Source organism: Gadus macrocephalus, chromosome 1, assembly GCF_031168955.1.
Source record: "Gadus macrocephalus chromosome 1, ASM3116895v1".
Taxonomy (NCBI): Eukaryota; Metazoa; Chordata; class Actinopteri; order Gadiformes; family Gadidae; genus Gadus; species Gadus macrocephalus.
This window is the reverse complement of record NC_082382.1, coordinates 9,733,564-9,871,888: the sequence shown is the minus strand read 5'-3', so window position 1 is coordinate 9,871,888 and position 138,325 is coordinate 9,733,564. Positions and strand designations below refer to the sequence as shown.

Sequence of the window (138,325 nt, the reverse complement as noted above, 5' to 3'; positions counted from 1 at the left end):
TTGGTCCCAGACATTAATGCAGCCTCTCCGGCTGGACAAAATAACCAAATGTGAAACCCATATTTTTTTACTGGGTTCCTACAGACCACCTAGTGGGGGGATGCACACAGCGTTCCTTTAATGGGCCACATTGTTCTGGGACAACAGGTCGTCCCGGACAGAACTCCACATTACCTGATTATTTATTATTTTAACAAATAGCAATATTGAGATAACATTGAAATAATAATAATAAATAATAAAAATTAACTCTGCATTGTAAATCGAATTGTAAATATAATGCAATGACAAAACAGACCTTTTTTCTATGAATGACATCTGACACTGCCAGGACATTAGGAGAGTTTAGGGACTGTACTTTACAAGTTTTTCTTTTCTAAACAGGAAAAACACCTGTGGCAGCATTGATGCCCTAGCCGTATTAAATCAGCCATCAACGGCTAACATATAATATTCATGGCACTGTGGGCCCACAGTAAACACGGTCCTGTTTTGCTCGCGTTATTCCTGGGAGAGTCCGTCCCTATAATAAGGGGGGGAGGTGATTATTCCCCATAGATGTTTTTTAAAATGGTGGTTGGCTCTCGACTGGCACAGTGGGCTCGGACTACCCCGAGAGAGGCCTATACGTGCGCGTTCACGTAGACGCGACCCCGAGTCAGCACTCATGCAGACTGTATAAATGATTAGCCTACTGGATTTGTAACTTGTTCTGGTATGGGCCAGAAATCGCATTAACCAGAGAACTGCGCTCATCACATATCTAGGTCTTATACCGTATAGCATATATGTGGTCATCATCATACTAAATGCACGGACAGGGCGGACGTATTGTAATTGATGATTCGGCTAGGGACACTGACATATTTGAAATATTTGACACATCATGGACTTGCTCGTAGGTCTAGGTGTAGGTGTGTAATTGGCCGGACCGCTGTAGGACGCGGGGTGCTATCCTCCAAGAGGACCTTTTGTTCCATAAAGACCCAAATGCGGTCACCAAATTGCGCACAGGCGTCAAAGCCAATTCCAAATTAATGAATCGATTTTAATCGTTTTGGGATAAGTCGGTTGATTTATCCATTTGTATCAGAGCTACAGTCGATAAACACAAAGGGTGAATCTATAGGCGGTACAGGTGTTGCCAAAGCAACGAGATGTGAGCCGAGCCGCATCCCGCCCAGGACAATGAAAAGTGCCTTTCAAACATTGCCGCTGAGAAAACTAAAGAATGGCGTTTTCTGGAGACGAGCGTAATCAAACGACGATAAGCTATGTATTCAACGTTTTAAACGGAGAAACAGCGCACAGCCCCGCACGCCTCCTGTGCCGGAATGGCCGGTCTCCCCGTGACGGGACCAGTGGCGACGCACGTCCGGAATCCGGATCCGACGTCGATATGCAAACGTGTAGAAAAACAAAGTGGGCTAGAATAATAATCATCCATACATCATTCGTACAACTCATTTTAAGTTGAATTCCGCAAAATATCGCCTTCATCTTTTCTTTTTGTGGAGGTATAATCTGACATAGAACCCAGCCGTCCCTTCGCACGCACTGAAGCCTCCTCGTCCCGTTTGGACCTGCTGGAGATCAGCTGCGGTCCGCCAGTGGACGTTCATCAAGTAGATCATGATCTCAACTCGCCAGCACGTTATTAACCGGGATCCGAGCCCATGGAGGGACGGCTATGCATGACAGCCTACCTTGCGTTTGCCTCAAGGCACCGGCGTTGCTATGGTAGCAAGGATGAGAGTAGGCTGTTCTGGTCGGGAACAGGACAAACTGAACCACCATTTGTATACATAAAGGCCTGCGCATACGGGATAGCGAAACATGGCTAAGTTATCGTTTATTGGTGAAGCTTGTCGGACTCGTGCAGAATGGAATAAAAACAACTTAACAGGCGGCGACGGGACACCCCATGCGCGCGTCCACGCGCACGCATTCTCTTCCTCTCTCTCTGTAGACACACATACACACACGCACAACCACACACACGCGCGCGCACACACACACACACACACACACACACACACACACACACACACACAGGCGCACACAATAACACACACACACACACACACACACACACACACACACACACACACACACACACACACACACACACACACACACACACACACACACACACACACACACACACTCATACGCACACTTTACCGTTGACTTGACCGGGACGTATAGAACCGGCTTCCCTGACGTCCCCTTCTTGTTGTGCTCTCCCAGGACGTTGTTCCCGACCTGGAATCCTTTAGACTTCACCCAGAATTTAAATTTGGCGTTGATGTGGCTGTTGTCGACATACACGCCGTCCGACTCGTCGTTCTGTAACAATGTCTGCATGATTTTGTTGTATTTTCTCCGGGTGACCGTCTTTGTTTTCCCCGAGTCTCCATATGTCCTGAGACACCAGTCTTGAAATTCACTAAACATCTCCGCCTCCAGGACCACCGGACTCCGGCTCCGTTTGGGCACATCCATGCACGCCTTCTTCGTTGCCATTGCTCCTCTCCTCTCGCTCGCTCTCTTAACTCGCTATAGGACGAAGCGGCTCAATAAACGGGCTTCAGCGTCTGTCTCTGTGTGTGTGTGTGTGTGTGTGTGTGTGTGTGTGTGTGTGTGTGTGTGTGTGTGTGTGTGTGTGTGTGTGTGTGTGTGTGTGTGTGTGTGTGTGTGTGTGTGTGTGTGTCGATCCTCTTCTCCAGCCCCCCCGTCCCGCGTCGAGGTCGGTTCACGCGACGATGGGGATTCTCTCTTCCTTGTGCTCGCGAACGAGAAAACGACCATGAAAGTGATCGGGTTCAGCCGGTACACACCTGTTTGCAGAGATGCTGTGCTGTCCCGAACCGCAACGGCAAAATGTCACTTGCTCGCATCCTCCTCCAGTGAGGAACAGAGAGGGGGCTGTCCTACGCGGAGCGGGTCTCTCCCACCTGTGCGTAAACGACTTGGAGGGTAGAATGGGGAACGGGGGGGGGGGGGGACGGAGTCCTCGCTTAACAACAAAGAGCACGAACACACACAAACGTTGCCTGTGTGTTCTGCACCGACCTACTTTCTTTCAATAAACCCTGTTTTCTGGTGCGGGGTTGATGAACCTCCGATGAGCAGAGATCCTCGCGTTAGGCGGTGGACAGGCTGCGTGCACGCGCTTATCCGAGCATCGCCACCTGGGATCTGCTCGGTGCTGCTGCACACCTGTTTGAATGAATGGCACTTTCGCCTGCACCGTCCGGGATCGTCTGGTAGTGGGGCTTCGCGTTGTCTAAAATAAAGATGTGATCATCAGGCGACGACACGGGCTGTTTCACCGCCCTGCCCCGGACCATGATAGTGCCTCATCACTGGGATGGGGGGGGGGGGGCGGGGGGGGGGGGGGGGGGGCAAGTCGTACGGAAAGAAAATGTCCGATTTGGAGATGGCGTGGATGGATTTTCTTTCTTAATCAAAATGCTTGAAAGCACGTTGTAGACACAACTATTAACATCCACGTTTAACCTGATCGTTTACTAAGACGGCTCAGCTGAATAGCCTACATTGACAGCGTGAAATGGGACCGACAGAATCGCGCCGGCCAGTATGAGTCCGATCGCGAATTCCAAGCACGGCTTTCTTAATAACACCTTATAACATCATTCTCAGATATAGATTGGACGAAAATTATACGAGTCCAAATGAAAAAATATAGATCTCGCATCAATTCGATCCCACCCCAGAACGGCAAACTAAAAAGTTTGACCAGGAATAAAGGTGTCATACATGAATGCATGCATGCTTTTTCGTGTCTTTCGTGTAAACGCGTCTAGTTTGTGTGCCGATGTGCTGCCCTGGTGCACGACGTGGTGCATGTGTGTGTGCGTGGCTCCTCTTGGCCTGTGCATCGTGGGGCCATGCTGGCGGTGGTGGCTGCTGCTGTTGCCATGACAGCAGCACAGCAGTGGCTCTGGCTGTGCATGCAGCGGGTGAGTGGGATGCCCCATCCTCATCTCTCTATCCTGACTCAGAACACGGAATGCTGGACAACAGCCCCACCCCGACCTGCATCCACCGCATGCCGAATAATCAACAGCTAAACACTCGATCAATAGGTCATCAAAAAGTGTAAGCGCGTGTACGTGTGCGTCGACGTCGTGTGTGTGTGTGTGTGTGTGTGTGTGTGTGTGTGTGTGTGTGTGTGTGTGTGTGTGTGTGTGTGTGTGTGTGTGTGTGTGTGTGTGTGTGTGTGTGTGTGTGTGTGGCAGGGGGATGACCAAAGCAAGTGGAGGCCATTTCATTCAGTTTCATCATTTGCTTCTACTTTTATTTATCTCTTAGGAGTGCTCTAAGTGAAAGATGGATGCTGTAGGTCTAAACTATTGGGATCACATTTAATTTCCAAGAATTTTCCCAATTTCCAAATTTGTCATTTGGCACACAACTGTAAAATGCTTTTCGGAGAGAACACACACACACACACACGCGCGCGCACACGCACACACACACACACACACACACACACACACACACACACACACACACACACACACACACACACACACACACCCTAAGCTAAGCTTTTTACAAATGCCGATACGTTCTAGTATAAAGTGCTGCGATATTACTAAAGCAGGATCGGGCCCCCTCCGAGTAGAGCGAGTCGCTTGCCCCTGTAACCGCTGCCGTGTGGTTCAGCTGTCGGACCTGTAGGGACAGTCACGCCCCTCACTCCTAATGAGGCAAAACTGCTGTAATTATGCTCCCCATCCCCCCACCCAGAGCCTTCTTCCACCACGGGGGAAACAAGCCCCTACCAGAGGGTCAGAGTGCTGGCTGGCACCTATATGAGTCTAACCTTTGAGGTGGAATTGTGCTGAAATATATAAGTAGCCATATCTTTCTATATCATTGTCTCTGCATAGGCCTGAACATATATGATTTGCTTTCATTTATTCTTTTAATATGTTACTCTCCAAACTGCTTCGCTGTCTGCTGTAGGCTATTATGAGCTGCCTGTCTCCAATGGAAATGACGCAGTGGAAATATCAAATATTAAGTCCATGGGCCTACATTAGGCCTACTCTTTAATATTCGTCTCTTAGGGGAACAGTTGATATTTGCAACTACTAAAAATAGTCTTTACAATTCGGCTGATGACTAAAAACATTGTTAACTGACAAAGCAGTTAGATGTAATTAGCCCTACTCCGGCGATGAGTTCCCCTTGTCCTATGCGAAGGTTTGTTTGATAAAGTAACTGAGCGACAACGGGACCACTACTGCCCCCTGACGGACAAACGTGGCATTGCGTCTTTCTTTGTGCACCCATCCTGTCCGGACATATCCTACACAAATCCTCAAATAAAAAAATCGAATCATTACCATATAGGTAAAATCCTATTTATTTTCCATAGCTAACATAGGTTCAGCATTTGTGGAAAATATAATTTTTTTATGACCTATATTTAATCACCAACATTGTTTTTAAAGTGGGACAATTACAGTGATTATCATGGAAATAGAGAAATACGGTGGTTTATTTTCAACCAAGCATTCAAAGCTACTCTGCCGCGGCACGGAGCATCCAGGGGTTGGCCGACAGCGTGTGCCTGGCAGGGCGCGGGGACTGTGGTGCGACATGAACACACACTGACAGCCTTATGGGACCATCAGGCACGGGGGCGGGGAGGCACCGGACGGTGGGTCAGGGCCCGGGGTGGCTACAGGCCACTGGGACAGAAGAGCCATGAGGCAGCCAGGAGACGACAGAATGGGCACAGTCACCATGGAAACACAAGCGGCCCAGGCAAATCATGGCAACTGGTAACTAAGTAACAGGAAACGACGGACCATAGAGGGCCACGGGTCTGGTTAATCAGGGGAGGGGGGGGGGGGGGGGGGGGGGGCAATGGCGAATAGATTAGGGCCAGAGGTCTGGTTCTGGGATGCCCATCCCCACCCCCCCTGTGAAAAGTGTGCTCGTTCGGTCTCCACGCGAATTGGATTGACACAGGATTAGTGTCAACATGTGCACAACAGAGGTGCAACCTCCGCCCCTCCCAGGCCATCCCTCTCTCTGCAAATGGGACCTTGAACCACAGGGTATGGGCACGAGCGGAAGGAAATGGCGTTTAGCTGTAGTGGCAAATTAACCTGCATGCTGTACTTTGTGCATGGCTGAGTGTTTGCATGTGTGCAGTGTGTACAATATCTACTGCATCTTTGTGGCCTTGCTGAACTCGCAGCCTGATTAGGCATTTCATTGTTTAATACAATTTGTGTTTTAGTCGTGATAAAACTTCACCTGGGAGGTGTGATACTTGATGTAGGCCTACTTGTTAATGGACTGTTCATGTGTGAATTTGTGGCCCAAAAGGAGACCGAGCTTTAGACAGGAAGCTACAGTTGAAGCCCCTTAAGGAAGTTACCCTCAGGAAACAGCAGTGAAAAAGTACCTGGCAGTTCATTTCCATAAATCTCAAGCTGCTGTACATATATTATAGAGGCCAGAGGGATTTCCCCCACCACTAAGTTAGTGCAGAAGTGAGGAGCTTGTTTGCAACTTCATAATCATAATGGTCCTCAAGATTGGATCACGAAAACAAAAAAAAACGAAGAAAAAAGCAACAAATTACTCTCTCTCACTAATGACCACTAACCCAGCCCTTTAAATGTGTAGCAAATTATGTTTCTCTTTCTATTACATGCTGCAGGGCGAATACAGTTAATTCTACATAAAGGCAGGTAGGCTTATATATATATATATATATATATATATATATATATATATATATATATATATATATATATATATATATATTTGTATATTCGTAATATTAGACTGTTGGAGGATCTTTCATAATTCTAACTCTGAAACAGCTCTCATAAAATGATGTAGATTACCCAGTTGATAACCAATACACTCTTAAGGCCAAGGAATATTCTTTACTTTAAACTGATCTATTGCTATCAGGGTTAACCTTTTGATGATAGCAGCAACCGTTTCAAAAAGTGCTATCATATCCTAAGTATCTTTATTAGCATAGGATCTGTTGATGCACGACCAATGCTGGTTTCTCTTACCCATCCCATACCCCTGGGTTTGTGTTTGTATGAGAAACATGCCCCCTATTGCCCAAGCACGGTCCAAGTCCCATCCTTCTGTTCCTGATTGGCTGTGACATGTTGGTAGGAACCCCCTGCAGCCAGACTGACAGCTGCTCAGCCACGCTGCTTTTACACATCTGATCATACCTGGCAGCCATTCAAGAAGCATACCCACAATGCACCACGCCAGCTACTTAAGTTGTGAATGAGTTAGCTTTTTGAGATAAGTGTGAAAGAAAGAGAAAGAATAAGCTTCTTTAGTACTGCAATACTTCTTAAAATAACCTGGACATATCTATAATCAATGCTGAGTGATAGTGATCGCCATAGTGTTATCTATAGAATGACACCCTATAACCTAGATATAGCAACAAATAGAAAATGCTTGCCGGTCAGTACCTATCACTTTGATTACAAGAATTTGACTATCTACTCTCCCAGAACACCCCACACAGAAACCACCCAGCCAGGCGAGTGACACTAGTTAGTGTCACACCGCTGCACAGTGCAGTCAGAACACTATTTCTCTTTTCAGATTCTGAAGCCTCCAGCCTACTAACTGAAGCCTCCAGCCTACTATCACATTGCAACATAATTAGTCTTGGAGAATTGTTTAGTTTAGGTCAGGGGGAAGTTAAGGTCAGAGTAAGGATATGGGGAAAGTCCATACATGTGTAGCTGAATGAGGTGTGGTGAATTACTGAAAACTGACATAAAGGTATACCATAATTATTAGCAAATACGTTAAACAGTAGATTTTCCCAACATTATTTTCCTATTCATTTGTTACCAATATATGGTTGTTTTCCATTAAAAAATATACAAATATCCTGTATTACTTATTACTACTTCCATCAAATCTTAGCCTTGATGCAATGAACTTTTGCCCCTTGTTTGTTCGTAATCCATGCTGGGAAGAGGTCACTGGCAAAGTGCTACTTATTTGTTTTTGTGTGAGAGAAAAAATTGTTTGCGAAGAATGTAACTAATTAAACCTAAATGAGTAACCCTTACTGTTCTGGCCTCTATTGTTTACAGATTTTAGATTTTAAGAATTTTATTAAAATACAATGTAGCATTTATGAGAAATCTGAAAGATAATTTTAGCTATGTAGCACTATAGCTTCAAAAGACCACCCAATAAAACAAACGTTTCATTGTATTATTCTGCATATTTACATCCTTTGATTTGCCTTTCCGAAGTAATTTGTTTTATGCAAATTCAGTTCCAATAGCCTACCTTTGTTATCGCTGAGGGGTCCAACGTTCATTTTATTTCTCCCATCAACATCTCAACTATCATTTATAGCAACAATTATGTCAAAAAGAACTATGGATAGGCTATATTTGAATTTGTTCTGTAAAAGGGACACGTCATAGAAGACATTAAAGTTGAAGAAATAAATGTTCATAAAGTAATAAGAATTTTCGAAACATAATCCGGTTAATTGGAGGGGACACGTCAAAGAGGATATGGCCCCGTCCACACGGAGCCAAGATGGGCGAAAACGATCCGGTTTCGTTTTATGCGGTACAGGAATATCTCTCTAAAGACGGGTTCACTGCGAAACCGCATCGAGCTGTAGAAAATATTCAAGGCGCTGGTTCTCCAAAAAAAAAAGTGGACCGCATCAAGCCAGCGTGCATTAAGGCTGCCTGCATACAAAAATTCAGTCAGGAGAAGATTCATCCTTTTAATTTGAGCAGAAATATTTTTTAATGTACAGTTAGTAATTAAATGTATCAAGGGGCTGTATTTAAAGCTACAAAAAGAATACAAATAAAAAATTTAATAAAAAATTATTAAACGCAACTCTGACGTCACCCAGCTGCATGTTAATAATGTTATACTATGACGTCATTGTTTGCGTTTCAGGCGTCCACACGAATCCTATGCGGTTTCACCAAAAAATCGGCTCCATGTGGACGGGTTTCGGGGCCTAGGCCTTTCACACCAAAAATCATCAAGAGCCAGTTCCGGACTGGTGCTAGGGCCAGTTCAAAACTGGTTCCAGCCTTATCCCAGTTATGATCCAGTTGGATTCACACCGGCCAGAGCCAGCCATGGAGCCGGCGAGAGCAACGTCATGACGTCACTGCAAACATCTGCATACGTCTCCCCTTACAATAAACTTTTATTATGTCTCTTGTTTTTTAGGATTCCCTGCTGCTGTTTTGTACGGTTTTAGTTGTTCTGTTTTAGCTGTGCTGTTTTGTTTTGGTTTTGGTTCCGCTTCCCTATTTTGTTTTGATTGCTTTAGTTCAATTTGCTTTTATGTTATTTCCCCTTTTTCTGTTTCATTGTTTGACCATTGGGTTGCTGGGTTACATAACCGCTGTTTTGTTTTGCTCCAGTTTTCTTTATTTAGTTATCATTATTATTGTAATAAAAGAGTATATTTATTGTCTCTGCCTCTTTAGTTCTCGAACCTTTGTCCTTATTATTTCTGTAATATCATAGTTTAATTTTCTTTGTTCTATATTTCCTGGGGTGTAATTCCCCAGTTGGCGTTGCCGGTCCCTCTTTAGTTATTTCCCCCTCCTCCTCCCTCCATTGTTTACTTCGGTGTTTTTAAAAATGCCGGTCTTCGTTGGTCTTCCTGTTTATGAAGGTAAGGATAACCCCGCCCCCTGCCCCTGGCGTAAAGGCAGTTCTCGTTCTAGCCCAGCTCAATCCTGGGGTTGGAGTTGAACCGGTTTTTACAGGCCGGAGCCGGTTCTTTGGCGATGTGAAACCAAAACACTGGTTCTAGCTCCGAAATAGCCCGGAACGGGCTCCGATTTTACGGCGGTGTGAAAGGCCCAACGACTACCGGTCGCATGCCGAGCTGATTAAAGTTTCCTTTACCAGCGCGCCGAGCTGGACTGATCCTCTCGCGAGATGCACCCTCTTCTGAGAGGGACTGGATCGCGCGCGAGCCATCTCCCGACCAGAGATAGTATATAAAATGGATGTAGCATCCCGGCAGACCTCAGTTATTCCAACTGCATCCAATTCTCTTGGCTTATGAGCGTCGCCATCTTGTCATAGTTTGACTACGCCTCATTTCCTCTAACCAAAAAAGGGCATTGATGTGACGTCGGGGGGAGGGAGATACGCCCATCTAGGTGACGTACACCGAATTAGCTCGTAGCTCATTAGTTTTTAAACGATCAGTTGGTACAGTTGACCGCAGAGCAAGACATCTTGGCACCGGAATGAACAATTGGGGTCAATCGAGGTCAAGATGACGGAGATAGCATGCTGATCCTGAAAACGAGCCTCCGAGTCGAGGTGAGGGTCAGCGGCTAGCTGTCACTCAAGAGGCCACAATTATTCATACATTTTAAAGGCACCCAGTGCAACTTTATGTAAACATTCAATGAAAAATAAACATTCAATTTCTAGTCTTTTTTTACACGTAGTAAGTTTCAATAACTCCATACCATTACATATCGACATTCAAGGAGCAAAGATGAGACGTCGTTGTGTGGTGAGAACTGATAGAAAATCGTAAACAACAACAATCACCGGTGGGGAGAAGCCATTTTTTCATTGACTGGAAGCCTGCTTTATTTATTGTAGGTTACAAAAAATAAAGAAAATGGCGGCATTGTTGTTGTTATCGATTTTGTATCAGTTCTCACCACACAACGACGTCTCATCTTTGCTGCTTAAATGTCGGTATGTAATGGCGTCTCATCTTTGCTGCTTAAATGTCGGTATGTAATGGTATGGAGTTATTGAAACTTACTACGTGTAAAAAAGACTAGAAATTGAATGTTTATTTTTAAGCCTCGAAAGTTGCACTGGGTGCCTTTAACCTCCAATAAAATAAAAACTAGCCTGCTAAAAAAGTGTTGTTATGGAGATATATGAACTAAACATACTAACTAGATTGTTTTTTTCGACCAGGCTTTAAATAGGTTTAATAAGACTGAAAACGGCCTGTTTAACAAGTGAGTCAACGAAGAAGTGCTCACTTTTGGAACCACCTCGTTGTGGCCACTAGGTGCTACTGCAATGTTCTACCCGTAGAACTCACTGTGGTTGGGGCTTGCTCCCGACCATGGACCTACCAAAGAAAGAACAGCGGACAAAAACATGACCGGCCAATTATTCCTATGAAAAGTGCTCAATGGCACAGAGGAACATCAAGGAGAGATTTGCTTCCGCATCACGGGCGCCTAGTCACTCCCTCGTGCATGACGTGGCGGATGCAGAAATATTCTCATGGAGTGGCGAAGTCACGCCCCTTCCGGTAGGGCTCATGGGACCTATGAGATCGAAAAATATGAATGGGTGTCAATGGAGAGAAAATAATTATTTTCTGGTCCCGGTCTTTATATGCCCTGGATTACACATATGTTGTTTGTGGATTTAAAGGATAATTTTTCATGCAAAGAGTTCGACCGTTTATTGTGCAATTGTTCAGATAAAGGCTGTAGAGAAAACACAACGAGAAAGACTACACGGCTCGTATGTAACGTCACGCTCCCTGCGACTGGCGTGGAGAAGACCGACAATCTTCCCATCGGCATAACTGAAACTCTGCACGTGCCCTGAGTTATAATGGTTTTCACCTCTTTCGATGCTTTTATCCTCCCCTTGGAAAAAGCGGTGAAGTGGGGCAGAGAGATCGCTATCTCTGTGCCGAGTTCCAAGGGCGGGTGTGGTGACGTATATCATATGCGTCGAGAGCAGCGAAGAGCTGTAGTTCACAAAGCGGCCTCACATAAAACCTAAAATTATCAAACTTCTTCACGAACATTTTTAGTTTTCTTTGCATGAAAAATTATCATTTAAATCCACAAACAACATATGTGTAATCCAGGGCATATAAAGACTGGGACCAGAAAATAATTATTTTCTCTCCATTGACACCCATTCATATTTTTCGATCTCATAGGTCCCATGAGCCCTACCGGAAGGGGCGTGACTTCGCCACTCTATTAACTAGCATTGTTATGCTGCGTTTTATTATCAATCCGTCTCGGAGGTCCGAGGACGTTGCCTCGCAACACGCACAAACACGCCCCTTTTCCTCGGACGGCAAACTCGCCATCTCGGTTGAACTCAGTGGTGACCGAGCAAAATTCCGAGACAGAATTCAAGATCGCCGCGCCCGGTGTGACTTGAAGTATGAACTGTTTTCATTGTGCTTGGACCACTTTGGTGGTTTAAATGGCAATTTCAATCACTCTTTGCAGTATTACTGCAATACCTTACTGCGTCCGTATCTCTGCATACGGCCTATACCCTACTTATTTTGGAGCGCCTGGTCCTCTGCCAATGCTACCGCGACAACAGCTTTCCGGGTGGCGTCCATGTTTTCCTCAACCGAGAGAAAACGCTTGAAGTGTGGGCGTGGCGTCAGATCCGAGTCGGTTCGCAGAGAATACTCAAACGCAGCATTAGCATTGTAGCATCATCAGCGAGAGGTCTGAGCGAGCAGTCGCATTGTTTACCGACCATGGTAGTAAGTTAATACCCCCCCTCCCGGGTGATTTTCTATATGTGATCTTTAAATTAACCTCCTCCTGCCATCTAGACAACAATTAGTATTTAACAATTATTATGCCGGGCCGAAACAACATTTGTTTCACTACAACTCCTTTCAGCTGCCCACTCCTCCTTCTCCTGCAAAAAATACATAAATAAAATGAAATGCTTGAGTTGGCGTTTTGAAAAGAGAAAACTTACATTTTATTAGTAGGCCTACAAGGTATAAAGATAATTATGAGCCTTTGTGTGATATCCAGACACATTCCTGTTCCCCACTTGTATTGGATTGAACGGGGATATCTACTTCTGGGAGCTGTGTTCGAAATCGTTCCTTATTCACTCACTCACTATTACCTATACTATAGTGTTCATGAAATAATGCACTAGGGAACGAACGGTGCACAAGATGGCGTCTCTTAACTTCCGGGTTTTCCGTGGTGGGCACGACTGTTTCCGGTTGTGACGGAGAAGCAGGAAGAAGTGGATAGTTAGATAGTTAGTTAGATAGTTTGATAGCGAAAATTAGTGTTTTTAAGATTAAGGAGAAGAGGTTGATGTATCAACGGCAAGAGAAGAAAACGTCTCTACATTGTTGTGTGCCTTGATGTGCTAATTCGTCAAGATACAGCTCAGAAATGAGTTTTCATCAGCTGATTTACTTGAGCAACACCTCTGATGAGGACTATAGACTTTGGCAGTCGAAACTTGTAAGTTAAATAATAACATCCTATTTGTCTTTATATAAGAAGTCAAGCAACTATAACCAGGACTAATTTGTTATTTCTTTGTTATTTTTTTATTTTCACAGAAACTTGCACCCATAGATGAATAACTGCTGTTTCTGATGCACCTGTGGGCCTGCCTCTCAGGGATCTTGCCAACCGTTTTGATATTCATCGCACCACAGTCAGCAGAATCATTGCTATCTGGACACACTTTTGACGCTTTTCCACCGCACATGTAGCTCGACTCGACACGACACGACTCGACACGACTCGACACGGTAGCAGCACGGGTGCTTTTCCACCGCAAATAGTACCTCCTGGACGTGGGCGGGGTCGGCTGCGCGAAAGGGCCGTGATGTATTTTTGTACGCGACGCAAACAAGACCTACGCAACCCACACATGGACAGAACCCACATAACAACAATGGAGGACATCGATAACATTACTATTATTAGCTGGCATGTTGAAGAAGTTGAAGAAGTGGAATATATGTTGGCTGCGGTGCTGCTATGGCTGTTACCAGCATGGTTGCCATGCCGCTCTCGTGACTTCGTCACACTCTCTGGCCAATCAGTGGCCGGCCGTCTGCCGACGTCACCTTTTAGCATCGGCTCAGCTCGCTTGGAACCTAGAGCGAGGCGGTACTAGAAAAAGCAGCCACTTCAGGTACCAGGTACCATGTTTTCGCGGTGGAAACGCAAAAAATGCGAGTCGAGTCGAGTCGAGTCGTGTCGAGCTGGTACCATGCAGTGGAAAAGCGGCATTTCTGTACCATCTACTTGGTTCCATCCGCTTGTGGCTACCATCAGAAGAAGTCAAAGCTCACATACCACCAGAGTTTTCATCATTCACTGACACACAAGTGGTGCTTGACTGTACAGAAATCTTTTGCCAAACTCCCTCCTCTCTCCTTTTGCAGAGTGAGTCAACATATAAATCCAACATCACATTCAAAGCCATGATTGGTATTGCACCCCATGGTCCCATCACCTTTGTGTCTGCGTTGTATGAGCGACAGGGAGATATTCAAGCAATCGGACATTACCAAACTCCTCACAGCACACATGGCTATTATGGTAGACAAGGGCTTTCTTGTGGACACCCTCGTTCCCTGCAATGTTTACCGACCGGCCTTTCTGTCAAGGAACAAGGAAATTTGTCGGGAGGTCTGGGAGGATGTTCAGCAGACGCAGTCTATTGCCCACTTGAGAGTCCATGTGGAGCGGTGTATCCGGAGGGTTAAGGAGAACAAACTCTTTGACAAGTAATACCGCTGTCAGTGTGTGGAAGCATTGATCAGCTGTTCAGTGTGGATTGCTTCCTGGTAAACTACCAGAATGGACCACTGGTGAAGGCATGGGCAGTAGAAGGTTACGCTAGATGAATCCTTTTATTAATTGATAGCACAAAATAAATGTACTTTCTACGACAAGAAAAACAAAACTTGTAGATATAGATATCTGTATATAGATAGATAGATTTATATATATATTTGTTTGGTTTGTTATAAATGAGATTGTAAATTATGAATTAATTCAAAGAGCTTGAAGAAAATGAAAGGTGACTATATGTTTGTACTGTTATAATACTCTACTGACTTATTCTGATAAAGTCAAATGCAATAACCATTCTGTGTTTCAAGTCTTTAATTCCTTGGTGCTGATGTCGCAGCTTGTTACTCTGGGAAGATCCTGAAGACAACGGGTGTAGAAAGTCATTTTTCTATATACACTGACGGCATCGGAAACCGAAAATTTGTTTGCCCACCGTCCTCAAACCGGAAGTTGTAGACCGCCATTTTACGCATCTAGCCGGACACTACATGGGACACTACGGACACTACACCAGAGAATGTAGACGGGCTCTGACTACACTGAACATTTCTAATGGCGCATTTCCACTGCAGGGTGCGGAACGGATCGGATCGCAAAGGTGCGGGTCGGATCGCGTTTCCACCGCCAAAAGTGGGCGTGACCCGGACTTTGCCGTACCCGTTCCGACCCCATTCTAGGGACTCCTCCGTTGCGGTACCCAAAACGAGACCAGACGCCTGAAAGGGTACCCTGGAATTCTAGCTACACCCCCCCTCCGTTGATTGGTCGACAGAATCGTCACTTCCGGGTGACGCGGGGATAAAAACAAACAAACAGTAGCCTCAAGGTATTATTCTTTACAATTAACATGTCGCGTAAAAAGCTTGCTTGGGCGAACAAGGAGGTGGAGACGTTCGTCTGCATTCTTGCGGAGGAAGACGTTGTTTACGATGTTTACGTAGCTGCTGCGGCGATTGACATCCGGCCTACCACCAAGGGTACTGTCGGCAGTGGAAACGCGACCTCGGAACTGAGCTGGGCTATACTGCCCCCTCCCTACCGCACCTTTGCGATCCGATCCGTTCCGCACCCTGCAGTGGAAATGGGGCATTATAAACGTCATTTACGTCAGCAAATGTGCCGGGTACTTGTGTGACGCAGACCGATGCGCCCACATCATGTAAACAAACCGGCCACTCACGAGGAAAACTGGAGGTTGTATTCATGTTGAATGTTCGAACACCACTACAAAAGGGCGAGCACCCTATATAGTGCACTATATCCGGGATATGTAACGATTGCGAACACAGCTCATGAATCGAGGGACCCGTCCACAGCCCGCTAAAACAGCTGCAATACCAGGCTTGGCCGCTGAGCGCTGGTGGATTGCAGAAGTATGCACTGCTCCCGGGGGCCTGCTCCCGACCCATCGCCGGTTGCGATGACGTCAGCGTTGCTTGCCGTTCGGCGCAAGTTTTCTCTCAAATCAAGGAAATGGTTGCTATTACATCTTGCATTATTACAAATAAATGCTGAATTGGGTTTTATTGTAATAAATGCACGCATATCATTGACATAGCCTACTTGTTGCTGTCTACTGTAGGCCTATTTGAGATGTTGACGGCAAAAATACAATTCATGTTTGGCCTCTCCGATTTAATAGGAAAGCTTGGCACTTATTTGCATAAAAACAAATTAAATCTGCAATGGAAATCAAAGATGTAAACGCCTCCCAATATGAAACCAACTTTACTGTGGTGTGGGAGACTAGCCATGCATTAGCGTTGACTACCTCGGCACTGAACAAATGCACTCCCTTTCGGATAGATTTAGTTCTCTAACTCGGGTGTCATGAAACATACATCACTTATCATAGCTATCTTTGTTGTATACGGGGAATGGGTTAACCTAGTAATTGTTAGGCACTTCTATGAACATCCTTACTGTACCTACGGCGATATATGTATATTAGCCAAATGTTCTTATGATAAGTCGCATTGGATAATAGCGTCTGCTAATGCCCTGAATGTAAATGTACAATAGGCCCCGTCGCCATGTTGGACAGTTTCATTTTGCGGTTGTTTTCCTTCACTGCGCCATCGCTATTAAAAACGATACTTTTGATTGACTTAATGATTTCTAGACTCTCGTCGCACAAACCTAAATAGCATCGCCTTGGCAGCGAGGAAAAATAACTCCGTCCAGACAGTTTTACGTATTTTCTACGTTCCGTTAAATGTCGACAAAACGCTTTCGTAGTCGATACTACGGGTAAAAACTTTATAGGCCTACTATGTTCGTGTTTAAGTGCTTAACGGTGGACACCTTGTCATACGTTCACTTAAATTGGGATGCACACCGAATTTGACTAGAACCCCGAATATACTCGCCGAAAAGTCTCTTTATGCAACTTTCTCTAACCGAAATTTCTCAATGAACGATTTACAACTAATCTGTGCCGGGGCCGAAGCTAGTTCTTCGTCCATGAACTGCTTTACGAATAGACGAGCCCTTCTGTGCAGAGCTCGTCCAATCCGGAGCCAGCACAGCGGGGGGGGGACGGGGCGTCAGGCGGAGAGAGACCTATCCAAGGACCGGGCTGCGAACCAGACCGGCGTTGCAGAGGCAGACCTCGTCCGCTCCTGAAGAAGGGACAGCTTCTACCCCGGGAGGTGAGTCTGCGCTTTGTAGGTTTAATTACCCGCACGATTTTTTTTTTTAAATGTCTTGCGATATCCTGCTCTTATACAGTATCCAGCAGTATCCACTTACTCGAATGATGCGTTTCTTTCGGGTCCTTTTTAGCAGAACTGTGTCCCACTATAAGACGTAGACTGAGTCTCCTGCAGGGGTTTTAAGTTGTGTTCTCTGAGACCAGGGTGCACTCTGTCCGGGACACTTTGCAGTGGTAGTTTCTTTGTTGTCACATAAAAGGCGAGTGCATTGTCTGTTAACCGTTGAGAGGACGGGAGCGTATCGAGGGTTTGGTACCATATTATAACATTATTAACATAAAGCACTAAAAAACGACTGGTAATGCAAGTATACCTTTTTTTAGCAGTTGGTAGCTTTATGACCAAAATGGAATCGTTCCAGCTCTCACTATAGAGAGAGCAAGCCGGTTTGGCGAGATTGAAATGGGAATTGTAGGCACGGCCGATCGTATCGGGCAAACAAAACATGTTACATTTCTAATAATCTCTTGTTATCTAACCGGGTGGAAAGGATATGTATGCACATTGCGTTCGCGGCAAAAGCTATCTACTCGCGAGATTTCATGCTTTACACTGAGAAAGGGGAGGAGAAACGGCAGCATGGTTGACTCGAGGAGAAAGTGTAGCAGCATGTAGCCTGGAGCTTTAGTTTACAATGGCATTCTCCAAGATCCAAGAACATAGCATACTGAAATGGATAAAAACAGATCTGGGGACGGCTTGCAGTTTTTCCTACTGCCACACAGTAGGCCAGTTCCAAGTAAAATAAACGGAGAATAGAGGAACCCACCCATTGTGCCCTTCGTGATAGAGCCCTTTCTAATCCCGGTTTATAGTGTAGGCCTACAACCAGAAGAAGAGTTGAGACACTCGTTGATCTCGCTAGCGGGCTGGTCACGTGGTTCACGCAAGCCTTTATAGTTCAGAAAAACACGCCGCGCTGTCATGTTCTTCTATTGGACTGACAAAAGTCATTGCGATATTGAATGGTAAATATAAATGAAAAACACATACCCAATTACTTCTTTGACTGTTATAGCATTATTACATATTTGTAAATGTCAGTTTTATATTTGGAGTGGTAGGGGAATACTGAAAACTATGCATAAATATTACTAAGAAACATTCGTAGCACTGCTAGGCTACTGGCTTTAGTGGCTTAACCTTAACTTTTACCATACTACATATTTTTGTTTTTGGGGAAGTGTTTGTTTTTGGGGAAGTGTTGACAAGAACATCAAATTAGACCAGGAGGAATCAATATTAAAACAAAGTTAGCCATGTGTGGAATGTGATGGAAAAATGTATATGTTGCTACCCTTAAGTCATGTAGGCTTTGGTTTCCATTCCGTGCATTGTCTTGCCATCCTGCTTCTCCTCAGTGCCATCTATGTGTCAATCTTTGTGCTTGGTTCAGCCAACTCGTGCTGGAGTGAGCGATGTAGTCAAATTGTTAACCCTTGTGCTCTGGTCAGCTTTCCTACCTTCCTCTGAGTCAATCAAAGTAGTAACCTTTGTGCTCTGGTCAGTTGTCCCACCTTCCTCAGTGGCATCTAAATGTAAACCCTTTTCTATTGGTAACCTAACCGGCCTGCCTTTCTCAGAATCAATCGTGACGATAACCTTTGTTATGGGGAAAATGGTCACAAGGGATAGGACATCCTTTTGTGCACTCTTCTGCTCGATAAGAAAACAGGCAGCTCTTTGGCTTGGGTAAATACTGTCTGATTTGATTATTGACATCTGCAATGAGGGGAGGATCTAAAACTGTATAAAAAGCTCCTACAACCTGTATTCTGCACTCACTCTGCTAGTAAGGAGTCTAATGTATGCATGCATTGAACCTAGGTTATATATCTTCAAGTATTTTGTTCTAATCTCATCTTTCCTCGACACAATATCTGTTAAAGGAAATTGCCATGACAACTACAACAAATGTGTGAACAGGTGTGCGTGTGTATCTAACTTGATAAACAAGAACAAAGTTAAGGAAAAAAACTACAGGTGAATTATAAGCCGTTTCACTCAGGATTGCCTAGAACAGTGGACGTCAACCTTTTTAAGCCCAAGATCTCTGACCTCAGCCTTGGTGAAAGGCAAGATCTACCTATTGAAGTGTTGAGAGAAAAACACAGCCAGATTTTACTTCCAACTTTAGGCCTTTTATTTTGCTAATTGTATTTGAATTACATTGGCTTTGGTCCAACCTTCAACTTGATGCAACCAAGAAAACGAATTTGTTCATTATACATTGTAACAACAACAACAACGAAAATCAACTTACTTAATAATAATAATCACTATTTATAATTTAGTCAGAAGGCAAAACTGTTGCAGTCACTGTCTACTACTAACTACTGCTTTTTCGTTTGGCTTACAGCTACACACAGCCAGTCCGAGTCAGTATGTTAGGTGTCTGTTTGTGAGGCGGCTCCTGTGCTTTGATTTTATTAATTAATCAGGCATATATATATATGTGTATGTTGTCACATATGCATTATTGAAATGGGTCTGCGCGCATACTGTGGTATTTAGGGTAAAGCACGCGGCACATGGGATGATTATGCGGATGTACCTGTTATCAGAGTCTCAGTTAACGACACTAAACGCAAACTGCCTCTGTTGTCATTGGCAACTTTTTTTCTTTTCTTTTTTGGTAGTTTTCTATTATTTTTGGGAGCTACAGGGATAGTCTCAAAGATCTACCGGTCGATCGCGATGGTTTGCGACCACTGGCCTAGAAAATAATTTCTCTTGCATACTCAGAGGAATTCTGTCCTGAAATCTAAAAAAATGTCCAAAGTGGTTGAGGAGAGAGTGGGAGGGAGGATCCTTGTTTGGTCTTGAACTCGGACCTCTTACCTATTGTCAAAAGTCAGAGGGCAGGTTGAAGAAAAGTTGTCATCCACTCTCTGTGATATTCAATGATGTTATGGTTCATTGGTTACAAATCACATTTTATAGATCAGTGGTCATAGCATGGTTGGCTGTGCAGCGTTTGGATGCTCCAATCGGTCCGAGAAGGGTTACCGAATGTATGGCTTCCCCAAGGCCCAAGATCGCATGAAGAGATGGATGGCAATGGTCAGCCGTCAAAACCTGCAAATGACATGGGCCAGCAACAGTCGAAAACTATGTCATGTAAGTAATGTTCACAGAGGTGACATCACTTGCTAGCATATCAAATGGCATCATATTTCTTATTGTAGAGAATTATGACTTTTCGATGATATTTGAAGTGCAATGGAAACTGATCTTGCAAGCCTACCTACAGGTACACTTTGAAGATGACCAATTCACTGCCACAAAAACAGGAGGCAAGTTGAAGTTGAGGCCAGATGCTTTGCCAACAGTATTCATTCATCGGCCTAAGCCGAAGAGGAGGAAACCAATCCAAATGGACCACACATATAACGCCAAATTAAACTTCGGTATGATACATGCAGCTAACAATATTCCCTATTTCATGTAATTCAAGGTTAGACTACACTCCTAATGAGATTAGGACATGATTCATATTGGTACATCCAGCTTCAAAAGGACCAGAGGTCAGGGATTCTCGAGGATTTGTATACAAACTTTAGATCATCTACAAATAACTACCTAATTAACCATTGCCAGAAGATGAACTTCTACATTATATTGGTTTCTGATTGTGGTAGATGATTTGATTCATGTTACAGTAATGTTTTGCTTTAATTTATTTTCTATAGGAGTGTAGTGTACCCTTACATTTGAGATGACAGTAGGTGCAAAGGCAAAATACATATTACAGCAACATTACCTTGTTATTGTTACAGAGATTGAGGGAGATATGGCGAGAGCAATGAAGGGGACATAACGCGAGACAGAGGGAGCGATCAAAAGGGGCAGGTGATCCAGGGATGTGTGTGCCGAGCTCCAGTCAGTTGGTCCACCAATGAAGAAACAACTTTGCCAGGGCCAGGTGCTCCAGGGACCAGACTGCAGGGGACTGATAGGGCGACCGTGGAGGACCTAATGAGGCCTATCAAAATGGAGAAATGCATAAGAAGGGCAGCAGAGAGGGCTCTTGCACAACAAAAAATAATTAATTTGGCGCTAAGAAAGAGGAGCTATTAAGTTGACCAGAAGTTAACACAAATGTTTTACAGAGACCAAAGTCGAGCCCTTTGACAGGAAAAGAAGACAGGAATACGGTTGGGAAGGGAGACATTAAAAAAAAATGGGGGAAAAAAACGCTGGCACCACTGGTTAGAAATCCCTCCAACAAATTTAGATTCCACTGCCTAACATCCGCGCGCTGTAAAGGAGGATGCAGCGTGTAAAGCTGGAGCCAGGAGTGTTGGGGCCAGTTGAGATGCTGAGGTTGACGGCAAGTGGTATGAGTGAAGTGGATAGAGGGTGTGTGCTCTCCTTAGATGAGACGTCCATTACTCCAGGCATGGAGCCCGATATGGGAACGGGGAGGCTATTTGGCAATATCACGCTGCCTGACCACAAGAGACAAGCGACGCGTTCACTGGTGTTTATGCTGGCTGGAGCTACAACACGGAGGAAACAAGTTGTGGCTTACGACTATAGCGGCAATTCCACTTATTGCGAAGTTTACCAGCCCATCATAGTCAGCATTGTTGAAGCGGCGGTATCTATAGGGCTTTGTGTGCTTAACATCCCCACAGAATTGAATAGAGCAATGTGGATGTCCCTTGGGCTGACCTATGACAAGCCATGGATCCAGCATCCTGATGAGCCAAACCAGCGCCTCCATTTCATGCCTGACGTTCTTCACCTCGTCTCGTTTACCCCTGGAGATAGCTTCACAGCTGGCAAAGTCGAGCTAACAAACGAGAAGGCAATCGATCGTCTACCAAGATAAAAATATATATAATTACGCTGTGCGTAAAAAAAGTGTTGCATATCACAAACAATTAACACACTGGAAATATGGAACTGTAGTCTTGTATTGAATATGACTATATTCAAGACCCAGAAATAATATATTAATGTCATTAACTGTTGTCAGTTGAAAATAATGCCATTGTATCTTCTCTTTTACAGAAAACTGCAAGATGGCAACCAATGACATCGTGCTTCCCGATGAGACCCAAGAAAAATGCAGCCGCTATAGCTTGCTGAGATGGCTCAACAACACGCTAAAAGTTAAATTCAATCATGTGTCACAGACATGCTCAGGTAAAGCCCATCAATAGATTAAAAAAAGTTCCCTTTTTCAATTGGAAATGCCAGCTCAACCTTCTTAACATCTGTGTGTTTTGTTCAGGTGCCACTCACTGCCAGTTCATGCACTGGCTGTTCCCAGGCTCGCTCGACATGAGCCAAGTGAAGTTCCAGGCACAGAACGAGGGGGAATTCAGGCACAACTACAATCTGCTTCAGGAAGCATTTGATAGGAGCGGCATTACCAAGGTTAATACTTATACTTAAATTATTTTGTAATAAAAACAGAAGCCAACCAATATCAGAGATGACCTTTGCTTGTGTGCAGTGTATGATTTTTAGAACAAACGGTCTTATCAGAACAAGCCAAATGTATTTTTCTCTTCTAGTTGTTTAATTAATTAATTATAGCAGGTTCTTTAAAAAATAACACATTAGGCCACATGTATTTAACATTGCATACTGTATTCTTCGTCTTTTTTCAGGGAATTCCCGTTGGAGAACTGGTCACCGGCTCATTCAAAGCAAACTTCGTCTTCTTGAAGTGGTTCAAGACGTTTTTCACAGAAAACATCAAAGATATGGACTATGACCCAGTCCAAGCACGGGCTGGTGAAGGAATCTGTCCCGCGCTTATAATGATGAACTCCCCAAAAAGAGGTAGGCTCAAGTGCTATACCAAAATAACCACATCTTTTGATTTAGATTTTGTAGTTCATAACCTCCAAAGGAAGCTGCAATGATTAAAGCAGATTTAATTATGGGGCCACAGACTTTTGTTCCTCCAAATACGTTTTAAACCATGTCAAAGAGTAGCCTTGTTGCTCAATCGATTTATATCATTAATTTGGTCACATTATGTTTGTATGGAACATCTAGTCTAGTGCAAGCGCTATACTGGATGTAAAAAGTAGGATAGTCAAATTAATTGTAAGAATGAGTTCTGAAGACTGAAGCCGTAAAATGGCTATCAGGACTTGGAGTCTATTGCCGCTTTTCCACCGCACATGTAGCTCGACTCGACTCAACTCGACACGACTCGACACGGTAGCAGCACGGGTCGTTTTCCACCGCAAATAGTACCTCCTGCACGTGGGCGGGGTCGGCTGCGCGAAAGGGCCGTGACGTATTTTTGTACGCGACGCAAACAACACCTACGCAACCCACACATGGACAGAACCCACATAACAACAATGGAGGACATCGATAACATTACTATTATTAGCTGGCATGTTGAAGAAGTTGAAGAAGTGGAATATGTTGGCTGCGGCGCTGCTATGGCTGTTACCAGCATGGTTGCCATGTCGCTCTCGTGACTTCGTCACACTCTCTGGCCAATCAGTGGCCGGCCGTCTGCCGACGTCACCTTTTAGCATCGGCTCAGCTCGCTTGGAACCTAGAGCAAGGCGGTACTAAAAAAAGCAGCCACTTCAGATACCATGTTTTCGCGGTGGAAACGGAAAAAATGCGAGTCGAGTCGTGTCGAGCTGGTACCATGCAGTGGAAAAGCGGCATAAGAGACCAAACAACCATCAGTTGTGAGCAGAAGGAAGCACATGGCTGCTATTGGTTGTTCAATTGAGTAAGCTGGTAAATGGAAACACAGAATCTCCTTATGTTTGTCAAATATTTTTATCATCATGTCTGTTTTCAATTAAGTTGTTATTTTTCACTTTGCAGGGAGTTCGAGACTGGAACCTGATGTTGAAGAAACGAAGGGCGCCCAAAATTTCCCCTACACCGAGAAGTGGAAGGAGATGTACAGTTGGGCAGAGCCCAGCACTTGTGGAGAGCTCTACGCTTACTGCAGTGTGTGTGGTACAGACTTGTTGACATATCGCAAAGGCATCCAGGATCTAACCCGACACTTTGTCACAATCAAACACAAGACAAGGGCCAAAAAAGCCCAACTGGAACTTCAAGCCCCAAAAACAGGGCCATTGCCCTGTAGCGAGGTTGTCGTGCAGTTCATAAACAAATACTGTTCGTCAAGCTCCTCTGGTGGAGACCAGCCGTCTAGAGGCTTTGCACGCTATATGCTGGGATTAGAGTTTCCCACTGACGTTTTGTCGATTTGCAAGCAAACACCGTACTGCTTGTACGTGTACGGAGGGGTTACATTGGAGGAGGCGGCCACCGTGTCTGTGGTTCTCGTTGGCTTCTTTGACATAGAATCTGCTACTCACCATATCAGGCTTCTGGACGTTCTGCCCTCACCCGCAGAAGAAGCAGGGGCAGAACCAAAGAAAACAGGAGGAGCTGTGGTGGAGGCCGTGAAGAGATTCAGCCTTCCCTTGATTAATCTGTCTGCGGTTTACGTCGGTGGCACTGGTGCCTCCGCGGAGCACGTCTGCTCACAGCTCAGGGAGTTCAGTCCAAACCTAGTTGCCTTCGGAGATCTGGATAAGTTGGCGGATGCTGCCTGCCATGCCGCAGTCACAGCCCTCTCTGCCTCGGTTCTGAAGATCATTTCAGAGCTCCATGCATATTTCACGTCCACCTCCATGGAGATTGATTGTTTAAAGGATCTGTTCGCTTCTGAGAACAATGACGGCAAATCATTTCATCCTAGCAGAGACTGCCTTAACTTTAGTCAGTTAGTCAGGAAGATGCTGGAAACGTGGCCAGATCTGGTTTCCTTCTTCGATTCTTGCAAAAAGGACAAGGACAAAGTCCAGCCCATCTTTGTCATGCTGCAGGACGCAAACCTCAAGGCAACCTTTAAGTTCCTGGCTTTGGCCCTGAAGCCTCTTGAGGCTTTCCAAAAACATCTAGAGATGCATGATGGAGATACAGGCGCAGACCTGGTGCGCATCTTGCAAGAAGTCAGCAGCTTGTTGCACACCTATGCCGCCCACTTCCTCAATCCGCAGGCTGCAGAGCGCTTCCTTGAGGAGCACGACGCCCGTGTCCTTACAGACGAGACGCTTCACCGGTCGGGAGCCGACCTCGTGGCTGGGGGTTCAGCCGTGGAGGAGCTGCTGGACGAGCCTCTTACACAGCAGTTCTTGTCATTCTACATGACACTCACAGGTCTCATCGCTAAAGAGGTGCCACTGAGTGACAGGATCCTGAAGAGCATGGCGCAGCTCCTGAACCCCGAGACCAAACTCAAAGTAACGGACACGGCGGTGGAAGAACTGGGAAAGAGGCTGGGAGTCTGCAGCACTGAAGGAGAGGTGAACCAGCTCACCAAAGAGCTTCTGGAGTATCAGCAGAGGGAAGAAGAAGAAGAGGAGGAAGATGGAGAACACCAAGATACATCTGCCATCTCCCTGGAGAAGCACTGGGCCGGCGTGCTCAAAAACAGGCATTCTTCCTCCGTCCTCAGGAACCTGGTCTTGAGCCTGCTGTCCTTCCCTTGTCCTCCCCTCGGGGCCGAGATAGTCTACGCTCAGGTGCGTGAATGTCAAAGGAATTTAAATTGTATTTGTCTGTTACGGAGTCTTATTTGTTATGTATTGACCCGTGCTACATGCTTCTTGTCGGCAGTAGCTCAGGAGGTAGAGCGGGTTGGCTGGTAACCTGAAGGTTGCTGGTTCAATCCCCGGCTCCTCCTAGCTGAGTGTCGAGGTGTCCTTGAGCAAGGCACCTAACCCTGACTGTTAGCTCCCGACGAGCTGGCTGTCGCCTTGCATGGTTGACTCCGCCGTCGGTGTGTGAATGTGTGCGTGAATGGTGAATGTGAGGCAACATTGTAAAGCGCTTAGGGTGGCCGATGGTCAGAAAAGCGCTATATAAATGCAGTCCATTTACATTTACATTTGTCTCAGGCCGTCGCAAGCGGAGATGCCATATTGTTTTCGGAAGACGGAGAGGATTCAATCATGGAGGACAACACTATTTCTGAGGGCACTAGTATCTCCCCTGTCCAGAATGGCATAAAGATGGAAGAGGATTGTAGTGTATCAGGTGAGTTGTGAGACTGAGACTGCCTTAGCCTCTGTATATGATCTCGATCTTTGTTGTGATTAGTGATGTTGCAATGGACTGAATGCTCTTTTAATGGTGTAGCTCTATTCTGGACCAAATATCGGACAAAATTGTTTATAAACTATTATTTACTTTTCAGTTCTGCACCACATGAAAGTTATTTAAAGCTTAGGTGGGCAATTATGGAGAAACAGCCAGAGTAAGCTTGAATTGGAATGTGGTACCCAAAAATGCCTTGAAAATAGATTGCCTACCCTAGTATTAAAGGTACAGTTTGTATGATTTGAGTGGCATCAAGTGGAAAAAACTTTGCAGAATATTCTAAATATAGTGTTTCATTTGTGTATAATCCAATGAAAATATTCAGTTGCATGCAATCTGAATCACCAACGCTAAATGCCATTTAATCCTACACTCTGAACCTTTAATATAGAATTCAATCAAAGTAAGTTATAAACAATGCCTTTGTTTAGCTAGTCTATACTGAAACAACGCCTTACCAATCAAATTATTGTAAAAATATTACAATCTAGAGGTTATAATTATTAAAGCCTATAAGTGCCTATATTACACCAATCTTTAATATAGTCGACAAGATAACCGTACTTAATATGATTACATTCTGCATAGAAATTATGATTTTGACAGTAATGATGATTTTCTTTTCACTAATATTCATTCAAAATGAATGCATCAATCTCTGTTTTCTTTTCTTCTACCAGTGAATTACCTTAATGGGACAGTTAAGCCATGCACAGTTCTCCTGAGGAAGCTCATCCGTAAGAAAGATATACTGAGATAATTTAAATAATATTTGTCGCACAATTTAATTGAATTTGACCACACGAGAATGAATACAGAATGTGGTACACCACTAAATTGCCAAAGATGTATCTGTAGTCTCTGTTTTGTTTCAACTGTCATAAATATTAATGATAATGATGCATATCTTACTGTTAAAGGATTGTTTGTGTTATTCGAATATTTTTTAACAGCTGATGTAGTTGAATTAATAAGTAAATTATGTAAAACTATCAATGGATGTATACATACAAATTTTTGATTCACATTTAGATTAGTGATTATATTCATCAATGCAAAATGTCCTATGTGCACAATTTAGAGAATATTTTATTTGTTTTCTTCGTTTTTCTTCTAAGAACCAAATATTGGGGGTGACAAAGATGGACTCGTCTCCAGTCAAGAGGTAGGACATCGCTAAACGTAGTATGAATATGTTAAGCTTTTTTGAGATTCAAATCCCAGGCTATTTTATAAATATTAGCTACTTTGATGGTTTGAAAATGTATCAGTTGGGAATACATGGGGAGGCTTTGCATGTTTGGTTTGACACTTAAATCTGGGATATTTCTAATGTCTTAACATTTCTTTGGGAAATCTTCTCTTCTCTTTCTTTACACTTCCCAAACTATAACTTTCATCCTCTGAGCCTTTACCCATTTTGGTGAACTGCATGGTGAGCAACGTTTGTGTGTGTGTGTGTGTGTGTGTGTGTGTGTGTGCGCGCGCGTGCGTGCGTGCGCAAGGCAATAGGGCCGTCGTTCAGAAAGGCTGGCTGGAACTAGTGTGCTCAGGATGTACCCGCCACCTGCGTGGGCATGCTGTATGTGTGAGTGTAATGAGATGGATTCTCTCTCAGGGGCCCACTAGGGGAGGTAATGGTTGGGAGACCAGCTTGCGGCAGAAACCCCCGTCCCGCGCAGTGTTTCAGGCCGGCCGGGGCACCTGGGCCAAGCCTGTAGGTCTTGATAAGGACAGCCCGAGGGGACGGGAGTCTGAGGATGAGTTGGTAGGTGTACTCGCATATCCTACCGGACCAATCCCACTTGACCATCCTCTGATGGTTTCACATGGAAGCACTGTGGTACACGTCATGGCCTTAAGTGTCCCTGTTGGTTATACCGGACTAACCCTGGGCTAACCCTGTTTACCTTCCCTGATAGGGCCGTTGATAACCAAGCCTGAGGTAGATAATAAAACCTGCTTGCCCTCTTTAATAACATCTCTTTGGCTGGGTGCCTGCTTTCGATCTAAACCACACGGCCATTGGAAGAAAGGGATCGGGTCTTTCAGGGTCACTGTGTAAAATGTGAAGGCTCACTGTATGCTCTTCAACTCAAACTGTGCCACCTGGTTCTTGTGGCTGGGCTTTCAGGGGAAAGACACTTCACCGGCATCCAGTAGGATAACCCCGAGCGGTAGAAATTTGAGACGGGTCCAGGCCTATCAGGTAAGACAGATATCATCTGATAAACGCATGCTAAGACCGCAATGTCACTTGAAACTTCGTTAAATGGACGGATGGATCTGTCGTTAAAGGGACATACGTTTTGTTCTAATTTACTGTTTTTTTTTATAATGTAACATGCTCATGCAGACCCAAAAAGCGTACTTGAACCTGGCATGAAGGGTTCCCGGGAAATGTACCCAGTTACTGATTGGCGGGGGGGCCAGCCCTGATTGATAGGAGTGGGAACAAGACTGAATGGTTCCTTCTTGGCAGGATGGGAAGGGCTTCCTGACCGGAGAGCTGGTGTGGGGGAGTCTGAAGGGCTTCTCCATGTGGCCCGGGTTGGTCGTGCCCTGGAAGGCCAAGTCAGCGCCGCCTGGGATGAGACGCGTGGAGTGGTTTGGAGACGGGATGTTCTCGGAGGTAAGAGGGACCTCCACTGTGTGTGTGTGTGTGTGTGTGTGTGTGTGTGTGTGTACTCGAATCATTGCGGTTCCCTCAGATCTCAGCATGAATCCACATGTCTTTGTGTTTTTGTGTTCAGATCCCTTCTTCAGGCCTTTTGCCGTTTCATGCCTTTACTCGCTGCTTCTGCAAAAATTCCTACGCCAGCCTGCCCACGTACAAGGACGCCATCTACCAGATCATTGAGGTAAGAGGATCTACCTCTTCTTGAGAAATATTCATCGATTTGTAGCTCCTTTTTAGGATTGCATCGATCTTTCTGAGAATATTGAGGAATACTTTTCGACCAAAATAATAGTAATACTAATGTATCGGTCATTGGTTAGCTTCTATATATCTATAAACTTGACTTTGTGTAAATGCGAAGATCGGGCTAAGGAACCAAGTGGAGGAAACAAAGTTGTTATGGTTGCTGCCTTAAGAGATTAATAAAACCTTTTTTTTTTAAAATGGGTTTTTAAAAAGATTTCAAAGCGGTTACTAAGCTGGCTAATGTGAGGTCACCAGGCAGGCTGTTTCAATATTTGGGGCCTTGGATGGCAAATGCCCGGTCAGAAGGCCACCAACCTACACTGAGGAAAATCCAATAGGGCCAATCAGAGGTCTGGAGTTGATAGGGGTCAGACCCGGGTTTCTTTAGAAGCCGCCAACCTAGGGCACGTTTAGATGAGGAGTGAACGAAACCAGAGGCTATATCACATTATGTAACGCTGAACGTTAGTGAAGGCGTTACACCGAGCACCCTGTCCGCTCTGCTTCCAGCTGGCCGGGGAACGCTGCAGGAAGTCGTTTGGAGCGGCGAAGGGAGGCAAGGAGGACGAGCTCAATCTGATGCTGGACTGGGCCCACGGGGGATTCCTTCCAAGCGGGCCGGATGGCTTCAGGCCCCCTGGCTGTAAGTGTTCTCTCTGCTGGACGCGTGTCTCGTACCGGAGTGCACCGCGTACGGGACGTGTCGTCTGAACTGCCACGTTTTACAGTTCCGTTTGTGTGACCCCCGATTTTCTAATTAGAATATCAGAACCACTTAATTTTTGTGTATTTCTTCCACTGTTTTAGACTCTGCCTTTTGACCCACTTTTGACTTCCATTTGATACATAATTGTTCTATATTCTATTTATTTTAAACACAGCTACACAGGCAGATCAGTCAGACAGTGCACAGTCAGACTACAATCCGCCAGCTAAAAGGAAACATGTTAGCAAGGCAAAAGCGATTGCACTTGCAGTCACCTACAACAGAGGTAAGTAGTGACTGTTAGAAGTCCTGAAGTCTTTCTGCTTATATTTAGCTGCACGTTTGTGCGACTGTTATTGCATTCATTTTTTTTATTATGATTTATTTTACTTTGCAGAATCAATGATACAGGAAATTGAAGACAAGGGTAAAAAGATTGAAGGTATGCTTGAGTTCCTGTTACAATTTATTATTTTAAGACCTGAAGCATCTATATATCATGGAAAAACGTCATATTTTTGTTTCAGATTTCTGTATGTCTTGTGGATCACCTGAGACAGAAATCTTCCATCCACTGTTTGTTGGCAGTCTCTGTTTGAAGTGCAAGGTAATCAAATATCCGTTATTTAATTAATAATTTATTCAGTTGATCTCAACTAGCCCCTCTCACTATTTTCTAATGTAATAAATTGTACATATTCAGTTACAAACACTGTTGGCTCCTAGTGTGCTAGTGATGGGTTGAATGCAGAAATCACATTTGGTTGTACTTTCTTCTTCTGTTGGTGTTACTGTATTAACAAATAACGTTCAAATAATATTTTGCAGGACAACTTTATGGAGACACTTTATCGCTACGACGAAGATGGCTACCAGTCGTACTGCACCGTTTGCTGTGGCGGCCTCGAGGTGATTCTCTGCGGCAATGCCAGCTGTTGCAGGTATGTACTGCACTGATGTACGCCCTGCGTTCACTTAGTATTAGTATGGACAAACCATGAAGTGTGTAGCCACCTAACATCGCTGTCCCTTGGATAGAGTTCAACTTCTTCACTGAATGTGGGACATTCAGACTTGATCACACTGTTTTATTGATAGATCTCTTTCAACGTGTCCTTATTCCTCAGATGTTTCTGCAAGGATTGCATCAACATCCTGGTGGGCCAGGGGACCTTCGATCAGCTGAAGGACATCGACCCTTGGAGCTGCTACGTATGCAAGCCGTCCGAGTGCGGTGGGAACCTGATGCTGAGGTCCGACTGGAGGCTGAAGGTCCAGGAGTTCTTCGTCAACAACAGTGCACTGGCATTCGTAAGACATACCTGCCGATTCCTTTCCTTAAAAGGGCTCAGGGGTAGAAGAACTAACACAACAGCCAGAGATGGAACACATTGAGGAGACACAACTGACAAGTCAAAGGTGGATTAAGTCTGGGACACGCAAAGAGGTGCGGAGCCACGGTTCAGAAGCTAAAAAAGCAAAAGACAATCAAAATGAGGGGCAGCTCCACATGAAATGAATGCAAAGGAAGGGCCAGAGAGAGAGAGAGAGAGAGAGAGAGAGGGTCTAGTTTTATCGTCAAAAAGATAGTCACGTGTCTTAACCGCGGTGTCCTTTCTTGACACCGCGGTTTTCTGTTTCTAAGTTCTTACGAATGCTTCTTCACATCTTTCTTTTACCTCATGACGATTCATCCATGTCAGGGAAAAGTGGATAGGAAAGGACATTGTTAGGGGGACAACGTTTTACTTGGGGACAGAGGCCCAGGGAGAAAAAACAGGCTTTACAACAGCTCATAGCAGCCTTTGTCGAGGTACTGAAAGCGCTAGTGAATATGTGTGCATTTGTGTGCATGGGGATGGTGACCGCTCATACAATACCTCTTAGAATCCAAGCATACAGTTGTTATTGGCTACAAGGGCAGACTTGAGGCAAGAAGTGATTGGATCATTGTTTTAACCTAGGAACCCCATCGAGTGTATCCCTCCATCTCTGCTGACCAGCGCAGACCCATCAGAGTGCTGTCACTATTCGATGGCATTGCAACAGGTGGGTTTCTCCTTCTTACACGATCGTCAAGGAAACGTTTTCCAAATGCATATCAGACTACATTTCCTTCCCAGTGAATTTGAATTGAGCATCCACATGGATATCTATCTTTCTATATACTATATACTTACTCTATTACTTAGTGTGTGTGTGTGTGTGTGTGTGTGTGTGTGTGTGTGTGTGTGTGTGTGTGTGTGTGTGTGTGTGTGTGTGTGTGTGTGTGTGTGTGTGTGTGTGTGTGTGTGTGTGTGTGTGTGTGTGTGTGTGTGTGTGTGTGTGTATTTAAGAATATAAAAACCTGAATCCCATTTCTCTGCTCCTGCAGGTTACCTCGTGCTCAAAGAGCTGGGCATCAAAGTGGAGCGCTACGTGGCTTCAGAGATATGCGGCGATTCCATCGCCGTGGGAATGATCAAACACCAGGGAAAGATCGAATACGTCAACGACGTGCGCACAATCACAAGGAAAACTGTGAGCACCATTTCCAGACCTAAATTTCACAGTCATACCGTCGTTTTTGCGTTAGTTAATTATTGAGGGTGTGTGTTTGTCACTTGACAGATTTAATCGCCAGACCTCTTTTAAGGAAATGGCTCATTTTCCAACCACTCACCACTCCTCTGCTTCCTACCAGCTGGCCGAATGGGGTCCGTTTGACCTGCTGATCGGAGGCAGTCCCTGTAACGATCTGTCCATGGTGAACCCTCTTCGAAAGGGATTGTTTGGTAAGAATTCGACACGCATCTAGTTCAGAGGAAAATAAGGTTAAAATAAGCATTATTTAAATGTCATAGGTTAAATAACTAGCTACCTTCTCATATTTAGATTCAGCTTGAATGATGTCCTGTTTATCATTGTTCGATCAGCAATGCGGTTCAAATGTATCACACTGAAAAAAACCGATTAGGAATGCTGGGTTATCTTATCACCATTACTTTGCTGGGTACTCGATAGGTTATGAATATCAATAAACTTGGGGGCAAATTAGCATCATGTTTGAATTTGTTTGAAATAGAATATTCTTCCAAAATCATGACAAACCTTGTATGAATTTCCACTTTTGTCTCTCCTGCCTCCCTTCTCCCAGAGGGCACTGGCAGACTGTTTTTTGAGTTCTACCGCATGCTGACCATGATGAGGCCTAAAGAAGATGACGACCGCCCGTTCTTCTGGTTGTTTGAGAATGTGGTGTTCATGGGTGCCAACGACAAGTCAGATATCTGCAGATTCCTTGAGGTGTGTGTTCGTGGGAACCTGCAAACCTTGTCAATTTTTATTCTAAGGCAATACATTGTGATCAGTTTCATGTATTATTTTTTTCTCCCATTTTCCAGTGTAACCCCATTCTTATTGACGCAGTGAAAGTCAGTCCTGCGCACAGAGCTCGCTATTTCTGGGGAAACGTCCCTGGCATGCACAGGTACATAGATATGAATACCATAATTGCATTTTCCAAACAAATTTCTGTAATAGTGGAAGTCAAACATTGTAGGGAATCCAGTTGCTTTGGGTTATTGCAGATGTATCGGGACATAAAGTCTATATCTAATAACATTCTCTCTTACTCACTCTCTTCCTTTGTGTCTTCAGGCCTCTTGCAACATCTCTAGATGACAAAGTTGGCCTCCAGGATTGTTTGGAAGTGGGACGCAAAGCAAAGGTAAAAGAACATCAGGATTCACTTAATAATATAATATAATATTCATAATATTTGTGCATTTACACGTTTAAGAACTTTTCTTGAAAATGTTGAATTATGAAACCTTATTCCCATTTGTCCTTCCCTGTTCCTGTAGTTTGAGAAAGTCCGCACCATCACAACAAAATCCAACTCCATAAGGCAGGGAAAGGATGGCCCTCTTCCGGTGGACATGAACGGGAAGGAGGACTACCTCTGGTGTACCGAGATGGAGCAGTAAGTCCTTCCAGACAATCAACAATAAGAGAATAGGGTTTCACTGCAACCACAACCGCATCTGTTATCAAACACCGGAGGTTTGCTCCAATTGATATTCTGCACGTATCTAATGAGTCAATGTACGAGCTTAAATCGATTGAATCTATTGTTAATATTCCCTTAATTGTTTGTACGTTTCGTTTTTGTGTTGTTGCAGAATCTTTGGCTTCCCTAAACACTACACTGACGTGAACAACATGGGCCGGTGCCAGAGGCAGAGGGTCCTGGGTCGATCCTGGAGCGTCCCGGTCATCCGCCACCTCTTCGCCCCCCTCAAGGACTATTTTGAATGTGAATCAGGACAGTAAACTGCAGGCACGATGTGGTAGAACTACTGTTCTGTCACCTATGTTTTTAAACATCCATACAGAGATTCTCTTTTTTAATACTTTCACAATGAAATGCTTACTTTTTATTCAATGATTTATTTTATTGTCGAACTTAGGAGACCCTTTTAACAGGAATCAGATTTGTCAGTGATTGATCATGGATGATGCTTTTACATTCAAGCAATGGTGCTGTGCTGAATCCAAACTGTAACACAATGTTCTACCTCGATACGTATTTTTGACCACAACCTTTAGTTTCTTTTAACCTGTATTTAATTGATGTATGAAGGGGATGAACTGGTATTTTACTTAGGATTAGGAGTTATGTCTGTGTTAATCTCATGATAGCATAATAAAGGGCTGTTAGATTTAAACTGTGCTACTAACATGACATAGCAGTTAGGTATCTTAAATAATTAACTCTTCATCAGCTTTTTCTATGATTGAATCCTCCGACTGTGTGTTCACACCAAAAGCTAACCACATTTTCTACCCACATACGCATTTGAGTTTGATCGTGCCACAGGCGCAGAACCCCTCAGGAGGGGATCTCTGATGAACCCCAATGTTTCTCTCCGCCAATTCATTCTTACCCATGGTCGAGATATCCACCATTGCAAGTCTTTGCCTGTAGTGCAAGTACCGGCGTCTATGGTTTCATAATATCAGAGGCGGAAACCGTTTTTGGCCGTGATATTATAGAGCTCTGGGAGTCCGCAAACGGCAACAATTACATCCCTCCTTCCATTTTTCTGTTCAACCTGGACTTCAGGGAGTGAACGCTGATAGGCTGTCATGAAAAGGCATCAAGCAGAATTTGTGGGAAAGTTGTGGAAATTCGAAAATACATAAAAAGGGACTTTTTGGTATGAACGCACATTAACTCAATGTTAACTTTGTTTACTCCACTTGTCATTTTGTAATGAACAATTTCACAAAGTTCTCTTTAAACGTCCGACCTAATCATGTTATTAATAATTATGGTGCTGAGGATATAGATGTGTTCCAGTAGCAAATATGGCACTGAGTCATTTTAGCATTTTGTAAAAAAAAAAAAAAAGTTTTGGTTGTTTGCCTTTTTACTTTTTTTTATAATACTAAGATGCACACTGATGTTCTTTAGTAAGTTTTATTGTTCTTTTGTTCAACTTTTTGTTTACAATTTTGACTGAAGATTTCTATGAAAGGTAATATTGTCAATTTGAATTACCCATGGTGCTATACAATATGCCTTCCATACTGTCTGTGTTTGATTCAGCTCACTTGTTTCCTCAGTCCCTATTCCCTCCATGGGGAGCATTGCATAGTAAACCTTTAGGAGGGCCTGTACATTGTGAAGAACTGGTTCTTACTTAGGCTAAATGGTCAGAGACAATACAGAGGAAACGGCTTAAAAGATAACTTTATTATTTACATTTAGGGCATTTAGCAGATGCTTTTATCCAAAGCGACTTACAATAAGTACATTTGCCATAAGTGCAACAATTTATTTCTGCTGGTACAGTAAGGATGTTCATAGAACCAAGTGCAAGTACAACAATCGCTAGGCTAACCAATTCCCCGTGTTACAGCAATGATAGCAGCTACTGCAGTTGCTACACAGTCAAGTACTATAATACAATACAATACAATGTACAATGGTGGCCAGAAGGGGGAGGGTGGCTATGCAGAGTCGAGGTGGACTCTGAATATTATGGTAAGACAACGTAGTAACAGAGTAAAATAAGTTAACCCAAAGGTCAGGTTTGAGAGGGAACACTGAACTTGGAATACTGTGTGCATTGTTTGATTCTTTCAAAGGTTGAAGCTTCACCTAAATGGGAAGCCTCTCCTGATTGGTTCGTGTGGGTATACGCTATCTGGTTTATCCAATCGTGTTAGTGGGAGAACTCCTTGCGGAGTTCATTTTGGTTGATATAGATACTGTCCCTGGTATGGGCAGGGAGCGCTGTACCAGAACCGTGGCCCGTGTAGGAGGTATAGGTCAAGGTCTCTATTGGAGAGTTGGCATCAAATCTTTTTCATTGTGAATGTGAGCAAATGGCTTAAGCCATTAACAGGTAAACATAACTATCCCAATAAGAGTAAACACCCCAAACGTGTTTCATCCTCATGCAGATGGGAGGTGTGTGTGACACAAACGTAGGGTTGGGGTCCAGGCCAGTTCATGACCCAGACCTAGAGTGACCCTGCAGAGCATCCTAACAAAGGACCACAACACCCCTGCTGCATATGGCCAAGTGGAGGCTGACGCCCCTCTCAGTACCGACCCGGTGGCCGGCCGTCTTGTAGGGCTAGCAGGGCTCACCATGGGGAGTGAACTCGGACTGTAAATCAGCTTCCTCCCGCTGGTCGTCTGTGGGCTGATGATCCGTTCAACTTGGTCCAGGTCCTTGGTGACAGTGGACTGATGGGTCGTCCTCGGCGTGCTCTCTTATGGTCCGGCTCCAGAACCCCTCGCTCATTCTGGTCATTGGTGACCCAATTAGGCTCTCCTTTACCTCAGGAAGGGATGGGTGTGGAGGCCAGGCTGGGCCCCGTGGTATACCCAGACGCACCCAGGGTCCGATCCCATTTACCCGGACGGCGGTTGAGGTGGCAGCTAGGATCTTGCCTGGTCCCTTGACTTTTGGCGGGGCCCACCTCCGTTTGAAGATGCGAACAAAGACCAAGTCGTCCACCGTGAGTTCTGGTCCCCTGGGGTGTGGCTGCCTGCCCCTGTTTAAGCACACACTGATGGACAGACACTGAGGAGGCCCTTCATATATGCAGCTAGCTCATCTTCTAGTCACTCTATGGCTGGTCCCTCCATCTGGGGTCTTGTATAAGGAGCAGGCATGGGTCTCCTGTTAGCATAGTTGTGGACTCCAATGGGTTGTCCTCATTATTGAGCAATTCATGCTCACCAGGACTAAAGGCAGTGCTGCTTCCCATGTTGGTTTAGTCTCTTGACATTTTAGTCTCTTGATTTGATGGTTCCATTACCACTCTACTAATCCTGCAGACTACTTCCATCGGTTGTCTCCTTCTATCTCGCTTGCATTCCTTTGTGTTTATCTTCTACTTTCTTCCTACATGTCTGATAATCTTTATTCTGACTTTTCATTGCCTTTCCAAGCCTCTTCTTTCTTTATATCTTAGATTTATCATGGAGCTTATGTCGCACCTTGGAGGTTGCAGTATTCTTGTGTCAGTAACCGTTTTAACCGAATCTTGGGTCCAAGTGTGTCGTGTTTGCATGCATTTGCTCACTCAATCTACTGAGATCCTTTGCCTTGCAAAAAAACCACAATAGATGTTCAAGATCTAATCAAAATACTTGTTATGTATTTGTGTTCACATATTGGTGTATCATAAGAGTTACCACAATTAAATAGTTGCTCAATCAAAGTCATAACCAGAATCACATATGAAATGGTGTTAGCATACTTAAATAGATATTTTAGGGTTTGTATGTTTTTAATTTGTCATTTTATTTGTATCCTTTATTTGTCCACATTGAGTCAATTCCCTTTTCCAAGTAAATTATTTCTAACTATAAACAAAGCTTCCCTTAAGCTTCATAACACCTCTTGCCTACAACAACTCTTTCAGGTTCACTCACTTTGTTAGGAGCAACACAACCTTTACTCTTATTACAGGAACAACATTGTGTAGAGCAGATATTTTTATCAACATCATTCACTTGATCAATTGGAATTAACAGTTTTAATATTGTCCTTAGTTTATTGTGAGATTTTTGTTCATTACCATAAATGACAACTGCAAACAAAGAAAGATAACAAATTTGACACCTCATTAAAAAGGTATATCTGGTTATTTAGAGCCAACAAACAATTGTAATAGGATTGTTTTTTTGTAAAAAAAAAAAAAAATGTTTTGGAATAGATTATAGTAGACAACATTATATTGAACCTTATTTGCACCTGAAATTATTGTGTATCCTGCCAATTGTAGCATGTTAGTCACCCCCTTTTCACAGTGACCCTGGCAAGAAGTTTGGCCTTTACATTAATAATAATAATAATAATAATAATAATAATACATTTAATTTAGAGGCGCCTTTCAAGACACCCAAGGTCACCTTACAGAGCATATAGTCATCATTCAAAACTATGTAAAACAGACTAGGAATAAAAGGAAAACAGAGGTTAAACATGAAGAATAATAATAATTAATAACACTCAAAGACTCCACATTGTGGTGGAGCAATGGTTCTTACTTAGGTTAAATGGAAAGAGACAATACAGAGGAAACATCTTAAGATTTAGTTTATATGGTAAAACAACGTAGTAACGTAGTAACGTTAGAGACTACCGTACTGCCTGCGTCGTATTATTCTAACTAAGTTGAAAGCTCCGCCTAAATTCGAAGCTTCTCCTGATTGGCTGTTATGAGCATATGATTCGTGGGCGTGGGTGGGGGAACTCCATGGTTTCCATGGATACTATATTCTCGCTGTCACTGGTCTTCCTACCAGGTCCTTTGTAGGTGTACGGTTGACAAGGAACCGCGGGTCTGTTCTATTTGACACGTCAAACATCCTCTGGTTTCCTCAGACCATGACCATATTAAGTGAGGCTGGACCACTAGATGGTGTTTTATGTCATAGCAAGTCGGTTGAATGGCAGACTTGTGATGAATTCTGCGCATCTGAGGTACCAGCCCTATTGAATCCGCTATAATAAAAGAAAAAGGGTGCGGCTCAGATGAACCCTTATTCTACGGTGCATTGTGGGTATGAGGAACTAGATTTGTTAACTGATGAGGGCACTAGCGCAGAAATGGAATAAATTCCAACATAGCTGGTGACATGTGAACAGGGTTGTCGAGTCGATGGCATCTTTGAAGGACCTCTGTTTGGTCACTAGCTGGAAATAGGCTACTGGGATGTAAACATGTGAAGAGATGTCGGATGATCGTGTTGGTCCTTATCAATAAAGTCGTTGTGTCATCTCTTTATTTATTGTGCTTGTGGTTCATTGTAATGGACAAACACCAAATATGATCCCTGGGGGGCAGTTTCCAAAAAGAATGAGGTCGGATATTAATCTCGTTCCAAAAAATCCTCACGACGCAATTTCTGTGAAGGGATGTTCCCAATGATCGTTATTAGCGAAAGTGATGGGGGCACTTTCAATTGCATGGATTTAGCGGCGAGTGGGCGGGACCTCCGGTAGAGGGATATCCATTTCCTTTTTAAATGTTTTGGGTATATTGCTTTTTCAAAAATGTCTGGACATAAGCTATATTCCTTTTCCTTGTCGCTGTGATTCTTATCATCTTCAAATATTCTCGCTCCGAGGACTGTTAACCTGGGAACACAGTTCACAGGAAGATGCCGGAATGTGCGTTGCGGTATACCGGGATAACGCTACAATTCACGATCCTCTCCGACCCTAACAGGGTTTTTATATTAAAATACGACGACCCACGTGCTTCTCGTCTATTTAAACAATTCTAGCGTCGCCCACAGGTTTAATATATTAATGAACTAGGAGCTAGACGACAGTCCAGAAGTTTCCACTCACCTGATTTCCCCTAAGCACTGTACTAGTGTGTTGATATAGACGCTGCGCATTGAAACCGTTGAGTTGTTGGAGCCATAGCAACATAGCGAGCGTTGAACCGAGTAAGTACAAGAATGTGTTTCATGCTTTTACGGAACTGCGTAGAGAACAGAGGAAGGAGCTACTCCGTTAGCTCGTCGTATACGAGGTTCACGATCGTTCAATAATATGGTGGATGAACACTCGCAACATTATATATGGAGCGATGTGTATTGCACTCGCATCAAAAGCTAGTGTATATATTTGTAGTAGGCCTAAATGCGGATGTCATCCTGAATTGTATTAATTCTCCACATCTTGTGCTTTCCATCACCTGTAGAATTCCCAGATGGCTGTTAACGTTTTCTCAACATCTCTGAACAACGATAACATGAGTCGACATGAACTGCTGTCTTGGGTCAACGTGTCTTTACAGATGAACTACTCGAAGATTGAGCATTTGTGTTCAGGTGCGAAAATACCGTTTTACACAGAAGCCATAATATGCACTGGATATGTTGTAATTTGGATATGTTTTGTATTAGGAAAGTAATGTACTGACTTGCCCTACAGGTGCAGCTTATTGCCAATTCATGGATGTGCTGTTCGCTGGATGCCTCCCCCTAAAAAGGGTGAAATTCAACGCCAAACTGGAACACGAATACTTACAGAATTTTAAAATTCTACAAAACAGTTTTAAAAAGGCTGGAGTTGACAAGGTAAGATTTTAGCCTTTTGGATTTTGTATTATTTACCCTTAAGACCAACGGGTATTTTCATTCTTGGATCTTTTATACCCACTTTCTAAGATAATTCCTGTAGACAGACTGATTAAAGGAAAATTCCAGGAAAACTTTGAGTTTGTTCAGTGGTTCAAGAAGTTTTTTGAAGCAAACTATGATCAGAGGGATTATGACCCAGTGGCGGCACGTCACGGACAGGAGACATCTGCGTTTACCTCAGCATCCAATACTCCTGCTAAAGCCAAGGCCACAGCTCGTGAGAATTGCATATTTTGTATACAATTCATGTTCATGTGTATTTATCATTACCTGTGTCCTATTTCTAAATATTTCTGATTGGTTTACTTTAGAAAATGTCATTCAACCTGCTGACAGACCGGCTTGTCGTGTTGGTAAAGTAATTTATAAAGCGGTCCTAAGATTGGCACTTGGGGGATGTGGGAGACACAGGGTTGTATCTGTTCCTGAACCATCTCTTGTAGATTGGCTGACTAGCAATGATGCACTGGTAATGTACTCTGGTCATGGTAGATGATCCTAACAGAAGCGCAATGGGTGCTTCATTTCCAATTTCCTATTGTAGAGATGGTTCCTTGTGTGACATTAGGAATAACTTTTTTGTTCCCAACATCTAAGCAGCCACAAGGGCAGCCCCTGCCAAAGCGCTGCAGACTGTTCCCTCAAAGAAATCTGGAGCAGGAGATGCGATTGGAGCACTTACTAACGAAGTGAGTAGTTCATCATGTTGTCATTAGAGAATATCTGATGGCAATTCAAATGATCAGTTGGTTTTCAGTCTAATCACGTTCACTGTATATGATTGAATTGAGGATTTGCTTAATCGTATGGTTCTAACCCCTCAGGTTAGTGAGCTAACATTACACAAGACTACAGCCGAGAAAGAATTAAACTTTTACCTTGGAAAGCTGAGGACTATTGAGCTCATCTGCCAAGATAGGGAGACGGAAGGAGGAGCAGACCCTACTCTACAGAGGATTCTGGAAATACTTTATGCAACAGATGTAAGCAGCCCGTCAACATGGGCGTTTATGCATACAACCCATGATGTCAGCCATGGCTTATCCTGGCAGGATCCTGCTAACTGGATGTGTATCTCCCCATAGGACGGCTATGTCATGACGGAGGGTGAAAATGGAGACGGGGGGCAAGAGGAGTTCTGATTGGAAAATGGGGAGTCTAATTTTTGATCAAAAACATTTTTAACATGCACTTTGCCTTGTTTTGTCAACAGGTTACTTTATAAATGCATCGGAAATCACCTTTGACCCATTACAGTAATGATCTCAAGCAACACATGATTTGTTTCTTATTTTCTTGTATGATTGGCAGTGGATTCTGCTTTGTATTGGGGCTGCTCGATTATGTCAAATGATAATCACGATTATTTAAAATGATATCGTAATCACGATTATTAAAGACGATTATTCATTGAGAACAAGCATTTATTGAACTTTTAACACTGGTATTTCTCTTAACACGATACGTTTGAACTGAAAACAAGAAAAATGCAAATAAAGAGAAATATATTAAAATGAATTAAATAATGTGTAAAAATAAACACAAAAATAAACACTATCCAAGACTTGAAGTACTATACATTAAAACTGAATTACTCCTTTACCCTTTAAAAAAACAAAACTCAAACTATGGTGTAATGCACTTGCTACAACAATCTTACCTAGTACTGCAAAAAACACTAGAAATCCGTATCTCAATGATAAAACTGTTAACACGTTGAAACTATATTTTGAGGCCTTTTGGCCAAAATGAGTATTAACAAGAATAAACTGACTGACGCACCGACAAGAAAAATCCGCTGCCAAAACTTATTTAAAAACTTATCAACCCCTAAAGTTTTTTAGCCAGGAAAACCATTCTGTTCACCTGGTCTGGTTGCAGGGATGAGCGCAGGCAGGTGACTACATTACCCCCTGTACTGAAAACCCTCTCTGACGAGGCTCTTGTGGCTGAAATGCAAAGATATTTCCCTGCCTGGTTGGAGAGCCCTGGGTAGAAATTCTGGGACATCTTCCACCACTCCAGAGGGTCCGCCTCGGTGTCCAGTCTCCCTGCTTGGAGGTAGGACTGTAGCTCAGAAGCTATGGCCTTGTCCTGGTCCGGTTGCACAGCAGCGGATCTTTGAGCTGTGCCTTCAGTGACCGGCTTGAAGAAGCTGCCCAGGGCGTTCTTTGGTGCACTAGCAGCGGCATGAGGGTCATCAGCAGGAGTCACTGCTCGTTCAGGGGCCTTCTCCTGGGAATAGGAGGGGGAGAATATTGTGACGAGAAATGATTGACATGTTTAATCTGACTAAATGGTTATGGGTATTCACTACTAGAAATAATCAAATATAACATTGTTATCAATATAATTATAATTACTATGACCGTCTTCATCTCAGATGACAGTCTTTCTTCAATTGACCCACGCTTGTCTTCGCTCACATATGTGGGCTTTAACCTTGGGTCCAGGGCTGAGGTCATGTCCAGCAGCTCCTGTGTTGGAGCATCATCATGCTTGTCATTGAGATAGCCCACGATCTTCTTCTTGATGCACTTTGCAAGGTATGTGCCGTTTCCTGCAAGGCCAATATGGAGGTGTTGAAAAGGTGGAGAGTTGGCTCGACAAAAGACACACTCAATTGCTCCCCAGAAAGTGTGTCTGTAAATTCAACGAGAGGGCTTAGTGACTTGTTTATGGCCAGTACATCGACGTCCTGCCATGAGGGGGCGGGGTGTCGTTGAAGAGGACCTCTGCGATGGCCTTCTGCGGCTCTAGGACCCTGCCCATCATAGCCTGCCGAGTCCACCACCTGGTTGGACACTCTGTCTGTCTGTCTGAGAGTGTTCAGGCAGATTCAGCCTCTTCTGTACATCTGTCAGCTCCCTCTTTTTCTTCCAACTGTAGGAGAAGGCGCTGACCACTTTTTTGCAGAACCCCGCACGGCCAATCCTGTGGTCCTTCATTGCAATCTCTAAAATTACAATAAATATAAGAATGTATCATCATAATCTTCATCAGTGAATCAATAGGCTGGGAAATAGGAATTATTATTATTATTATTAGGAATTAAATACATTATCGTGGGTGAGAGAGAGAGAGAGAGAGAGAGAGAGAGAGAGAGAGAGAGAGAGAGAGAGAGAGAGAGAGAGATACTAGAGTAGCTCACATGATGTATTCGACATTATTTGTTATTTAATAAATTGCATAAAAAAATCAGGAGAAGTAAACCTACTACTCATCTACGGCCAAGCCATTTAGTTCAGCTGCCAGCTTCATATTTGAGGCATTGTCTGTTGTGATACAGACTTGTCTTTCCTCGGTCAAGTCCCATGCAGCCATCGCTTGCCTCCATCCCTGGGCTATATTTAGCCCTGTGTGGTCTTCGGAAAAAACGCCATTTGGAGACAATTCGTCTTCATGGTGAAATTAGCGTCGATGTAATGTAGCGTGAGGCTTATATATGGCTCCATGGTGCGACTCGACCATAGGTCCACTCCGTTGTAATGGCAAAATATAATGCTGTTGACACTTCTCTTGCAACTTTTCCGCGACATTCGTCATAAAGGGCAGGCAGCGCAATTCTGCTGAAATGGTGACGTGATGGTAACACATACCACAATGTATTTATCAGTTTATTGAACCCCGGGTCGCTAACGGTGTTGATAGGGCAAATGTCTTTGGCAATTATGTATGCGATTGCATCCGTTATTTCTTTATGCCTGCGGGAGCTGGGTGGATATGAGCACTGTGTTGCTGAGTCGAGGACCTTTTCATTTTGTCCTTCATTGCTTGGTCCTGTATTACTCTGTGTGCGGACTTTAAGTGGTTAAACAGATTGGTCGTATTCGCTTGAGGTGCAGACACGGTCGCGTGACATATCTTCCACAATATCTTCGTTTGTTCAGAGTCAGACAGAAGTGTTTCCACACCACCGAATTCGTTTTACCTTTCTTCCCGACCAAAGGCTGCCTTTCTGCCATCTTCACAGTCTTCTAAATAATAATAATAATAATAATAATAATAATAATACATAGGTTTTATATAGCGCTTTTCTCGGTACCCAAAGAAATGTTTTGTAAGCGCAAGTTTTCAGGCGGGGGTGGGGCGTAGCGGAGTGCACAGGTGGGAGAAAGAAGGGTTCGCTCGCTCCATTTACCACACAAGACACGGCGGCGGCAGAATGATCGTTTTATTCCGATTATCTTCTTTTAATGATCGAGGGAAGCCAAAATCGTAATCGAAATTCAATTAATCGCCCAGCTGATGCCGCTCCCTTTTCTGATGTCGTGATGCATATAGGCTACTTTTGCGCTGTAAACCAGTGTAAAATGTTATAAATCAAAACAAATATGGAAATTAGATGATGCTTATTAAAGATAAATGTATTTCAATTGTGTTGTGTCAATCTGTTGCTGTCTATGTCTATGCAGTGCATCATATTTGAATATCTGAAGGCTGCTGGAATGTATGCATGAGTATGAGTTGAAGGGAAAAGTATTTGCTTAGTAGTATTACCTATGTGGAAAGTCATTATTAATGTTTAGGCAGGAAGTTTATAGGCCTACTTTCTTTTATTATCTCGGAAATACTGAAGCAAGCCAATTCAAAAAATTGTGCCAAACTCGAAAAATAGTAGTCAAACGTTCCTGGAAATGTAAATCCCAATTATCAAAAGTAAGCCATATTTATGTCATTGTTATGGCAATGTATAACCGGTTCCGCAAATTTCCCATGGTTTCAATACTCTTTCCATTTGAGAAGGGGTTGGGTTATGGTTACTTGGCGTAATGTCCAGATGCGTCCCTTGCCCAGGGACTGTCTCTCCCGCCTGAACTAGTCTAATTACTTCCTTGAACGAAAGTATCTTGGCCTCTGTTTCTTCACTGTCATTTCTGCTCGTCTCTTCACTGTCACTCCTGCTGGGGCCAGGTACTGATCTTGAGAGCATTGCATTCTGGGTTTCAACCTCACGAGGGTCACCGCCGCTCCGCTGTTTGAACCCTGCTGAGTCGATGGGCTCAACGAACCTGGCAATAACAAGGTTAATTTAGTGCTTTATCCAACACACAATCGCTAAGACAGAACTTATTTTATTTTAAATAAACTAGGAGCGCGTCCAGTTTTAAATCAAGAATCAGGTCATGGCTGATATGAGATTTAAAAACCAGACTCTCCTGGGACCAATGTATCACTCAACAACTCTGCTTGAACATCTTTACTTGTACTGACAATAGTTGTGTACCGTTTTGAGTTAACTGAAATGCTTTTGGGTCACTTAACTGAGAAAACATACCGGTTATAATAAAATAATTTCATCTCCAGCCCAGGTGCGTCGTGGCCACAGGTGCTGGACCCGTCCACCAACATCAACCCGTTAAGGAACCTTTCATCCGTCTCGAAGTCGTATGAGTTAAACCTTTGGTAAACCTCCTCCATCACTCTAGTACAACGACCACTAACTGGTAGCTTGGTTATATAGTTGCTTTTAAAAAGACCCCATAACAATCGAAATGCTTTATGTCAACAACCCCAGTTTCTAGTCCGAATGCTGTCGACAAATGTGAACAATTGCAACCAACAAATAACAACAAGAAGGGCCCACAGCTGAACACTTTGACCACAGCTCCCCACGCGGGCTGTTGTGGTTGTGTCCCATTTAAAATCAAATTCAGTTTCTCTACTGTTCTATCGAGTCATCAGCATATGTACGTTTCATCTCAATTGTGAGTTTGAAGGTAACCGTTTTAAATTGTAGGACTATGTTAATGTGTACAATTACATCCATTAGAATCTATAGGGTAAAATGAATGCTCTGTCGGAGGTCTACTGTTGGACTGGACCTGCCCTTGATCTCTGTCGGCCGTCTGCCTGCCGCACCTTTATACATCAATCTTTCGCTGCTGATCTTGAATGCTACTTTGAATAATCATGTTTTGGACTGAGAGGGCTTCCGTATCCTTCAGCCGTCTATGCGCTATCGGTGAACTGCTGCTGCACACTGCAAAGAAGACTAAAACTGAACTTTTTGTAAATGTATGGTAAAGGGGGAACCCTAAGCACAACAACAAAGTGCTACGGTTTTTGTCAATTGTGTATGAAGTCTCACAAATAGCTTCAGCTTACTTGTGTACTACATACAAATAAAAAGGCTGAATCTGCATATAGGTTCCTGGATTTAATATAATATATTAATGTTTAATGTGTGAACATTAAATAAATCGATAGATAGTATTATGTAAATGTGGTAGGTGTGTCTTCCCCTGGTGAAAATAAATACACAGCAACTAATGTATTGTTTGGATTAGTGTATTAACTTTTTTTTCTTTTAATTTTCCGTTTATGTTTAGAGTGAATTGAAAAAAGTATATTTAAAAAAACTTGATAATCAAATAAAATAATCTTAAATTGCACATTCATAAAATACAAATATGTATTTCAGAATAAGCCACAATATCTATGGTCCTTCTACACATCAGCACAATCTTCCTCTCTGCATGTTTATTATTCACAAAAGAGTACATATTAAGTCATATTAAGTCAGTCAACACAGAGATTCTAGCCTCTCTTTTAAACTGCCATCCAATCACATCAAACATTAATATCTGGAATTAAATTCGTTGAGCTTCTAAAATTCCATATATAGTCTGGATTCAGATCAGATGACGGCTGAAATCCAGGCTGCCCTTCCTTCCTGTCACTCCCAGCTGGGGTCTATGGGCTGTCTGAGTGTGGCAGAGTATTTTTGTCACTGAGGCTTGCCCGGATTCAAGGTTTGCCGTTGGGGACGAGCGAAGCAGAACGTCAGGGTACTGCCGGAGCTGCAGTCATAGTTTCCTTCCTATTGAATAACAACGGTAAAGAGGAGGAAATCAAGCAGGTAGATCAGAGAAATGAGTGGATAAGAAGTATAGGGATCATATGTAACTTTGCATCATCATTTAGACGGCTCTCTGCGAGACCGGTCTACACGGTATGTGCATGAAGACCTACCTCTGCTGGGACACTGCTCGAGCTGCCGTCCCTGGCGATGGCCCCTCTTATCGCCTGGCTCTGACCGCTCCCTTTCTCCTCTCCCTGCTTCATGAACCTCTTGTTGACGATCCTGGTGACGCTGTCAGTCCTGTGTAGCGGAACGGCGGGGGGCCTCGTAGGAACGCGCTCCAGGTTCTTCGGTTCAGTCTTCCCCTTTGGCCCAGCTCCTGGGGCAGGCTTCTCTGCCCGCCCGCTTACTTTGCGCAAGAACTCTGTGACCAGGCCATAGCGGTGGGTTCCAGCAGCTTTACTGGGGGGCTTAGCGGCTCGGCCGGCGCTGCCAAAGTCTGTGTTTAGAGTGCTTTGGTGGGCAGGGCGGGCCCAGGTCTTCCGGGCAGGGCCTTGATTCGAGAGGTTCACCAAGGCTCGTTCCCTGGAGGGGGAGGAGGACGAAGACGAAGGGGCGGATGCCAGGGAGGAGCTGCTGAAGGGGGTGGAGGTGAGGCAAGAGGCAGAATGCCTTCGGTGCAACTTCGGGGAGGTCTGTCTGGGTCTTGCCGCCCTTCCGTTGACTTTCTCAGCGGGGGTCGAGTTGTGGAGAGCGCGAGCGGACGACGGGCTCTGCACCCTGGAGGGGCTGTTTCTCACCGAGGCGACCCCCTGGGGTCCGTCCGTCTGCAGGCCAACGCTCACCATCTGGGGCTGTGTCCTGGTCTGAGTGCCCGAACAGGACACCTCCACCCATGCTCCGCTCGATCGCCGTCGCTCTTCCTCCGGGTGACTCGAGTGAGCTACCCGCCTCCAGCTGGCCGTCATCTCTTTCATGTCATCACTCAGGTTGGCAGAGAGCCCCAGATAGAGGGGTGACAGAGGGCTACCTGGGGTGCACCTACGTGAGACCATGGTGACGGACTCCCTGTCCGTGGCGGGACTTTGCCGGAGCTGAGCAAGGTGGACTCTGCGTGCAGAAGGGGGGCTGTAATATATACGGATGGCAGTGCTTTCTGGGGCGGTGTGGCTCCTCTCCGTAGATATCTGTTCAAAGTCGAGATCAGGGAAGTTGCACGGCATGATCGGATGGTCCCAGGTCTTGACGGGTTCCTCTTGGTCCAGCTGAGCGACCGACTGGCTGAGATAAAACCAGTGTTTCCGGTTGGACTTGCGTGGAGCAAATGGCCGTCTGGACCTTTTCCCTTCAGCCTTGTATGTCCTGTGGGAGAAAGTATGGCTTTGTGTCTCTTGAAGAATTCAATGTCAATAATAAATTTAATATGTGCAGATGGGGAGGAGAGTAATAAAACTGACCTGTCAATTTCAAAGTATCTCCTCTCATTGCTGATAGCACAGGCGCTGGCATCCTAGGAAAGGCAGTTTGGCAAAAATATTTAAGTCTTAAATCAGTTTTGAACGCTCACTGAAATTAGATTAACATAAGGAATGAATGTCTTTGAGTAACACTGGGATTGCAGTCTCTTACTTCAGAATGAAAATCATTAAAGAAGTTAAACCCTTTCCTTATGAAGCAAATTCTATGATTTTCTCTTCCAACAGGCAACATTATTTTGTGTCAATTATTGTTAGAACTGAAGCATAAATTTTTTTCTGCCTTATGTCTAGCATTTTCAGTATCGGAGATGACAACTATTCATTCTGTTTAACAAATGAATAGAGGTCAGAGACATTCACATAACTATACAGTAAATGAAACCCCAAAAAATAAAAATAAATAACTTAATAATCATGACTATTTAACTGTAAGCGTCATATTTTTACAAAAATGAACCATGAACTCAAACGTCTATTGAAGCCCATGCAGTTTTGGGTCGATGTCGGAACTGGTCCGGTTTGGCAGTAGCCCCCGCAGCAGATTGACCTAAATACTGTCGCCCTTGATGAACTGTGTTGATTTTGTATGCTGCAAAGAGTATGACGATGAAGCCATGCCGAGACGAGAGGATCAGCTTGGCTTTCCAGCGCATTACATAAACACACACATACATACGCACACAGCCGAGACAAATGGCTGAACTGTAAGAGTTTTCCATACCTCATTCGTCTTGCATCGCACAGCCTTGGGTTCACTGTCACATGCAGTCTGACTGTTGGGACACTCTGCCTCCAGTTCATGCAGCACTTTCTGTAGCATGTAGATGGTTTTGGCTCTTGCCTGGATCAGGGAGGAAAACAGACAAGGTCTCCAAAAATGCTCCAGATGTATTGTAATGAAACATAGATATGAATTATATATATGAATATAATATAAGGAAGCATATAGTAGGCTATAGGTGAAGAAAAGGTGTGTAGAAATGTAATCGCTTTATATGTAAGGGACCTCTAGGTATTTCAGTCACAACTTCATATTACCTCATTGTCCGCCCGTCCGGGTTCATTCACTTGACCCCATCGATGGAGAACTGAGATTGCCTGCAAAATGAGCAGCACTTTTGGATCTCTTCGACTTTGCATCATGTTAAATTGAGAGGACGACCCCTGCTGTGTGTGCTTCACTCTCTCCTCAATGTCTGTGGCACAGGCCTCTTCCATCATGTTATGTTCAATGACATTCTGAGAATCCATGTTGTGGCCTGCAAACTCCCCCAAAATAATGGGGAGCATAAAGGAATCACAAAAATGTGCACCCTTTTCAAACGAAAGATCACCTAATCCACTATATGTCATAAGTTTCTCCAGGTGTCCAATAAAGGCCAGCAACATGTTTTGCAAAAGTGCCAGAGATTCGTTTACAGCTCCCTGAATGAACAAGGTCTGTCCTGGGGGTTGGGCCTTATTCTGAAACCCAGTCTCGGGCATAGCAACAGGTGTGGAGGCAAGGCCGTTTGAGGGCGAGGTGAGAAGTTGAATGGCTGAACTCACAATGCAGGCATGCTCTTTGAGAGAAAGAAGCGTTTCATAGTCTTTAACAGTCTTCCCATGGAGAGCTCTGTCCTCCTTTCTGCCCGATACTTCCTCTTGGACCAAAGGACTCCATTCACCACCCACAGGACTCTCTCGGGTGATCTGGCACACAGACAACATCCCTTTGGTCTGTGCTGGGCTCCCGTCCCTAAGGACAAAGCTCTCGACCACACCTGCATCTGTTGTACCGTTGGCTTTATTGTCCTGTGTGTACTCTGTTGTGTGCCCCATTGTCCCACTCTGTCCCCTCTCTTTCAGTTCCCATCCCACGTCTACCTGGGGAACCAGTTTTTCTGGCACTACTTCCATTGGCTCCTCCTCTTCCTCTTCCATCGCACCTCCACATTTATCTCTCATGTCGCTCATCTCTGATCTCAGGCCGCGGTTCTCCACCTCCAGCTCTACAATGCGTCGGCTCAAAAGAGTGGCCTCCTCCTCCACCAGTTTCAAGTGAGCCTTGACCTCCGTCTCCCTGGAGCGGGCGTAGCTGGCTTTACCCTCGGGGAACTGGCCGGGGTCCACGTCCCCGTAGGCCGAGCGGTATCTCACCAGCTCCACGCGCATGCCGTCACTCTCTGAGACCAACTTGGTCAGCTTCTTGCACATCAGCGCCAATTCCTCTTTAGCAAAGTGCAGTTGGCATTTTAGATCAGCGCTGTCCTCCTGAGGAACGGAGAAGGGAGAGAAACACCCAACAACCCGCGTCAGACAGAAGGACACAAGAGGCCCATCGTGGCTATTGGACACACATACATTTGAGATCAGTTATGTTATGTACGGGAGATATGTTACACCTCTATCAGTTGGGAAAGCCTTCTTTCTGCTTTGCTGATAGGAGACCTGACACTTCTCCTCTTCAGAGAGTTCTGGGGGTGTCAAACAGAGCAAACAGGTCACAGAGAAAACGGGGCTCAAACAAGAAGGTGTTGTAAACAATCTCTTCCTCAGTAAGCATTAGGTTACAAGTGGTTCCACACTGAGTCGTGTGAACTGCTGCAAAGCATTTTTTCTTCTCACCACCAAGGGCAACGCTGAACTACATGAGCGAGTTAATCTGTTTGCTTGGGTATGAAAGGAATTCAGGCTGCAGTGAGCCCTGTCTCGGGATGCATTGTCCGGCCAGAAGACACAAGAGCGGAGGTCATGGTTAAATAAATAACTGTACTCAGGGGGTTAGAGGTGGGGATTATGAGCAGTGTGTTGTCGCCACTACATGGTCAAGGGTTGCAGATGAAAAGGGTCAATTTTTATGTAGACATAAGTTAGTTAGTATTTGAGAGTTTTCCTTGAGAACATGCAACCCAATGCCCTTCTCTGTTAAGGACAGTGAGTTGGTTTTGAAAATAATTCTGTTATATTTCTTCAGCTATTTGTGAGATGTGAACTTGTCTGAAACTGACAGCAGATCAGTCAAGAGTTTGAAAGCATTTCAAATGTCCATCCTCTTTCCCATCAATCTAGCAAAGATTCTGTGGTCGTAGATTAGGTAATCTAAGTGGATTTCCCATACGGGATAAGAGAGAGTAGCAGCTGTCCCGTTTGAGTGGGCCAGGCAAAGTTAACGCCAAGGCACTGAATCCTGGATTAGTCCAAGCACGTGTGAGTTCAGCATCACCCACATGTAGACGAGGCTTCAGGGCAGAATTGGCAACAGCAAGGAAAGGAAAAGGAAAACAGCAGACCAAGACGTGCTGCATTATAGCGATACGGAATAGCTATCTATATCTTTTCAGTTATTGTAGGTCAGTATGTCAGTCTGCAAACACTATTTAGAATTCCATAATACATGCTGATCCCGATTTAGCCTAGCTTGATAAAATTCAAACGGAGGGAAAGCGGGCGAGCATCTATTTCTGTAATCTCTCTATATGTTGCTTCCCTCTCTGTCTCTATTTTGTGAACCCTCCAGTGGGAATGTCAGCTGTGCTGGAGTTCAGGCTTCAGCATACCAAGAGGCTTCACCCCACCCAGGCACCAGTCAGCTGCTGGCCGTGCCCCTGGCTCATATCCTTGATGTGGTCCAGGGTCAAGCGCCATCCGACCTCAGAGTAGTGTCAGCGCAAGGGGAGACAACTGCATGATACGGAGGCAGCTGTGACGAGTAACCACGTTGAAATGGGCGCCAGACTGCAGAGATATGGGAAATGTTTATGTGGTGTATGGATGGCAACAGCTGAGGGCCACCGCAAGGTTAGAGTGTACTATGGAGCAGACAGATGCAGATCATTAAGCTAAATATATGGAAGTCAAACCTCTTTGGAGAAGACTTTGTCCACCTCAGTCTGCAGGACCTGCTTGGCGACCTCCAGCTCCTGGGTCCTTTCTCTGAGCACCTCGTTCTCTACCTCCAACAGGGATTTCTTCTTCTGCACAGACTCCAGCTCGTTCCGGAGGCGCAGAGAGACGCTCTTTGCAACCTAACAGCAATTCATTAATGAAAATACTCAATGTTATATCAATGATATGATGTGATGTACAATGATGGGAGAAGAATCCACTAAGCAGGTCAATGACCGAGGTAATAGAAAGTAACAGTGCGGAATGTTTCTTAACTGTTCCCTGTAAGTAGAGGCAACGATTGAAGCCAGAATTCAACACCATAAAGAGGAGGGTAATCATTGCAAGGGTTAAAGTAGTTTCATTGTTTAGAGAAATGTTAGAGTATCAATTACGGTCCTGCGTTATCAGCCCTATGTAAAAGAAGCCAACCAACAAAGTGATAAACTTCGGTCAATGCGTTCCTTCCATGATACTGTTTCCAATCTTAAACTCGTATGCGTTTTAGTTTTAGGCCTCTACTTCGTTGGAAACAATCAACCACATAATTATACAGAGCTTTTTTACGAACCTACCAACAGGATGTAGGATAAGGAAACGTTCGCCCCATTAAGGATTTTGTGGCACAACCTAACATCAGGATGTGGCACCGCCCATGAGTCATGCTGCTCTCGACCAATCACAACACTGCCCAGTTTGGGAGTGAGAGGCTAAGCAGAGAAATATGTGGATGGTTGAAGTTAATTTGGATGACTCTAATCAACATGATTCACTCAAAAGCCGATTGACGAAGGCTCTTAAACTGTGTGGGGGGTTACTGAGTGCTTCTAAAGTCACCGAGAGGTCGGGAGGGAGGGAGGGGATGGAGAGAGAGAGAGAGAGAGAGAGAGAGAGAGAGAGAGAGAGAGAGAGAGAGAGAGAGAGAGAGAGAGAGAGAGAGAGAGAGAGAGAGGGAGAGAGAGAGAGACACACAGAGAGAGAGAGAGAGAGAGAGAGAGAGAGAGAGAGAGAGAGAGAGAGAGAGAGAGAGAGAGAGAGAGAGAGAGAGAGAGAGAGACAGAGAGAGAGAGAGAGAGACAGAGACAGAGACACAGACACAGACACAGACACAGACACAGACACAGACACAGACACAGACACAGAGAGAGAGAGAGAGAGAGAGAGAGAGAGAGAGAGAGAGAGAGAGAGAGACAGAGACAGAGACAGAGACAGAGACAGAGACAGAGACAGAGACAGAGACAGAGAGGGGTCTGACCTTGATATCGTGCTCCAGGCTCCTGACCAGCTCCCCGTCCACTTGTCCGGTCTGAGCCACCCTGATGCTGCGACGCTCCGCTTTGCGGAGCCGGTACTGCAGAATGCGGCAAGTCTTGTTTGCCTGCTCCAGCTGCAGCCGCAGCTCCTGCAGCTGGTACACCTCCTCCTCCTGGAACATGTCCCGCATCTCCACCATCTCGCAGTGCAGCTCCTCCATCTCATCCTGTGAGGAGTGGTGTGGAGACACATCTCAAGTTCTTGAGGAGCAGGGATATCCACTGAGCCACTCTGGTAGTTCTAGCTCAGTTTGGAGTGCATCATATATCTTCAAACACAATGACCAAATATTTTGTTGCTGTTGGCAGAGTGCCCAAATATTTGGATTTGTTAACGTTTACTTTGTTAACTATATCATTGTTCCACAATCCACAAGATACAGGCCCGATAAATTGAATAGGCCTATATGTGTAAATAACATGATTCTATATATAATGGTAGTAGCATTGTTTAAGATGCTTTAACTGTCAAAATAATATTGATGTGGCTATAATTGTTGTAAGTAGCATGGAAATTATGAATTGGAATCAATTCATGAAACAATTCGTTGTTTTTCCTTCAGCAGGATTTCTGCCTCCCTAACATCGGGCAGCCTGGAGCGTCGTCAGTCACGCGGTCTCGGTCACTAATTGGGATTGGCATTTGCAATTACACAGAATCCGCTCTGCTGTCAAAACGCTGCTCACAGGACACTTGTTGGAGGCTAAAAGACTGTATACACAATAGGTTTAACTTAAGGACTATTCAAAAGGACGACACTCAATGATAGTTGAAAAATATATAGTCCTATATATTAATTTGTTAACATATCCTTACTTTCAAATATTCGTTTTCAGATCTCAATTCGTCGACCTCCCTGATCAGACCTTCAGTCGTCTCCCCCATCATCAGATTTGAATCGTTTTCTGACACATAAGCGACTCCAGGAGACAATCCTCGATCAGGGAGATAGTTGCCCATAGTGTTGCCGTCCTTGCTCTCCCTTTCATCGCCTCTTCCTCCGCCGTGCATCGCAGACGCAGATGCGCACCCGTCCGACCAACTTATTTCAGGGTCAATATTCTGAGGGTCTGGCTTGTTTCCCTCCGACGTGCAATCAGACATTTCCGAGCTACTATCAGAAGAAGAGAGTTTCCAAGACACACAACCGGAGTCCTTGCTGTAGTCCTCCGATGCGTTGCTGTCATCGGACAGTTTTCTCTGCACGCTGGCACTCTTAGGGCACTCGTCGTTGGACACACTCTCCACGACGCTTCTCGCTCGCTTCCCTTTTCCCACTGATTTCAGCTCCGTTGCAGATTCCTTCTGAGTCCCCCGTGTGTCGTTGTTAAGCCGTGTCTTAGGGCAGGAGCTCCTCCGGCAGTCTTTAGTCCCCTTCTGGGTCTGAGGGCCGCCCTGCTGTGGCGCCCGGGGTGGCTGCTGGCCCCTGCGCGCCGGCTTTGAGCTGTTGTCCCCCCTGTTCATCTTCTGGGGTCCAGAGTTAATCAGAGTAAATCAGAATGGGTAATGTAACTACTCTTGCAAAACTGATGAAAGATGATTCCCCAGACCCGACGTTATCTGTACTCACGAGTTATTGTTCGCTTCAAGTCTGAAAAAAAGGGGAGAAAGGCGTGAGTTGTTGGTGCCTCCTGGCTGGTTCTCCGCCCACTCTGGCCCTGACAGGGGGAGCGCTCACGGCTTAACATGTATTCGGCCAAAAAGAAAGTCAATCGACATTTCGTGAGAAAGTCAACCGCATTGGTTATATGGTCAAGTGACACATTCTCTTCCTGGAATATAGTTGTCATGAGGCCCGAAGTAATTGACCTGTTATTTGTCCATCCATATGTTTTTTTCCAAAATATGGGGACAAATCCTTCCAAAACTTAATTTGACTGACGTAGGCCTATTCGAATCACATGTTTGATAGGCCAAATAATATGATAGTATATGTAGTAGATATAGTATAATATTATGATATAATATAATATGATATAACATATCATAATATAATACAATTGAATACAATAATGTATTATTATTATATCATTATAGATTATATTATATCATATCATATCATATTATATTGTATTAGGCTATATAACATAATATTATATTTTATTATTGATTTTATTTTATCATTATATATTATATGATATTATGTTATATAATACAATACAGTATAATATTTTAACCAATATAACAGTGATATAATATAACTACTATAACAATATTACCACCTCATCCCTAACTCTCCACCTCAAGCTGGTGTGTAGTGAGCGTTCTGGCGCCGATTGGCTGCCGTGCATCACCCAAGTGGGTGCTACATATTGGTGGTGGTTAGTGAGGTCCCCCCTTCACTTTAGGCGTCTTTGAGTGTTATTAATTATTATTATTCTTCATGTTTAACCTCTGTTTTCCTTTTATTCCTAGTCTGTTTTACATAGTTTTGAATGATGACTATATGCTCTGTAAGGTGACCTTGGGTGTCTTGAAAGGCGCCTCTAAATTAAATGTATTATTATTATTATTATTATTATTAATACAAAGCACTTCTGAAGCCTTTCTGTGCGCTCTAGAGAAGGCAGAGAAGGCTCTGATTGGCTGACCGAGACACCATGGGTCTGGCGGTGAAGGCTCTGATTGGCTGATGGCGCCCCACTAGCGACGTTGCCCTTGACGCCCTCTTCCGCCCAGTTCCTCTAGCTGTGAATGTTTATGTTTTTAGATCTTTGTATTGGTGACGATTAACAGGTACTGTAAACGTAATCTCATACATACGTAACCTCCGTTATTCTATCGGCATGTATATGCCAATCTTTGAGATGGAGGTTCAAATAATAGTATTGTGTACTTCGGTTGTTTTTGAGTGCAGCACCAAGGCTAACCGCTAGCTAACGTTACTCACTAGCTTCTTACATTGCTTATAATAGCTGAAGCTGTCTTTGTTGGAAGTGGTTATCGTTAAGATAACCTGCAAGCGTCTCCCATTTTTAGTAATGTAATTTGTACTACATGTGTTGGATGATCTTGAAACGAATTGTTTAAACGTTGCAGGTCAAGTGTTAACCTTTCTGTGATGCTCGCTAAGAGCTCGGGGCGCAGTGACAGGCCGGCTGCAGACATGACTTCTCAGTAACACTCCAGACTACGCTCACTATGAACAGCGAGGAAGAGTTCTACGACGCCGAGACAGGTGCCAGAGAGGCCTGATGGCAGCACAATCACAGACAACACATGACATATACAGACGAAATACATAGGCATACAATGAAGTTGGCAAGGAATGCAATGCATTCTGACCAGAACGTCTATCCGTCTATCTTACAGGGCTTGAGTCGGATGATTCCTGTGAGGTAAGTTTTAAGGATGCCATGGTGTTTGAAGGCAAGCAGGCAAAGGATGGAAGCACACCACAACAAAATGGAGAATGGGAGCGAAGGTGAGGAAATACAGCCATTAGGCTGTTGAGAGTAAAGCAATGTCTTTTTTCAGGGTGTACTAAAACCTGTAGCCCTTTTAGGGCGAGATGACTTATGACCATATCTATTTATGTCTTTCCGCCTGTTCCATGGTAGATTGTATTTATTGTGGTTGTGTGTTAGTAGTCCTATATCAACGGTCATTCTTCTATAATTAAAATGATTACCAGTTAACAAATGATAACATGTTTATTGAATTAACAGGAAAATGCTGCCTGCAGAAATGATCTCCAGAAACAATTTAAATATGTGGAGTGTATTAAAGAAATGTATTGGAATGGTGAGTCACTTCTCTTTTTATGCTTGTTCCCCATTTCGTCTTTAGCCTATTGCAGAGACTTACATTTCCAAACTCCAGTCAGTGCTTTGGAGTGTGATGGTGCACGTATTGATTGAAGCAACTCAGCAGCTTACATTGCAACGTCTTGTTGCAACTTTTCGCTGCTAGGCTTTCGCTGGTCTGATCCCATCTTTTTACAAAAGTCTATGATGCAAAAAACCAGCAGGTTATATTGAAGGTGCAGCTGAGGATGCTGTTGGCAATTTTTTGCGTAATGATTAGATTTTCTGCTCAAGAAATGCATTTTCTCATTATAATAATAATATTGATAATAATATATTATAATAAGGATTCATATTATAAGGACATTACTGTCGAGTTTGTGTGACATAAATTGGTGCTTAGTCCATTACTAAGAAATAGTTTGTTATTTATGTAGCATGTAGAGGTTTCTCTATATTGATCCAACCTAGTCATCAATCTAAAGCATGTAATTCTCAGTTTGTTTTTTGGTGCTTCAGGAACTTTCTAAAATAGCAATGCCGGTGGTGTTCAACGAGCCACTGAGCTTTCTTCAGAGGATCTCTGAGTACATGGAACACACTCACCTCATTCACAAAGCCTGCAGCTTGTCGGACTCCATAGAACGCATGCAGGTACACAACCAACAACCGCGGACTACGTCAAAATATCACTACTCATGTTGCCTTTGAAGTGATTCTTTCTTAATAATAACCTCCCACTATATAAATCAATCCTACGTGGGTTATTTGTTATATACTTCAAGTTAATGTGACTTCCAGATCTGTGATTGGTTCCGTGACAGGTGGTGGCAGCCTTCGCGGTGTCTGCTGTGGCGTCCCAATGGGAGAGAACCGGAAAGCCTTTCAATCCTTTATTGGGGGAGACTTTTGAACTAACAAGGTATCTATCTATATATGTCGGTGCATGCAAAATACAATAAATGCATACCAGATTTATTGGATGCATTGTCAATTCATTTCCCACTGTCAATGTTATCAGCTTGAAACAATCTGTTGTGGTTTTCCAGAGAGGAAGACGGTTATAGATTGATCTCAGAGCAAGTAAGCCACCACCCGCCCGTCAGTGCCTTCCATGCTGAGTCTTTGCAGCAGGAGTTTGAGTTCCACGGCACCATCTATCCCAAGCTCAAATTCTGGGGCAAGAGCGTCGAGGCTGAGCCCAAAGGCACAATGACACTGGAATTGTTGAAGTGAGCCTATAACGCAAAACAATCAACGTCTTCCTTCACTGATGGTTGTCTTGTTACCGTGAATCGCTGTTTAGCTGAGCACTGGGTCTCTTGTGTGAGCTTCTTCCAGGCATAAGGAGGCATACACCTGGACAAACCCCATGTGTTGTGTTCATAACATCATCTTGGGAAAGCTCTGGATCGAGCAATATGGAACAGTAGAGATACTCAACCACAGGTAGGATCTAATGTAATGCAGTATTGTAATGCGGCAACATCCTTTTTCTTTATTTGATTGCTTGTTTTGCATCTGATTTGTCAGTACGGGTGACAAGTGCGTCCTAAACTTCAAACCATGTGGCATGTTCGGTAAAGAGCTGCACAAAGTGGAAGGCTATATCCAAGACAAGAGGTGAGAGCATAGCACTAGTTCTCGGCGCATGCAACGTATACAGCTGTGCTAGATTAGTTGTGAGCTAATGTCTTCATGACCTTGCTGTTTTGTCTTCAGTAAGAAGAAACACCGCGTGATCTACGGAAAGTGGACAGAGTGCATGTACAGCGTTGACTCCAAGGTCTACGACTCCAACAAGAAGGCAGAGAAGAAGGCCGGGGGCATTTCCAAAAAGCAGAAGCAGGTGGGAGGAGCTGTCCTTCATAGCCCATTTAAACTCTACTCACACATTTGAACAGACCTCAGGGCTACACTAATCAATCAGGTTTTTACATGGACATAATGCAAATATCATTTTGTGTTTTACTGCGGGCTCTCAAAGAAAAGACTCAATTAACGTTACACATTTCTGAAACATTATCTTTTTCTTCCACGACTCCGTGCAGTGGCGTTAGTGGAAGGTAAGGTCAAATAACATTTGATATGTTATGATTTGTAGTGTGCCACTGCTGTTGTCTTCTTCCTAGTCCGTGTTCCTGAGTGTAGTGTACGATTGTTTCATTGCCCGCAGCCAATCCACAATGCCTGGCGTTGGCCATTGCATCGTTGATTGAGACTTGAGTCTGTGGCAACGTTAGTTTTTCATCACACGTTTTCTTTTGTAGCAGCAGGTGAGTGCTGCTCTGTACCGGTCTGACTGCTGGGTGTTGTGTACCTGTGGTCCTTTTAGGAGACCTGTGCAGAAGGGGACGAGGCAGATGATATGCCGGATCTGCAAGAAACTGTGACTGTGATTCCAGGAAGTGCCTTACTTTGGAAGATTACACCGCGACCACCACACTCGGAAAAGGTGAAATGCATCGATACTAATGGAAGGGAACTTTTTAAGTAACATTTACCGGTAATTGTTTGATCAAACATGCTCTGCCCTAAACAACATATCAGTTACTTTTCATCTGACTACAGGCAGCGTAGATCAAATGTAGTAGCTGTTGTGTAGTGAATTTGTTATTTAGTTACATGACTCGGTTTCAAATACAAGGCAACATTGAGTTTTCCCATATATCGGAAATTATCTTAAATCTCTTGGATGGGCGACTCTTACTTCCCCTTTTCAGTTTTTCATCAGCTGACCTCTGCAGCTTCAGAGTTTTTACAGCTTCTGTCCCTTGTTTACCTTGTGGCTTTGTTATGGTGGATAGTAAGGGTCATAATAATAATAATAATAATAATAAATTCAATTTATATAGCGCCTTTCAAGGTACCCAAGGTCGCTTATCAAGAGGTGTACACAGGGGGGGGGGGCAGGTTCAGCCCATTTAAAAACTGTCCAAATGACAATCGTTAATTTGTTTCTGTGTAGATGTACAACTTCACCAGCTTCGCCCTGACCCTGAATGAAATGGAGCCGGCCATGGAGGGGCTTCTAGCCCCAACCGACTGCCGTCTGCGGCCAGACCTTAAGGCTATGGAGGACGGAGACTTGGGTAAAAACACACACACACACAGTGTGTCACTTTGAACTATATTCTCATTCAGTTGCGACGACATCGTAATGCATGCACCACCATGGGGTCCATTGTATCCTTTAATATTTCAGTGTTCATTTTTCCATTTTTCTGCCTTCAGATGGAGCAATGACTGAAAAGGAGCGGCTTGAAGACAAGCAGAGAGCCGCCCGCAAGGAGCGCTCCAAAGAGGAAGAAGAGTGGTCCACCAGGTCTGTTCTGCAGAGGATCACGTTACATTCCACATAAGGAGTCTGTTGACTACCATGTCACCCAGGAGGGGGCATCAGAATGTGATTCTGATAGCTGGGTTTCTATTAGAAGCTTGATAAACATCTGCCGCAAATGAGAAGTATATATTTAAAGAACATCAGGAAATATACCTGTTCATAAGGTATACAGCAATTATACAATATCCTGGCATCTCCTTGGTAGTTATGGAGCCGTCAGCTGAGTCAGTAGTCGTCGATCTGGAACCAGTATTCACAGTTCGCCACAATGGTGTTCATAATCATTCCTAATTCTGTGTCGTTTGGTTTCCATCCAGGTGGTTTCAGACAAAAACAAACCCTTACACAGGAGCCGAGGACTGGCTCTACCGCGGTGGTTACTTTGAGCGTAACTTTGTGGATAGTCCCGACATTTATTGACACAAGCGGCTCCTGACTCGTCCTCTGGCATTCTCCTGCTCCTACCGGATATAAGTGATTTTTATCTCTCATCGAATTTTCAAACCTCTGTGATGTTGAAACGTTCACTTTTACTGCCAATATTGTTTATTCCCTGTTTCTTTTCTCTCTCTGCTAGAATGTGTTAAAGTCGTGAGCTCAGATCGTGTCAGGCAGAGCTCTGACATATGCAGTTCCACATGAAGTAGCACAGGGCGACTATTTTAGAGTTTACTTGGTTGACTTAACGTCAGCCATTCGCTGTGTGCCCTGACTAGGATTCGGCAGAGACTGTCCAGTTCTACCCATCTCACAGATCCATCTCCAATTAGGGATCTGGGAAGTCCTTGTGTGATACCTGGTGTAGCGGCTATACTGGAAACAGACATGGTTCTGTGATCTGAGATATGTAGTCTGACCTCACTCCCATCATGTAGATATGGCACACATTACTGGTGAGGTACATGCAAATATCAGGTGCCATTTACATGTGGCTGGTACTTTTTTTATAATATAGCTATCAAAATGGATGATCTCATTTAGTTGGAAGTGCACTAAACCATCCCTCTATCGTTCACGTGTGATTATGTTCTGTGAGTAGAGAAACTTGATACTAAAGCTGCTTACAATGTTATGAAGATTTATTGTCATCTGTAACATGTGTCGAATGCATGCTAACCGAGACGGTTTCTTACACAACTCAAAGCCATAGAACTCAAAGGATGGTCCCCACTGAACCATCAGCTGTACAAGAATGTGTGATGTTGTTCGACCACATAAGGACACAACTCAGAGCTTATTGATTTTGCCAGTCCGATACCAGTAGGATATAAAGAGAAATACTGTTGAAATTGTGTGTATAATTGACATGCGTTTTATTTTAGGTGTTTTTACATGTAGACCGTGCAACACTGTAACATTTTTAGGGCAGGTTTCTGTTCATGTTTTTCAAAGGCACAATCAATCTTTCGGTCATCAGCCTCTAAATGACCTCTCAGTTTTACTGAATTTCCGTTGGCATCATTGATCTGTATTCCAACAACCGATACAATAAGCTTTGCCATTGTTGACAATGTCAGGTGGCAGAGAAGGCCATTAGATACCACCTACCTATGCAAATTTATTCTGTTTCACCTTCTGGAATGTGAAAATGAGCTAACACCCCCCTCTTTAATATACTAGTAGTATCTGATGTGTGTGTGTGTGTACAAGGAATGCACCTGTTGAAAGGATTGTTGACATGATACCTAAGTAATACTTGCATATGTGTAGTCAGTGGTGGGTTCCAAGCACTCTAATTCTGCATTGAACTGCACATGAGACCCTAACGCTACCCCTTCCCCCCAGGCATCAGATCCAATACATTGACAGTAACAATTCAATGGTGGAAGTCCCTTGCTTCCATGCTCTTGGTATGTTTTGACCTATGGTTGTAACTGGCATTGATTTTGATCTGTTTACAATGTACATCTTGCTTTTACGACACAATGAATACACAATACCAAGCATAGTACTAAGTGTCTACCTACCACTACTGTTGTAGACATTATGCGACCACAAACATAAGTAATAAATCGTCAACTATTATGAATGATTGAAGTTTTTATTGATCGGTGATGTTCATCCTTTTCTTTGACAATACCTTTTCAGGTTATTTGTAATTTATTCAATAACAAATAGTTTTTTCTATAATAAATATTTAATATAACATTACTAGTAAGTTCTATTTTTCTGACGAATACAAGATATGTTGTCTGAGCTCTCTACCGAACACGCAGGATTCCCGAAGTGACGTGAATCTCGACCAACCACAATGAAGCAGTAGTAACAGTCAGCCAATCGTAGTTGCTGTGGTGGTCTGGGTTTACCATTTCGCATCTGCTGATATTACTGCAATACATGTAAGTACAACGCTCTCAAATAAATGTTACCCTATATGCTGAATAAAATAAGTTGAATGCTACATATCTGTTACATTTACGGACGCCAAAGAAATCTAGAGTTAGAATGAATGTAACCTCAGACGTTAGCTATGCTACATGATGCACTGTCATCAGAGCGACGTGCGGCTGCTCATCCCATCCAATAGCTCTTGCTATTTGTACGTGTAACAGTTACGTATAATAATATAGACAATCAAGAATGATACCATTTTCTACCCTTTTCCCATATCATTGATGCATTTATGAGCGTGTAACTGTAATGTGTATTGAAAATACATAGCCCTGTGTCAAGAAGATAGCCTTTATATGGAAATAACATCCTCTTTCCCTATATGCATGTCAACAACCCATCCCCATTGGCCTTGGTACCTGTGAAATGCCTGACATCTCCCTGTTTGTCTCCCATGTCACCCCAGTCATCGCCATGGCCTCCGGAGCCCTGTTCCCCAGCCTGGTGTCCGGCTCCCGTGGATCCTCCAGCAAGTACCTGGTCGAGTTCCGGGCCGGTAAAATGACCATGAAGGGCAGCACAGTGACCCCCGATAAGAGGAAGGGCCAGGTCTACATCCAGCAGACTGATGACTCCCTGATCCATTTCTGCTGGAAGGACCGGACCACCGGGAACGTGGATGATGTATGTGGGGAAAGTACTGTCTCATGTAATCAGTCCCATCCTCTCAGTTCCTGTCTGTTAGTAAAGTCTGTTAAGCATCTCCCGTGTGTTGATATGTAGGACCTCATCATCTTCCCTGATGACTGTGAGTTCAAGCGGGTGAGCCAGTGCACTACAGGAAGGGTGTACGTGTTGAAGTTCAAAGCTGGATCCAAGAGACTGTTCTTCTGGATTCAGGTATGTGGCTCCATGGACTACTGACTCCCATAGTAGTCCTACAAACATTAAACCACTAAGAAATGTTGACGATTAATGAGGTGAACTATGAAAGTAGTCTGTAAGAATACGTAATATATTAAACTACAGTACTGACGAGGGTTGAGGATACACTGAAACATATTTGTCTGTGTGTATATCTGTTGTGATGCAATGGTGGCTCTGATGGTGTTTTTGCTACAGCCATGATTTAGTTTGAATGTGTTTTAATGATCAGTTGGCTATGATGGTATAGTCAGCGTCTCCTGGGTTGCTTTTGTGCTTCATGGGCCTCTCCAGGGCCTGTGAATAAGGCCCAGTCTGCTAAAGCACCCTCTGGTCGGTACATTTACACAGGAGACCGTTGCATCATTGCAATTTGTGCATGATATCCTGTTACATTGTTGATTAATCAGCTAAAATGCATTTACAAGTGTGGGAGCTTATTAATTCATCGTCAAAACTTTAAAGACACAATGCAGTCCCAGTGTCTGGTTTGAAGGAAAACAATGTTTATTTATAATTCGGTCATTTGTCCAGAATAAAATAAAAATAAAAAACAAACACAAATCCTTGCCTTTTGAAATAAACCATATTCCAGAAATTTAAAACAAATATCAAAAAAAGACTTCCATGAGGACGTTCACTAATAAGTGAGGCGCCATGTCGGATTAGTCCAACCAACATCGTCCCAACTGGCTCAAGGTTTCCTCTCGTCTTCCACACGTCAGGAGCCCAAGTCTGATAAAGACGAGGAGCACTGTCGCAAGGTGAACGAGTACCTGAACAACCCCCCGATGCCCGGGGCCCTGGGCAGCGGCGGCAGCGGAGGACACGACCTGTCTGCCCTCGGAGGTAAAGACACGGGGGGGGGGGGGGGGGGGAGAGGCTTCAATGACTGACTGCTGAGCACTTCTATAGTATTGTAAAGAAAGAGTCGTATTTCAACGCGCCGTCTCTCCATTCAAAGGGGAAGGCGGCCTGCAGAGCCTCCTGGGGAACATGAGCCACAACCAGCTGATGCAGCTGATCGGACCCACCGGACTGGGGGGCCTCGGTGCGTTGCAACCTGACTGAACCGTGTGCACACGGCCCCCTGTGAGCGGTCGACCAGGACTCAGATTAGTGACTAACATGTGTTTCTGAACGGCTCACGCAGGTGGTCTTGGTGCGCTGGCCGGACCGGGCCTGGCCAGCCTCTTGGGCAGCAGTGCTTCCGCAGCCAGCAACTCCTCCACAAGGTACTGCGTCTACCCATCATCTACCACTGTCCCCCCCCTGACGCCCTCGGCCTGTAAACTATAAACTAGGAGCGACGGCTCCTCTGATTGCCGTCTGCAGCTGACTGACTGAACGTCGTCAAGGCCGGCCCCTGACCACGCCCCTTTCCCCCCCCCCTCAGCCCCTCCTCCCTGGTCACCCCGGCCTCCACCGCAGCCGCCGCCGCCGCTGCCACCCGGCTGGGCTCGGCCCAGGCGCCCAGCACCCCCGTCACCCCGTCGGCCACCTCGGCCGCCTCCCCCACCGACAGCAGCCCCACCACCCCGGTGGGCCCCGCCCTGGCGGCGGCGGGGGCGGCCAGCCCCACGCAGCCCATCCAGCTCAGCGACCTGCAGAGCATCCTGGCCACCATGAACGTACCGGCCGGGGGTCAAGGGGGTGAGGAGAGCACTGAGGAGCATGTGGGGAACAAAGGCAGCTCTGTGGTGGTAAAGTTATAGACATGTTATGCATTGTGTCAACTATATTCTATAGTTAGTACGTTCATTCAGTTGGGCTGAATGAATGATTTAAAAAATCGGTTTAATAAGGAGGAGGGGAGTGGGAGTTCAGTTAAAAAATGTCAGCAGTTCATCTGGAGTTGACGGTAACGACCGGGTCAATGGTGTGCTTGTCTCGCAGTGGATCTGGCCAGCGTCCTGACACCCGAGATCATGGCTCCCATCCTGGCCAACGCGGAGGTGCAGCAGAGGCTGACACCCTACCTGCCATCTGGGGAGTCTCTCCCGCAGAGCAGCGAGGAGCTCAGCCACACCATCAGCTCACCACAGTTTCAGCAGGTACAGCACAAGGTCACCTCACAGTCACATCATCGAACAATGTCCAGAGAGAATGGACCTGTCTCTATGTTTGTACACATGTAATCAGGTTCGTTGAGTCAACCAAGTTAATAAACACAGGGCTGCCTTTCCAAACACGGTGCACAAACCCTCCGTTCTGCCGGTGCTTTCTGCAGGCTATGAGCATGTTCAGCAGCGCCCTGGCGTCGGGGCAGCTGGGGCCTCTCATGAACCAGTTTGGCCTGCCTGCCGAGGCTGTTGATGCTGCCAACAAAGGAGGTCAGTGTTTTGTCCACATACCTTGTGACCGCATGTGGCCTTTTAGGAATATACTGGACTGTTCAGAAACGATGGGGAGGTAACAAACTGGTCAAACGAGTTCATCTTTGTTTCTAAAATGCCGTTTAAAAAAGGCACTTCAAAATAAACTAACTTGGTGATCGCTTTCGATGATCGTAAGTCTATCGGACAGAATGCAGTATGATAATTGCTCAAATGTATCTTTTGTGGGATCTCCTCAGATGTGGAGGCTTTTGCCAAAGCCATGGAGACTGAGACCAAGTCGACCGAAGACGGAGACGCCAAAGACAAGAAGGATGACGATGAAGACATGAGCCTAGACTAGAAGTGTTTTATTGCTTTATTTATTTATTTATTTATGCTTCTTTTACCACTTCATTAGGATTAAAAGACGATGGTAAATATTTATTTAAAAGTGTGGCTGAACAAAGAACATATACTTATGAATACAAATTGTGGCAGTGGCCAAAGCAGTGTGTAGTCAGAGTGGTTTCAGACAGAGCCTCATGTAGTGTGACACATTGCAAGATGAAACATCACTGCTGGGCGTCACAGTCTACAGTAAGAAGACACGTCAACAGCAAAATGGACATTAGCATGCTGGTCTATTTAAAATAAAAATAAAGATTTGGTTGCTCTTCTAGCCATAAGAGTAGCTTTGCGCACAGTATCGGTACCCTTTAAGAACAAACAAATCCTGTAATAAACATACAACTGTTGACTGAATTAAAAGACAATTCATTCTTGTGGTGTTCACAATTCTGAAAATATATATTTTTTAAATAGTTTGTTGGAAAAAAAAATAAACATTTGATAATGGAACATTCATACACGTTTTGAACAGTAACACACTATATCAAGAAATGTAAAACAGCTCTTTGACAATAAGCAGTAGAGATCAGAATGTAATCCCATCTACCCGTGCAGGCAACGATTTGATAATTAAACTACTAAATGTGAAATATAGGGCTGTCCTTTCTGGACAGACTGGTGATCCCTTAGAATACCCCAACTTCAGTAGCTGTGTGACTGAGATGTTGAATGGATCATCGTCAGTAGATGGTGATGCATTTCACTGCAAAGGTTTGTTGTAGGCACTTTGTTCATAGTAATGTTTTGTGCAGCTAAATCCTGCCAAATGTTGCGCAATAAATACATTAAATACCATGACAGTATTGGTACATTAAAAACACGTCTGTGTGCTTATACATTCACTCCCATATGAATAAAGGTTGAGGCTCAGAATGAATCACCCACCGTTTTAACCTTGACGTTCACTAGAGTTGAACTACCATCAAGACTACTTTTGCCTATCTGACCATTCTACAGTTGCGTTAAAAGCTTGATGTCATGTCCTGAGAACTGAAAAGTGTTCGAAAAGAGATCACTACACTGGCAACGCAGTGTAAAATGTCGAGACCAATATGCACACTGAAGCTGGATTGAAACGGTTGTATGATAAGAGTGAACGTTAATCAACAGTGTGGTAGACCAAACAGTGTCAGCCCTGACTGCATTCTGCTGGAGCACATATATATATATATATATATATATATATATATATATATATATATATATATATATATATATATATATATATATATATATATATATATATATATATATATATATATATATATATATATATATATATATATATATATATATATATATATATATATATATATATATATATATATATATATATATATATATATATAATTTTTTTTTTTAAAAAAACACAAAATAAATATACTCTACTCCCAATAAAAAAGGCCACCATTTGCACTGGAACATGCTGACCCACTGGTAAGACGACAACACCATCTCTAAATCACCCTAAGACGTTACTTTCTGACCACAGTTCATTGTACGACACACCTGTTTCACAGTGTATTTATAGAAACACAGAGTGGAGCTGGACCAGACGGGGCCAGTAGGAGCCACTACACGGCCCTGCGGAGAGACGCTTAAAGTGCAAATGATCCTTAGTTACCAGGTACATGAAGATCGACCAGTTCCACACCACAACAAATACAGAACATTTAAAAATGGTACCTTTTGCACATGGCATAAATAGTTAACGATACAAAGAAGTATAAAATAAGAACACACCCCAAAACCAAAAGTAAAGCACCATCAATGTGCTGGTTGAATATCTCTAACATAGAGTTCAATGCTGGATAGACACCAGAATACCACGCCAAAACAAAACATACACACACATACATTCCAACACCAATGACGAGTTTCAAAATGATCCCATCCTTCATGAAGAGACATCCTCCATAATACAAACAGTACCACTAAATACTTACGCACTTTGTTTTGTTTTTCAAAAGATGTCTGCCACAGGGTATGGCGGAGATGGATGCACTGACGATGATGTCCGAGGGGAAAGGCCCCCCCGACCTCATTGGATCAGTGTTTCAGTCCCGGCTACACGTTCACACAGACCCCCCTCAGGCCGCGTCCAGCGTCGGGGGGCCGACCGGTGGAGACAAACAACTTTTGTTTCAATGCGTCGTTATTGAACGGCGCCATGAAGGCCAATCTGCTTGAGGGCCAGCGTTACACAGGGGGCTAGCCCTGCTTCACCAGCCGGCGGTAATGTGGCATGACCTTGCTCTCAGGAAGGTAGAGGCCCATCTCCAAGGCAACCAGCACTTGGAACTCCAGAGGAATCAGCTCCCGTCGGTTTATACGAAATCGCTCCTCCAGTTTCTGTTGGGGCCACAGACGGATAGGGTGTTTGTGTTGTGAGTGAAACACTTTAATGGATGCGTTGTTGGGCAGTTGAGTCGCCAACGGCTGGTAATGCATATGGTTGGCTGTTAATGATCATTTGCTAAGCTAATCAGTCACACTGAATCAGCAGTGCAAAGAAGTCATAAAAGCAATCAAGAATATAAGAGCTGCATCACTTTAATATGGTCATTTTAATATCCCTCAAGTCACCGTCAAGGGCTTTACAGGCCATGTTTCATGACACCCTTAACCCCAGCTGCCCAGAGAGCAAGGGGGAAAACTCAGTACTCAAAAAAAACAAAACTAATTATCAAGGAGGGTCATGCTGCATAATGCACGCTGGGACAAGCATATGACCACCCGACCGATTAAATAACGGAGCTGCAGCGGGGGACTCACCTCGAGGAGCTGCCGGACCTCGGGCTTCCGCAGGTCGCTGCTGATCTTGGCGGCCAGCAGGACGCACGCCGCCGACACCAGCTTCCTGTTGTGCTTGTTGAGGCGGCCCTGCAGGACCAGCTTCTCAAAGTAAACAAAGGCCATCGCTATGGTGACCGGCTGGAGACTGCCCTCCTCGCCCATGGCACGGATCTCCCTCTTCAGACTGGAGGAGGGACGGAGAGACGGACACGTTGAAATATGACTGAAAGAGCAGGAGAACACAATCCAGACGCACCAACTCACTCGTGAAGAGTTGTGTATAATGTGAAGAAGGGAGGAGAGGGTACCTCCTGATCTTGCTGAGCGTCAGCTTGATGTGGGGGAACTTCTCCTTGAAGGTCTCGTTCATGTCCTTCTTGAGGTCTGAGGGCTTCACATACTCTATGACGGTGGTCTGCAGACGACAAACTAGTGTCAACATGGCTTCATGCAGATCTGGTTCACTAGCCCTGAAGGGTCAAGATCATTTGGAATGCTGACATTTGCCCCAGCCCTCAGAGGAATATAATAACTTACTCTTACCCTCAAATTATTTCCCCTGAGCCCAAACACAACGACCTGGCTTATCTTACATGCACACACACCTGGCTATAGGAAAACATTCACAATGCTGAGCAAGCAAACGCCAAAACAGCACAGTGGTAGCTTGGCAAAGTGGCAAGTTCAGACCGATAAAAGTGTTGATTGGGTTTCATCAATTAAATTGTTCTTGGTGTGTTTCCGTCACTAGTGAGTCAGTCAATGAGGGAGGGACACACACACACACACACACACACACACACACACACACACACACACACACACACACACACACACACACACACACACACACACACACACACACACACACACACACACACACACACACACACACACACACACACCTCATGTCTTTCGATTACCAAACAGAAAATTGAAATGCGGCCCAGGAGTGATTGAGTGAATGGCTGTTAGTTGTCCTACCCTCTGCTAACATAGAGCTGCATTATCCTTCACTAGACAAGAGGTTTGATACTAAAACAATGGAACAAATAACCTTAATGGCCAACATCACTGAATCTAAAAGGGTTGATAAAGCAGATGTTTCATCCCTCCAGGCTAGGTTTAGATGGAGCTCTTGGGTAATCGACGGCAGGTAAGGAAAGGGCCCGTAGAATCACCCATGGATCACATACAACACGTACAACATGAAAACGGTGCAAAGTACAAAACATTTGTCTATTTTAAACTACAATTCAATCTCAACCAAGTTCCCCAACAAACACGTTTCTTGTTCCTGGAGAAAGCGAATAAAGCTCACCACATAGGAGGCAAAGATCAGCACTCTCTTGTGTCGGCCGCAGGGCCACTGGGGGTCGCTGAGCCAGCTGGGGTCGTACTCCAGCATCTCCTCCGTACCTGATCGTCAGCCATCCATTCATAAAACCACAATCAATAACCAGGTCTCTGTACTAATACATCCTAGGAGGTGAGCCAGAAGACTGGAAATCATGAAGAGGGAGTGTGTGTGTGTGTGTGTGTGTGTATGTGTATGTGTATGTGTGTGTGTGTGTGTGTGTGTGCGCGCGCGTACATGGCTCCTGTGCAACACTGCTGTTCAGGCGAGCAGGGGCGGTGAGATTCCTCTGCCCGTTGCCGCGGAAACGGGACTGAGGAGTGGGCGCGGCAGCGAAGCTCTCGGGCAGGCCGCTGCTCCGGGGCCGCACCAGGGCGTTGGTCGGGTACAGGAACTGAGCGTAGGACACCGTCTGGGGGGAAGGGGGGGGGGGGTTAAAGCCTCTTCCAAAATATACAAAATGACACACATTGGTATAATATACAAAATATACAAAACTTTCATATTTTGTATGGCCTCACAAGGCTCTGGGGGAAGAGCAGGAGACCAAAACCCTACTGATGAAGAATCTCTTTCATTCAACACGTTTCACTGAAATGTACGCCAATAGGGTGATACGAACTCAGACCGGGGGCAACCGTTTTCATTGTTTACGTCCCAATTGGTTCATCTGTGCTCAAGGCTAAACAAAAAAATTGAGTTTCAAATATAATGTCTAATATAATTTCTAATATAACGACCACGCCCACGACCCAGCCTTCCTGGGCCCGCCCCCATGGGGAGGACCTACCTTGCCGTAGGCTCCAAGCTCCATGCCCTCCAGAGACGGGATGAGGTCAGCGGCCACCACGGAGGACAGCCTCTGCCTCTGGACCTCCAGCTTGGTGTCACTGCACAGGGAGAGAGGAGGAGGAGGAAAAACAGAGACGCATGGAAACACTTTCTAGACGATCTCCCTCCCTCACCCTCCCTCCCTCCAGCGCTTTGAGGCGCACGGCACACAGAAGAGATGGGCATCTTGAACCAGGGATGGCTGGGTGGATGGATGGAGGCTGGCCTGGTGGGTGGGTGGATGGATGGATGGATGGATGGACTGAGGGGGTTGGGTTGGGGGGTGAAGGGTGCGCTCTACTGGTCTGGGGAGTGGGTTGCATAGTACCTGAGTTCAAAGCTGTCTCCATAGGGCAGCACTGAGAACGCGGCAAATAGAGACCGCTTGGCACATATCAGCATGATCCTGGGGACACAGAATAAAGGGTGTGTGAGTCCACAGGGCCTCACCAGGCTGAACCCCTCCAGGGGGCCCCCACAGGGGCCCAACCCTCCACCGGGGCCCGGCCGGCGTCCACAGGGGGGGCCTGGCCGTCCACAGGGGCCCGGCCCCACACAGGGGCCAGATAAGCCCGTGGTCTCCGTCTCCCATTATACTATACTGGCCAGGCTGGAGTCCTAACATAACCACAGGGCGACCGGCTTGAAGGTGCGTCTTCAACTGATGACGCACTCGTCTGGATTCGATGACACAACGAACAATTGTAGCCTTTTTTATATTATAGCCTACCGACAGACATACATATAACATATATCTGATATATTTGGGTTGATTGAGACACACGGAACCCAGCCTATGTGATCGGCGATGATGAATTCAGTTTGATATTCAACCTTCCCCTTTTTTTGATTCCTCTTCTCAATAGCTCATTGAGAACCGATGCGTTTCAGATTAGTCTTGTTTACACACTGGACAATGTTTCACATATTTTCCCAGGTGCCACACAATGTCCTTGATATCAGGAAAGAAACGTGATGGATATCAATATCAACAATCTAAGAGTGTGAAATATCGTCCATTGTGAAACCTAGGTTTATTTCCACAAGCAGTATTTTTTTTAAGGTTGAATATCGTCATAACTGAAATCACTGCAATGTGCTTCTATCCAGATCCCCATTACCCTTTCTAATAAGGCCTATATAGTTATAGGAACGAACAGATAGCCACAAACCAAGCTGTTCAGATCTCTTAATCATAATCTGCGTGCGCGGCGATGCGTCTCATACGCAGCTATGCGTTTTCATCCTTCAATTTGAGGATCAACATCTGCTCCAACCGGCCAGCGGGGCTGGCGTCAGCCAACCTGCGTGGGGGCAGGTCAGCTCGCTATAGCCCTCGGGAGACGGTACACATCGGCGTTTAATCGGTAGTAGAAACGTATTGCAGCGTGGCATTGTTTGACTGGGCCTGGCCAAAAGGGCCAATGGAAAGAGACCACTTGTGAGTGCTGTTAGGGGGCTTATGGCCTAGTTACTGGGAATTTGCCATTGGCAACAAAAGCACAGCCAAGCAGAGCCCTTCTCAACTGACGAGGTTTAAGATGGATGGAGTTCTTTGCGGCTTGCTTCTTGCAAGCTTCTACAACAAAACAAGTTTACCGAAAGCAAACTCTGTTATTCCAACAATGGTTTCATATGTCACAGGATTTACTGACTTATTGCTTCCTTTGGTGCTTCAGACTAAGAACAATGTTTTCTAAAGATTAAATTCAAACAAGTCTGGTCCTGTTTTAGTGGCAAGCAGAATCCATCTTCACATTTAGGAAATGAAACATACTGAGAGTAGAGCCGGTAGAATTATCTAAAACCCGGTACATTCTTGGACACAAATGAACAGACTGAAATACGTTTTAGGAAAAGGTTACAGAGGGACAGTTGTTTTGACACTTAGTCCTTATTATCCATTGAATTCACCAACAGCAAACGTTGATGTTGACCCAACATGGAGTTGGTCTTCTTGACAAAGATAACTGCACAAACACCTGCAGATTAGCCAACTGTCTCAAGAAATTACATATTTTCAAGCGAACACAGGGTCAGCAGTGTATCCTAAAGAGTATATAACGAGGAAGAGACACCACATCTCAAAGCTTATACTGACTTTGTTCTATGGGTATGGGTAAAGGTTTAAGGTAGTCCTTAATAAACATACAGGACTGTTAACTGGTTTAATGTTAATCATCTGCCCAGTTTCCATCAGCAAGCTTCAAAATAGACACAGAAAGTGCAGAGTGGTATAGCTAGAGGGGGATTCTGCACACACCATCAAAAACAGACACGGGAAAAGGACTAACCCAAGATAGAAACAAGGGGATAAGAGCACATGACACATGCATGACAGATGAGCATGCCATGAGCTGCTCGATGGAATAATGATAGGATTGAACACCAATATTAGGGCCTTTTACAGAACTAAAAACAAGAATTCCCACAACCACAACACAGAAAAGACATCATAGGAATGAGGAAGACTGCATATTCCAGTCGTAATATTTCAGCACCCTCTTACATAAAGGTAACTTAATGACAAATCGGTAAGTAGTGCCATTTTATACCTCTCTTTGGCCTTAGTTTTGAATGGTCACATATCACCACACAGATGCAGTGCATTGCCTTTATCATGAGTGTGTTTGTTGACCTCCAGGTAGTGTGGGTATAATAAGGAGCTTATGATTTTAGACTGAAAGATAAGCTTATTATGTAATACTCAGACAACTAGTTACCTCCAGCCAAGCACTAAAGGGAACCAGTTTGTTAGTAAAGGACACACATACTGCATAACAATGAACCAACCTGCTTCCTCTGGTGTCGTACTGTCTCATACTCCTGATGAAGTGGACCTTCTTGGGCGCCTTCGGTCCAGGGGAGCCGGAGACGTTTCTAGTTCTTGAGACAAAACAAAACGGGCACATTCATATAACCTGCAATCAAACGCATCACGCATGGCACTTGTTATGGTTGCGAAATAGATTCCCCCTTCTTCTTTAATGAAAACCAATGAACAAGGAAGATGGGCAAATGAGCTCAAACACTTTATTATCCCAAGTTGAGTTTTTATAGAAAGCAAAACAGGATCCAGAAGGAAACGAAACTAGTATGAAACAAGAGAGGACTAGCGTACCTGCCGATGCTCTAACATACGGAAGTAAACATACCCTAGTAAAGGCCCCGTCATCCGCGACACATGAAGACATTCACAGCATTTTATATTCGTGGCCACTGTCTCACCTTTGACGCGAATCCAGATGTGTGGCACTGACTCCCTGGACAGGGCTGAACACAGACGGCGACCTGGCACTGGACGGATGTCCGGGAGTGATCGGGGAGAGAGGAGCTTCTAGCAACAGGGGCATCGTGTCTTCGCTACCACCCTCCAAAAATACTTCATTGGCCACGGCGACACTTGCTGCTAGTCCCGGTGACATTACCAAAGAAGGGCGACCGGGGCTCAGCGCGCCGATCGCCGGGCCGGCAGCGGGGGCTGTGGGTGACACCTTGACGACACATTCCTGGTTTCCCTCCGGCGGAGGTCCGGCCGGTGCGCCGGCGTCTCTAACGTGGAGATCGGCGACGTCTTTTTGTTCGATACTTCCATTGGTAATGTGGCACACGGGTCGTCCATCAAGCGAGATATTGGAGAGGAACAACAGCGCCGCTTGCCTCCGTCCTGAATCCTTGGCTTTCTTTTGGCGTTCTTTGTGGGATTTGGTTGTGGTGTTTCCTGTGGACTGAAGACCACAGGCAGCAGTCGCCATTCTATTTTGAAATGTGGAGGTTCGAGTGGGAAAACCACTAGCCGGTACATGAGTACTGACCACGCCCCCACCCTACCCATTGGTCTATATTATTATCATGCAAATACATACAGAGCGATCGTAGTCCATTGGATGACTGAACCCTGTGTTGTAAACGAGAGGGGGCCGGACCAGAGGGCGGGACCAGAGGGCTGGACCGGAGGTCGGGACCAGAGGGCGGGACCAGAGGGCGGGACTAGGGCCCTGGGGACAATGGGTCCTCTCAGTATTTAACCAGATGGGACTTCTCAGGTGAATCTATAATTTATATGTTGTCAACAGCAATCTTAAATCTCATTAACTCATTTACTTTTATTTACCAAAATTAAGCTTGTGACAAACTGATAAAATTCGTGCTCGATATTGACATTATTGGCCAAATGAATTGAAAGGGAAATGTTCAATGTGCTATATAATATAAACGTATTGTGTACCATGGGCCTGTATAAGCACATTTGAAGGTAAGATGTCCAAGTCTAACCAATTGAATGATCCAAATATTGCCCAGTAGGGAAATATGTCATTTTCCAATGGAGAGGGACCCACCTTGGACAAAATCTGAATGGAAAAACATATTTTCCTTTTTACAGTCATGGAGGTGAATGACGTACATATGGTTTTGGTTCAGGATTGAAACAGTGATGAGGGGGTTATTTAAACAATAGTGTCTATGACAGGGTGAATAAACAGTCAAGCCAATTTAGACACACAGCTCTTTTTTATTTATTTATTTTTGCAACAACAACAACATCATCATCATGAAAGTGTCCTTCCACCGTTTAGTTCATTTTTTGCGGCTGCTGTGAGCGAGACAACAACCAGTTTAAGGCTTTGATTTTAGAAACGTGAATAGTAGGTATCTGAGGTACAGCCAAACTCTTGTCCAGAACACTGTACGTAGTCTCATTGTTACAGCGAGGGATCGGACGCTTAGCACCATTGTTCATAACCCATGGCTTTGTTAGTGTGACACTGATGGGGTGCTTTGAGGTGGAGCCATTCCTTTTTCAGTGGTACCTTGGGGAACACAATGTCCGAACAGTAGGCTAGTCATTTAAATCTGTCACGTTTAAATGACACAGGTTCATAGAAATGCACATGACAAAACACTCACTAAGTCCTGTTCCGTACATCCGTATTATATGTGCACCAACTGAGCGTTTCAGCTCACGGCATATTTAATACAGGCACAGCGACATGAACAAACATCTCCCTCTCTGACTACTCTACAGAACATCAATCCAACACCCTGATTCAACAAGTAGCACATGCCTTTATCATCAATAATATAAATGCTTTTTCTGGGGTGTGTGCAGCCAATATTCTTTTTTAAACTTTTTTTTTAGAAAAAAAACATGTGGACGCACAGTTAAAGATAGAACTGCCCATGTCTCTACCCCCTTTAACATACAGTTGGATCCCACACATACACACATGTGTTCACATGGAAACGGTTGCCCATTCTTTTGCTTTTGCTGTGAAAAAAGGGAAGCAGTATGCAATGGTAACCACTGAGATGCAAATAACACAGTGTACTAATCAAATGGCTTGGTTGGCATGGCGCAACAGAAACAACAACCAGGTTGGCCCGTAAACATACACATCTCGGTTCTTTCTAGCCTAAAGAAGGAAAATAAATAGAAACCATTGCAATATCTGCTGTCAAACCGACATGACAATTCTCTGTGTTGTCACGATCACATTTCAAACTTTTACATTCAATTTAGTTAATTTGCCTTACCACTGACCTATGAATTGAAGTGGATATTAGCGAGATGTATTCAACATGAGTGACCTGTTCCACTATCGTATATACCAACTATGGGAACGATGCAGGGATGTAGAGCATGTGATTTCTCGGTTTGACCACAACCACAACACCAACCGGTATTTCTCTGTTATCTGGCCTATATACTCATACATGTTGAATACTTCTCTCTAAAAGTGCCTCCCTTCAAAGGACATATTCTAGCACCTTTTTTTTTTATGCATCTCTTATCCGTCATTTCATTACACATTAGCTCTGCGGCACACTGCTTACCTCAACACCACCGGCTGCCAACTCTCATTCGGGTCGACCACCATGTTGTTTTGTAACATAGCATGACCTGAGAGCCAGACAGGAATATAAATCACCCTTTATTGGATGGCATCACAGGGCTGTAACTTTATGCGGATGAACAACCTCCCCCTCTCTGTCTACCTCGGCCTCCAGTGCCGGGCGGCACAGACAGCAGCAGCCTCGGTACGGACCTCGACGTCTGCTCAGTCTACCTCTTAGAGCCTCGGCCGGCAGCCGCAGGCATAGTCTCTCCCTGGTACCTCGTCACACAGAAACCCCTGCGTCGCCGCGTCCCCGGCGGGTCACACGGTGGTCTCGTACTCCATCACCTCTTTGGCCGTGCCCAGACAGCGGTACTGGATCCTGGGTGTCACCGGAGCGGCGCTCTCCAGCGCCAGGATGGTCTTGCGCAGCCTGCGGTCGATGAAGTGGGCGTCCCAGGCCGGGTACTTTTTCCTGGGGAGGTCTATCCGGATCACCGGGCCCTCAGTCCTGGGGGTGAGGCGGGGCAGCGAGGCCCGAGCCCCCCGGGTCGCCCGCACCTGAAAGACGTCGGCCGACCCCCCGGCCCCCTGCTCGCGGTCCTTAGTCCTTGGCAGGGTCCTGGGGGGGCTGGCCACCACGTCGGGGGGCAGGGTGGAGGCCGGGGACGCCAGGGGCTCGTCATCCAGGCGCTCCTTCTCCACGACGTGGCCCCAGCCGGAGACGGGGCCGTCGGGGTGCAGCAGGCCGTAGTACACGCACATGAAGAAGGTGCCCAGGGCGTAGCTGCTGGCCACCACGCACACCAGCGCCACGGCGGAGAAGTCGGAGGTGTGCTGGCCGCGGTACAGGTACCACAGGGCGGTGAGGGCCACGTTCTCCACAAACACCGTCAGGCTGTAGATGAGCATGCGGCAGCGCGTGCGCCCCTCCCTCACGCTGAACCAGCAGAAGATGTACACGATGCCCACCATCATGTTGTAGATGATCTCCTCCCACTTGGACATGCAGAAGTCTGTCTCACCCTGGATGATCCAGAAGGTCATGATGCACCAGTGGGCCACGATGAAGATGCCAAAGTAGAGCTGGAACACGGAGGCGAACAGCGCGAAGGCCACGGCCCGCGCGCCGATGGTGAACAGGTGCCAGAGGATTTGGATGATGACTGCCTTGTAGGTCATGGGGAGCTTGTCGTCTCGGGAGTCCCTCAGGACCTTCTGATAGGAGGCAATCATCCATGACAGAGATATCAGAGAGGCGGAGGCAGAGAGCCCTGGGGACCGAAGAGAGCGAGAGAGGAAATGAGAGGGAAAGAGTGGGATGGAGTGGGAGAGAGAGAGAGAGAGGGGAAACAAATTAGGTTGGAAGGAGAGACGAAGGGAAATTAGGGTGATTAGAACGGAAGAAACCAGGGGGAAGAATACCATGAAGTAATGCCGTATCGTGACTGCGCCACACTCTACAACGCGAACAACTGGCCATTCTGATTATATCATTACTTTCAGAAGGACAAAAGAACTCAACTGAACAATGTCCTCCAAAGAAAATGGCGACCGGGTATTATCTTAACCATGGAGCCCAGCGAGACCAAGTGACACATTTTCAGTACTCAGCAGGCGCCCTATTGAGTCCAAGACAAGTGACTAATCGCCCTGTATGTGAGCAATAGGCGTTTGTGGAAGTGATGTCAATGCTTATTTTTTACTGTCAAAAAAGTAGTTGGTAATCGTCTGCCAAAACGTGACGTTGATGTCTTGGGCGCTCCGTGTGTAAACAGTTTCCCCCACGGTGTTTCCTGTGGCTAAAGGGGCCACTTGGACCGGTGTCATGGTGCTGAGGGCTGCAGTGGGGCGGGACCCCAGCATGGGGGGACTTACCCTGGAGGGGCAGGACCTGGCGGGCCTGGACCATAATGCTGAGCTGCAGAACAAGCTGAGGGGCACTTTTGAGGAAGGATTCCAGCAGACGCAGCATGCTGATATCAGCGCTCTGGAACATCATGCTCCAGTAGAAGTGGTGCCGCTCGTGGTCGCCGCGCCAACGGCTCTGCACACCCAGATACAAGGCGTGGACGTACCTATGGGGGAAGGGGGGAGGGGGATAGGGGGAGGAGAGGGGGGGAGGAGAGGGGATGCATGTTCAGAGGTGGTTCACTAGAGATTCACTGCGATCGGTCAGCCTTAATGAAAATTAACCTAAAGAGTAAAAAGAGTTGAAATGCGCCTCTTGCAATTTTCTCTAATGCTCCCGAAATGTGTTGCATGTATTGGATTATCGTGAATATTTAAAAAACCAATAACCGTGCCAGTGCTGTGGTTCTCTAAGCTGATGACGTTCCTCGGGTTCGCCCCCTGTGGAGAAACATCCCATTTGGCTTCCAAGAGGCTGTTTGATTTTTATTTTTTTCGCTGCTCTCATGAAAAGAGGATGAAACCCACTAAGTAGCGTGTGCATCTCCAGAAGGAGCCTCGCGCACAAGGGGACGATGGAGCCAGTGTGAAAGGGATCGCTGAACCGTGCTAGGGTTTGTGTAACCCTCATTTGTTCTGGTTTCCTGTTACACAAAGTGTCCTGCGGGACATCATACATCCACACAGTATGTGCCAGCCCGTACAGTACGGCTATTATTATCTGCAGGAGAGGATGCAGGGACAATTTACTTCTTCGATTTTGCTGACGCCTTGATCAAAAGCAACTTACAACCATTCATTCACACATTCACAGCGGAGTCAACCAGTGAGGAGTGGTCAGGGCGAGTGGTATTGCTCAGGGAAACCTCAACACTGGAGGATCGTACTAGCAACCTTTCGGATACCAATCAACCCACTCTACCTCCTGAGCTACTGCAGATACTATAGTGCCCAACCCTTCAAAGATCCTAATTCCCGCTGATTGCGTATCGCTGTCAGATAGTTCCTGAGTTTACGGCTGAGGATGCACACAGGAGGTAATCCTCTTAAGACCCACACCCGCCGCCCTGAGAGCAGCGACAATTAACAGAGAACGCACAACAGCTTTAATGGTATTACCGGTAATTCTGCTTTACCACATCGGTATAATGTACTCCTGGCTTACGCACACACAAATACACTCACACACATACACATACACACACACACACACACACACACACACACACACACACACACACACACACACACACACACACACACACACACACACAGCCAAGAAATCAATAAATAGTGTTGAAGAGGCAGGAAGAGAAACTGTGAGGGAGAGAGGGATAATGGGCGAGAGATGTGGCCTAGAGATAGCTTGTATAATTGATTCCCCTCTGATTCCTTTATCATCACAGTGTCTGTCTGTAAAGATTATTCGTCTAACCTTCCTCCCACCGTAGTTCAGCTGGAAGCCTCCTCCTGGCTGGCAGCAGCACAGATCTGCCAGAGCCAATCAGAGCATCCAAGAATGGAGGACTGCCTTGCCATCTCTAACCGAGCAGCTGACCCACAGACCTAGAACTACCGAACCATGTGGGAGCGGAGGGGGACCTGTGCACCCATTGCTTCATGGTCTCGCTCAGCACAAGTTGGGGCATTTTTTAGGGCTGAGTTTTAGTGTTGAGCTCAGAGCCGAACATAGAAGACCCAAAAAACAAATAAGTTAATAATATTAGGAATGCTTAAAACCCTTGGAATTAAGCCACGAGAATTGGTCTACATATATATAGATACTGCAGCAGTACCACTCCTGAACATGAAAACGATTTACTCAGAGGAGGACTATTTCACAATAATTTAGAGTCTAGAGGAAGGAGATTTGACTATATTGGCATTTCTGTGGATGAGTTGACGATTTTCCCCAGGAGATTATTGACCTAGAAGCGCATGAATGGGGTGGAGCCACTTCTCCAGCCGCGAGACGTCAAAAAATGTACAATACACTTCGACATGTGAAGTCTTATGCATGTTTCATTAACACATACCCACATGAAATGTAGCTGGGCTTGGAAGAATGCAAAGACTAATCAAAGCCCGCATGCATGCACAGATCGAGGAACAGATACAGATATGAGCAGAGAGCGCGAGTAGGCTATAGTCTAGTGTGTCTGCTTACACCCGTTTATATCGTCACATTCTTACCTCCAGACCTGTGCAAGCTGAAATATGTGAATGATGGCTTGAAAGATCCACATAAAGACTCTGCAGCAACCGTGGGCACCTCCCCCTGTGCCCGCAGCAGGCAGCCCCCCGACCGCAGCAGCCCGGCCAGCGCCCCGCTGATCGCTGTCCTTGGTGCTGAAATTGTTCTCCGTGCCCGTCGCTGCGACCACCGCGGCAGCCGTGCCGCTCTCGGTGGTCTCCGCATAATCGTAGGCGAACCATCTGAAGCTCAACACCTGCACGACCACCGAGGGGACTATCACAAAGACTAGAGTCAACGCAAACCACCAATAGTTTTCCCTTAAGTAGTAATCCGCGGCCAGCCACAGGTCTGAGGCCCCGTCCGAGAAAAAGACCAAAAGGGCGCACAGCGTCCAGCAGCAGTCCAGGAGGGAGTAGCGCTTCTCGGCGGGACGGCACTGCGGCGAGCGTTGGTCCAGGCTGGAGGGGCACTCGGGTGGGCTTTCGTTTCGCAATGAAACGGGTGCACCGTCAGATTTAGCGGCCATGTTTGTTGTAGAGAAGAGAGTGAGTAAGAGAGATGGGAAAATGATGGAAGGGGGAGGGGGTCATGTAGCCTGTGTCTATGCATGCGTGTGAGGGAGAGAGGGAGGATGGGAGGATGAAGAGGGCGAGGTATAGGTGAGAGGATTGGAGGACCGCTACCTCCGCTGCACCCCTATAGCAGAATATTAGTCATTACTATTTCATGAAAAATAGAGCAGTTCTGACCGCTGGTTAAAAAAAGACTAGCACTGTTAATTAATGGCATATTTTTTGTCATATATAAAAAAAACAAAAAAACAATGATGTAAATTGGTTTGTCCCAGAATGAAAAAGATGATTTTATTTTCAAATCTTTCATAAATACTGCACGGAAAGTAAATGATGCTGACACCTATAGGTGATATCAAGAACCACACATTAATAAATTGAATAGTGGCCTAATTGTTTGGAACTGGATAACCCTCATTTCAGTAATTGGAAATTATTCAGAAATAACAAATCATGTTTGGGCCTCATTAGAAAACAAGCAGGAAGTTCAATATTTTGGTACAGGGTTAACAGGCCTGGATATCTGTCCATCTACAAGCATCTTGCTTTAATTAGCCAGTCATTCAGGCTATGTATCATAACCCTTAAGTTAACTGATATGAGCTTAATCAAAGTAGCTTTGATAGATCACTTTATTTCTTTATCATACTTAATAAAAAAGCAGTTTTATGCTGAACAAAGTCCATCACCAGCAAAACTGTTGTTCAATACCAGGTAGGCCAGTGCCTTTTGACATCATTGGCCCAATGAATATCATAATTATATATCCTAATTAAAGATAGACCAAGACGAAAACAATGAAAATGTACTAAAATTTAATCATTCATAAAAGCTGGAAAATCATGTGTGACAGGGTAACACAAGAAGAATTATTAGTTAGTACAATATAATTTCAGCTTCAAGACAGAAAAAAAAAAGCGTAATTTCACCCATCAGTCTATAAAATACTAATTTCCTTAGCTTCATTATGCAAAAATGGAATTAGAATATATTATGGGAAATATGAAAGCCTGGCAGCTTTCAATATAAAACAAAGTCACTTATAGGAGAGATGCGATCTCACGAAGACACTTCCTAGCAGTATGAAACCTATGGACCACAATGCATGTTGTTGACACGGTTAGTGCAGAAGAAGGCATAAGAGGGCCCACGTACATGATTCCTTTTGCAAACATAGTCACAATATGCCAAAAAAAAAACAGTTGTGTTACTTTCATAAAACACTTTAGTCTCCATATATTATATGGTCTTTCCTTGAAACCTGACATTTTGTTAAAAGATAAGACCGTTGAAAAGAAAGATAACAGTTGTCATCAACCAAGGCCAACAATGATGAATTACGTGTTGGGGGGAGGGGGGGGGGCTCTTCACCATTAAAAAGAGAGAAGAAAATCTTAAAATAATGTGCCGTCTCCTCTCCAGAGTGGTGAAGTGGTTCTCTGTCAGCCGTTGTCGATGGGATCCAGAGTGGGCTTGGAATGCTGGCACCATCCGAATGGGCAACAGCTAATCATTACAGGGATCTGCACAGAGGGACAAATCCTGGTGAATATGCAACGCTGTGCTACGTGCGAGAATGCAGAAGCATAAGGAGTGGTTTGTCAAGCCATTTTTGGCTCTTCTGTGAGGAGACGAGTGATTAACTTGGATCAAGTAGCAGCAAACAGCTGACATTTTAATACACCAAAGACCCAAGCAGAATGGCAACAATTTCCTAAAAGCCCATTTAAGGTCGTAATCACTCTTCTTCAGCACACCGCAGTTTGTAACCGGGCAACGCTCTTCAAACACCGAGTGCTGTTACACAGCTTCAACAGCAGATGGAACTGTACGCTAGATTAGGCTTTATGTGCGCATACAGCCCAAATAAAGGGTTTTAAAACATTGCAAAATCGCAGCGGTGTGAACTGGATAGTGCCGGAGCATCTGAAGCTGTTGCCTTTCGTCAGAAATTTACCACGTTTAAATCGACATTTTAAAAACCATTTCAAAAGCGGTTTTGTCACAAATCTTTGATCTGAACTTTACTGAAAAATGGTGCATACAAATAATTAAAAAATATCGCCCTATATCCCATGTCGGATGAAGGCATGTTGGGCCAAGTTCTGCTGAGGCTTTCGCTGTCCGCTGGTTATTTATTAATGCCAGACAAACGGGCCTGCTTGTAGCGGGCCAAAAGCAAACACTGCACCGGTCCCCTTATTCCAACTGGCTCGCATTCAAATACCCCTAACCATCCCTGGCATTAAACCTAATCCATCAATCAACCTTCCAGTGGCCATTTAATTGAATTACTTTCCCAAAAAGGATGACCCCCCCGGTATGGACTTCCAATATCTATTAATTATTCAGTCTTCTGCTGAAGCGTGGATGACTCAAAACGAGTGTATGTACTGATTCTATGAACTGATTACAGGCTTGTTGTGGTCGAGATCCTCACCTGGCTTAGCGCTGTGGCTCACCGGCCTCTTACAGCAGCGTGCAGTTGGACTTCTTCTTGGCCTTCTTCTTTTCCATCGGCGTTTTTCTATTGATCTGTCGCACCAGGTCATAGAAAATCTACAACACAGGAGAAAGAGCTCAGACAATGTCTCATGCAGATCTATAGAAATGCATTCATATTGAAAAGCGTATGGGGTCATACTTGGCACTGGCACCCACCTCGTTTACGTTGATCTTTGATTTAGCTGAGGTCTCTAAAAAGGCACAGTTGTTCCACTGGCGGGCGAGGTTCTGCCCCTGCTCCTTCCCCACCACGCGCTCGTCCTCCAGGTCGCACTTGTTGCCCACCAGGATCATGGGAACCTGGTTCAACACAAGCACTTCTCCGTTAAGACACGATTGCTTTGTTATGTTAGACATCAAGTTGCCATCTCGAAGACCTCCATTTTGTTCTTATGGCGTAGTTCCCCGCTACACACGAGTGGGTTGAAGAGCGCGCGTGTGCTCTTCTCTGACGGAGCCACTGCTGCTGGGTGCTAATGACACGTCATTACCTGCGCCGCTTGAGATTTGAACACCTGGTGGGTAAGTCTCCAAGGACAACTAGTTTGTAACATTCATGGTACAAAGAATGCAAAGGCTTCCATCAGGGGGCCATTGACTCAATGTAACCCAATACAGGAAAAGATAAGGAATTAGACATTTATTGAAACAAAAAGCTTCAGGGTTGCCACTTAAATGTGTGATAAACATTTTATAAGGCGTATCACCTCATGTTGGCTCATTCAGTTATAAATGGCCTATCAACCCAACTAGTCGATCATTAGTGAGGAACATTGGCAAGAAATGGATTCAGTATATTACACTAATTAATATTAAACTCTGGTTAATATTCAGTGTTGAGATGAAGCCTTTTAATAGAACACTGCTAGTGAATACAGTGTAACCATGGATACACAATTAGCATCCAGTGAGGTCAAACTGTATTTCCTATTCACGCTTTGGGGAAACGTATTTATACACGCCTGACACCAAATACTAACTGCACAGTCACCAGGCAGGCGTCTATGAATAAATAACGCCACTCAGCATGGAGTAGCTCATGCCTCTGGGGCAGCAGAGGATGTGAGCCAGAGTGAATGTGGCCGATTGCATCTAATAAAGGCAACTCCATTTCCATTTGGTTGCTACGGCGCCCGCCCACACCCACAGAGTAAACTTACATGAAGTAGAGAGGAACGGAGATCAATGAGAAACCAGAGCCGCTTCATGTTAACAAAGCTATTTTAACAGATATGCTATATTTGTAAACCTTTAGTGTACTAAATCCTTCAATGACCATGATACGTCATCAGGGTTTAAGGCAAAATGCTTAGTGGAAATACCGGCTTCTCTGACAACAATGCCACGGCCAGCTTGTTCTCCTCTAAAACTTCTGTTCCGGGTCAGAACATTTGTTTTGGTTATGGCCCCTGTGTTATGATTCACTATTCTAAGAATCGGCCAGTGTGCCAGATATGAAACAATCTAGCACACAAATACAGTGTGCTGCCGCCACAGAAGCAAGCAAACAAACTGGATCCACGAGAGCGTTCTCTTCGTAACCAGTACTAAAAAAGACTTGTCTTTTTTGAATAAACTCCATGACCAGAGCTGTGCTACATTACTGTAACAACGAAGAGTTGCATTTGAAAGATGGAGACCGCCTTGTGCCCAGAAGGATTAAAAGACGTCTTATCCAATACCTGATCAACTTACAGTGTGGGAATAGCCGTATCTTGTCATTGACAAATAGAATACATTTGCTCGACTCAAAATATATTGCTGCGCTCAGCTGGTCTTGCACTGGTGTTCGTTCATAATCCTCCACCGAGCTGAGCCTCGAGTCTGGGGACGTGGGGGCAGGTGGAGACATCCTCTCCAACATTGTGAAGTTGGACCGCGGCACGCATTTTAAAAGGCTTGTTGCCTAGGTTGCCCATTTAAAATCAGGTTATGTAACTGACTGTCTCTCTGGCATTACCCTACATGTTGATATTCCTGACTGAACCTTGCATGCTGTAAAACAAGCACAGAACATCAACTATAACTGGAAATCCTTTTGGGTCTTGCCATTATCTTCCCTGAGAACTCACCAAGGCAGCGGTCAGGTGATAATCACACATGAACCAGGATTCCAATAACACAGGCAAGGCCATTAGCCAGTGAAACTCTTGACGTCTTAAACATGAATATCAGTGAATGGCGCTTGGTGTGGCGAGCTAATGTCCACAAAGGCCTACACTTTATGAGCCTGTGTAGGGCTATGTTGCCAACGTCGGTAACCATATCAGTCCGTTTCTTTGAGTGCGTTTCCATGGGCTCAGACTCCGGACCACTCACATCCTCGGTGTCCTTGACTCTGAGGATCTGCTCCCGCAGGTCCTGCAGGTCGTTGAACGTCGACTGTGCCGTGATGGAGTAGACCAGAGCGAAGCCCTGGCCGTTCTTCATGTAGAGGTCCCTCATGGCCGTGAACTGTTCCTGGAGGACCGGGGGAAAGAGAGACACCGTCACCAAAGCCCCCACCTGAGCCCGGCCCGCCAACACCCTGCTGCCGGGGGCGCCTCTAAACTTACAGTTCCGGCCGTGTCAAGGATCTCCAGCATGCATTGCTGTCCATCCACCTCCACTTGCTGTGGGGAGGAGAGGAGAGAGGAAATGTGATACACGTGGCACCATGGACCAGGGGAGTGACTATGCAGGAGGAAAAGCGGGCGTCCGTACCTTTCTGTAGGAGTCCTCTATTGTGGGGTCATACTTCTCCACAAAAATGCCTTGCACAAATTGAACTGTCTGGAAGGGACAAAGACAAATACTGTCATTTAGAATAAAACTTACAATTTGAAGCCTTCATTTGTAGCATATGGGAAAGTATAAAGAGAATGTAAATGATGTGTGAATCAGCCACATATGTTTCACACGAATGTAAACTCAACTCTATCAAAAATCGAATAAATGATCTGTAGTGACAGGGCAATTATAATGACTTTAATATGGCCTAAATTATAAATGACTAAATGAAAGCCGGCCAGTTGGGAGTGGAAGGCCTGGCCTGTACTCACCAGTGCTGACTTCCCCACGCCTCCTGACCCCAGGACCACTAGCTTGTATTCCCGCATGGTAAGGCTACTTCACTAGACCGCGCAAGGAACTGCAGGCGCACAACAAAAACAAGTGAACTGTTGGTTAGTTTACAAATCGCTATCAGCAACTTTTGTACTTAATACATAGTAATACAAACAAGAAACAATCTATGCAAGAAGCAAAACCACATTGCGGGTTGCGGTTCCACACTAGCAAATGGTATCCCGAATCCTTTCAAGCACGGCAATTATGACCGAGCAGTAAAGCGCGGCCGACTGACATCAGCAGATTCAACTCTCCCTCTCGGCCAGAAGAATGAGCTCCGTCCCCCACCCACTCTCCGGGGACGTCAGCTGTCTGAGAAGGTGGGGCTCGTGCTGCGCCCCAAGATCACATCGCACAAGAATCAAGAAAAGGAGAAGTAGGAAGTGAGGGGGCACTTCCTCTAGCACAGTCACAGCTCTCTGCTAAGTCACCAGGTAAAGACTCACAGCACCAGAAATAACTATCAACACACACACACACACACACACACACACACACACACACACACACACACACACACACACACACACACACACACACACACACACACACACACACACACACACACACACACACACACACACACACACACACACACACACACACACTTCTTTTTCCAAAATAAGTAGAGTGATATAATTGAACTATCGTTTAATTAACATCTAGATGATAAATGCAGACATAACATACATTTAAATGTTTATAACCTGTATTTTTAGGTTCTTTTAGGCTGGGTTATTTCCATATCATGTTTAAAGGCTCACGAGAATATTAAGAAGATTGCAATCGCAGAAAAAAATACATTTCCCATGAGCCGCTTTGCCTCTTACCACAGCTACTTGAACTGATTGTGTATGGATTTAGAAGTAAAAAAAAAAGCGGACCTCTAGTATAGTGGTGGTAAGCATCAAAAAGCCAGCTGTGTAGCCAAGGCACAGTACAGTGTCTCAGATGTTCTGGATGCGATGAATGCCCTGTTGTCAACCGCCAGAATGAAATGAGAATCCCATTTGATGGTACACCGAAATAGTTCAATTAGCTTCAAATAGTGCATCTTTAAAGTGATATTCTCCTAAAATTAACCAAAACATGTTCCCAAAATATAGTAGCACAAGACACAAAACTACAAAAACCTAACCCTATGCTAACAAAAGCAACCACTGCTCTGGAAAGGCAGCACAAGGCATATATCATGCTAATATGAGGCCACTTTGATTCACAAATGTCAAAGGGGGTGGGCGTGTGCGCAGAGAAATATCATTAAAGAGGCTCTTTGAATCTACTAATCATACCGGGTTTGCCGATCACAGACTTGAATCATTACTGTGGGACCTTTGTCGAACACTGGGCCACACAATACAAAAAAACACTCTGTCACACTCAACCAGCATTTGCAATTCTAACTACGACGAATGAAGCACACGCAGAAGCCCACAATGAAAGACGGACACATGAGGCATTCTACAAAGGGCCATTGTAATGACCACCCCCCACTCAAGAGTGTCAGACAAACACTGAACCAGAGATCAGAGGAGACAGCATCAGCCACCATGTTAGAATGATGGCAAGAGATAAGATGCACCTCAGTTTAATGAATCATCTGGCGATACTTATAGGGCTTTTATAACAGGAATAAAAAGAGCAATATGACCTTTTTCATGTAAAATCATAAATATAAATGCCACAACATGGCCAAGCATTAATTAATATGAGCGGTCTCTTTGCATAGCATTCAACTGCATACTACAAAATTGAAGTTTTCATATCAGGTAGTAAAACATAATAGTAAGAAACAACAATCAAGTTCAACAGGTGCTAAATAGCTTTGAATAACTTAATATGCTAAGCTTGCGTTTAATCGCTTACGAGAAAAGACCTACCGTGTACACAGCTGCTGTCGATGACAGCTCCCTCTACATCTGGCAAGGAGGGTCCAGCAGACCTTGTAGCAGGCTGATATTGAGGGCAGGTGCTGAGCCGTGCTGTGACCCAACAAGCTAGGCTTCTCCAAACGAATTCCCACAGGAAACAAGAACTGTTTTCAAACAGGAAGAACAGTCAGAGTAATAACTTTACACACTGCATTTCCTTTAAAAAGATAACTCGATTTAGAGATTAGATTTGTAATGCAGTGTTTAAAGTGTGGAATATCACACATGTATCGATGTGGTAAGTTATGATTGTCCTACAACATCTGGTTTCATGATCTTTACCATTTTTTTTTTTTTTAAAGATAGGCGTTTATATAAAGGCAGCTTGATTTTTTTGGATCAGAATAGAAAAAACGGCAAATAAGTATACACCGTCTTCTGGGATCATTATGCCATTAGGGCTAATTAAAGGAAACGCGTTCAAATAAAGGCCTTCTACTAAGTATTGTGAAAATCTCTCGATAATTGCTGCGCCAATATTTTCTACTGTCGACAAAGTAACAGGCCACAACTCAGCTTCAGCTCTGCTTTGCGCAGTGGCTTCCCTAAACACGATAATAGTTTGAAATAACTTCATAGTAGACATAAATCCAACATGATTTTAATTCTGCCCATTTGTATCGCACTGTGCGGGCAAGAGTTATGATCTCAATATCACCCAACTAAGTTATACTAGTGTTTATGTGGGGCTTTATCCGCCGCTTCCTAGAGGAAGGGTGGGGCTGTGAGCTCAAACAACCGACACACACCCGACGCAGCGGCTCTAGAAGTTATAACGTGAGGGGAACCGTGGAAATGCGTCGCGCTGACTCCAGCCCAAACGTTGCCCTAACTGCGGCTCCTCGTTGGAGCCGATGTCGTCTAGGTGTGTTAACGCCTTTCAGGCGTGAACCCCTCGGCTCGGTACCCCAGCATTACACACCTAGACGACATCGGGCTCCACATGCTAACGTTTTACCACAAATAAATCCCCCATCAAGTCCAAAACGAGGCTGGCTATTGGAGCCACGACGCGGTGGGCAGCCCTTCGCCAGGGACGTGTCGTGCTACATCTAGTTATGATCGATCCCGTCTGATCAGGCCGTCGGCTCGCCTGGTATTAATAAACCCGTGTTGGTGAATGTTAGCCTCCCTTTACAGCCCGGCGCTAGCGGCTAGGACAGGGAGGCTAGGAGTTAGCAGATCCAAAGGCGTGGAAAAACAACCGAGCCCGTTACTATAGTTAAATTATTTTGTTGGACGTTTACACCCCGTTTATGTACTCTCATATTAAGCTTTTACAAGACAGTGACCCTAGTTCAATACTGATGAAAAAAACAGTAGAAGTTGCTCTAATGGCGAACTAGTTATTAGCCGATAATAGCTACTCGGACTCGGGTTAGTTAGCCTAGCTCTCTTACCCGAATTAGTTATTAACATTTCACGTATAAAAAATTAAGCTCTCTTGTTTTCAAAGCGATATGCAGAACAACCTGTGTTTAGGCCTCAACTATCACATACTAAATGCATATTTCGACACCGGAAAAGATTTGAAGTCACTTACCGTGCTCCGCTATGTGCAGAAAATCACACTCAGCGTGAATGTACGGAAGGGTTGTAGCAGGGGCTGCCGATTGGTTCGTCAGCAGCCAATAGGGTTAAAGTGGTTTTATTACATTTATTTATCGTTAATTAAATGTTTTTATTTTTTTATGGAAATACATCCCTTCTTATTTGAAATAAATAAATTAGGCACTATAATGTTTTTGGTTATGCCACTACTTCTTAAACAATTTCTTCCTCTATCCTGGTGTGATTATAGGCTAGGCCTACATTATAATTAGTCTAAAGTTTAATAATCAGATGGAGACGTGGGTTAAGAGAGTGGGATGGATCTAAACCTATTATATCAATAAAGCCTTTAGCATTAGGGAGAAAGAAACAGCACACTAAAATAGAGCCCTAACATTTTGACTATAATACACAAATATTCAAGTTTTAGATTCATTGTTAACCTCTTCCTTGTCTTGTTCAAAATACCTTTACATTTATCTACATGTCAATGTCCTGTATATGTGACACAAACCTCAGCGATTGTGATCAATTTATCTAGTGAAACGGCAATAATAATAATAATAATGAGGCTTGCCTTTTCATTATCGACAACTCAAGATATGTGTATTTGAAACCTCAACAATTTGTGTTAAACACACTTTTGGCAACCACACACAAGGATTTTATCAAATAGTAGTACAATGCCTAAGCTGAATCCTACGTGTTTTCCTTTAATGGTGCACTGTTGAATAACAATTTTGCAATGGGAAAATATTAATTTATGTTCATGTATTCTTGAATACTGTATACTATTATCCTGACAAAGGTTGGATCCTGTGAGAATACAGTTCTTCTAACCTGTGTATTCATAGTTCAGATTACTATGGGTCTCTTTCACTGACTGCTGGCAATGCCTTTTACAATGTCAATGCACCAAGCTAAAGAAAAAGACACCCAACTGGCCACACCCCAATATCTGAAAGGACCAGTGGAGAACTTACATCATAACTTTCTCATTAGAATGGCCAAATATGGACACTGAATTCATGTGAGGGGAACGCCTGACTTATTGAGTCAACAGGCAGTGTGTGGCAATTCTAAATCTAGCTAATTCTAAAACTCATCGCTTAGTACACCTGTAATTTATTCATTACGTTAAAGACGTATCAGAATGTACTGAAGTGTCATTTTACATGAAAGCTTGTTCGGCCAAATCCCAAATGTAAGTAAAAAGTGGACACAAGATAAAATAATTGAATTTGCTTTAAGCAACAAAAAAACATTTCCAATTCATTGTGGTAATAATCTAAGGTCACTCAGAGTATCATCGTTTACAACACATTTATTACGCATCAAAATACATTCCCCACTGCATTTAATGTCCTCATGATCTCAGTTTTAACAGTTGGATATACGATTTGAAGACATTCAGCTTGTCAGATGGGTACCAAAAATGTATTTGTAGTATCTTTAAAAATATATATAGCATTTTTGTTTTACTAAATGAAAAATCCAATTTACCTGGCACTAATAATTCACTTATTGAAAGTGTTCTTGTGGCATTAAACAACAAGTTTAACAATATAGAACATATCTATATCGATTTCAAGTCGAGTCGTGTCGAGTCCAATAAGTGGAATGTTATGCTCCAGCAGGGTCCATCTCTCATGGTGTCTTGGTAGAATTAGGTGGTTCCATCCGAACAAACGTGGTTTCACTGGAAAAAGAGAGGGAGACGGATAGGGGGTCTGAAACGATTCCCCACACATTTTGTTTTCTTTAAAGGAGAGTCTTGTGTTGATCAATCGTGAAATCAATGGGAAGATCCGGTAAGCCTTCTTGAATCTCTTGTCCCCTATGAAGTCCTTTCGTATCTATTACCGCTCAGTGAAACGCGTCAGGGGCAGGTTGTAGGATCAGTAAGCATTGGAGACGTTTCCATAGTTCTGTGCTCTACTGTACAGTTCTATTTGGAAATCAGATTAGAATCTGTATTTTACCAGGGTAAGGTGTAGAGTGTCCGGATGAGGCTGCACAGGCCTGTGTTCGCTCATCTCTGCGTGCCAATAAACCCATTGCAGGCACACTGTTCATGCACTGGGGTTAAAACATAGTATAAACACATGCAGGGTGTATGTTTAGACCTTACTGGCGGCTGGTTTGTCATCACTCAGCTCAGGTCAACTCAGGTCATTTCCCTGTATTGCTTAAGGGGATCCAAATATAGCTGCTGCACCCTGTTTCACCCTGTCATGTGAATATGGTCATTCTGCTAGGCCTACGTTATAGTCTACTTATGTTTCCATTGCTTCCATTTTATTTTTCTTGTGCCATTCGTTCCCTCATGCTTCATCTCTTGCACTCCGCTTTTTCTTATTCCCAATGTATTTTAATTTCCTCAGCGGCCTCAAATCACAAAATGTCCTCCAATGATATCCTCTATGGTGTTTTTATAATCAACGTCCCACTTCGTTCATTTATTCAGCAGCGTCTCTGCTCTGCCTTTAGACGTCTTTGCTGTGTTTGTAGCGTCTTCTCCTTGCATAGTCGAGGAGCCACAGCCCTTTGGCCCGCTCTCACTCCCTCTCCCGTCCCCGTCAGTGTTTGGCTCCCCCTTCAGAGAGAGATCAGGATTTAGAAGAATAACACGCATCTCTGGCAATACAATTGAACGTATGGACAGCCAATGTCCAAGGAAAACTTTACATACCGTTCAAATGTAAATTAAACTCAATAGTTAGGTTTTGGAATAGTTCAATAAGTTCAAACATTTGTTAGTAGACCGAGTCATTGAAAGCCGCTTTTATTGAATATCATTCTGAGCACGATAGAGCTCAGCGAACCCCGGCTTGACCTTAAAAGGCAGCATGGTCTGACCGGAGCCATATGTCGAGGGATTAATGAATCTTCCTCACATATCCCTGCACGTTTCCATAGCCATAGCAGACTACATGTATATACATGGTTCAGGCAAGTCTCTCAACATGAATAAATTAAAAATAATGAACTAATAAATTAGTGGATGTAGATAAAATGTAAACTTTTCTTTTAATAGTAAGGCCAACGTATCCATCCCAGAGCCTGGCTCCTGCCAGTCAAGGGCCAACCTTTAAGATGCGCCTGGCTAAATACCCACTTTCAATTTCTAAATAAATACCTCAGTATACGAGGCAAATAGACGATAGCTCCAACATTAGATAATATATAACAAGTGGTGTAGCATCTCTTCCCCCAAATGTCTGTGCTCAAGATCGAAAACGTATCTTAAGGGACATGGTTAGCCTTTCAGCTCGAAACACACAACAAAATGCCAACCTCAATAGACAATTCCCGATGAATTAGTTTCTTGGTCTCTTCCTCACAGAAGTCAAGCATTGCCTTTCTATCATAACTTATCGAGGGGGTCTTCTCGGTCTGATTTCTCTGCCGCAGCCCAACAGGCACACCGGGGTCGGGATCAATCACCATGCATTCGCCCTCCAACTCTTTCACTTCGTCGGCCGTCAGAGTCGCCAACAGCGCGTCCAGGTCGTCCTCGTCCTCAGCGTCCTGCGCTTTCTCGCCCCTCTTACTCCGGTCGGTGGACATCACTAAACACTGCCTGTAGGTTTAATGTGTTTTATTGAGCTGCTTGCATCTGACCTGTGTGATACAGGCGACGGGTCAGGTATGATAACAGTGAGGGGGCCCGAGGGAGGGGATCTCCCTCCCAGCACCCCGCCCCCCGATGGCAGTGCAATTATTTTTGCACCCTATTTTGGAAGTGGTATGGATGTGTCCCGCCTCTGAGGGAGGAGACATTGGATGGGAATCATATCACGACCTATTTAAACACATCATGTCTTAAGGATACTTAAGAAGAGGGGAACAGATGTGTACGGAACAGGATTAGGGACACATGTGAATTTATTTTGCTTTATATTCTGATTTTAGTGTCAGAATTCTGAGATTAAAGTCAGAATTCTAGATGTAGGAATAGAGCTGACTGTAAAATAATAAAACAGTCATATACATTTGCACAAGATCAAGTGAAACAATTGAAAGACTTTGTAGAACAAAACGTAGTTTATTCCACGATAAAAACCCGCAACGTCTTTAACTACCGAAAATCTTTCCCAAGGGGTAGGCTGCCCTTAACCAGATCGCATGCTGTGGCAGTAACTGTATGCAGTTTATTTTCTTCAGCCTGCCGAGATATCTCTCCACAGCTGCCAGCCAACTGTGAGCTTTTCTGTACATCACACTCACACACACACGGACATATACACTCTCACACACCGTCCCCGACAGTCCAGCAGGATCAAGCTAGGTCAAATCAGACAAACATTATTGCTCAGATAAATAAATCTATTCTACAAAAAACAGAAATAATCATAGAAGATGCATGTACTAAACACCAGGGGTTAAAAAAACAAAAACATTAGTAATTATTCATTTTTTAAGGGGAAAGGGGATGAAAATCGCTAAACATATCACCCCTTTTGTGTTTATGCATGCGACGCGGTTCCATAGAAGGTTCGACTATGCTCCAAAATCTTGACACGGTGCATTACTTTAGTTAAGACTCCTTCACACAGAGGGAATCTCATGCAGCACACAACAACATCCTGTATTTTTTTTTAAACATTTTGTTAACCACAACATTTCATATGAAGAAAGAACTATATATAATATATATATATATATATATGTAAAAATACAAAAACAAAGTGAACCGTTGTGTTCTCGGCCAGTAGGAGTCAAATCGGAGAGGATAGCACCGTTGTTACAGAGAGATCTGACGGAGAGTCGTGTGACGAGGTGGCTCGTAAAAGGTCATTAATTGTCCACGTCGTTAAGATCTCCCCTCATTGCCTCAGGTGTCCATCGTCTATCGTACAGCCCACGCAAACGTAGTCCTCCTTCTCCGCCAGCTCGGTCGTCACGCCGACGCACACCTGGTGGAACCACTGGTTACAGCGCCCGTCACACTGGACCCAGTCCACCTGGAGACACACCCACACATCGATTAATAACTCATTTATCCAGCGTCAGGGGCTGTGGTTTTGTTTGTTGGGTTTGTTACATCCTTCCCCTCTCTCCTTGTTGTTTATGTGTTCATTTGAGGGGTTTATTGGACAATTAGTTATTGTATGAAGCTGTTGATTGGTTGTGGTGATGGCCAGGTGATGGCCAGCCTGTCAAAGACAAGCGGTGAGACAACCATTGGCCATCTCCCTCTCATTCAACAAGATTTGTGCGTCTCAGCTATGAGGCATTTTTGGCGTGTTAGCTCCTTTGAAAAAATGCATGGGTAATTTGAGTCCTAATGCGTGTCACTTGAAAATGGTTAGAGGCTGAGGCGGGAAGTGCTGGCTACATGTGATGCCAAGATTCCCCACATATTTAAATATCTGTGGTGAGAGAGCAGTGGCGAGCTTTACAAAACACAATTGAGGGAGAGTATGACCAATGAAGGAGAGGTTTGGAGGTGGGCCAGGGAGGAGAACCTATAATGTCCATTGTTGTCTGAACAGTGGACTTTAGCCCCATTTAGCCCCAAATATCGGAGGGGATTTCAGGGGCTAAATGGGGCACATGATTGTAACTGAGCAGCATAAAACATCACATTGGGCCTAATGGCATGGGCATGCATCTGCTCTTTGACCTTGGGACTGCAACAAACATAGAGTCCAACGTAGACTGGGACAGCAACACATCTCTGCAGCGCTGAGCTTGTTTACCTCGTCTCCCTCTGGCTGCTGGCAGCTCTCCGCAGGACACTCGGACATCTCCTCGTCCGAGTCGTCCGACTGGGAGAAGTCTGAGCGCGGGGACGAGGAGGTGGAGGCCGCCCGGCGCTCCAGGCTCTTGTCCTTGTTCATCTTCTGCCTCTTGTAGTGGGGCTTCTTGTCCTTCGCCGGCCGGCCCTCTGCCTTCACGCCCTCCCTCGCCAGGTGCCGCTTGCCGGTCTTCTCGGAGGCGCTGAGCGCGCTGCCGTCCTCGTCCTGAAACGGGCGGAGAGGTTAAAGGCGGCACGCTCCCGTGTTTGTAAAAGGACGGGGGAGGTTTATTGAGTTGTTTGTCTTTGGTGCCTGATCTCGGGGGGGGAACCGGTTGCCTTACCTCGGCCCACGACAGAGTCTTCTCCTGGCTGCTGAGCTGGAGGTGTTGGGTGCAGTCGCTGGAGTCGTCCAGCGGGGGAGACAGGCACCCGGCCGGGGGCTGGCTCAGGGGCCGCTGCAGCAGGACGTGGTAGAGGTCCTGGGTCTCGGGCAGCGACACCGGCAGCAGAAGGCCCTCCACCATCAGCTCCTCCAGCTCCCTACTCAGACCTGAAGCGGGGCGACCGTGTTACCATATTAATGAGGAGCCTCACACCGCGGTTCCCTTCTTCCGAAAAAAGGGGGGGAGGAATGCAGCAGGGGGCCACTAGCGCTCACCCTGCAGGGGGATGCACTTCTGCTCCGTGTAGAAGACCGTCTGCGGGAGGCTGGTCTTGTTCCACTCGGGCGTGAGGTACGGAGCCTGGGTGAGGAAAGACGACAACGTCATCGGTTAAGTGTCACACACACACACACCCCCACTCACAGCCAGGGCCCCCGACAAGAGGGCGCGCGGCCCCCACAGACCTGGGCGTTGCTGTCGGCCGTGGTGCTCCCCGAGGCCCAGCGGGTCAGGACGGGCGGAGTCCCGGGGCCCTCCTGCATCTCTTGGAGGCGGAGCTCGTCTGAGGTCTGCCGCGCGCGGTGCTGCCAGCTCACCGCCCGCTCCACCAGGAAGTGGAGGGCGTCGGCCTCGGGCAGGCGCACCCGCGTGCGCTCCAGCGCCGCCAGCAGGGAGAGGACCTCGGCAATGGGCGGCGCCTCCGAGCGGCGGCAGGGCGGACAGAGCCACGGCCGCTCCGCGGGGCTCCCGCCCGGGTCCCGCACGCACACGCTGTGGAAGGCGTCGCGGCAGAGCTCGCACTGCAGCATGGCGCCCATGGGCGTCTTGTGACACAGGCACACCGTGAGCTCCATGCAGTCGCCCGAGGGCAGCAGCTTGGACTCGTTGTGCGCCCGGAGAGCGGCGAGGGCGTCCATCTCCCGGAGGCGCAGCTCCTCCAGGGTGGCGGCCTGGGGAAGAGGCCCACGCTCATTAACCAGTCGCGCCTTATGAACAGGACTGGATCCATAGAGGGACCACGAACATGCCTTTATGCCAGGAGATGGGGAAGTGAGTGAACTTACAGCAGAGGATGAATCCTTGGACTCTGAGAGAGCTTTCTCGATGTCAGCCAGAGAGTCAAGCGGTACCGTTTTCTTCTTGCCAGGCTGCTGGGAAGCCTTCTTGGGCTTCCTCTTCGGAGAACCTACGCTTCCGACCTCAAATCTCGGACATAGAATCTAGGATCCAAAATAATAAATGATTTTTGGAGACTTTGGTGCGAACATGCTGAAGCCAAGTCAACATCGGCGCTAGACCAGGGGTCGTATTAAAACCGTTTACTGACCTCCAGTAGAGTGAAGGGGGAGTCTTTCTTCAGAAGCACGGAGGCCGCCGACTCCTTCCATTCCTGCACTTCTGCCGACAAGGACCTGAATCTCTCCAGGGGCTCCAGATGGACCTGGATGGCCTGGCCCCGGAGCACCATGTCGGCCAGCGCGTCTGCCGTGGGCACGGCGCCTCCAGCCTGAAGGACAACGGCGGAGAGTCACAATCTGCAGCGCATCCGACCGACACAGACAGAGGGCGCCTTCTTGACACGCGTGTCCTGACCTGCTGCTCCTCCGCCTCCTGCAGCCACTCTCTGGCGGTCCTGATCGAGGCCTTGAGCAGGAGACAGTTGGGCAGCTGAGCCGGGATGGCAGACGCCTTCTCGGCCGCAGCGCTGAGGGTCTCTATGGGGTGGGGGGGACTGACGGAGCAAGGCAAAGGCGTAAGAAACAAAACAAACCTGCAGTCATCGGTCCTGTTTGATGCACTTAAAGACAGTAGCGTCATTCCTTTTTGCACGCATGCAACACTATGTACAGGACTACTTTTGCGTGAGAGGTGCCCTTGGCTGCTGGGAGCTTCCTTAGGTTATGATAAAAGGTTTTATTCATGCACATGTACTCTTTTCCTCATCAGTTTGAGGTGGAGGATTTGAATTATAAACCCTAAGGAGCCTTTGACAATCCTTGGAGAATAAAATGCCAGAGAAAGTAGGTGAATAACGGTTATCTTCAAAATTATTACCATCCCGCTAGTGATGGGACATGGCAATAAAAGTAGAATAAGTATCTATATACAAGTATAGATGGAGGACACAAAAAGGTCTGGCCCCTCAAAACAGGGTGTTTATCTGTTGATGCGTGAAAGGCACAAATGCAAAAACCAGAGAGCCATGCCATTGTACAGCTCTTGTGACAGTGCTCTTGACAGTGGTGCACTGTGTTCGCACCAAGGAGACAAGGGCAGAACTACATTTGCATGCTCACTTTTTGTTGGTCTTGTTGAATACTCTAGCGGCAGCGTTTTGCTTTCGCTGGAATTACAATGAAGCAAAATCAGGGGTACTGACGTATCACATAAACCAGTAAAAAAAAAAAAGGTTACGATAAAAGTGGTAACCCATTTTGTTCATCCATCTCCTCGTCTCGTGGTGCATTACTGGACCTCTTCAGACTAGAGACCGCACCCTCAGCGACGGTAGACCGAGGGCCTGTGCTCTCACCTGGCTCTGAGGAGGCTGCCCGCCTTGTCCTCCCAGTGTTCAGCCACGCTGAGCAGCTCCTGCAGGCGGGCCATGGCCTTCTCCACCGACGGGTGGGGGGCCAGGCCCAGCCCCTGGTCGATGAGCCTCCTCATGGCCTCCAGGGTGAGGGTGGAGGGCCGGCCGGTGGCCTGCTGCACCCCCTCCAGCCAGCGCGCGTGCTCCAGCTTCACCCGCAGACAGGGCAGCTCCGGCAGCTCCACGTCGAAGTCGAAGCTGACGTCCAGCAGGCCCTGGATCTCCACCACGCTGGACACGGCCTCGGAGAGGACCTTCTCGCTGTGCTGCTGGAAGTCCTCGATGTCGTTCAGGAGTTTCTAAGAACAGACACGGAGGTGGCCAAGAGTGAGATGTGCATGCATCATAACCACCATAATCAAATGAAACCTTATCCTGCGCGTCCTGACAGACTGGATGAGGCCCTGCCTACCTTTAGCAGCGGTGCTTGGGTGAGGCTACAGGGAAGGTTGTATAGCTGTCTCACAAACGACCTCAGCTCCTCCACCGTCAGCAGACTCTGGGATTTACCCCCACACCGAAACCTAGATTACCCATGAGGACAACGCAAAGCAACACGTCAAGCCAGGGAGTCATTGTGCAGGCTACTCGATACCAGGAACACTGGAGGGTTCCCTTGCGGTGTGTTAAGGGTGTGGCGGTGTCATGCTGGTGGAATGGTGGGGGTGTTATGGTGGGGGTGTTATGGTGGTGACGTGGGGTGTGTTTCCACGGCACCTGGTCTGCCGCTTGCCGCCCAGAAGCTGCCGTGCCACCGAGGAGCATTTCTCGGCGTCCTTGGTGACCAGCCGCAGCCTGAAGAGGAGGTCGTTGTCGGGGAAGATGTTTGAGTCCGACTCGGAGACGAGGGAGCGAAAGACGCTCAGACCTAAAAGAGAAAAAGAAAAAGGACAATGGACCACACCGATGACTCACTCTGCTTTTAAGACTTGATATCAAACTCAACGCAGCCTTGAGGGAATAAAAAAATTTTTAACGGAGAATGGCAGATCAGCCGGCGTGTCCTCACCCTTCTTCTTCTCCAGCCTGGCGTCGAGTGTCTCGGCCACGCGAGAGGCCCAATCGTCGTACAGCTCTGCTCGGTGTTTGACCGCCGTCATCATGGGGTAAAGGTCGTCCAGTGTGAACCTGTAACTGCGAGAGGAGAAGGGAGATATAACCTCAACAAACAGCACAAGAGACGCTCTCTGCACATCCTGTGTGATGCTGCCGCTCTACACACTGAAGGGCCCCCTATATGAGAGAGGGCTGCACAATTAATCGTGTTAGTCTGTGGTACGTGAATATAGGTTGCCTCTGATAACATGACGTGTACACTTGCCCAATCGTTAGTTTCGTTTTGAATGTGAAATTTCTTCCTAAGAGTGAGCCTACTTTTAGTCATCGAACAGGAAAACTACCTCAGACCTCAGACTAACTTCCCCAAATCATGGATGCATAAAGATTGCGCACCAAATTATCATAGTCCGCCTTATTTGCAAACTATTCGCGACAGTATTTTACACCTGGATTAAAAACTGAATCTCCATTATAATTGAATCGTCTGAATGAATAAGATATGTTGGTGAAAGGGCGGAGCATAAACTCATCTCCAATTCATCCGTCTTTTCTCCAGGGTGAGGCGTGTCTGAACTCTGAACGCATCTTAATTGCCATAATTCTTAAAGAACGTTACAATATAATGCCAGAATGTTTTTGTAAGGCTGAGCTCGGCTGAATAACACATCACAGCCACATGGACCGGTGGGGCCAGCACTAGAAGTATAGACCGCTGAAGAGTAAGTCCTACCTCCGAGGCTCTTGGTTCCATGTTTAAATGTCTATGGAAAATAACATGGGGGTTTTGAATGATCGTACGTTACAAACTCTGTAGGTGTCGAAGACGTAAAAGCTGCTCAGGTTTTGAACTACACACTTTTTCCATCTAGATTCCACTTGGTTTTTGGATTGTCTCCTTCGTCTGCCTTTTTCAAGGCGATCGTTTGGCGAGAAGACAGAGTTCATCTCCAGCAATCTTTTTAAGCTCTCAAGCGCATAAAACGTACTCGAGGAATGCAACCAGACAGACCCGACTCGCTATACTGGCATCTATTGCCCTCGAGAAGGAACTGCAGATTAAACTAAAACAGGAGGCCCGTCTGCATGAGGAGGTCATTGAAAGCTTCCTCCGAAAGGTTCGGAGGATTGATTTCCTCTACAAGTGATGGGTGAGTGTTCTGGTACTGTACTGTGTAGGAGGAGCAATAATGTTGTTGTGGTAGTTCAGTTTATAAAGCATTTTTTGAAATGGTTGGAAACACAAATATATTGCTGGAATTTGGGCAGTAGGCTAAACGGCAATGCTGTGTTTCAGTGTGGATGACGCTCTCATGAACCAATTCTCAACTAATCCTGGGCTTAATATTTTGTCTGGAATAGCTTTTTTTAAATATTTGGCATTGAGGCCTACTTGCATGCTTCATTTTTGTTAATGAACTGGAGGCGCTGCATTTGTAATATTGTCGCTATACCTCATTTATTCTGTTGAAGTTTAAGTTGCGACAGCATCCGGTCAACATTATAACATTAATTGTGACATTTTGTTTGTGTGTCGTGTGTGTCGTGCCATGTGGTTGCGGAGTGACATAATGAAAGATCTGATGGCGATGCTGCATTAGTGTAGCTGCGGTGGTGTGCGGTGGTGTGCGGTGGTGTGCGGTGGTGTGCGTGTGCGCTGTTGTTGAAGATCAACCGTCTTGTTGTTGATGTCATGCAGTAGCACATAGTGTGATGCACATATTGTGGCTGTGTTGGCTGCAACGGCACCCAATATGAAATTGGTTTGCATGCGAGTGTTTGGAGGTTGGGCGTTGGTGGAGTTCGTTACTGAAGGCCCTGCCGTAAACCCCACGGTACGCTACTGTGTGTATATGAGGGGGGGGGGGGGGGGGGGGGGACATTGCAACATCGAAATGTTGACAGACTTGTGTTCTTGTCTGTGGTTCACAATTTAGGAAGAGGTAGGATACCTACCTCTCATCATTTGACACACAGTAAACACACAGACCAATCGCTGTTCAAAGGTTGTGTTAGTAGGAGGAGACAATGGGAATAATAATAATTAAAGAACATACAGTGGCACCCTACCGTGCGGCGGACTTACTTCAGTGTGTAGTTGGAGACGGGACACGGGCAGAGGTCGTGGATGTGGTGCAGGCAGGCGAGGACCCCCGGGCTGCAGGGGCAGGTGACCGCAGACAGGTAGCAGGTGGTCCGGCACTTGACGCACTGGCGCTCGTCGTCCTGCAGGTGGTCGTACTTGGCCTCCTGGCACCGCGACACTCCCTGAGGACGCCAGACGACAGAGGACTAACATTATTCGCAACCGGAGCCCTCCGGTCGGGTGGCGGCTCGGCGCGCCCGCCCTGGGGGCGGTCGGCAGAAAGGCCTCACCAGTTTCTTGACCGCGTCCCTCAGCGCCTTCTCCTCGCGGATCATGAGGGCCATGTCGCGGTGCACCGCCGACGCCAGCACCACGTCCAGCGTGCCCGCCTTGGAGGCCATGTTGCAGACCATCTCGTCGTGGGAGAAGACGTTGTAGCGGTTCAGCAGGCGGTAGTGGTCCACACACTGTCGGCCCAGAGGCATCTGGGGGGGGGGGGGGTTAAAGGTCGTCCCGGTCAGGTCACTCGTCGAAGTGAGTTGAGGGGGAGGAGACGGGGGACAGTGTTTGGACATGGACCTACCCAGTCCGTGGTGCAGAAGTTGACCGCCTCGGCAAAGTTGAAGCCCTGGTTGAAGCCACTGTGGTAGGCCCTGGGAAAAGTGACCACAAACTCCCCGGCACACTGGTTTGTCCTGTAGATCTAGAGGGAGACAGAAGCATAATTTCCTGGGAAAGAGGCTGCCGTTGGGCTGGTCTTCAGCCGTCGGGGCGGCTGCCGACGGGGACGCCTTGGAGTGGTGACGTACCGGGACCCCGTGGGCCATGAGGGTGTTGGGGTTCATGATGGTGACCAGCTGGTGCAGGAGGTCGGGCTGGGAGTCGAACAGCTCCGGGGCAAGCTTCTTCATCACCGCTTCCAGCTGCTCAGCAGCGGAGCCCGGCGCACCATACCACGTCTTGGGTTCTCCCCTTTAAATTGAGGAGCACAATTAAAGTTCCACTGCATCTTTTCACTTCATAGACTTTTTAAGCTAGGCTTTGTGTATTGGCAAATGAAGGGATGATCGATGATTTGTTTTTCCGACTATTAGCGCGATTTGAACTAACTTACTATCAGGACTTTATCTATAAACAGAGCTCAGATAGCTTCCGTCTGAATAGCGCTCTGCCTCCTTCAACATATTCATAATAAGACTGCAAACCCCCAGATATTTTTTAAGTCCTGCTTTGCCGAAGAAGCTTGAATAGACAAAGAAGTTTAAACTCACTCGCATTGTCTGTTTTGACAATGCGTCTTTAAAGTAAATTGCAAATAATCTGTTTACTCGTAAGGAATAGGAAGAGTAGTTAACGTTGTGGTTAAGATCTGGATTGTGATATTATTATAGATAATAATGTTGGACGGAACACGCTGCTGTGAGATTATAGCACAAATTAGACCCAAGTAATATTCAGTTCTTATAGCATTTAATAATATTCAATGCTATCAATTATTTTTTGATTTGTTAGTATTTTAAACAAAATGTTCACTCTTTACTAAATGATTATCCCCGTAACTTTAACTATATTTCTTGAAGTTGATTGGTTAACCCCGAAACCCCTCCTACTGCGATCAGGCCTAAAAAAAAAAAAAGTTTGGTTCCTGTTGGTTGTCAGTTGAGGTCATGGGTAGGTAGGGAATTTTTTTTATTTTTTTATTTTATTTTTTCCAGCGGCAGCGAATGATAGGTAGGTTGTTTTAATTTAAAAACGAGAAAATTCGCTCATCCTTGTACAGAATGAAGAGGTGCTGTACCAAAACGTGATTATAGTTTGCATCAAAAAAAAAAAAAAAAAATTATTATTATTTTTTTTTTTATAAAGCTCATAAAATAATTTGGGTCGCACATAAATTGACAGGGTCGGTCGGAAACCGGAACCAAACAACATTTTTTTTTAGGCCTCAGTAGTATATACTGATCGCCAGGGTATATATAATAATAACCCTGATTGGACTCTTTGGACGCTTCTTGCCTGAGATTGCTACTCAGGCACTGAGCACTGTTCACCACAGTCATCATCCAACTTCTTTATTCTGTTCCATTTCCTGCTGCTCATGGCACCTCGGCAGTAGCCACAGAGTGGAACATTGCACAGCGTAGGAGGGATACTTTAATGTCTCGAGCACGAAATGAAAGCAAACAAAAAAAGGCGATGTAGAAAGCGTTCAAGGAAGGGATTTAATCTCAGACGTCCATCCACTGTGAATTAATTACGACCAACCTTGCTTACCACTGGTCGTCATGTTGTTATCGTGTTTAATGATCTAAACTACTTTCTTCCCTTTTAACTAAAAGCAGGAAGTGTGTGTGTGCGTGCGTGCGTGTGTTACCAGTGCAGGTAGTTGATGGAGTAGCTCCAGTGGTCCTCGATGTGCCAGCAGAAGGAGGAGAAGCACATGCCCACGTAGAGCCAGGGCAGCGTCATGCCGCAGATGTCGGCGGTGACGTGCGTCAGCACCGACGGGTCCATCATCGCCATGTTGTTGAGGTTCCAGCCACACTTGAGGTATTTCTGAAAGCGAGTAAACATGCATATTTATGGAAGGGTAAATATTTGATGGGCCGTCAGAGCATCACGAGACAGCACTGCGGGCTGGCCTACCTCGTCTGCTGGGGACACCTTGAAGCGCCCGTTGGGGATGGGGAACCCGCTCCCAAACTCCTTGGAGGCGATGTCGGCGCCGTACTCCACGGTCACGTCCTCCTCGATGGCGCCCACCAGGCGCCAGAACTCCTTCTCCACCAGCTCTGTCGGCACCATCTGTCCACAAACAAAGCAACGCAAACACAACGTGCTCAGAGGCCGACTTCAACAGCAGAATAATAAAAGCGAATAACAAAAATCCAATCTTCTTATCTTCTACTCACGTGCACGGGCATGTTGAAGTAGTCTGACTTGAAGGCGTCTGCCATTTGCCCGAACGCACGCAGCGAGTAGTCCCTGTACGCCTGCTCGAAGCCAAAGGCCTCCTGAGGTTTGCTGCACTCCTGCCAAGGGAAATAAAAAGTAAACACTTGTGATATATTGTGTTGATTCGTTTAAAAGTCCACCATGACTGTGATGTGATATACTTTGTGGATATTATAAAACATGCGAGCTAGTTACAAACTAAACCCTCTTTTTCCTTCCTAAAGCCTTCTTGCAGGCACATCAACTTGCTGTGGAAACCTGAAACCTGGTCGCACTTAGATTTCCCTAGCTGCTCCGCTATTGACTTCATGCGTTGACGTTCCACCCTCCCACACCCTGCCACACGTCAACCCGCATGGACGTAAAGCAAGTCTCCTCCCACTTGTCCCGCCCCGGGCTTGTCCCCCGGGGTTGGGAGTTGGCGAGGACTAGAGAAACGGTGATCTCACCTGAGCCAGACATTTGGGGCACCTCCAGTCTCCCTTGGGTACATCCTGGAGGGAGGGGATGAGGCAAAAGGTATGGTAGCTGTCGTCGCAGCCGTCACAGAGCAGCAGGCGGTCTTCGTCCGCCCCGCTGCCGCACACCAGACACACCACCAGGTCCACCTGCACGGGGTGGACGCGTCCCTTTGGTTGGTGCCGCGGATATAAAACAGGTGACCATGAGACACACAAACACACATCAACACTCACACACGCATGGATTTGGAACGAATGAATGGATGTTTGATGATTATGGATGGGTTGTTGAGTGTTCTGGGTCACTCTGGGGGAACTTTATGCATGCATCCGGTAGACTTTTAATGGTAGGACAGTGTATCCACTTACCGGGCTGGGGGGAATCAGAGGAACCGGAGGTAGGTTTTTCTTGTAGCGGGACTTTATTTTATCTGCTTCAACCACTGGCTCTTTTACTTCCACTGGCTCTTGTTTCACAGTAATAGCATGCTCTTTCTCTGCGGAGCGACGGGAACGGTAGGCATTACAAAAGGATCAAATAAAAGCACGGTGGCAGACAGAGGCACGAGTTAGCGACGGCAGGCGGTGCAACATGTCCTACCAGGTTCCGGTTTGGCAACAAAGGAACCCATCCTCCGCCGTAGGTTAGGCCTGTTGTCACAACCCTCGCCTGGTTCGGTCTTCATCTGAACACCCTGCGCAAACAAACACACCACAGCCCATTTCAGAAATAACCCGTTTAAAAATACTTTAATTGTGGATGTTAACATACATGGGCTACAAATACAATATTACACCGTGGACAAAGTGAGATCAGGCCGTGGCCGAGTGGCTTGTCTTTGTCTGACAGCTGGCAGTGTTGCTCTGTGGAGGAAGCCCTACCTCCGATTTCAAGTGCTTGGCTCCGTAGGCGTTGGGGCAGCCCCTCTCAGGCTGCTGGGGGTCCCTCGGGGGCGCGTCGTGGGCCATGAGATCCTTGGAGGCCTGGCTGTCCGCCGCCAGGGTGGGCTTCAGCATGTACTGCAACACATAGGCGTCACATGACATACGTCAGGGGAACTATTGATACCCACACCTTTTTATTTATCCACTCCAATTATCTAATTGGAGAGAGCAGGATATGTCTAGTATATTTAATTGGGAAAAGTGTGGAAAGGTCTAAAGTGTGATCAATTTCATTTTCAAAGGTTTTTGTTGAGTTATGCGCATGTTATACCTAAAATGCGTCTGTGATAGCGAAAGGGTAAGGACGGAAAGATTTCTGGATGATGGTAAACACGACCACGTGGGTGGCTGCCGTGTGAGTGACAGGCATGAGGAAATTATCACTGCGCTCCACTAGCAATGGGGCCGGCTTCCCTTTGAGGCCAGGAGGGGAACAGATGTAACCGGATGTGCATCTCTGATAACAGTAGCATCGGAACATAACAGTTAGTGTAGACCCCTGGCTGATAGAGGGGGTGGAGGACTGTCATGCTGTCTCGCCTTTGAACAGATTTACATAGACCACAGACAGACAATAAATGATACAGAGCAACTCGATGACTTAAGGTCATGTCACCCATGAACAGCAAAGAAAAAGAAAGACAACAAAATGAAGGTTGACTTTGGCATAAGGCTTCAATATTGTAGCTTGTCATTTTGTCCATCATGTCTTATATTGTTAACTGGTAACTATCTGGTATTTTAAGATATTTTCTGAAACATTTTAAACGTCACATGGTTTACGACCATCTGACAAATATTGCAACCCACATTTGTTTGGAAAGATACAGCACCCACGCTGCAGTAAAAGAAAGTGTTAATCATAGTATTACAGATCTCCTTATTCAAACATACCTTTTCATATTCGGGATCAGCATCCAAACGCGTCACTTTGGCAGCTGGCTCTGAGGCCTGAGGAGAGAGAGAGCTAGGGTTAGAGAGAGAGAGAGAGCTAGGCCTAGAGAGATAGAGAGAGACAGAGACAGAGAGAGACAGAGAGACAGAGAGAGAGCTAGGGTTAGAGAGAGAGAGCTAGACAGAGACAGAGCTAGGGTTAGAGAGAGAGAGAGCTAGGGCTAAAGAGAGAGAGAGAGGGAGCTAGACAGAGAGAGAACGAGACAGAGACAGAGAGAGAACGAGACAGAGACAGAGAGACAGAGACAGAGAGAGAGAGAGCTAGGGTAGATGTTTTACACACACGTACAACCCTTTTGTAGGGGGGTGGGGGGTTATTAGCACAAGACCTAAAACCAACCTGGACATAATTGCACTCACCAGGAGGTTTGCCCCGCTCTGGAACAGATTGTAGGGGTAAAGGACCTTCTCGTAGTGCGCTCGTAGGTGTGAGCCGATGGCCTTGCCCGGGGCGAAGCCCATCTGGAGAGCGATCTTGGTCCAGCGCCGGTCCCGACAGACCAGGTCGAACCCACCCTCGTCTGCCACCAGCTGGAGGAAGACAGTCGACACGCGTCACATGACTCATGTATGGTAAATAACAACAAAAGTCATTATTTGTGTTGACGTTTGTTAGATATCCACCTTATTTAGTCGGTATAGATCTAAAATCTTCCTCTCCACGTGAGGAATCTTCAAAGGACATCCCTGTAGGTCCCAAAATTTGGCGATTTGGTCCAAGAAGTTGAGCTTCACTCTGGTCTGTGCCTGGGAACAGGGACACGTCGAAGCAGGTTAAGAAAACAGAAATAATTAAAAAAAGATTATGAAGGCTTGTGCTGTATATCATATTACATATACACACACATACAAACATTATATATTTTCAAACACACACACATGAAAATTTGATGTTTGATTGCTTATCATTTTCCTAATCTTATAGCCAATTTCAATACTATCAATAATTGCATCAATAATCCCAATACAAAATAATATCTACATCAACATGCAGTATTTAAATATTTGTTCACAATTAAACAACATCCTACCTCTAGCTCGTTTAGCCTCTGGATCCGAGGAACAAAGTGAAGTCTGTCAACGTCACAGGCAAACGGCGGTTGCCATCCCTGAACAGCCAGGAATACATTTGCATTTAAGGGACATGAAAGCACCTGAAGGTCATGTAGTTTTTCAGCACACTCGTACCTAAATGCATTGGTTTTTAATCAGCCTCAAAGTTCTATTGTTGGGCAGATGACAAAGAGCACGTTTGAAAATAGTTTGGACCAATGTGACACAGGTTTTTCACAAAAAGGACATGGAATCCTCTTGAGTAAAAACACAAACATAATGGCTGCAACAAAATCATTACTAAAATACATATCCACCTAACAAGAAAGATAGTTGAAATTGTTCCCTCATGTTTAGCAAGAAAAAAAAAAATCTTAATAACGAGGCTGAACTAAATTGATATATTAAAGCTCAATTGTATGAGATGAAAACATTACATTTATTTTATTTCTTTTTACAAATCGCCCAGTTCTATAATGCCAATTCTCCAATCATCCATGAGGAAAGTTATTTTACCTCACCAGCCAACATCCCCCACTGACACACAAAATGGCCAGATGGAACACTCACTCAAACAGCCCTGCTTTCCACAAAGCCAACATGGAGGACAACACCCCAACACGACTAGAGACCAACACTGGTTGATATACACTACAGCCATTAGGCATTGCCTTAATTCGAGATTAAATCAATCTAATGGAGGATGACACATATATTCCACCTCAAGTTTTAACTTTTATAGCTCATTAGCAGTGAAGCAAAATTGTTCCACCATGTGGATGTCCTAATTCTTGTGATATTTTACAACTTAATAGACAGAACACCATAGTAAAAACCAAAGAATTTAAATAAGAAAAACACCAATAACTAACCGAAGCGGACCCAAGGCCGATGGGTCACACACTTTACACTTAATTGATCATGGACACCATAACACCATGTTCCCAAAAATGCATGCCTGCTTTTTTTTCTGGAATAGGGAAGCAGGAACAACTCATGTCTAATCATTTTTATTTATGAACTGATTATTTGCACACAATCGTATGAAATGCTGCCGAATGGCTTCCGCATAGTCAACTGTGTCAATGTGCGGTGTGCTCAATGATGACAGGTTACTGAGCTACTTGCTATCGTTAGCCTGCTGCTAGTTAGCCAGACTTGTCAGCATCACTGAAGCCCTAACTTAAGACGTGTTTGCATGTTATGCAGGCGACAATAACATCACAACGACAACACATCCTCGTGGTCGTGCTGTCGCTCACATCCCTGTGGTCCTCAAGAGAGCAGAGGTAATGACTGAAGAAGGAGAGCTAGCAACACAAAGAATCAGCACAGCCCGTCCGCCATGTTGAAAGTCCCTTTAAATCCTTCATCCTTGGTCCATCTTTTGCTTTATCGGTCGTGTACTAAAATGTACCACAATGTTTCCCCAATGCGTCCACGGACTGGTTATCGATCTGGTTCGTAGCTGTTACTCACCGGAGGCGGGCGGACTTTACAGATGCCAGTTTTTTCAGCGATTGGACGGATTTTGTTGATGAAAGCGAACGGATCGCCGAATTCTTCCCAGCTGGGCTCGAAGACCGGGCACTCCGGAGGCGGCTTGAACTCGTCCGTCCGAGGTCGGGACATCGTTATGGATCGAAGCGGACGACCCAGATGAGCAAAACTCGCTCCAAAGTATATACTCGTTTGTATTATTCCGAAAGGGTCCCTCCAATCTTTACCTTCCCCCCGTCAGTATCACTCAGCAGACATCAACACGAGAAGCTGCTCACACACACATCCACGCACTGTGAGCTGAATGTTCTAAGGCAGTGAGCACGTCCGCTCAAAAAAATAGATACCATATTATTAAACGTTTTCTTTATTGCAATTTCAACAAAACAACATATTTTAGCCCCCCCGATTTGGCAAACACAAGAAGGTCTAAGCAGATGTTTTACTTTGGTGAAGCTAAAGCAGTAGTGTTCTTCAGATAGGATATTTCATTTACTCATGATGATAGGGAACAAAAATGCAAATCCAGTCATTTCTTACTTTTGGGAGAACCGAATATTACAATTCCCTTAGGTTTGAATCTGCGGTGTGTTCAAAGAATATACCCAATACCATAGTCCCCTAAGGGCAGTCAGCCTTTTTTGGTCCAATTTGGCATCTTCAAAGTCTTGATCTCAACGGCATTTGTATTTGTTTATTAAGAAGCCTATGTTCGTTATGCATCGTATCAATTTGACTTGTTGATAATCAGCAGAAATAAAGGTTATTAAAACACACCGCAGTTATATTCAGAATAAATTGGTTTGTATTCATGAGATGAAGGGCAATGGTTAATGAAACAAAAACTATGAATTGTGTCTTTTATTGACTACGTCTCTTATCAATGCCCAAAGTAATTTTTTGGGCCGTTTGCAATGCCGGTGTTAGAAAAGGCATAGTCATATGATGAATTATTTACTTGACTGTCTACAAACAATTTTCCTTTGTAACCTATGTTTACACTTGGGCGGATGGATATTTTCAGGTGACAGTTCCATGGCTACCGGGACTCGTTGTTTGAATAACCTATGACTAATTAATTTAGCTTTGGAATATTGCTTACATTCAGTTTCAACCAGTTTTGTCTTATAATTTAATATTCTCACAAAATAAACAACTAAAATTGGGTTACATCGGGGAGTTTTTTGTATTTTTAGAAAACACAACGTGGCATTAGGCCTATTTCCCTTTTAATTTACACGTGTTTTTAGCAATACAATTTTTTATGCAATGTATAACAGAAAGTGGGAAACAATCTCAATATGTTAAATTATCTTATAATGTAACTCAAAGTAAGGGTTTGAACAAATTAACATTTGAACAGTAAAAATACTAAATTGCTAATAAAAAGTAGAAGAGAAGACAGTCATGTAATCACAGCCTGAGGGCTAAAGGATCAATACTCTTCACCCAATTCATCACCATCCGAGTCAGTACTCATTTTGCCTAGCTCCTCATAATCCTTTTCGAGACAGGCCATATCTTCTCTGGCTTCAGTAAACTCTCCTTCCTCCATGCCCTCGCCCACGTACCAGTGGACAAAGGCCCGCTTAGAATACATCAGGTCAAACTTGTGGTCCAAGCGGGCCCAGGCCTCTGCAATAGCCGTGGTGTTGCTCAGCATACACACAGACCTCTGGATCGTGGCCAGGTCGCCCCCAGGCACTGCAGTTGGAGGCTGGTAGTTAATCCCCACCTTTAGGGGGAGAAGGATTTGGTTCAAAGAGATACGTATTGACAGCATAGGGCACAAAACTGATTCAAAACAAAGCTGATCCACAACAAAATACTCACCTTGAAACCAGTGGGGCACCAATCCACAAACTGGATGGAGCGCCGGGTCTTGATGTTGGCGATGGCTGCGTTCACGTCCTTGGGGACCACGTCGCCGCGGTACAGCATGCAGCACGCCATGTACATGCCGTGGCGGGGGTCACACTTGACCATCTGATTGGCCGGCTCGAAGCAGGAGCTGGTGATCTCCAGCACGGTGAGCTGCTCGTGGTAGGCCTTCTCGGCGGAGATGATGGGGGAGTAGGTGACGAGCGGGAAGTGGATGCGGGGAAACGGCACCAGGTTGGTCTGGAACTCCGTCAGGTCCACGTTGAGGGCGCCGTCGAAACGCAGCGAGGCGGTGATGGAGGAGACAATCTGCCCGATGAGGCGGTTGAGGTTGATGTAGCTGGGGCGCTCAATGTCCATGTTGCGGCGGCAGATGTCGTAGATGGCCTCGTTGTCCACCATGAAGGCGCAGTCGGTGTGCTCCAGGGTGGTGTGCGTGGTGAGGATGGAGTTGTAGGGCTCCACCACGGCGGTGGACACCTGGGGGGCCGGGTAGATGGCGAACTCCAACTTAGACTTCTTGCCGTAGTCGACTGACAGGCGCTCCATCAGCAGGGAGGTGAAACCAGAGCCGGTGCCGCCGCCAAAGCTGTGGAACACCAGGAAGCCCTGGAGCCCAGTGCACTGATCCGTCTGGAAGATGATCGTTCATTAGCATTACAAATCAGACAGTGACATACTGTCATTTTGCAACACTATTTCCATTGCATTACAGTATATTGCATTCAAGTACCAACCCAACAGTAATTGGGGGAAGAAAACACAAAATTACACATTAATTACCTGTAGAGTGTACTAATAGAAAGACAAAAGAGGTCTCACACTAAAGGAAGCATTAATGCCCAACAAGGCAATGAGAATCCAAGTCTGTCTCACCATTTTACGGATACGCTCCAAGACCGTGTCAATCATCTCCTTGCCAACAGTGTAGTGGCCACGGGCGTAGTTGTTGGCTGCATCCTCTTTCCCGGAAATAAGCTGCTCAGGATGGAAAAGGTCTCTGTATGTCCCAACCCTCACCTCATCTGGAAGATAGGTTCCTTGTATGATCAGAATGGCTACACCACTTTATATTTTAGCCCATATACACTGAAGAATTATCAGTTAACCAGGCCAAAACAAATACAACTATTTAACCCTCATATGAAAAGCCAGAGGGGACTCAAATGTGTGATTTACTTCTGAATTGGGGCTTTTTAGGAATACAGTATATAGATTTAATAGTCAATAAATGAAAGATATGCGACTTGGATATTTATGGATATTAAAATATAAGTATTTTAATATTGTATAGTGGTTCATTATAATAGTTTTCACTAACAATATGAATGTTATGCTTGAAAAAAAAAAATCACAGGAACAATTGATTATGTTGTTATACCTTCTGCCTTTCAGGCATTGCACAAAACCTGTAAAGCTATCCAATAGCCTACCAGTCAACAACAGCCAACTCATGCTGTGGATTGAATGTAGTTAAACATATTACTAAAAATAACTACTACCAAAGAAAAGCAGATGAAAAGTAACAAATGTAGCTTCCAGTGGTATAATTTAATAATCATCATAATAATAGGACTTGATTGAATGCCCCAGATGGCCACACAGTAGATAACCCACTATCAGGCCCCCCACCTATCACAGTGGGCTCCAGGTCCACGTACAGGGCTCTGGGGACGTGGCGCCCGGAGCTGCCCGTGTTGAAGAAGGTGTTGAAGGGGTCCTGGCGAGAGTTGGCCTGCAGGGGCACATCCAGGACCACCCCGTCAGGCCCCACGTCGTGCTCCAGGCAGAAGAGCTCCCAGCACGCGTTCCCCGTCTGCACTCCTGCCTGACCCACATGGATGGAGATGCACTCCCTCTAAATGAACGCACGCACACACACACACACACACACACCCACACCCACACGCACACGCACACGAACGCACACGCACACACACACGCACGCACAAACACAAATGATTTCGATCCTATTAGAATTGAAATCTAAGAGCAAAAGGATTAAACCTAAGAAACTACAAAACTGGATAATCAAAGTGGGGATGATGTAAATTGGATACCTTTGGAATCACCAAGAGTGCAAAATAAATTGTGAAAATGTGTGCATGTATTTTTTGTATAATCATATTAGAGCGAGGAATTTTGAATCAATTTGAAAGAATTTGGCACCAGATTTTAAACAAATGTACCTTTTATCACATTTGATATCGATAAGTTTGTGAACTGCCAATCGGAATCTTTTCATACCACAAGGGGGAGACAGCCAGGTCGTAATGTCGTCTTACTCTTAATTGTTAATGGGTAATTATTAAATGTCATATGTCCTCGCATTGTTTGAATACAGCGAATCATCATTCAAATATGTTTAAAAACCGAAAAAAGCCCAACTACTATCTCAGTGAATACAATGTTCCAGAACAATGTACAATTGTATTCACTGTAGAATATCATCTGTTTAGGCCATTATAAATTAGCAAATTAATTTCTCTGCAGACAAAGAAAAATCGGTATCAAATTGATTTATGATTAAGATCAACCACTGTCGTTATGGCTGTTTTGATGAATTATTAGGCCTATTGACAGCTGTTCATAGATCTTTAAGGGCACATCGCCGATATAGAATAAGTGTGTTCAGAGGCCTACACACGCACACTACACTACATACAAGCTCCCCGGGCTGTAAATGTTAACATGTTTCAACAGGTCAAGAATTTGGTTCCTGGCTATCTTAGAGGGAGCTTACTATCGCAAGAAGATGAGTGATTTGTTTTCTATTAAGTAAATTAAAAGCGACGTCAAGAAAAAAATGATCGTGTGAACGATCCAAATTAACGACATGAATGAATGAATTCATTGGTTCTGAATATTAAGATATCATTTATTTATAAGATTGTATAGTAGTCCTGAGGATTTAAAAATTAAAAGTAAAACCTTCAAACATACAGTAGACTATCATTTCAGCAAACACATATATCAACCAAACTTGCAGCGTATTAGAAAATGTGATGCCTGAAACTGCAGGTCAGGTCGTTACATTAGACTATCTGTCCTCACAAAGTGCAACAATAAGTTATGAAAAGACACAATTTGACGTTCAACATAAAAGATGCATAGCCCATGATATTTCTCTTTTTGGGAAGGCCCAGGTAATGCGGTGCAGTTTTTTAATTCTGAGAAACATGAGGACAATGATCTCAACTAGCAGGCATATGTTATGCAAAATTCATCACATCAATTTAACTAACAAAAGGTTAGAATAGAATGATCTTACCATTTCCCTTCAGATGCTGTTAGACAATAACTTCTGTGGTTTGATAAGAGATTGCGCCGAATTCCACCTCTCATCAATCTGTTGCTCCGATGTTGCAACTTTGTAGGTCTGCAACAATGTGCGACTAGACTACACACCGCTCTTGTTTCGGGGCCACCCACCCGATGTCTGGCGTGTAATTTGCTGCCTGGCACCTGAAGTCAAGTCAAGTCAAGTCAAGTTCCCGACCTCTTTAGTAAATCATAAATCATAACCACTGATTGTTTATTTGAGCGCTAATGAAATTCTAATGGCGGCCATTGGATTGGGAATAAATCAATCAAATTGCTGTCTTGAATAAGAATGTCTCCCATTGTGAAAAAAAAGAAGTAATTAAGCTGCAGGTATAGTTGGGGTTAGGCTGAATACAATGAGGATACAAAAAATAAAACATACTAGTTGGGATTCAAACTATCCATTGCATCTGAATTGCCCGGCTAATTATGCGTTATCAAAAGTATGGAAGTAGTCAACACTGGAGTATTGATAGTATTCATTTGTGGCATAGGATGCTGCCATGCAGAAAGAAGTGCTGATGGATAAGGTGCATTCAACCTTATTTAACACTTGAGCAAACTAATCTTAAGTGTAAGTTTCACCGTGTTTATTAACAAGTTTGTGGCAGTCAGCAACATGTACACATCCAAACAAACAGGTCAAGGACGAACACATGCACATTTTTCCTTTTCCATTTTTAAGAATTTGGCAAATGCAATAAATAGCAAAGAGCTCCCTTCATTTAGATCCAAAAATTGTATAAATCTCAAAACATCTGTTCCTTCATCGAACAAACGAGAATCTAAATCTATTAAAGCAATTCAATTTTAAAAGCACTTTATACAGAAAGGATTACAAAAACGTGTTTAAATGACTGGCCCCACTACAGCCTCGGCAGAGGTTCACGTATTTAGACAACATGACGATTGCAGTCTACACGAGAGGCCACATGAATCCTGTGTGTGTGATGAAGGCGTGGGGGGGGGGCTGTAAGGCAGATAGCAGCAGATGGGAGACTCAGCGGTCTCCCTCCTCTCTTTTTCCGTATCAACAAACATGTAGAAAATATATTGCACTTTGAAGACCGAGTGAAACAGTAATGTCACAGGTGACGGACAGCGACAGGTGCACACACACCGAGTCATGCAGGCGGAGATGGGAGTTCCTCTGACATCAGTTCATCCCTCTCCCTAATGTGCGTGGGTCTACCTAACCCCACGCCCTCCACCGGCCCTTCCACAGCCCAGAGGAACGCCGCTCCGACGTGGACGTTCCTCAGGTGACCGTACGGACGGGGTTTTCCTTCCAGGGTTTTTGCATACGGGCCACCGAGCGATTCCCTTTTTGGCGCGTGTGGCGAGTGCACCGAGTATAGCTGCCTTGCTTTGCTTCTCATTCATCAAAAAGGTGCCGATTCCGGTCCCCGGGGGGGCGGGGGGGGATCACTTTTCTCGCAGGACGCACACGCCTGCGTCGCAGCGCTGCGTGGCCATGGAGGTCACCACCTCCCAGCTGTCAATCACGGGGTCGTAGCACTCGATGCTGCTCAGTAAGGAGTTCCCATCGTACCTGGAGACGGAGAGGAAACAGACCCAGACACAGTGTTATCATAGGTTAAGTTAACTTAATAATACCCAAGTTAAGTAGAACTACATAGCCTATAAACATTTAGCTAAATCTCTTTCTTAACTAACTACTACAGTATAACTACATAGCCTATAAACATTTAGCTAAATCTCTTTCTTAACTAACTACTACAGTATAACTACATAGCCTATAAACACTTTGCTAAATCTCTTTCTTAACTAACTACTACATCATAACTGCATAGGCTTATTTATTTATTTTTCTTATAATATTTAATCTCGTGCTTAGAGCATACTGTCCTGCAGAATGCCTCTTCTTCCGCCTTCTCTGCAGCAGGTGATTCACTGCGTCCACCTGCTTACCCGGCTATGGCATAGAGGCGCCCACGGAGGACGGTCGCTCCTACGTAACACCTTGGAGTGGTCATGCTGGCCACGGTGGTCCAGTAGTCCGTTCTGATGTTGTACACCTCCACAGAGTCCAGGTGAGAGACTCCGTCAAAACCTCCTACCACGTAAATGTGGTCGTTGAGCAAGGCAACGCCGGCCCCTGGAACACAACCGTGGCCGGTGTTATGCAAACCACTCGAAACACTCTTAGAGGACGGGCAAAACATCTGAATACTGCGATGGTGTTCAAACAAGGCAGGTCGTTTTAAAATGGGTCTCCGATTGAGATCTGGTAAACAGATGTTGAAATTGGAGCCGACAGCGCATTTTGATACAGACCTCAAAAGTAGAAAAGTAAGTAAATCAGGTTTTCGAGGTAGAAGCTAATTAGCCTACATTAAACTACATCCCCTGGTTTGGTGTCGAGTGGCCTGCCCCAACCAGGATGCCGGCCTCAGTTGGGTCTCTTTTTTCTTTCCAATGTATTAACTCCTGTTGTACCCTCGGCACCATTGAAAATGAGGATCTTGATCCTCAATGTGTCTTCCGAGGCCTAAATAAATAATAAATCAAAATCAAATCTTGGCAATGCACTGTTAAAGCCATGGCCGTTGTCTGGGGGATTTATTTTTTAGCTTAACTTAAATGGCTTTATTATGAAAGGACAATTGAAGTGGCCAACTGCATTCTAGCAACCGGTACTGTTCAATGTGTTATCCACACTTTACCACGCGTGGTTATGAAACAAATTATATAATAGTCTAATTAAATATCTATGTACAGTGAACTTCCATACTCATTCCGGTCCTCAGAGTCAGGTACACTTGGAGGAACAGCCACGGTGGAGCCCACCTCCCCTACCTGATCGCTTGGTGGCCATGGGTGTGACACTGGTCCAGTGGCCCGTGTGGGGGTCATACCGCTCCACAGAGTTCAGGATATTCAGACCATCGTAGCCTCCTTCCAATGACAGAAGAACAGAACCGTAAGAGCCAGAAAGAAACTATCGGGATTTTTGAACAGGAGGAGAACTGATCGTCCTTCAGATGGCCGTTCCTCACCCAAACAGTAGATGAGTCCACTGGCCACCACTAGCCCGGCTCCTTCTCTGGCCGTCTGCATATCTCCCAGCATGCTCCACTGGTCGATGTTAGGGTCGTAGCGCTCCATGCTGGTGTGACGGCGGCTGCCATCAAAACCTCCGGCGACATAGATCATGTCTGGGGAAAACAAATAATAGATCAAATAAAATAGGAGACATAATAAATCAACGTGGATCTTATTTTGGCCTGCTTCGTCATAGGTTTAACGGCCAAAATGTGTAGCAGGTTTATCATAATCTTTCTAAACAAAGGATTCGCCAGTTTCACACACTAGGCTAGAAAGGTGCGGGCTATCGTTCCCGGGACCAGGCCGTACCTCCGAGGGTGGTGGCCCCGGCGAGGCCGCGGCGAACGTTCATGGTGGCCACAGTGTACCAGACGCCGTCCTCGTCCGCCGTGTAGTCCAGGCACTCCACCGAGCTGAGCCGGGAGCGGCCGTCGTAGCCCCCGATCACGTACACTCGGTCGTGCAGCGACACCGTGGCCACGTAGCGTCTCTTCCGCGCAATGTTCTGCATTACAAACAAGTGGTATAATCAGCTTCATATTCAAACACTAATGACGACATCTTTGCTCTTCTAAACCCTAGTTTGGTGGGGGAGCTGAATGCGGAATTGTTTTGGGTTCACAACTTCTGCTGCTTACCGGGAGGAAGCTCCACTCCTGAGTCTTTGGGTCGTACTTCTCCACAATGTCAATGGGGGACTGTTGACTGCCGAAGCCACCGATCACCAACAGTACCTCTTTGGCACCTGAAATTGTTTCAATGATTAACCTTTCGCTCTTTGAAAAAATGAAAGCCTGCATATTTTTATGTAAATAGAAAAAAGGAGAATCATTGAGAGATAGTTCAGCGCGATGAGGAACAGGAACTTTACCGAGTCTGGCTTGTGTTCGTGGGCCTTGCATTTCACTCCTCAGCTCTGGCCTCAGATGGAATTTCTTTGCCTCGTCCACGAGGTCTCGACATGGAAGACTGCACCGAATGAGAGGCTGGAAACATGTTATGAAGTTAAACCCTCATTAATCACCATGGAGACTGTAACCGCGATATCTCGTAATGGCTGGTTCAGACTACACCATTTCAGCCCGAGTTTGCCCCGATTCGTTTGTCGCAGACAGATTTGCGATTCTTTTCGTCTGCGACGTTCGAAAATGCCACGACGGAAGTTTGGCATGCCAGAAATTTGGGGGAATCGCATGACGCATCCATTGACATGGAGGGAATCCCGCGAGCAGCTGGTGCTCACGGGCAGTGTTTACTAACTAGTAAAGAACTAACTAGTAAAGTAAAGACTAGTAGAGATGCGCGGTTGGCGGTCATAACGGCGGACACCGTGGATAATCCACGGGTTGGGTGGATTGTTTGAAAAAAAGTAATACTTGGAGGAATTGCGGGCGGGTCGCGGTTGAAAAATATATAATAAGTAGGTTAACATATTGACTGGACAATCGGCAAACTGACAAATTTGACATTATATTTTTCTATAATCTCCCTGCTTCTGAAATCTCCGCCCAGCGCTCATCCGCTGGTTTTCCATAAGCATTCAACTGTGCAATCATCCCTGCTGCGTATGCCCTCACACACATTGTTGAAATCATATGCTGGATGCTTTATTCTTTCTATGAGGCTTTTAGTTAATGATCGGGCTATAATAAGACCACGTTGGCTATGTTCGCTGACAACAGGGGACATTTCATAGTGGTTGGACATTTTAGCGAGCCGACAGGCTTTTGTCGGGACGCAGAACACGCAACTCAATCGGGATGACATTACAGCTCATCCGCGCATCTCTACTAACTAGACTTCACTGCACTACGCAGAGGACCGCCATCATAATGCCTAGTATAGGAACTCGGGATCCATTGTTATTTACACTGTTGCTGCATTGATGCTGCGTGTATCGTGAACGATACAAAGAAAACTCGTCTTTGCACTTTTGGCTTGAGACCTATTTTTGCTTTTGAGTGAAATTGATTAGCCAGCTGATCAACTGCAACTATCACAGCTGATCACGTGCCTGTAATATAAACAGAGAGGCGTGGCGGGAGTCACGTAACCATGACAACAACTGTTTATCAAAACCACTTCAGTGTGGAAAGTGGAGGCAAAACATTCCGAAAACGATAGTGTGGACGGAGATCGTTTTCATTGCGAATGTGCGTTTTTATTTTTACCCGGGTTAGCACGGACAGGGCCTAAAGATCCTAGAGCATCGCACCCTCGAATCTTGTAGTGTGGCCAGCCTTCTGACGAGACAAGGCCCGATTTCCTGGTTCTGTGATCGCATAATGTGACATGTTGAATCGTGGAGGAATATCTGAGAATCGTGTAGTCTGAACCAGCCATTAGACAATCCTCAGCTGCGTGAGTGAGTGAGTGAGTGAGTGAGTGAGTGAGTGAGTGAGTGAGTGAGTGAGTGAGTGAGTGAGTGAGTGAGTGAGTGAGTGAGTGAGTGAGTGAGTGAGTGAGTGAGTGAGTGAGTGAGTGAGTGAGTGAGTGAGTGAGTGAGTGAGTGAGTGAGTGAGTGAGTGAGCGCCTGATCACCTCAGAATCGATGACGTCGGTGATGTAGCGGGGGGTCAACAGTGGCATTCGGACAAACTCCAACATGTCCGGTAGGTAAGGCTCCCTCTCTTTGCGGTTGTGTTTGACCCAGTTCAGCACCGCCTCGAACACCGGCTCCTCAGAGTCCACCTACACACAGGGAGGGTGCAAACTAACTTAGAATCGTAGCTTATTTATGACTATCTTTCTTTTTCAATGATAGTTATGATTTTATTTCTAAAATACTATCATTATTTTTTTTAGTTATTATTAATAAGTCTAAATTATTTACTGACAAAGGCATTCATAGCCCTATGACTCAAGCACAAGGTCTGATACGGTACGGCTTCAAATTTCAGAAGTTTAAACTTCAATTGAACATATTTCATTGTGTGACTGAAATGTGATAATATCTTTCTTCTTGTCAACGGTGTTGGTGGTGGTGGGTGGGTGGGGGTTGTGGTCTTAGTTCATTTACTTTTTTAAACATCAAAATGATAGCAAGAACCCACATTGTGAATCAGGGATCCATAAATCATCCCGTTATAATAACCATGTTTGGGCAAAAGAAAATGTGTGGTTGCAGACAGGAATTTCCTGCACACAAAAGACAAACCTAAATCTGGTTTGCTTCTCTGCAATTTCATTGTCACTCAAATCCACCGAAAGCAACAGGTATTGGAGGGGGGGCCCCCAACTCACTGAGATTACAACAGGTAGGTACCTGTAAGTCTACCCCTACTGTAGCTTTGACTACACAATTGAAAACAGGGATACACTATAATTAGTGGGCTGGCTTCTGGGTTGTTTTCACTGTCGGAGTGTGACCGTGTCAGATACAGACTTAAAGACACAAAGCATGAGTCCACTGTATACAATGCATCGCACTGAGTGGTTTAAGAGCATTAAAAGCAATGTATCCCAGTATTGGAATCCCCAGCATGAGCCACCATAATTGTCAGTGCACTCAGACAAAGAGCGTTGTCAGGACCCTGGAAACAACATGTCCAGGCACTGTAAAGCACAATTTATACTTCTGTCCCACTGCAAGAGGCTGCCAGCCGTTGTTTGTGTGCACCTCTCCAAAACATGTTCTACACGTAACCGTGACCCATCGCCCACTTGGCCTTTCCTGCTATAAATATGGTTCAGTTATGACTTCAGGTCGAGGTGGACTAGTTGAAGTTCTTCACAAGCAAGATCACTAGTAGTCGCTAACGTTGGCGGACTAGTGGACTACTGCGTATCACAGCTGCAAAACCATCAATGCAAGAGCGATGGGAACTGCTGTACAAAACCACTTCCTACCAACCTTCCTACCTATTCTACACAAGAGTTTAATTTGGTCTTCGGTTACTATCCTGTGGTGTTGAAAACCTTGCGGATGCTCGTGCGTAGCAGAACAAAATGAGTCCACGCGGTTCTGTCACATCCCATTGTATCTTCTTACCGATCCAGAAGAAAAAAAAACTAAAAGGACTAATTGAATAAAGTGAACCCACCCATTTCGGCTCACCACAAGCCTCGGGCCTGCACGCACGCCATTGTCTGCCTTTCACTACATCAAAGCCTGAGTGATGAATACAAGCCTAATGCAGTTCATTATTATTATTAACAGTGCGCCTCAATTAGACCCAGGCTAATCCTACCTGGATCTCATCACATTTGATGAGCTTCTCCACCTCCGCCTGGCAGAGCAGCATGAACTCCTCGTGCTGCACCACCTCTGGGAAGTGCTTCTGGGAGAAGAGCTCCGCCGCCTGCATCAGGTCCAGGCAGTTGTGGGTGTCGGCAAAGTCCCGGATGCCCAGACAGTTGGTGGGGTCCAGCTGACCGTCCAAGAAGTCACAACACGCTCTCTTCACCCCTAAACCAAACAAACAAAATGAAGCATTAGGGTTTATACATTTAGACATGTATATCCGTGTACACATGAAAGACTCTTGGTCAGTCATTATTGTGGATACTCTTAAATGGATACATTGGCCAACTTGTCGTTTTCCATTCAGTTAAACGGTAGTTTGATTGATTGAGATCACCGTGCAGGTCAGCTCATGAGTCACTAAGCGTACCTTTGAGCTGCAACAAGCACGCCGCTGGAAGCAATTCCTGTACATTCTCGACCGTGACAAGCACAGTCTCTGTATAGACAAAGTCAAGGAGAATCTCCATGGTGGCCGCAGTCAGCCCCTGAATGTCAACAAAGGATTTCCCCTTCTCCGAGAGCTGCAGGAAGACAGGAACACAAACACGCATTTTGACAAAGAATTACATGGTTTTCAAAAAAAACGTCCAACCTCTTGCTCTTCATAATAATAAACCTTTTTATTATTATGAAGAATATGTCTTCAGGCTATTTTTATATCTACACATTTAATATACATGCTAAATAAATCTAAACTTTTAGTCTATATAAATTCATAGTATTTCCTATTGTAGGACATTTTTATACTCACCCACTTTAATGCTGTTTTGCAAGCGTTTCACATTAAAACATGGCAGTGATTCATAATCCAAGTATTGAACACGTTGCCTTGTTGAACTGTGGGTTGCTTGTTACAGATAACATCGACATGTGCACTACAAATTATCCTAATTAATATTACTTTGTAGCTACCTCACTGGTGAACATGGCACAAAAGTAGTCACTGCAGGCGGCCAGGACGATACGGTGGGCTGGAAAGTCTGTGTTCTCCAACCTCAGAGTGATGTCACAGAGTGTGTTGCTCTTGCGAAGAGCATTCATTGCATTGAGGATGGTTTTGGCATGGGAATTTGTCATGATGTCCTTGGGAGCCATGATGTTCTAAAGACAGGACTACACAGATCCAGAAAATTGAGTTCAGGGGACCACATCAAACACACAATAACAGCCTGCATTATTTTATCTTGGAATGTCTGTTTGTATGCCAAAATAGTCAGTGATACCTGGATGTTTATTTGTATGTGCCTGTTTACCCGTACTTAGGCTTTTAAGTCTATCTACATAAAAATAAGTCAAAATTGCAACAACAGCAAAAAAAATACTGAAGCTTATAGACATACAATTAATGTGATGAATATCTACCACGTACCTGTCAACGTGTTGATGTTTATCTTAACTAGCTTTGCTAGTTAGCAACAGATCCTATCTCAAGTCCCAGAAGCTGCTGTCAGTGTCTGTTGAAAGCCACTGGGCTAAAGGTAATTCATGATTACAACGCCGGGGTGTCAATCCCCATTGTACGGCTTGCATCAATATTTTTTAATCCTCGATGTGGCGTTAGGGTATCTACCAAAATAATTGTTGACGGCATCACATCGACAGCTAGCTTAACACGGCAGGTCAAAGGGAACGGCAAAGCTCTACATAGGCTGAGAGAGGATCCTGAATTCTGGCGTTATCCCGATCTACCGCAACGCAATTTCTGTTATCTTATTTCTTACGGCAGGCAACAGTCCCCGACCGGAGCGAGAAGATTTGGAACATGACTACAACTACCACAACCGCAACAAAGACAAGGAGAGGTAGTCATTTATTTCGACAAAAGCTTCTCCGAAACATGTAACGAAAACGGATATCCCTCTACCGGTAGTCCCTCCCTCGCTATCGCCATTAACCCATGTTACTGAGAGTCCCGCCTTCTCTCTCGCCAATAACGCTCATTATGGGCATCCCGTCCCAGGCCGTTCCGTCGTGAGACGAGGAAGGCTGGGAAAGCGGTTACGCTACATAAACAGCCTGCTACGTCAGCGTGCGTGCGCGCTCCCGATGGGCTCGTCTGATTCCAAAAGAAGCTGCCTTTTGTGCGTCCTCCTAACGTGACTCAAACCTAAAATGCGGGGGGAACTAAGCGATTAAAGGAATACATGTAAGCTGCTATCAATACGAACAGGTTATTGTCTTTACAGCTCTGTGGGTTGAATTAATTTGACGCATAATGTACAAAATGAATGTACGCTTATGAGCTACTCAAGGACGGTCGCGATAACGTGTAGGAGGAGTTTACGGCGTGTTTCCGGTAAGACCAAACGTAAAGACATCACAGTACACTGAAGCATATTAGGACTCAGAAATAGAGAATTACGTTGATTTTGTAAACTCCACCGTGACCGTTTTTTCTTGGTATTGTTTCCAAGTAATCGGGGAACTTCAGACGGCGTATCGCTCCAGGTCGCAGAAGTGCAATGGAAGAAGAGTTCCGCGAAATCGATCAAGTCGGGAGTTGGAGCGCCATTTACCAGGTAGGATTTTTCGCTTAATCAAGGTGGGATTTATCGTGTATGATTCGTTCTGGGAACCAGAAGATATGTTTCCCCTGGGCTGCCGCCTACATAAGAAACATATCTGGTTCCTCATATTTGGCCATCCTCCCTCCTGACATAGTGGATGATTGATGTGTGTGCCTGTGCCTTATAAGCAGCACCCCTGGCACTATATCAACATTCCAGATACAAATCTTTAGCCAAATAATCCACCTAGGGTTACGTATCGTCAGTAGTAGACTAGCATGGGATTGTCAGGCACAAACGGCTATGACAAGAACAAACGAAGGATATCGATGCTATAATTACCATTTATGTGCCAAGTGGTAGACTACTTAGTTATGAGTCGTTTATGTAGCAGCTAATATGACATTTGTATACAATAACTGCTAACTTACTCATCAACAAATGGGGATGACAATCACGCTGGTGTATGTAATGGGGGGCGGCGGAGGCACAACTGCGAGTTTAGGCTCAGTGAATGACATACTTCTAAATGTGTAATGTACATTTTAGAGCTTGAGGCAACCAGACAGTATGCCCTTATTGCAATAACATGAATTCAATGTTTTTGTTTTGCCACAGGAAATCCGTCAACAGTCCAGTGAACTCCCTTGCAAATTTGCCAGGTCACCAGAAAACAAATGTCGTAATCGTTACCGAGATGTTAGTCCTTGTAAGTACCATTTCTTATCCCAGTGCGATTGACCAAGTCATGAACTCATCACTTAACTTTTGTGTATAGTTGATGGAATGAAATGTGGAAAGCTTCTCTGGGAAGTTGACAAGTTTTTTTTCACTAACACATTAAACTAATTGATAATAATAATTTAAAGCATTTATAGAGAATGTTTTCTAGTTACCCAGTGTGTGTGTGTGTGTGTGTGTGTGTGTGTGTGTGTGTGTGTGTGTGTGTGTGTGTGTGTGTGTGTGTGTGGAACACCTCATCCACTACAAGAAGCACTTTGACCAGCCAGTAGTGACGTGGTTGTCGGAGGACAGTCATCTTGCAGTCAAAATTATGGATCTATATTTATAGATGCTGTACATATTGTTGCTACTGTTAAAAATGGATCGTATTTTCACTCCAGTCGACCACAGCAGAATCCTTCTGCAGCTGGGGGATAATGACTACATCAACGCCAGCTTAATATGTATGGAGGAAGCAAAGAGGAACTACATCCTCACTCAGGTAATTTCCAATGTCACAGTCCTTCTGAAATAATACATTGTTAAAGCCGTAATGGTTGCTCTTTGTTTTAGCTTGATGGATAATTTTTTTTAGTTTATTTAGTTTTAATGGGATTTACATTGAAGTAGTTAACAAGAGAATGACTCCCTATAAGCAACATTTATGGCTGACACCATGTTTGCATCTTCCCCTCCATGACTGCGGACATGAAACGCTTTCACGGTGGGAGGTCAATTCCGTGGCACAAATGCTGTGCCGTATGAGTTAAAATAATGCCAACCTTCACAGTCACCCATGGTGTAAATAATATTTGATTGTTCAGTAGTCGTGCGTTCTTTATTCAGTCGAAGATCAGAGTGCGCTGACGTGTAGGAAGAGCGCAGGTGCTCGTAGGGTGGCTAATTAGGGCATGCAAGATGCAAATTATCTCACAGTTGAGTTGAGTTCTGTTTTTCTCGGCAGCCATGTGCTAACTATGAGCTCCCAGTGAACCGCTGTGTGCTGTACGATGGCCGTGGGAGTAAGTTCACTTTTTTAACAGGCTTTATATAGCATACCACCGGTGAGTAGGGTGTGATATGGACACCAACACAGCCTTCATGCCATTCTCGTGTCTCACGAGAACAAAGTTGTTAAAAGTGCCTACATCTCAGGTACTGCTTATTGTACTGGGGCACCCTAGGTATCGCAGAGGGTGTTAACGGTGTGGTGAGTGGACCGTGCAGGGCGTGGGTAGTCAGTGTTGTTAAGGTGTAATGTGTCTAACCGCTTGGTACCGACCGTGCACACAAACTTAAGACGGCAGCCTGTGGAAAAAGATGTACACTTATCATTTCTCGGGGGCACGCAAAAATATTTATTTTCCTGTCTACATCCTTAAAAAGCCATTTTCAAGATGATCTTAATGGAAGTATCTTATGACTATGTGTATGGGCTGAAGCTGTCTGGCCGCCCAGCGCATCCTGTTGGACATGCTTGGTCCGACGCTCCCTGGGCGCCGGACCCCAGAGCTCCCTGACTGGTTTTAATCATAGACCCACGCTTTAACTAATCCTGTTCTGGAGATAATGCTGTCACCAGCTGACGGCTGGGGAAAATAGTGCAGAAGTCAGCTCTATTTACATTAAGGGAACAAATGTGTCAGCGATATTTTTATTTTTATTTTTTTTGACTTGCTTCTGTAAGTGTGCAAAAAAGACATAATCATGAAGCTGGCTAAACTGTCTTCTGCAATTAGATAATTATCTCACAGTGTACTTTCTGAATAGACGCTAGGGGAAATGAATGACAGTGCAAGGCGTGTGGTAACAAGCTAAATGCAGGGTTTCCGACCAAGACAAAACGGCCCTCTTACTGGCTGCCCATTGTAGGTCGATATTTAACCCCAGCATCGTTTACTGTCCCTCGATGACATCGTGTGGCACCACACTACACATGACTTACCGATGAGCACCCAGCAGTAACCCTAACCCTGTGCACCACAGGATTCTGTGACTCTGTTTGAAGTACACTGCACGTGACTTAGCGATAGTTCTGTGACTCTGTTTAAAGTACACTGCACGTGACTTGGCGATAGTTCTGTGACTCTGTTTAAAGTACACTGCACGTGACTTGGCGATAGTTCTGTGACTCTGTTTAAAGTACACTGCACGTGACTTGGCGATAGTTCTGTGACTCTGTTTAAAGTACACTGCACGTGACTTAGCGATAGTTCTGTGACTCTGTTTAAAGTACACTGCACGTGACTTAGCGATAGTTCTGTGACTCTGTTTAAAGTACACTGCACGTGACTTAGCGATAGTTCTGTGACTCTGTTTAAAGTACACTGCACGTGACTTAGCGATAGTTCTGTGACTCTGTTTAAAGTACACTGCACGTGACTTAGCGATAGTTCTGTGACTGTTTAAAGTACACTGCACGTGACTTAGCGATAGTTCTGTGACTGTTTAAAGTACACTGCACGTGACTTAGCGATAGTTCTGTGACTGTTTAAAGTACACTGCACGTGACTTAGCGATAGTTCTGTGACTGTTTAAAGTACACTGCACGTGACTTAGAGATAGTTCTGTGACTCTGTTTAAAGTACACTGCACGTGACTTAGCGATAGTTCTGTGACTCTGTTCAAAGTACACTGCACGTGACTTAGCGATAGTTCTGTGACTCTGTTCAAAGTGCTCGGCACTTGACTTGTACACCGCCCGTGTGTCCTCAAGCACGCCTCTGATGTGTGCGTTTAGGGGCCGCTCCCGAACACATGTGGCCACTTCTGGGAGATGGTGTGGGAGCAGAGGACCCGTGGGGTGGTGATGCTCAACAGAGTCATCGAGAAGGGATCTGTAAGTGGCTTTGGTTCCGTTGGTGTTCACAAGCATACAATTGAGGGTCTCTACAATGTCTTATACATTCCGCAAATATTCATGATTATATAGATTTTTTGCCTTTCCTCTAACTGAATTGTGATGCTTGTATGTGCTGTTCTGTTATTGTTATTTTCTTAGATAAAATGTGCCCAATACTGGCCCCAAATAGAGGAAAGAGACGCTGTCTTTGAAGACACCAGCTTCAGGGTCAGCCTCATTTCAGAGGACGTCAAAGTGTACTACACCGTCCGTCAGCTGGAGCTGGAAAACCTCGTTGTAAGACTGCTTTATGATGATTGTTTATACAATGCTTCTTGTGTAACACATCATTAATGCTTGTGTAGGTTATTGTTTTTATTAGTGTGAAGTCTGTTACTAAATTATCATTATTAATATTAATATTATTATTATTTAAAAGATATCTATTCTGAATGCGCCGAGCTGCTCGGCCCCTAAGCAGTCAGCCTATGTGCCCTTTACACTCGAAGCTGCACTCCCTTAGGTCCTCAGAATAAAAACCCTCAGGTGTGACATTGATGGGATGAACGGCTGTCCAGAGAATACGTACAGAGAGCCCACTAATTAGAGTTGGGTCATTATGGACCATGGAACAAAAAGGGGCTTATTTTGGGCCCCGAGTAGTGAAATGCACATGTACACCTCTGGTGCAGATGAAAGAGATTGAAGGGGAATTGAACTGAATGAGCGCATTGAGCATTCAAAGTGTGTTTATCTTGGTTACCCAGACACAGGAGACCAGGGAGATCTTACACTTTCACTACACCACCTGGCCGGACTTTGGGGTCCCCGAATCTCCCGCCTCCTTCCTCAACTTCCTGTTCAAGGTGCGGGAGACGGGCTGTCTGAGCGCGGAACACGGGCCCGTGGTGGTGCACTGCAGCGCCGGCATCGGGCGCTCTGGGACCTTCTGCCTCGTGGACACCTGCCTAGTTCTGGTGGGTCCCTGCTGCTGATCGCCTCCTGTTCACCTCCCGGTCCAATCTACACACGCACCACGTTCTCCCTAGGAGCACTTTTACTGAGAGACATTTTAGTAGGGCGGCAACGTGGTGTCGTCTGTCTAGATTTAATTCTACATGCACGATGCTTTGTTTTTATGGTAGGGCCGTTGTGTACGGGTTAGTATCACAAGGAGGGCGTCGTTTTTAATTGCACCCCACACCGGTGCTAGAAGCGCCAGAGAAGCTTAACCCCCTCTCGGGCGCGGTCATCAACCTCACCCGCTGCCCAGACGGAGCTCCACAAATCCGCACACACAGTGGCGTGAGCCCACCCTCTTGCCTTCGCCGTGGCGTCGAAGTGTCTAACAAAAGGGACTTCAATGTCATGAAAAGAACACCAAATCAGAACTGGTGGCTCCTCCTTTTAAGTATCGTGGGCTTCGGTGAAAACTATTTTGTTGAGTTTTGACTTGGCAACTAGCGTAGTATATTATAACGTAGCAAGCGTATATAAGAAACTTGTTCACAAGTTGGCTGTGCGAGCAGTAACTAGTCAGGCAACCAATGCTGCCGATTGTGTGGTCAGGGCGGGTCTGTACTGGCTCTCGGAAACGATTGAATTAATGATCAAAGCTTAGCAATGTACATAAATGCACGTTTTGACTGTTACTGTCCACCAAAGCGTCTGTGACTCTGCATTGTGCGCCGAAAGTCGACTCAAGATCCACCACTAGGATTGGTCACCACAACCGCTCAAAGCCAATAACGTGTCCTATGTCACGTTTAGATGTCCGTCCGCAAGGACCCTACGTCTGTCCGCATCCGCGATGTGCTGCTGGAGATGCGGCGCTGTCGCATGGGCCTGATCCAGACCGCTGACCAACTGCGCTTCTCCTACCTTGCCGTTATTGAAGGGGCCAAGTGCATTATGGGGGATGATGATCTGCAGGCAAGTCTACCCTCGCTCCGTGTGTGTGTGTGTGTGTGGGGGTTATATTAGACACGTCTGCACAGGATGTGTTCATAACTGATGCCTAAGCCCAGATATTTGTGTGGCAAATAGGATGCAAAGAAGAACCCACTGAAAGGGTCAGCACAGGTTATATGATTACTTCAAGGATTTACGCAATTGGAATTAAATAAAGGTTTCGTTTGTTTTCTATATTAAGGACTCATCGGAAGAGTTGTCGAATGATGAAGAGGATTATCCAGAGTTTACACCCCCTCTTCCTCCTCCTCGTCCCGGAAGGGATTCCCGGAACGACATGATCCAGCCGCCTTTTTCTGCCGAATACGATGAGCTCATCGCCAAGAGCGTCCACTCTCTGGGGTAAATAAACACCAAGACCGACGCCAGCCTTTGCTCCACTCCCGTCTCCCGGCGGCCTCCGACATGCCAGTGCTTAACACAAACTTTAGGCACAGCAATTGAACGTCCAGAAGCGTGTCCTTGTGTGTGCTTGATCAACAGAATCTTGGGGGGGGGGGGCCTGTTTGTGTAGCGTCTTATACTAGCTATCTTTGTTGAATACGGGGAATGGGTTAACCTAGCAATAATTGATTCTTGGCACTTGGTTCTATGAACATCCTTACTGTATAGAAGGCGATGCATTGTTTCTCCTTCTTGTGACAAATGAACTTATTCTAGGTCGCTTTGGATAAAACCTCTGCTAAATGTAAATGTGAATCCCGCTGTGATTGAGGGTTATACAGATTGAACTGGGCGTCCAGAACCCCACTCTAATGCTCCCCCCTCTATGACGCCGTCTCCTGCAGAACCCAGCAGGACCCTCGCCTGCGGAGGAGGACGGTGGGAGACCCCCCGCCTCCCCCGAGCCCCAAGGAGGACGAGGAGGACCGGCCCGACGGCGGAGAGCCCCAGGAGCACGCCTCCAGAGACGTGGCTCCGCCCCGACCGGAGCCGCAGGGGCGGGCGGAGGAGCCAGAGGAGCCCGGGGCGGCGGAGGGCGGAGTGCCCGGCCCGGGGGAGAAGGCTCCCGGGCCGTGGTCCCCCGTCGTAGTCAACCTGTGCCTCTGCACGGCGTTCGCTCTCAGCGCCTACGTCTGCTACCGAGCTTGCTACCACTGATGTTTTTTTTTTTTTGTTGTTTTTTTATTAATTTTTATTTTATTCTCACTTTAGCTTTTTAGCCGTTTTCTTTTCTATGGAGTCGATTTAGGCTGTCCTGCCTGTTGTCCTTGACTGGGCTTTTTCACTGCACTTGGAGTGGATTAACCTGCTTCATTGATGCCATTGAATTCAGGTTCATTCTTCTTCGTTATTTTTATACATGCATCATTTACAAATGCAGTGTGAGAGGGGGGGCAGGCGCACTGGGGGGGGAGGCACCGCCCCGTCCGTTGGTCGTCTGGACACTCAGGGCCTTCCCTTTACACCACGTCATCAAAGTCCCCACTTGGAGAGAAGCAATGAAACTCGTGTATGCTCCTTTTTTCAGAGCAGTGGGGGGGAACATGTTTGGAGCCGCAGAGCTGAGTTGGTCGTTGTTCGGGGCACCTTGCATATGCCTCTGTCTGCCCGCACTTCATTTACCAAATATTTCTCTTCAGTGTGGTTCGGTTTGAGACGTTCTCTGTTTTTTGATTCAGTTAACATTGAATTTTCATCCCAAACTTTTCATTTTCTTCTCTCCTCCTGAACCAATGGGACTGAGAAGCATGGTTTCACCTGCTGTGCTTGAAACAGAACTAATAGGACCATTTCTATAACAATAGTATTTCCATTTTCTATGGGTCCGTTTTAATCCCGGAAGGAAGTTGAACAGTGACATGTGGAGGTCCGCATAAAGCCTCCACCAAATCCCAGCAAAATAAATGAGCAATGGAGGGGGGTTGGGGTGAACCTGGCAGGCTGCCCTTCAGCTGTCTCACCTTTCCAGGGTTGCAGACAGAAGGGATGCTGTAGTGTCTATGCGTGAATGTAGACATGTATGTGTGTGCAATTTTGGTTGGGAAGGGGTATGTTGTTGACGAGTGCTTGTGAGAGTTAGTCATTGTCATGCTCACGCAGATCTTAAGATGTTGTTCAGTTCCGGCGGGATCAGAGAGCCGGCTGACGCAGAGCGTTCCTGAAGGAGTCGTGCGTCGCAGCTCAGGAACCTCCTGTCTGACTTATCGTGATGTTTTTGTCTCCGTTTCGTCTGGCATTCTCCCGAAACATGGCTTTAAGAAGGTTGATAAAAAATAGACTTTATACAATTTAAGTTGCTTTTTAACAGTTGTCGAGTAGGCTACATTCGTGTAATCTGTTATGAAATTAGGCAACATTTGAATTGATGGTGTTTATAAGTGGAAAAACGCCTCTTCAGGGCATAGCAATGCAGTAGTAGTCAATGGAAAAACAAACTAACCTGTGGTCTTCTCCCATCTTACCAGCAATACGAATGCTCAACATCGCCCTTTACGAACGAGACTCAACGCTCAACCATCCTTGTAAGACAGGGAACCAGGGATATGAAATAAACCAAAAATGAAACACCAGCAGAGTGAAAAACAAGAGTGGGACTGATGACCTTTTGACGTCACCGGCACACAGCGGCCCGGGCGGGGGCGCCCTGCTGTGATTCCTTTCTACTGTTGAGCATTCTGCAGCGTACCTGACCCGAGAAGAGATTAAATGTGCTGCTTCGGTCCATTTGTGTGTGGAAATCAGAAGTACAGTACAGTACATTGCTGTACTTTTCTCTAGAATGTATAAAGTGTCCTATGGCCACTCACAGACACAGACATATCTTTCAAATCAGGTTTCAACGTGCTGAATGAGTTATATTGTTTAACTTCAGTCAGGAAATGAATCCAAGTGCTTGGGCAACAATGTATTGCTCCGGGTCCACCATGATTATATTTTTTTTACATCCATTGTTTTACTTTAAAAATAAATAAATAAGTCTACCACTGATTCCTTGTGATTTTCTGAAGTGACGTCTGATTATTCTGCACACTGGCTATGCAAATTAATTTTGACCAACGGTAACATCGAAGTTTACCACAAGATGGCGCTGTGGTAGCGTTACTGAAACGCATTGGTAGCTTTCTATTGATTGATGACTAAAACCAAGACCTTATTTGCAGCCCACACTTTCCTGTTTTTGTACTGTATGCATACACCGTCATTGAAGTTAAACCCTCAAGGGCATCATCTGGTATTAACGTGTCTCCTGCGTGGGCCTAAGGATCGCAGATACATGATAATATAGACACTGCTATCGTTCGTGGTGGTCTACCATCCTCAGTCACAATAGTCCTCGTAATCTTCTGTTTACTTTTTACTACCCTAGCATCTGTGTAAGAAATATATCGAGAAAACATGCTTTTATTTATAACCCCCCTTTGCTTGAGCGTGGGCCTTCTACTCCGTGTACAAAGTGATCTAGTCGTCAGTGGACTTGACAGGGACTTCCTGTTTGGGAGACGGGGAGTAGTAGGAGGAGGCGGTGGTACGCAGCGCACAGGAATGCAACCTGGACGGCGCGTTACGGCACTCCCTTCACCGCCTGACGTCACGGAGCGGACGAGACAGAACATGCTGCACCGGAGCCGCTCAGGGATCAGCGTGTTCAGGGGGATCATGATGCAGGCATGATATTAAACAGTGCAATATTTGAATTGACCTGCGACGTGCCCTGCGTAATGGAAAGTGAAAGCAATCAGGACGATCAACAGTTAGCGATACGATAGCCGCCTGCGTAAGCCTATAGGTTACCTGATATATATATATATAATGCCTAAATGAAGACTGCTTAATGTCTCACTGTGATCCCCTGACTCGACAATAGGAGATCTATCCAAATGGTCATTCTGCTCTGCCTGCTCGTTAGTTGAGCTCTGTACGCGGAACTTCCCTACCTCACGCCAGCCTGGGGTTCGAATGGGGGATGGTCTCGGCCTCCAACTGTAAGAATGATAACTCATACAAGGAAGGAAGTAGGGATCAGGAAATTCCTAAATGTGAAACCAGATTCTGGGGTGTGTACTTCTTCAAAGCATGCTTGTACCTATTGGAGTTCTGACTCAATAGTCTCAACAAATGTGCATTGTCATGTTTAGGTATCTCACGTTTTCTTTTACTTTTTGCTTACTGTATTTTCTTCCCCTTCCTTTTTTAACACACAAGGTTTTTCTTCCAAATCTTTAAGAGATCTTTAAATATATATTAACTATAATGAAAATGTGTCTTGGACTATACCAATTATCAATAAACGATCACCCTCGTTGCACAGCTGACGTAGAGAGAATCCGTGATGCTGCAACACGAAACGTTTCAAACTTTTTCATCTGCTTTGATTGTTGTTGTTCTCGCCCAACGTCGATGCGTGTTTCCATGGCTAGGGCAGGGTCATGAATGATGCAGGCTGCTTTGAGGGGCGGTAACCAGAGGCATTGTTTACGTGGTGTGATATTGCCTCGTCCATGAGCACCTATAGCCTCTACGTCACGTCATGCATGAGGTGCTTCCCCTGCAGCACCCTGCACATCGAACCCGCTTCCTTCCTCCAGAGGTGCACTCGCATGACTGCTGACGTATACGGACGCACGTTTGTCAATCACTAAATAAACAACGTTGTTTTGTTTTGTTTGGGCTGATGGTGCTGTGGTAGGAAAGATACACGATGTGCATTGGATATGACACAACCAACAGGCCCTTAAAACATACTTGACGACTTACGTAGATCAGAGGACAAATGTGAGGTTGTGGGTGAAAGGTGAGGCAATGAACGTGATATAGTCACATATGAACTGTGGTGGGTGGTGTGTCTGCAGCCACACCAAACACACCCTGTTGGCAATTTCGTAATCTGTAGCCTTGCCCTGCGCTTCACTTTGCCTTGTCTTGCCTGTGAAATCCCAATTCATGATCTACCATTTATATAGCGTACTGTAGAGGAATGATTTAAAGGCACCCAGTGCAACTTTCGAGGCTTAAAAATAAACATTCAATTTCTAGTCTTTTTTACACGTAGTAAGTTTCAATAACTCCATACCATTACATACCGACATTTAAGCAGCAAAGATGAGACGTCGTTGTGTGGTGAGAACTGATACAAAATCGATAACAACAACAATCGCGGTGGGGAGAAGCCATTTTTCCATTGACTGGAAGCCTGCTTTATTTATTGTAGGTTACAAAAAATAAAGAAAATGGCGGCATTGTTGTTGTTATCGATTAGAAATTGAATGTTTATTTTTCATTGAATGTTTACATAAAGTTGCACTGGGTGCCTTTAAAGAGTGCACAGTGTTTTGAGGGGCCAAAACCTTTGAAGCTTACAAACATGTTTTGCACCTTTTTGTCATTTTTATAGTTTCACAGAATTGAAAACATTGCTTAATGCTTAATCATTTCACCCAGGTCTGTTGAAGTTCACCCACCATGGGAAGGAAGCCATGTATGTGTTCACATTATCGGCCATTACACCGACTACTGGTGGCCAGGAGGATATTGTCCCTATTGTTTGATGTTACTATATTTCAACTAATGCCCAAAGTAAGAATTGGTAATAGATTCCAAGCGGGTGAGACTCCCTTTCAGGTCTGCAGGGGCCAGTCTAGGGCCCCTAGAAATATGTGTTCTAATAAAGATCCTAGTCAACTTCCATTATAGGGGAGTTTCATAATGGTTTTTTTTGTTGAGCACTAAAAAGTTTAACTTTCTGAGTCCTGAGTTCTTGACTCAGAACTCAGATTGGACCCTAAATGATTGGGTGCCCAATCTAGAGATATAGCTGGGACAGAAAAAGAGATGTTGGACACATTTGATGAAGCCCCTGATCTAATGTTGGCCTGGATCAGGTTGTATTGTTGGCAGTCGATGCCTGGACTCTTCAGGCAAACCACACTAGGCCATCTGGCCGCGGCCGTTGGCCGTTTTCACACCAAACCGTGCTCAACTGGCCCCATTGTTCTCTGGCCTGCATTCACACTAGGCCATCTGGCCGTGGCCGTTGGCCGTCGCAACTGTGGCCTGGCCACGGTAGGCTCTTGTACATACGTCATCACGTCGTAACACGTCATCACCAAGCGTCCGCTGCACGGACCATAATAAAATCTGCCGCCAGTAAGAGTTTTAACAACAATGGACAACAACACAGAGAAC

General features: G+C 45.2%; 14 protein-coding genes across 32 annotated transcripts in view; 5 read left to right on the top strand and 9 right to left on the bottom strand.

Annotated features, from left to right (window-relative positions):
• The window catches only part of LOC132460241 (uncharacterized), a 14,617-nt gene extending 11,266 nt beyond the window's left edge, over window positions 1-3,351 (bottom strand). Inside the window, exons 1-3 of the mRNA XM_060055325.1 lie at window positions 1,905-3,351; window positions 1,530-1,597; window positions 820-904 (exon numbers count right to left, since the gene is read on the bottom strand). Of these exons, the coding sequence (XP_059911308.1) occupies window positions 820-904; window positions 1,530-1,597; window positions 1,905-2,526 (775 nt within the window). The 5' untranslated portion in view covers window positions 2,527-3,351. The remainder of the gene's footprint in view (window positions 1-819; window positions 905-1,529; window positions 1,598-1,904) is intronic.
• Window positions 3,352-17,153: 13,802 nt separating this feature from the next.
• Window positions 17,154-35,686, top strand: dnmt3ba (DNA (cytosine-5-)-methyltransferase 3 beta, duplicate a). Of its 12 annotated transcripts, XM_060052976.1 has the most exons (29): window positions 17,227-17,302; window positions 20,309-20,485; window positions 20,619-20,775; window positions 22,006-22,221; window positions 22,385-22,519; window positions 22,608-22,753; window positions 22,990-23,164; window positions 24,185-25,902; window positions 26,278-26,416; window positions 27,160-27,216; window positions 27,598-27,644; window positions 28,098-28,247; window positions 28,614-28,688; window positions 28,962-29,111; window positions 29,233-29,340; window positions 29,916-30,048; window positions 30,287-30,397; window positions 30,509-30,553; window positions 30,639-30,718; window positions 30,940-31,052; window positions 31,239-31,422; window positions 32,076-32,160; window positions 32,486-32,631; window positions 32,795-32,885; window positions 33,248-33,396; window positions 33,495-33,580; window positions 33,751-33,820; window positions 33,957-34,075; window positions 34,275-35,686. In XM_060052976.1, the coding sequence occupies exons 5-29, from the start codon at window positions 22,396-22,398 to the stop codon at window positions 34,423-34,425; spliced, it is 4,452 nt and encodes a 1,483-aa protein (XP_059908959.1). In that variant the 5' UTR covers window positions 17,227-17,302; window positions 20,309-20,485; window positions 20,619-20,775; window positions 22,006-22,221; window positions 22,385-22,395; the 3' UTR covers window positions 34,426-35,686. The 12 variants fall into 12 exon arrangements, with proteins under 12 accessions (XP_059908930.1, XP_059909192.1, XP_059909262.1 ...); XM_060052759.1 differs by lacking the exon at window positions 22,006-22,221; XM_060052916.1 differs by lacking the exon at window positions 22,006-22,221 and having other exon boundaries at window positions 17,246-17,302; window positions 20,396-20,485.
• A 3,979-nt stretch (window positions 35,687-39,665) lies between these two features.
• Window positions 39,666-42,197, top strand: LOC132457836 (microtubule-associated protein RP/EB family member 1-like). 4 transcript variants are annotated; one of them, XM_060052308.1, is made up of 8 exons: window positions 39,881-40,078; window positions 40,336-40,465; window positions 40,569-40,714; window positions 40,805-40,994; window positions 41,089-41,130; window positions 41,378-41,466; window positions 41,602-41,760; window positions 41,863-42,197. In XM_060052308.1, the coding sequence occupies exons 2-8, from the start codon at window positions 40,345-40,347 to the stop codon at window positions 41,917-41,919; spliced, it is 804 nt and encodes a 267-aa protein (XP_059908291.1). In that variant the 5' UTR covers window positions 39,881-40,078; window positions 40,336-40,344; the 3' UTR covers window positions 41,920-42,197. The 4 variants fall into 4 exon arrangements, with proteins under 4 accessions (XP_059908442.1, XP_059908291.1, XP_059908207.1 ...); XM_060052224.1 differs by having other exon boundaries at window positions 41,375-41,466; XM_060052459.1 differs by lacking the exon at window positions 41,089-41,130 and having other exon boundaries at window positions 39,666-40,078; window positions 41,375-41,466.
• On the bottom strand, window positions 41,955-44,779 carry LOC132458062 (E3 SUMO-protein ligase ZBED1-like). Of its 2 annotated transcripts, none has more exons than XM_060052650.1 (3): window positions 43,995-44,779; window positions 43,147-43,733; window positions 41,955-43,012 (listed from the first exon to the last, which is right to left on the bottom strand). In XM_060052650.1, exons 2-3 carry the CDS (start codon window positions 43,240-43,242, stop codon window positions 42,608-42,610), a joined length of 501 nt encoding a protein of 166 aa, XP_059908633.1. In that variant the 5' UTR covers window positions 43,243-43,733; window positions 43,995-44,779; the 3' UTR covers window positions 41,955-42,607. The 2 variants fall into 2 exon arrangements, with proteins under 2 accessions (XP_059908633.1, XP_059908552.1); XM_060052569.1 differs by having other exon boundaries at window positions 43,141-43,733; window positions 43,995-44,778.
• A 2,275-nt stretch (window positions 44,780-47,054) lies between these two features.
• Window positions 47,055-55,956, bottom strand: si:ch211-197l9.2 (uncharacterized). Its single transcript, XM_060052119.1, has 10 exons — window positions 55,812-55,956; window positions 55,058-55,708; window positions 54,183-54,407; window positions 52,903-53,067; window positions 51,445-51,516; window positions 50,099-51,313; window positions 49,782-49,901; window positions 49,040-49,092; window positions 47,753-48,944; window positions 47,055-47,600 (listed from the first exon to the last, which is right to left on the bottom strand). The coding sequence occupies exons 2-10, from the start codon at window positions 55,703-55,705 to the stop codon at window positions 47,508-47,510; spliced, it is 3,783 nt and encodes a 1,260-aa protein (XP_059908102.1). The 5' UTR covers window positions 55,706-55,708; window positions 55,812-55,956; the 3' UTR covers window positions 47,055-47,507.
• Window positions 55,957-56,855: 899 nt separating this feature from the next.
• On the top strand, window positions 56,856-63,359 carry LOC132457335 (oxysterol-binding protein-related protein 2-like). Its single transcript, XM_060051626.1, has 14 exons — window positions 56,856-56,977; window positions 57,281-57,419; window positions 57,554-57,665; window positions 57,910-57,985; window positions 58,507-58,641; window positions 58,812-58,909; window positions 59,037-59,219; window positions 59,329-59,436; window positions 59,521-59,610; window positions 59,710-59,836; window positions 60,323-60,442; window positions 60,956-61,079; window positions 61,222-61,312; window positions 61,648-63,359. Exons 2-14 carry the CDS (start codon window positions 57,383-57,385, stop codon window positions 61,748-61,750), a joined length of 1,404 nt encoding a protein of 467 aa, XP_059907609.1. The 5' UTR covers window positions 56,856-56,977; window positions 57,281-57,382; the 3' UTR covers window positions 61,751-63,359.
• Window positions 63,360-63,526: 167 nt separating this feature from the next.
• Window positions 63,527-68,480, top strand: adrm1 (ADRM1 26S proteasome ubiquitin receptor). Its single transcript, XM_060051789.1, has 10 exons — window positions 63,527-63,669; window positions 64,128-64,345; window positions 64,445-64,561; window positions 65,311-65,434; window positions 65,550-65,636; window positions 65,739-65,820; window positions 65,982-66,238; window positions 66,482-66,639; window positions 66,816-66,918; window positions 67,161-68,480. Exons 2-10 carry the CDS (start codon window positions 64,136-64,138, stop codon window positions 67,262-67,264), a joined length of 1,242 nt encoding a protein of 413 aa, XP_059907772.1. The 5' UTR covers window positions 63,527-63,669; window positions 64,128-64,135; the 3' UTR covers window positions 67,265-68,480.
• A 168-nt stretch (window positions 68,481-68,648) lies between these two features.
• Window positions 68,649-76,105, bottom strand: cables2a (Cdk5 and Abl enzyme substrate 2a). 2 transcript variants are annotated; one of them, XM_060051418.1, is made up of 9 exons: window positions 75,524-76,104; window positions 75,089-75,181; window positions 72,624-72,701; window positions 72,255-72,354; window positions 71,702-71,876; window positions 71,429-71,526; window positions 70,416-70,522; window positions 70,087-70,291; window positions 68,649-69,663 (listed from the first exon to the last, which is right to left on the bottom strand). In XM_060051418.1, exons 1-9 carry the CDS (start codon window positions 76,048-76,050, stop codon window positions 69,523-69,525), a joined length of 1,524 nt encoding a protein of 507 aa, XP_059907401.1. In that variant the 5' UTR covers window positions 76,051-76,104; the 3' UTR covers window positions 68,649-69,522. The 2 variants fall into 2 exon arrangements, with proteins under 2 accessions (XP_059907401.1, XP_059907491.1); XM_060051508.1 differs by lacking the exon at window positions 72,624-72,701 and having other exon boundaries at window positions 75,524-76,105.
• A 683-nt stretch (window positions 76,106-76,788) lies between these two features.
• On the bottom strand, window positions 76,789-83,218 carry xkr7a (XK related 7a). The gene is made up of 3 exons (XM_060051274.1): window positions 82,237-83,218; window positions 80,011-80,210; window positions 76,789-79,406 (listed from the first exon to the last, which is right to left on the bottom strand). Exons 1-3 carry the CDS (start codon window positions 82,764-82,766, stop codon window positions 78,454-78,456), a joined length of 1,683 nt encoding a protein of 560 aa, XP_059907257.1. The 5' UTR covers window positions 82,767-83,218; the 3' UTR covers window positions 76,789-78,453.
• A 392-nt stretch (window positions 83,219-83,610) lies between these two features.
• Window positions 83,611-92,014, bottom strand: LOC132457594 (ras-related protein Rap-1b). The gene is made up of 9 exons (XM_060051884.1): window positions 91,900-92,014; window positions 90,306-90,460; window positions 88,359-88,447; window positions 88,021-88,089; window positions 87,873-87,929; window positions 87,637-87,777; window positions 85,474-85,617; window positions 85,253-85,371; window positions 83,611-84,335 (listed from the first exon to the last, which is right to left on the bottom strand). The coding sequence occupies exons 3-8, from the start codon at window positions 88,413-88,415 to the stop codon at window positions 85,282-85,284; spliced, it is 558 nt and encodes a 185-aa protein (XP_059907867.1). The 5' UTR covers window positions 88,416-88,447; window positions 90,306-90,460; window positions 91,900-92,014; the 3' UTR covers window positions 83,611-84,335; window positions 85,253-85,281.
• Window positions 92,015-93,134: 1,120 nt separating this feature from the next.
• kdm5bb (lysine demethylase 5Bb) lies at window positions 93,135-111,954 on the bottom strand. 3 transcript variants are annotated; one of them, XM_060051093.1, is made up of 29 exons: window positions 111,616-111,954; window positions 110,115-110,192; window positions 109,708-109,830; window positions 109,444-109,614; window positions 109,024-109,080; window positions 108,067-108,204; window positions 107,786-107,879; window positions 107,554-107,681; window positions 107,173-107,352; window positions 106,681-106,800; window positions 106,415-106,573; window positions 106,143-106,324; window positions 104,578-104,740; window positions 104,352-104,471; window positions 104,059-104,253; window positions 103,769-103,950; window positions 101,636-101,760; window positions 101,344-101,494; window positions 101,039-101,150; window positions 100,570-100,925; window positions 99,630-99,768; window positions 99,364-99,543; window positions 99,101-99,256; window positions 98,501-98,986; window positions 98,312-98,396; window positions 97,995-98,203; window positions 97,613-97,876; window positions 95,205-96,874; window positions 93,135-94,503 (listed from the first exon to the last, which is right to left on the bottom strand). In XM_060051093.1, the coding sequence occupies exons 1-28, from the start codon at window positions 111,766-111,768 to the stop codon at window positions 96,737-96,739; spliced, it is 4,644 nt and encodes a 1,547-aa protein (XP_059907076.1). In that variant the 5' UTR covers window positions 111,769-111,954; the 3' UTR covers window positions 93,135-94,503; window positions 95,205-96,736. The 3 variants fall into 3 exon arrangements, with proteins under 3 accessions (XP_059907076.1, XP_059907069.1, XP_059907084.1); XM_060051086.1 differs by having other exon boundaries at window positions 103,769-103,974; window positions 111,616-111,925; XM_060051101.1 differs by having other exon boundaries at window positions 107,173-107,331; window positions 111,616-111,925.
• A 33-nt stretch (window positions 111,955-111,987) lies between these two features.
• tuba5 (tubulin alpha 5) lies at window positions 111,988-117,592 on the bottom strand. Its single transcript, XM_060051734.1, has 5 exons — window positions 116,789-117,592; window positions 115,150-115,375; window positions 114,394-114,542; window positions 113,470-114,150; window positions 111,988-113,371 (listed from the first exon to the last, which is right to left on the bottom strand). Exons 1-5 carry the CDS (start codon window positions 116,789-116,791, stop codon window positions 113,072-113,074), a joined length of 1,359 nt encoding a protein of 452 aa, XP_059907717.1. The 5' UTR covers window positions 116,792-117,592; the 3' UTR covers window positions 111,988-113,071.
• Window positions 117,593-117,854: 262 nt separating this feature from the next.
• Window positions 117,855-126,032, bottom strand: LOC132457106 (kelch-like protein 12). Its single transcript, XM_060051156.1, has 12 exons — window positions 125,526-126,032; window positions 125,069-125,269; window positions 124,524-124,677; window positions 124,101-124,318; window positions 122,452-122,601; window positions 120,782-120,896; window positions 120,549-120,655; window positions 120,220-120,415; window positions 119,862-120,020; window positions 119,662-119,760; window positions 118,774-118,960; window positions 117,855-118,393 (listed from the first exon to the last, which is right to left on the bottom strand). Exons 2-12 carry the CDS (start codon window positions 125,249-125,251, stop codon window positions 118,267-118,269), a joined length of 1,695 nt encoding a protein of 564 aa, XP_059907139.1. The 5' UTR covers window positions 125,252-125,269; window positions 125,526-126,032; the 3' UTR covers window positions 117,855-118,266.
• Window positions 126,033-126,415: 383 nt separating this feature from the next.
• On the top strand, window positions 126,416-135,130 carry ptpn1 (protein tyrosine phosphatase non-receptor type 1). Its single transcript, XM_060051998.1, has 10 exons — window positions 126,416-126,452; window positions 126,571-126,675; window positions 127,282-127,372; window positions 127,788-127,888; window positions 130,127-130,225; window positions 130,388-130,525; window positions 130,996-131,205; window positions 131,999-132,160; window positions 132,381-132,541; window positions 132,988-135,130. The coding sequence occupies exons 2-10, from the start codon at window positions 126,619-126,621 to the stop codon at window positions 133,298-133,300; spliced, it is 1,332 nt and encodes a 443-aa protein (XP_059907981.1). The 5' UTR covers window positions 126,416-126,452; window positions 126,571-126,618; the 3' UTR covers window positions 133,301-135,130.
• The last annotated feature ends 3,195 nt before the right edge of the window (window positions 135,131-138,325 follow it).

Bases quoted from the DNA above. Each gene is read 5' to 3' on its own strand.
- xkr7a (XM_060051274.1), bottom strand. From the start codon at position 82,766: ATGGCCGCTAAATCTGACGGTGCACCCGTTTCATTGCGAAACGAAAGC. The intron at 80,211-82,236 runs GTAAGAATGTGA...CTTCCCCCATAG, and splicing joins CAGCTTGCACAGGTCTGGAG to GTACGTCCACGCCTTGTATC. The intron at 79,407-80,010 runs GTAAGTCCCCCC...TTCGGTCCCCAG, and splicing joins CCAGGTCCTGCCCCTCCAGG to GGCTCTCTGCCTCCGCCTCT.
- adrm1 (XM_060051789.1), top strand. From the start codon at position 64,136: ATGGCCTCCGGAGCCCTGTTCCCCAGCCTGGTGTCCGGCTCCCGTGGA. The intron at 65,637-65,738 runs GTGCGTTGCAAC...CGGCTCACGCAG, and splicing joins CACCGGACTGGGGGGCCTCG to GTGGTCTTGGTGCGCTGGCC. The intron at 65,821-65,981 runs GTACTGCGTCTA...CCCCCCCCTCAG, and splicing joins GCCAGCAACTCCTCCACAAG to CCCCTCCTCCCTGGTCACCC.
- LOC132458062 (XM_060052569.1), bottom strand. From the start codon at position 43,242: ATGACCTCAGCCCTGGACCCAAGGTTAAAGCCCACATATGTGAGCGAA. The intron at 43,013-43,140 runs GTAATTATAATT...TCCTATTCCCAG, and splicing joins CTGAGATGAAGACGGTCATA to GAGAAGGCCCCTGAACGAGC.
- LOC132457106 (XM_060051156.1), bottom strand. From the start codon at position 125,251: ATGGCTCCCAAGGACATCATGACAAATTCCCATGCCAAAACCATCCTC. The intron at 120,656-120,781 runs GTAAAGTTCCTG...AAACAATTTCAG, and splicing joins ACGAACACAAGCCAGACTCG to GTGCCAAAGAGGTACTGTTG. The intron at 120,021-120,219 runs GTACGGCCTGGT...TGTTTTCCCCAG, and splicing joins CGGGGCCACCACCCTCGGAG to ACATGATCTATGTCGCCGGA.
- si:ch211-197l9.2 (XM_060052119.1), bottom strand. From the start codon at position 55,705: ATGAACAGGGGGGACAACAGCTCAAAGCCGGCGCGCAGGGGCCAGCAG. The intron at 49,902-50,098 runs GTAATATGAAGT...TCCCTGATCCAG, and splicing joins CCGGACGGGCGGACAATGAG to GCAAGAGCCAAAACCATCTA. The intron at 47,601-47,752 runs GTAGGTCTTCAT...GTTATTCAATAG, and splicing joins CGAGCAGTGTCCCAGCAGAG to GAAGGAAACTATGACTGCAG.
- LOC132457836 (XM_060052224.1), top strand. From the start codon at position 40,345: ATGGCTGTTAACGTTTTCTCAACATCTCTGAACAACGATAACATGAGT. The intron at 41,467-41,601 runs GTGAGTAGTTCA...CTAACCCCTCAG, and splicing joins TTGGAGCACTTACTAACGAA to GTTAGTGAGCTAACATTACA. The intron at 41,761-41,862 runs GTAAGCAGCCCG...ATCTCCCCATAG, and splicing joins AAATACTTTATGCAACAGAT to GACGGCTATGTCATGACGGA.
- LOC132457335 (XM_060051626.1), top strand. From the start codon at position 57,383: ATGAACAGCGAGGAAGAGTTCTACGACGCCGAGACAG. The intron at 59,220-59,328 runs GTGAGCCTATAA...AGCTTCTTCCAG, and splicing joins ATGACACTGGAATTGTTGAA to GCATAAGGAGGCATACACCT. The intron at 61,080-61,221 runs GTAAAAACACAC...TTCTGCCTTCAG, and splicing joins TATGGAGGACGGAGACTTGG to ATGGAGCAATGACTGAAAAG.
- dnmt3ba (XM_060052759.1), top strand. From the start codon at position 20,324: ATGGTTGGCTGTGCAGCGTTTGGATGCTCCAATCGGTCCGAGAAGGGT. The intron at 27,645-28,097 runs GTAGGACATCGC...ATTCTCTCTCAG, and splicing joins GACTCGTCTCCAGTCAAGAG to GGGCCCACTAGGGGAGGTAA. The intron at 30,398-30,508 runs GTAAGTAGTGAC...TTTACTTTGCAG, and splicing joins TGCAGTCACCTACAACAGAG to AATCAATGATACAGGAAATT.
- tuba5 (XM_060051734.1), bottom strand. The intron at 114,543-115,149 runs GTGGGGGGCCTG...CCTATCTTCCAG, and splicing joins CCTGGAGCCCACTGTGATAG to ATGAGGTGAGGGTTGGGACA. The intron at 114,151-114,393 runs GTGAGACAGACT...ATCATCTTCCAG, and splicing joins TGGAGCGTATCCGTAAAATG to ACGGATCAGTGCACTGGGCT.
- LOC132457594 (XM_060051884.1), bottom strand. From the start codon at position 88,415: ATGCGGGAATACAAGCTAGTGGTCCTGGGGTCAGGAGGCGTGGGGAAG. The intron at 87,930-88,020 runs GTACGGACGCCC...TCCTCCCCACAG, and splicing joins TAGAGGACTCCTACAGAAAG to CAAGTGGAGGTGGATGGACA. The intron at 85,618-87,636 runs GTGAGTGGTCCG...GTGTTGAACCAG, and splicing joins GAGTCAAGGACACCGAGGAT to GTTCCCATGATCCTGGTGGG.
- ptpn1 (XM_060051998.1), top strand. From the start codon at position 126,619: ATGGAAGAAGAGTTCCGCGAAATCGATCAAGTCGGGAGTTGGAGCGCC. The intron at 126,676-127,281 runs GTAGGATTTTTC...GTTTTGCCACAG, and splicing joins GTTGGAGCGCCATTTACCAG to GAAATCCGTCAACAGTCCAG. The intron at 127,373-127,787 runs GTAAGTACCATT...TTTTCACTCCAG, and splicing joins TTACCGAGATGTTAGTCCTT to TCGACCACAGCAGAATCCTT.
- kdm5bb (XM_060051086.1), bottom strand. From the start codon at position 111,768: ATGTCCCGACCTCGGACGGACGAGTTCAAGCCGCCTCCGGAGTGCCCG. The intron at 109,615-109,707 runs GTGGATATCTAA...GTCTTCCTCCAG, and splicing joins ATCTATACCGACTAAATAAG to CTGGTGGCAGACGAGGGTGG. The intron at 101,761-103,768 runs GTAAGTCCGCCG...CTCCTCTCGCAG, and splicing joins GTCTCCAACTACACACTGAA to TTACAGGTTCACACTGGACG.
- cables2a (XM_060051418.1), bottom strand. From the start codon at position 76,050: ATGGCGACTGCTGCCTGTGGTCTTCAGTCCACAGGAAACACCACAACC. The intron at 71,527-71,701 runs GTACGCGCGCGC...GCTGACGATCAG, and splicing joins CAGTGTTGCACAGGAGCCAT to GTACGGAGGAGATGCTGGAG. The intron at 70,292-70,415 runs GTACCCTCTCCT...TCCCTCCTCCAG, and splicing joins ACGCTCAGCAAGATCAGGAG to TCTGAAGAGGGAGATCCGTG.